The following is a 144,179-nucleotide window of genomic DNA, read 5'->3' as shown; positions in this document are numbered from 1 at the left end:
ATGTCTGGGCTCTAGAGACTACAAGTTGACCCACAGCTTAACAAATTTCCATAGAAATTTACTATGAGCCACTGCAATGTATCATGGAAACATGCATACAAAGGAGAAAAAAAAATCTTAGTTCCTGCCCTTATGTTTTTCACTGTCTCTCTTCACAGGAAGAGAGAAGTAAGAAGTAAAATAACCTGTAACTGTACTGACGACTCCAGAAGGCAAACACTTTGCCAAGTGATATTAATAATAATCCTTAGAGAGAAGCATGAAGTGGACTGGTGCTTCTATGATGTTGATAATGTTGTGATTTTTTTTTTTTAATGTAGGCATGTTCAGTTTGTGCTTTTATGTGCTCTTTTCTTTATGCATTTCTATATGGATTGTGCATGTATTCTGTATTTCTATACTCTTTATGCATTACTTTAATTTTTAAAAAGCTTTAAAGTCCCTTACACGAATTTCATATATTTAGCTCTCAATCCAGCATTGTTTCCCAATACCATCTTAGTGATATATTTACTACTTACCTAAGCATGTTTTTAGACAAGAGGGGATAAAAACAAATGAGCAGAAACCAAAACAATATTTCCTTACTTAGGTGGTACAGTGTGCCATGCACTGATCAGGCGTTAGGCCTTGAAAGCCATAGTGAAGGAAAGAAGTGTCTTGACCACGATAGCTCTCAAACTGAGACTTAGGGCTGGCTGTGCTGTGCTTTCAGGCACAGGGTTCAGGGTGTGAAGGAGTGAGGAAAGAAAAAAGAATCTGAAGACATCTAGGTGAAATATGTTCCTTCCATTTAATTACTAGCCCACACCATTTACTATTATTTTCTGCCCATCTGTTTCACATATTCTGCCCACCTGGACAGCCTAAGAGAGCATTCAAATTTCCTAAGCAGTTCTAGGCTCTTCCATTCTCACTGCTGCTCTGTGCATTTCAATCTTTCAGGTCAGCATCAAGCTGTGTGAGGAATCACCAAGCAGCCTCCCACATCTCCAAGCAGCTATCGTGTGGTAAACACAAATCTATAGGCCAGGCTAGGTAATGCCCCACATCAATAAAACTAAGAGTCAACTATCTGCTATTACAGAAACTATGGAAAGGCTAGTGAACTCTTCATTAACCTTTTAAGTAATCCCAGTCAGCACTACCATCCTTAGTGCTGCAAGTTGACCCACAGCTCAATACATTTATAACCAAAGAGTAAAGACAAAAATTATAACCAGCTTTTATTGTTTAAGATAAAATGGTAACCTTCATGTATTTTAGGAGATGATAAAATACTTTCCTTAGGTCTTATCCTTTTCATTCCATCTCCCTCCCTATCTCCTTACCTCACTGTCCCAGCCATTTCCTCTGTTCCTGATTGCTATGTCACTATGAATAACGCTGTGGTCCCTTGGACTACGAGGCATTCAGTGACAGTGCTTTTATCGTACTCATCTTGCCTGCACACTGCCTAACACAGTGCTCAAATCAGAGTCACTCGATAAATATGGGTTAAATAATGAAGAAAAACATATGAAGACCAAACTCTATGAAATTAAGTATATTCCCTAAAACATAAGAATTAATTTAGTCTGCTAGAAACTTAGAACCCAGTATAAAATTTTAGAAACGTAAATAATCTTATATCTCCTTTAATATAACCCCCTTGTTTAACAAGTGAGAATGCAGATACCCAGAAAAGTCAGAGAGACAGCTGGAAAAAAACCTCCCTCGAGGAATCACTAGGTTCACCATCCTAGGAGCAGTCTTTTCTGATTAACTTCCCATTCTCATCCCTTGAAGTTTTGGTATTGCCTCAGCCAGCCACCAAAAGTGTTCTCATGATTTTTTTCCCTCTGATTTGCTTTTTTGTCAGTTAAGTAACTTTTGTTTTGCTTTGTTTTGTTTCATGAGTCAGAGTCCTCTCAATAACCGTAGTGACCTTTTCTTAACCTTCCAGCTACTTCTCATTTGTTTTAAACATTCTCTAAGTTGCCTACATTCAACTGTTTATTCATGTTTAAGAAAGAACGCTGTTAAAAACTGTGTCTATTAAAAGAGGGGTTGGAAGCCCTATCCCCAAATGTGATGTGAGTTAATGGAGACGAAGGAAAAAGGGAAGTGTCCCAGGCTGGTGAGGAAACTCACCAGAGCCTGGAGGATGCCAAGCATTCTCTTATGTGAGTTTTGGTGTTACTAATTTAGCCAAGTCAGACAGGACACACACAGGAAATCCTAATAAGCAGCCCCCAAAGACATTTTTTGCAAAATAATAAAAATAAAGGAATGAGAGGGCTCATCTGGAACATCTTTCCAAAATGTAAGCAATGTAAAAGTGAAACAAGGTCTCAAGCTGGTAAATTCATTCAAATATTTATTTCTTCAACTAACATTTAGAAAGCATGTTTACTTTTACCAAATCTCATACCAGACAACTGGGTTATAGTAGAAAGAAACCAACCCTCTCTTCAAGGAGTTTAGGTCAAAGGAACAAAGATAAAATTTCCCAGAAGTATTGATGTTGAGCAAGGGTCTAGGTTTATTTCAAACTGTCAATAAGAGTACTAGCGTCAAAGAAAGCTGGTTCAAATCTTGCTTCTGCAAAGTGTCTTTATAGTAAAAACCAAAACAAACAAAAATGACAAAAAATTCTTAACTTGATAAGAGTGTTAGTGTAGGTACTAGAAAGGAATGTCTGCTAAGTTTTTGATCTATTTACAAGATTTTAAGTTTGTAATACTATCATACATGTATTGGCTTTGTAGGCTAAACTCTAACTTCACTGATTGGGATGTTAATCAGAAATATTACTAATTGGTAAAGAACAATTCTTAAAGTATAAAAAAGAATTAATGTTTTGCTCAGGCTTGAGACATTTGTTTCTTTCTCGCTACCTAAAATTTCTCCTATTAGATGGTGAGACATATATAATGAAATTAGAACATATATTGTCTATCATGAATACAGATAGTGACTGAAGCTTTTCACTATCTGTGACTGATAAGAATTGTTAGTAAAAGTGAAAAATGACAGTATAAAGTGTTCAATGTTTGTTTCATCGTGTTACAAAGATACATAATCAGTGTCCTCACTGGGAGAATGTCAATGGTTTTCTGTTCTTTGCCACAACTTAGATGGGCTATTCTCTCAACGAACATATTCTCTTCACTCTTGACTCTCATACTCAGGTATTATTTTCATCAGATATTATTTTACTCTGCTAGTGGTGAAAAGTACTGTGTAGTCAGAGAGATGTGGTTTTAATATCTGCCCCACCACTTAACCAGGTTTGGATATTGGAAAACTATTTAAACTTTCTGAACATTAGTTTCCCCATTTCTAAAATGGAAATAATTTCCCATCAAATAGCATTGTTTGAAAGTTACAAAAGGTACGGTATATAATGTATTACTCTTACAAAGTAAGCATTCAATAAATTACAATTACTTTAATTATATCATCATTATCATTATCATCACCACCACTACCACAATCATCACCACCGCCATCAGCAGCATCAGCATCATCATCATCATCATCCTTTTCAGCCACTGTGAGTGTTCTCTGCCCATCGCATGAAGAATACATCAAAGAATCTTAGGTTTGATTATTTGCTTCAAAACTTAGTAGCTTTGAAATGAGGGGAAATTATTTAATGTTCTCGTTTGAATTTCTCATCTATAAAGTTGGGATAAAGAAAGAACTACATCACTGTGTTTAGTGACGACTAATTTAAACAATATGAGTGAAGTGTCTACTATTGTATGGAGTAGGTTCTCACTAAATGACATTTCCTTTACACAATATTGGCATTACATTTGTTGATTTATAAGTGTCATTAGTGTGAGGCAGTCCCCTAGGGCCTGCTCATCCCTGGAGAAGGTGATCAACTCACATTACAGATCCTGCAAAACTGCAGACAGGATCAGGGTCTCTCATTAAGATTCATTCATTTAAGAAGCTCCATCCCATGAAATAATTTGTTTCTGGTTTAAACCAAGTGTAAATATATTAAAAATAAATGAAAATGACAGTATGTATATATAGTAACTGAGTTCCATGTATATGCCTAAGAGGGTAGAAGATAATGGTTAGAACATTCCTGTGAATAGAGTCAAGGGGAGAGCTTCATTTGAGGTCCAGTTGGCTGCTAATTCCAAGACTCATTTCTCACAGGTACGCAACCTCCCTCACCAATTCCCTGGCTCAGTCCCATGCCCTGTGCATGGCTCCAGCCATTAAGAACTACCTGCTATTTTCTGGTTACTTTGTGATCCTGCATTTCAATGCCTCTGTACCCTCTAGTCCCTCTATCACAAGTGGCTCTAGATCCCTTTCACTTACCTTTCTTCTCTACCTACATACCTTTTACAAGTCAGGTGAAATATCACCTTCCTCTAAAAACACTTTCTTCCTTCATTCCATTAATCCTCTTCCTCTGTGTTTCTTTGGCCTCTATCTTGACCTTTACTATTGACATCCCATGCAACATATTTTATTCTGCAACTCTTCTAAGCATGAGAACTATTTTGGTGTAGGCTATTGGTCTTATTTGTCCATTTATAATTTTGTTGGTTCTTCAAGGTGCAGCTCAGCTCAAATAACACAGCTCCACTGACACTTACCTATGAAGCTTTTCTAAAATAACCAGATATCTAGGCTTTAGATTTGATTTTCTATCCCAGGTCTTCCATTTATTAATTTGCATCTTTGATTGGTCACTCACAGACTTCAAGTTTCTTTTTTAAAAACTTTCATCAGTAAAATAAAGATATGGCATTTATCTTACTGAATAATTGTAAATGGCCAAAACAACATATAGTGCAAAGTATCTAGTGTCTAATAGATGCTCAAAAATCCTAATAATTATTTCTATTCTTCTCAGAATGTTTTTGGCATTTTTATTGTATCAATTATTTCACATATTATACCACATTTTGCCTTATATTATTAGTGTCTAGGCATTTGTCCTCTCCTTGTCATTGGATTTTAGATTATGCTCAGATGTTCTTTCTTAAGCATGTGTCTCTGCATGCATATATGTGTGTTTGTTAGAAGAATTTATCTATGGCGTAAACCCAATAAATGTGCACTGAGGTTCTCATCAGTAAAGAAGGTGGTGTCAAGATTTAAACTAAGGTAGGTAAATATGAGAAACACACAAGCATCCAAGAATCCTATATAAACAAGCACAAAATATATCTCAGTAAATATTAACACACTATATGAACTATAGAATGTTACACAAACACTAAGAATTATTATTAGAAGTAGGATAAAATTTGAGTTAAAATCATGCCTGTTCTACAGTTACCATTAAGACTTCATTTCATAACTTCTTCCATTGCTTTCTTTCTGTAAGAAGTGAGAAAGGATGACTTCCTGATGAGGGAAACTAAGCTGAAGGGTCAGTTTTCACCAGGAAATGTGATAGAACCACACACAATTCTGTAACTATTCTTTCCTAAACACTGCAGGGAAGCTGTAGGCGTATCTGGTGTAAGTAAACAGAGAGAGACTGAAGCATGTGAACAATTATTCATGTATACTAGAGAGAAAGTTGATTTTTGTCAAGTTCTAAATTTGAGGGTACACAGCAAAAAAAAGAGAAAGTGGTCTTAAAATATTTTTTGTATTTCAGATACACAGATTTTTTCCATCCCACAGGAAACTGACAAAAATAAATACACCAAACTGTTTCCCTGTATGGTAGTTTCCTCTTATCTGTGGTTTCTCCTTCTGTGGTTTTAGTTGCCTATGACCAACTGCTGTCCAAAAACATTAAATGAAAATTCCAGAAATAAACAATTCATAAGTTTAAATTGTGCACTGTCCTGAGTAGTGTGATGAATCAGGGGCTGTTCCACTCTGCCCTACCCGGGGCATGAATCATCCCTTGTCGAGTGTTATCCACATTTTATTTGCTTCCTACCCATTATCAGATCCACTGTCACAGTATCAGGTTATCAGATCCACTGCCACAGTATCACAGTGTTTGTGTTCGAGTAACCCTTATTTTACTTAACAATACGTAACTAATAATAACTTTATTAGTTATTGTCAATCTCTTATGGCACCTAATTTATAAATTAAACTTTACCATAAGTATGTATGTATAGGTAAAAACACAGTATATGTAAGGTTCAGTAATATCTATGACTTTAGGCATTTAATGAAGATCTTGGAACATATCCTCCAGAGATGAAAGGGAACTGTTATATATAAGATTCACCTTTGTATTAGTATTAAGATCTTGTTCCCAAATTCATTTCTCAGGAAGTTGAATTTTAGCTTCGAAGTTGTTGATCTTTGAGTGTTTCTAAGAAACTAAATGTCACCAAGTAGAATTAAGAATTGGGACTAAAATAATGAATAAAGACAACTAAATATATTTCATGCTCTCATTTTTTTTTTTTTGAGGAGTCCTTGAAGTTAAAAGTTGCTTTTTTAAATAAAAGAATTGGTGTTATGACCCTAGTTGAAAATACTTCTATCATTGCCATTTTACTCTGCAGAGCATTAAACTAACATGGAATCTAGGTTGCTTCTAATTATATAAAGATGGGAATAGACAGAGCCTTTTCACGTTTGGAGCTCTCCTGCCTGCTCTAGGGACTTCTATTTAAATAAAATGCAAGAATATTTGTGTTAGCCCATTTGTGTTGCTATAAAGGAATACCTGAGGCTGGATAATATATAAAGAAAACAGATTAAATTGGCTGAAGGTTTTGCAGGCTCTACAAGCATGGCTCCAGCATTTGCTTCCAGTAAGAGCCTCAGGAAGCTTACAATTACGGCAGAAGGCAAAGGGGAGCAGGAACGTCACATGGTAAGGGAGGGAGCAAAAGAGAGGGAGAGGGGAGGGGTCAAATGCTCATAAGTGCATTCACAGGAGAATGCACAGTGAGAACTCACTCATTGTTGCAAAAAGGGCACCAAGTCATTCATGAAGGATGTGTCCCATGACTCAATTACCTCCCGCCAGGCTCAACCTCCAACACTGGGAATTACATTTAATCATGAGACTTGGAGGAAGTGCACATCCAAACAATATCAGTATTCAAAAATGTTTATTTCTTAAATTAAATTTTAAAAGATTCTAATAATCAACCCTAACACATCTAGGGCAAAATGTGTCTGCAGAGTACTCACTCTTTACATATATAAACTCTCATTTCTTCAATAATGATGGCATATGAAACACCTACTATATGTTAGGTACAGTACTAGTTACTTTACAGATTATACCTGTTGGTCTGAGTGCAACTCCCCATCTCCCTCTCTCACTGGACACACAGACACACACATATATACCAATAAAAATTCTGAACCAACACTCTTAGAAAAGATGTGCCCAGCTAAATCTACCACCCTGTTTTTCTTAGTTATGTCCCAATATGGTTTATCTGTGTCCCCACCCAAATCTCATCCTGAATTGTAGCTCCCACAATTCCCATACATCATGGAAGGGACGCAGTGGGAGGTTATTGAATCATGGGAGAGGGTCTTTCTTGTGCTATACTTACATTAGTGAATAAGTCTCATGATATCTGATAGTTTTATAAAGAGGGGTTCCCCTGCACAAGTTCTCTCTCTCTTTGCCTGCCACCATCCACGTAGACGTGACTTGCTCCTCCTTGCCTTCCACCATGATTGCGAGGCCTCCCCAGCCATGTGGAACTCTAAATCCATGAAACCTCTTTTTCTTCCCAGTCTCAGTTATGTCTTTATCAGCAGTGTGAAAATGGACTAAAACAGTAAATTGGTACCAGTAGAGTGGGACATTACTGAAAAGATACCCAAAAATGTAGAAGCACCTTCAGAACTGCAGAGGCAGAGGCAGAGATTAGAGGTTTGGATGGATCAGAATAAAACAGAAAAATGTGAGAAAGTTTGGAACTCCCTAGAGACTTGTTGAATGTCTTTGACAAAAATGCTTTGAACTTGAAAGAGATGATTTAGGGTAACTGGCAGAAGAAATTTATAAGCAGCAAAGCATTGAAGTCGTGACTTGGGTGCTGTTAAAAGCATTCCATTTTATAAGGGAAGTAGAGCATAAAACTTTGAGAAATTTTCAGCCCTACAATGCGATAGAAAAGAAAATCCCTTTTTCTGAGAAGAAATTCAAGCTCACTACAGAAATTTGCATAAGTAATGAGGAGCAAATGTTAATCCCCAAGACAATGGGGAAAATGTCTCGAGGTCATGTCAGAAGTCTTCTCGACAATCCCTCCCATCACAAGCTGGAGGTCCTAGAAGGCAAAAGTGGTTACCTGGGCCAGGCCCAGGGTCCCCATGCTCTGTGCAGTCTAGGGACTTTGTGCCCTGTGTCTCAGCTGCTTCAGCCATGGTTGAAAGGGGCCAATGTAGAGCTCAGATCGTGGCTTCAGAGGGTGCAAGCCCCAAGCCTTGGCAGCTTCGACATAGTGTTGAGCCTGTGAGTGCACAGAAGTCAAGAAGTGAGGTTTGGGAACCTCTGCCTAGATTTTAGAGGATGTATGGAAATGCCTGGCCGGCCAGGCAGAAGTTTGCTGCTGGGTGGGGCCATCATGGAGAACCTCTGCTAGGAAAGTGCAGAAGGGAAAGGGCAATGTGGGGTCGCAGACCCCACACAGAGTCCCTAATGGGTAACCACCTAGGGGAGCTATGAGAAGAAGGCTATTGACCTCCAAACCCAAGAATGATAGATACACTTACAGCTTGCACCGTGTGCCTGGAGAAGCCATAGACACTCAACACCAGCCTGTGAAAGCAACCAAGAAGGAGGCTGTACCCTGCAAAGTCACAGAGGTAGAGCTGTCCAAGATGAGGGGAACCCACCTTTCGCATCAGTGTGACTGCAAGGTGAGACATGGGGTCAAAAGAGATTATTACAGAGCTCTAAGATTTGACTGCCCCACTGGATTTCAGACTTCCATGGGGCCTGTAGCCCCTTTGTTTTGGTCAATTACTCCCATTTGGAATGGCTGTGTTTAACCAATACCTGTACTCCCATTGTATCTAGGAAGTAACTAGCTTGCTTTTGATTTTACGGGCTCATAGGTAGAAAGGACTTGCCTTATCTCAGATGAAACTTTGAACTGTGGACTTTTGAATTAATGCAAAAGTCAAAAGTTGGGGGACTGTTAGGAAGGCATGATTGATTTTAAAATGTCAGGACGTGAGATTTTGGAGGGGCTGTGGTGGAATGATATGGTTTGGCTGTGTCCCCATGCAAATCTCATTTTGAATTGTAACTCCCACACTTCCCACATGTAGTGGAAGGTATACAGTGGGAGGTAATTGAATCATGGAGGTGGTCCTTCTCATGCTGGTCTCATGATAATAAATAAGTCTCACAATATCTGATGGTTTTATAAAGAGCAGTTCCCCTGCCCAAGCTCTCTCTCTTTGCCTGCCGCCATCCATGTAAGATGTGACTTGCTTCTCCTTGCCTTCCACCATGATTGTGAGGCCTCCCCAGCCATGTGGAATTGTAATTATCAGCAGTGTGAAAACAGACTAATACATGTCCTAAGATGTAAAACTCTTTGTTCAAATGTGCTTTTAGGTACTCAATTACTCTCATCCATCTCCTCATTTATCTTTCCATACAAACATCCATCTAATAATTGAAGCTTTTTAAAAGTATGCACAGAGTACTTGCTGTGAGTTAGGCACTTCCCTGTGGGATGCAAAACATATATGGCTCCTTTTCTCAGAGAACTTGCAATTGGATAGAGGAGATAGACATAAATCAATTGTTACTTAAATACTTAAATAATTATATATTAAAACATGAGCTGTTGTATCTCTAAGAATGGTTAGGAGTTTGTTAAGTGGGAAATAACAGGAAGAGAATTCCAGGAAGGAGCTCTGAAACTGCATAAAGGTGAACAACATTGAACAAGGTGTGAGCCTTGGTGAAACTGAAGGAGGGCTAGTGGGGTAGGAATATAGTAAGTTGAGGTAAAGGTAGAAGGAAGCAGTAACCAGGTCATGGAGTAACCATTATGTCTTTGAACAGTTTTTAGGCCTTTTGGAGGAACCGAAATATCTGTTAGTAGTTTTAGACATACTTCATTGACCTGTCCTCTGCCTCCAATGTGGATACACTCCTCACTCCACTCAAGCTACAATTGCTTCTGCTACTCTGGCCCTACCACAAGGACATCCTCTTCATCCAATTCCTACTCCAGCACCCTGTGCTGGGCTACCTCACTCACTCTTGGGCTCTGAGACCATCACCATAGCATCATCCTATAAAGATGCCTACCCATCCCATTTGGGCTTTGCCTCCTACTCTGTGTCACTATGGGTGTCCTCCCAGGACAGACACCTACAATATGCTCCATGTAATGTTTTTGGACTGAATGACTTATGAAAGAAAAAAATAAAAGAAATAAAATAAAAAGAAAAGAAATGAAGTAAAGTATGGAGGAAAAGAAGAAAAATAAGGGCATTTTAAAGAGATGAGAAAAAATGTAGGCTTTGGGAAAACAATACTAAAATCACATGTTTTAAAGAGACCCTAAAAAGTACCCAGTTCAGTCATCCCTAAATCTGGCAAAATATTGGAATTACCTGGAGAACTTTTAAAAATTAAAAATCATGAATGACCTGATGGAGTGGGTGTTATTCAACCTCTGATAACCTGTTAATGACGCATTCTAGTGCAAATGTTTTCAGTCTCCCCTATGCAGGACGCTGCAGTTGCCTTGAACTTCAAGAGACTCGTGTATGTGTGTGTGTGTGTGTAAGTGGGAAGAGTGTGGGAAGGAGTACCTCTAATAAAATCTCTCCACTTTCACTGCAATCAGGGCAAAATAGAACTCCGAATATATTTTCTGTACTTATCATTCATGCAGTATTTTATTAGAAGGCTTTTCTGTTTTAAAACAGTGTGAAAGTATTGCACTACAGTATTTGGGTTCCCTTAATCACACATAGAAGATAAAAAGGAAACTAGAGAGTCTCACTGCATTTGGTCTTCACTATAATGAAGGCAAATTCTGAAAATACTCATGGATCTTTCTTGAAATACAAGTATTCTTCAGTGCAACAGAGATTACTCCAATTTGCCAATCTCCTTTAATAGTGTACATAATAATATATATCATTTAATAATAGTTTAAACCTACCTAGTAATAACTTTAATTCTTTTATAGAAATGGACAATTCAAAAAACTCATTTATGCTTTCTGAAGAAAACACCTGACATTTTGAAAACACAAATATTTACAAAAGATTTGCTAGATAAATTATGACAAATATTGTAGCTATAGTTACTTTTTGATCACTGGGCAGATTAAATACAAATACATATGAAGATTTTTCAGATCACAAGGACATTCATTTGTTACCTATTTATCATGAGCTCTCAGTGGGTTCAGCACCATACAAAATAATTAAAAAATGTTCAACTCTGTAAAGAAGGAGTTCATATTCTACCTGAAAAGACACAAAGAGGAGAAAAAATAATGCAATGATATTTGTACAAGTATAAAGATAAAGAGAGAGGGTTCTATGGAGCCCATAAAAGGGCATATAAGCCAGTGTGGGAGTTTTAGATAAGGCTTTCCATAGGAGGTGAGGTTTGAGTTACAAAGCTTATTTGTAACTCATTGATTGTTTTAAAACTGCCTTTTGATGTGGCCTAGATGAACTTCAGCCTATAAAGTTTCCTTTGTTGCATTAACCTCAATGCAAGATCATCTAATAAGCTCTATGCCTTATTTAGATAAGCTTTAGTGGTCAGGTTTTTGAATCCGGTCATCATTTACTCCTTCCACACCTCATTTAATAAGCATGAATAGTTTTGTTTTTGTTTTGTATTTTTTCGTATCTGTTTATTACAAATATTTGGGAGTTTTCCTGGGAGAAGGTAGAAAAGATATGAAGTTAGTCTAGATTTTAGAATTGGATCCTCCACTTGTTAGTAACTTGACCTTGGCAATCCACGTAAATCTTTACAGTTGCTTCATTTGTAAAATTGACATAAACATATCTTTCTAGCTAGTTGTGTATCACAGAATTAAGCAATCTATGATCATGTCTCTGTTATGTTTAATATGTTTTATAGATGTTAAAACTCTTTGATAATGAGTTTCTCTCTCTCTCTTTTTTTTTTTTTTTTTTTTTTTGAGATGGAGTCTCGCACTGTTGCCTAGGCTGGAGAGCAATGGAGCCATCTTGGCTCACTGCAACCTCTCTGTCTCCTGGGTTCAAGCAATTCTCTGCCTCAGCCTCCTGAGTAGCTGGGATTACAGGTGCCTGCCACACCACACTCAGCTAATTTTTGTATTTTCAGTAGAGACAGGGTTTCACCATCTTGGCCCCGCTGGTCTTGAACTCCTGACCTTGTAAGCCATCTGCCTCGGCCTCCCAAAGTGCTGAGATTACTAGGCATGAGCCACAGCGCCCGACCAAGTGCATACTTTCTTCATTTTAAAATAATGAACTTTTTTCTCAAAATGATGACAAGCTGGTTCTAAGTAGTAGTATAATGCATCTGTCCTGGCAAAGTCATAAGTGGTCAATCTATCCAAATGTTATTTGCAAAGGTAATACAAATCTAGTATGCTTTTTATATGAGAAGTGTGAGAGCTGAGCCAATATAAATAAACTAATCGATCATCATTTTATGAGTTTGAAAATGTGTAAATAATTCCAAGCTAGAGGAAATCAGAGAAAGCTTCATGGATGAGTAACATTTGTTCTGTAAGGTAGATATATTTTCAACAAACGGAACAGTATAAGAAAGAAATAGGGATAGAGTAAGATATTTTTGGTTGTTACAAAATTCTCATTGGAACACAGTTAATAGAAGCATAGATATTTACATATGAACTAGGGTCTGAGCTGGACTGTTAGGTCAAGAAGTTTAGAATTTGTGCAAATGATAATATAATAGCATATTTAAATAACCGAGTGACAGACTTAAACCTGAAACTTAGGGGAATTAAAATTATTCTTGTAAGAGATTCCGGGAGAGGAGAAAAACTGTGGGGTTGGATAAAATTGTCAAATGCAGACTACCTTACTATAATCTACTTTTTAAATATTGTTCACTCATTCAATAAACTTATATTGAGGATCTCTTATATTCCAGGCAAGATGTAGGTTAATTCCTTATTATCAACTTGTTTCATATGATTTCCTAGTTTATGGGTATTATTTTAAAAATAAAAATGACTGCCCATATCTTGATTTCTAAATACCATTCTACACGAAATGAAATGAGCACTCACTGGAGAAATGGCTGGCTCGAGGGCTGGAGCAGGGAAACTACAAGATGAATGTAGAACATCTTTTAGTAACAGAAAGTATGAAGAGTCTAAAGAATGATAGAGCTTGTCATAGGACACAGGAGCCAGCTCTAAGTGGTTTCCTTGGGCAAACCTAGAAGAATTAGAACATTGCCAGGCCCAGTGGCTCATGCTTGTAATTCCAGCACTTTGGGAAGCTGAGGTGGGTGAATCACCTGAGGTCGAGTGCAAGACCAGCCTGACCAACATGGTGAAACCTCTTCTCTACTAAAAATACAAAATTAGCCGGGCGTCGTGGTGGGTACCTGTAATCCCAGCTACTTGGGAGGCTGAGGCAGGATAATCACTTCAACCCAGAAGGTGGAGGTTGCAGTGAGCCGAGATCACGCCATTGCACTCCAACCTGGGCAACAAGAGCCAAACTCTGTCTTAATTAAAAAAAAAAAAAAAATAGAACATTTAAAATAATGATAGCAAAGGATTATGGCCCTCAAATAAAGAATTCTTAAGTTCACACTGTTATAAATAAAATATGTAAATATATAAATTTAAACAATGGAAACTTTTTCCTCCCAGTGGATAAGGAAATGGATAAGGAAATATGAAATTAGAAAATTACAAGTTGTCAACCATCATAATAACTGATTCAGGCAAAATGTGTCAATACATGCTAAAGCTAGTGGGTAAAAGTTTGAGGAAATACAGGATATCTACAAATATACAAAGTATTTCCCCATGGCAACATTATGCAAAAAGTGGAAAAACTGAAATTTTCAGTACAGAAATGTAGCAATCAAGGAATAAAAGTTAACATCACAAGTAATGTATTAATAGATGCCATATGCCATGTTGATACACAGAGACATATGAAAAACCCAAATTGAGAGATATCTACAATTAAATGACCTATATTCTTCAAAAAAATTTAAAGATAAGCCAATTAGGATATAGAGGGCTGAAAAATCACATCACTTTCACTCAAGCAATGAGAAAAAGTAGAAAAAAATCTACAAATTGTAATTATATTTGAGCCAGAGAACTGAGATCACAAAGCAATCAAGGAAATGGAATCCTAAGGAGTGATGGGTTCCTGATGAGAGATGGAACATGTGAAATATGTCACATTTGGCAGCACACAGAAGAAAGAGATGATCACCATAAAAGCAGTTAGAAGAATACAACTGATATTTTAGTAAATTTCTAAAAGCTAGATGTAGATCAGTGTGAGTTTAATATCCTAGGAGTCCTAGATACATGGGATGCACATTCTTTCTCACTAGTTTGTTTGTTTGTTTGTTTGCTTGTTTGTTTGTTTGTTTGTTTGTTTGTTTCACTGCCCCTTGCAGAGCAGGGATACCCCACAGGCAGTGTGACCAGAGTTTCGCTCTTGTTGCCCAGGCTGGAGTGCAATGGCGCGATCTGGGCCCACTGCAACTTCCACTTCCCTGGTTCAAGTGATTCTCCTGCCTCAGCCTCCCAAGTAGCTGCGATTACAGACATGCGTCACCATGCCCAGCTAATTTTGTATTTTTAGTAGAGAATGAGTTTTTCCATATTGGTCAGGTTGGTCTCAAACTTCCAACCTCAAGTGATCCGCCTGCCTCAGCCTCCCAAAGTGCTGGAATTACAGGCATGAGCCACTGCGACTGGCCTCACTAGTTGTTTTCCATGTGCATCCATCGCATGTTCATGAGAAAGACTGGGGACGGGGACAGAGACCTGAAAGAACTGCATTAATGAAATGAGATGCTGGATCTGGCTAGGTGTGTGGGTGGAGGAGCCACCCACACACACCATTTGGAAAAGCCCATTTTGTACTCTAGGCCCTGCATGAGTATAAGGTGGGGATTGACTGCCCCTTGGGAATAGAAAGGAATGCTGAGGCTTCTGTGAACAGGGACTATGTAATTCTGAAGTTGCAAAAGGAGAGCCAAGAAAATTCTGCTCCCGCCTTACTCTCAGTTAGAAACATCACCAGCCTATCACTAAGGGATGGGCAAGGGCGCAGAGAGAAACCACCGATGTGGTTTAGGAGTGCAGGCCTACAGAATGCCAACAGTGGAACAGGAATTCTAAGAGAAAGCCTCTAGTACTCTGGGCCGTGCATTAAGCCCAAGATAGTGGTGATTTGCACTAAAGGAATTTGAAGTCTGTGGTACAGAGAAGGAACCTAGCAACCAAAAAGCCTAAAACCAGCTCAGCGACAGACTAGATTTACTCAACCCTTCCCTTCAAATTGCCTGATAGAAGAAAAAACTGAAAACTTCCAGGCATAAATTTTAGTCACCTAGTCTCAGTTTTATTCATCTAGTTTCAATTTCTTCCTTTTACTAACAATGTCTGACATTTATCTAAGCATTATGGAACACATAAAGCAGGTAAAGGGACATATATTCAAGAAAGAAAATAATGAAGAGAAGCAGACACAGAGATGCCTCAGAGGGTGACAGTAGGACAGGGAGCTTAAAATAACAGTGACTAATATGCTGAAGGAATCGGGTAGTGGAAAAGGAGAATCCATGCATGAAAAGATGGGAGAAATTCAGAAGGAAGGAGAGAGTTTAAACAGAGTCAAGTGGAAATGCTGAAAATAAAAACACAATATCAGAAATGAAGAATTACTTCAACAGACTTTTCAGCAGAATAGTCAGAGAAATGGAAAACAGCAATAACTTTGAACATAATTAAAACACAAAGAGGAAAAAAAGAGCTAAAAGGCAAACAGAAGCATGAAAGAGTTGTGAAACAGGACAAAATCATTTAATATACACATACTTGGAATTTCAGGTGGAGAAGAAAGAATGAAGCAGAAGAAATATTTGAAGAGATAAAGGTCAAGACTTTTTCAAATATAATGAAAGATAATAAACCAGAGTTCCTGAAACGTCAGAGAAACCAAAGCAGCAGGACACATTTATTTTAAAGAGATTACAATTATATATTAAAGAAATTTAAAAATATTACATCTGTTCTATATACCCACATTGTAAGTTATATTTTAAAGGCACCTATATTTTAAAGACATTTAAAAAACTAAAGTCTGTTATATTTACCCACATTATTACTGTGTCCAAATGTGTGTGTGTCTATGCATGTGCATGAGTGCGTCTGTGTGTTCTCCTTCGGAAGTTCATCTGACATCATGCTCAGTTTGCCAGATATTGCTGTAACATCTCTTTTCATGCAAACCGGCTGGCAATAATTTATCTCAGTTTTTGTCGTCTGAGAAGCATATTGCTTTCTTATTTGCAAGATGTTTTCACAGGGCATCATTGTAGGTGGAGAGTTGCTGTTTCTGTGTTTGCTTTTCATGTGTCAAATAAGCAACTTTATTGTCTTCTGTCTGGCATAGTTTCAGAAGCGAAGTCTGCTATTTCATATCTTTGCTTCCTGGTAGAAATTGTTTCTTTTCTCTTTGATTGACTTCAAGATTTTCCCTTTACCTTTGTTTTCTTAATCATTTGACTACAAAGAGCTAGAGTTTTTCTTCATAATTATCCTGAAACTCTGAAATTAATATATCAGATATCACATCCCATTTATTTTTTGAGGCCAGCATTAGTGTAGCAGCAAAACAAGATACTCTTAAAAAAACAAAATTGATTAATACTAATAATGTAAAAAAATGAGCAAGTCAAATCAAAAATACATTTTAAGAAAGGAAAATAGATCATGAACAAATAAGGGATTACTATAGAATTCAAGGTTTGGGGCCCGGTGTAGTGGCTCATGCCTGTAATCCCAGCACTTTGGGAGGTTGAGGCCGGTGAATCACCTGAGGTCAGGAGTTCAAGATCAGCCTGGCCAACATGACAAAACCCCATGTCTACTAAAAATACAAAAGTTAGCCGGGCATGGTGGTGCATCCCTGTAATCCTGGCTACTCAGGAGGCTAAGGCAGTAGAACCAGGAAGCAGAGGTTGCAGTGAGCCCAGATGGCACCACTGCACTCTAGCCTGAATGACAGAGTAAGAGTCTGTCTCAAAAATGAAAAAAAAAAAAAAAAAAAAAAATCAAGTTTTGTTTTGTTTATTATTTGAAATCATCAATCAGTAATTTCTCTACTATTATTGGACTAAATAAGAAAAGTCATAAGATAATTTCATTAAATGCAGAAATAACAATTGACAAAATTCAACATACCTTTAAGACAAAAAAAAAAAAAACTAAGTAAAGTAGATACATGGCTATATAGGTTATTTATTTATTCCTGGTGAATTTTGTTACTTTGTTCTTTTAAAGAATTGTTCACTTAATCTATGTGGTGAAGTTTTTGACATAAAGCTGTTCAAAATATTTTCTTGTATTCTGTTAAATTTAGAACAATATATAGTTATACTTCCTCCTGCCCTTTCATTTCTGACATTAGTAAAATGTGCTATCTCTAGCTGTTAGAGATTTACCAAATGTGTTGAATTTTGACAAGAAGCAGTTGTTGGTTTCACTAGTTTTTTCTATTGTTTTTCCAATTTAGTTTTATTCATTTATTTTCTTGTATTTATTATTTGTTTCCATTTCTTATTTTGGGTTTACTTTGTTCTTCTTCTGTTAGTTTATTTTAGACAGCATTATTGAGGTATAATTGATATACAATAAAATGCATGTATTTAATGTATACGATTTATGAGTTTTGACATAGCATATGCTCATGAAACCATCATCACAATCAACGTAATGCACATATGCACCATTTCCAAAAGTTTTCTATGTCCTATTGTTTTATTGTTTGTTTGTGGGTTTCCTTTTTGTGATAAAAACCCTTAACATAAACTGTACCCTCAACAATTTTTCAGCGCATAATATAGTATTGTTAACTATAACTATTATGCTATAGTGCAGATCTCTAGAACTAATTCATCTTCCATAACAAAAACCTTATATCAATTGAACAAAAAATCCACAACTCCCTGTCCCCCTGCTCCCTGGTAACCACTATTCTATTACCTGTTTTTGAGTTTGACTATTTTAGGTACCTCACATGAGTGAAATCATGTAGCATTTATCTTTCTGTGACTAGCTTATTTCACTTAGCATAATGTCCTTCAAGGTCATCCATGTTGTGGCAAATGGCAGAATTTTCTTCTTTTTTAAGACTTAATAATATTCTATTGTATGCAAAAACATCACAAATTTTTTAATATCCATTCATCTTTCAATAGATATTTCAGTTGCTTCCATAACCTAGCCATTGTGAATGATGTAATAAATACAGGAGTACAAATATCTCTTAGAGATCTTTATTTCAGTTCTTTGGAGTATATGCCCAGAAGTGGGATTGCTAAATTACATGGTAGTTTTATTTTCAATGTTTTGAAGAACCTCCCTACTGTGTTCCATAGCAGCTGCATTATTTTACTTTCTCACCAACAGTGTTAAAAGGTTCCAAGTATTACACATTCTCACCAAAATTCAACTTTTGTTTGTTTGGTGGTATGAGGTGATATCTCATTTCAGTTTGATTTGTATTTCCTTGGTTGTTAGTGATGCTGAGGATCTATTCAGATAACTGCTGACCATTTGTATGCCTCTATCAGAGAAAAATATCTATTCCGGTTTTTGACCATATTTTAATTAAGTCATACTTTTTTGCTATTGAGTTGTAGTAGTTCCTTATATATTTTATATACTAACTCCTTATAAGATACATGGCTTGCAAATATTTTCTCTCATTCTGTAGGTCTCCTTTTTACTCTGTTGATTGTTTCCTTTCTTGTGCAGACAATTTTTTGTTTCATATAGTCCCACGTGTCTATTTTTGCTTGTATTTCTTGTGCTTTTGGTGTCATAGCCAGGAATCATTGTCAAGACCAATGCCATGGAGCTTTCTCCCCGTGTTTTCTTTCAGGAGTTACACAGTTTCATGTCTTACATTTAAGTCTTTACTCCATTTTTACTTTACTTTTGTGTATAGTGTAAGATAGGGAGCCTATTTCATTCTTTTGCTTGTTGACACCCAGTTTTCTCAACACAATTCGTTAAAAAGACTATCTTTTCTCCATTGTGTATTATTGGTACTCTTTCAAATATCTGTTAACCACATATGTGTGGGTTTAATTCTTGGCTCTACATTCTATTCAATTGGTCTATATAACTGTCTGTATGTCAGTACCATAGAGTTTTAATTACTGTAGCTGTGTAATATATTTTGAAATCAGGAAGTATGATAACTCTAGCTTTATTCTTTCTGCTCCAGGATGATTTGGCTATTCTGGGTCTTTGTGGTTCCATATGAATTTTAGAATTGTCTTTTCTATTTCCCTAGCAAATGCCATTAGGATTTTGATGGCAATAGCATGAAATCTACAGATTGCTTTGGGTAGAATGGGCATTTTAACAATATTAAGTCTTCCAATCCATAAACATAGGATGTGCTCCCATTTGTTTGTGTCTTTAATCTCTTTCATTAATACTTTGTTGTTTTCTGTGTGTAAGTCTTTCACTTCCTTGGTTAAGTTTATTCCTAATTATTTTATTATTTTTGATGCTATCATAAATGAGATAGTTTTCCTAATTTTCTTTTTGGATAGTTCATTGTTACTGCCTAAAAATGTTACTGAGTTTTGTAGGTTAATTCTGCAACTTTACTGAATTCATTTATTGGTTTTAACAGTTTTTTGGTGGTCTTTATGATTTTCTACATGTAAGATCATATGATATTCATATGATCTCCATTATTAGTTCATTAGCTACAACTTTAAGTTTTTTAGTAGCTGTTCTGAAGATTATAATAAACATTTATAACAGTACCACAGAGTATTAGAGAAACTATATGAAAGTATACTGCTGTAAATGTCTTACATTGTATGTGAATTACAAAAACATTATTTACAGATTAATCATGATAAAGATACATACTATAAACCTTAGTGCTACCATTAAGCAATAGCAACACAGGTACTATTTAGTCCTATGAATGTTATCTTGTTTCCTCTGTTTTGACAATTTTGAGATCAGCACCCCAGTCCTACTCTGCTAATATGCAATATTCTATATATATATTGTTTTGTGTTGATATTGCTATGGACTCAATTGTGCCTCCCAATTACAATGTTGAAGTTCTAATTCCCAATATGATGGTAGTTAGAGATGGAACCTTTGGCAGGTAATTAGGATTAGATTAGTTTATGAGGGTAAAGTCTTTGTGATTAGATTAGTGCCCCTATAAAAAGAGAAATAAATCTCTCCCTTTCTCTCTCTTCATCCTCATGCACACATAGAAGTCATGTGAGCACACAGCCAGATGGTCATCACCTACAAGCCAAGAGAAGAGGCCACAGAATGAAACCTACCTTGCCAGCACCTTAATCTTAGACTTCTCACCCTACAGAACTGTAAGAAATAAATTTTTGTTGCTTAAGCCACCCATCTATGATATTTTGTTATGGGAGACTAATACAGGTATTAACAGAAACCCTCTTAAATGGTTGGAATTACACTTTACAGAAAATCTCTCCATGTTACATAAGGCTAAATAGAGATGAATGTAAGAACCTTCCTTATGTCATTTGCCAATAACTACAGAGAATAATGTTAAGGAAGAAAATACTAGTACATGTAAAATTAGCAAAAGATTTTTAAACATTAAAATAATAAAGAAAGCTATTTAACACAAGCACAAACCAGTGGGCTTCAAGTTTAGGGGCATGTAAATAAAACTGGCTACAGGAATTACATGTGTAATGTTGCTCTAACATTCTGTATGGTAGTGTAGAGAAAGAAACTCCATTATTAGAATTTAATGTTGCTGATGATTTAGAAGAATAAGAATTTATATTTTATTTATGTTTCCTACAGTACATAGCATAGCATTCTGCATATTTTAACTGCTCATTAATATGTTAATTCTATTTAATTTTATTCCTTTCGATTACATATTGTTTTCATCTTGTAATCTTTTTTAAAAGGCAAAACACTGTATTACAATATGAGACTATAGAACAATAAAATGAGAACACACTTAAGATAACAGACCTTGGATGGATTCCATTGTGGAGAATGTAAGCAGGTCATTTGACCTCTTTGGAGTTCTGTTTCATCTTCAGGAAAATAACAGGGTTGGCAAGGTGATCCTGTAACCTTATGCATTTATTCATTAAATGACACTGTTTTTTGAGTACCTATTTTATTACAAACATTAAACTAAGCACATATAATAAATCTCTGGCTTCATGAAACTTTATGAAACTAGCTTTATTTAGATTTTTTTTTTCCTTTTTTTTTTTTTTTTTTGAGAAAGGGTCTTGCTCTGTCACTCAGGTTGGACAGGTTACAATGCAGTGGCACGATCACAGGTCACTTCAGTCTCGACCTCCCAGGAACAAACCATCGTATCACCTCAGCCCTCGGGTAGCTAGGACTACAGGTGCATGCTACTATACTCAGCTATTTTTTTCTGCGTATTTTTTAGACAGGGTTTCACCTTTTGCTTAGGCTGGTCTTGAACTCCTCAGCTCAAGTGATCCATCTGCCTCAGCCTCTCAAAGTGCTAGGATTAGAGGTGTGAGCCGTTATTTCTGGCCAGAATTTTTAGAATTATTATTTCATCCCATTGCATCATCAGAAACCTTAGCATCTTGCAATACAGTTTAGAGAGAAAGGCCAGGTGTGAGACCTCTATTTTGCTGGTGTGGGTCACAACAAAACAGAGAGGTTATGGAACTTTCTGTAGCAGCAGCTTCTCAATTCAACAGTCAGATTCCTGATTATGATGGAAAGAGCAAAACCCTTAGAGACACAGTTATGTTATATGGATTTCCAAGTGATTTTTGGAAGTTCTACCTAAAAGTCTGTTATTTTATTTATGCCCCAAATTCTGTTAGTGATTTAGCACACATTTATAAATTTATTTCTGCTAGAATTATCTATAGTAGAGTCAGTACTCTGCAACCAAACACTGGCTGACAGAAACAACTAATAAAAGAGAAAATATACTTGGGAATAACTGCATAATAGTCCAAGTCAAAATTTTCCTGGCTAATCTGAAATGATTAGTGAACTGAGAGATGTTTGCATAAGTGTTTAAGAATAATGGATTTCTTTTCAGTAGGACTTCTGAACATTTTTAAATGGTTAATTTATGTTTTAAATCACACTGCTACAGCATTTCCCCCAGTGTATTTGACCAGGAAATTAACCGTTCATTTCAGGGAAAATCTATTATCAGCTGGAGAAACACAGAGTTTGAGACATTGGTCTTATGTATTGCCCATCAATCTGAGTCAACAACTTTTGCTTTTGTTCCAAGTCTGTTTGTTCCAAGCAATCTATTTAGACTTTTATTTTCCATACGTCTTGTTGTCATGCTATAGTAAGTAGTTTTCTAAATAGGAATATCAAACTCCAGCCAATTGAAAACAGTGTACATTCTTTCATTAGAAATTGATGACATTAGTTGCTTGAACAAATGGATTCCTTTTCAGCCTGGATAAAATAATAAAAATTAGATGTAAAGGCAAAACCAGTTTATTTCAAGAGCTGACAGAAATAAAAGGGAAAATAATGAGAAGATAAATAGATTTTGTCTTTATTTTCTAATTTTTGAGTAGATTTAAATGAGTTTAATGGGGGTAAGACTTGTAAAAGTCAGAAGGAACTCTGAATGTGTTTGAGGGAGGTGAGAAAATACTTAACTACTAGAAAATCTTGGGCACTGAGATCATCCTTAGCTATACAAAATTAATGACATCATTGTGTAATGTGCTAAGTACTATCATTTTCTAGAGTAAAGAGAAAAGTTATTTTAGCCTACAGTGGTAAGGAAAGTAATTGCAGAAGATATGATGTTAAATTTCTAGTAGGCTTATTACAGCTAGAGTTGATTTCTAGGTAGAGTGGAATGTAAACAAGATGACTGAGGGTGGTTCAGTGTGATTGCAGACCTGGATATAATTTCTGCAGATCTAATGAATTCTGAAAAGCATAATCAAGTCTCACTACTTGACTATGTATCATAATGTAAATCAAATGCTTAGAAAAGGGAAATAATATCCATGTCAGTATTATGACTAATTATCATGAACAAACTTAGACAATATTGTTACAATTACAAACTTATAAAATGTTAGAATTAAAAAGAATTTTTTGAAACTATGTTATTCAAATCCTATACCCATCTTTCCACCTAAAATTTAGTTTGGTTCAAAAGAAGAGGGAAAAAATGGTAGCTATATTAGGCTAACTTGGCCACAATAAAAAAGTTAAAAAAAAAAAAAGGCTAAAAAATACTCAAAGAAATAATGGCTAAATATTTCCCAAATGTGGCAAAAGACACAAACCTACATATTTAAAAAGCTGAACAAATCGCAAAGATGAACATTGTATAATAGAAGCTGTTGATGTCCTGCCCATATTCTCTTTGCTACCCACTGCTCTGACCCCTCCGATTGCTGGAAGTAGGAGTGTTGTCTGCCACCCACAGTTTCTCCCTTCTGTAAAGAATTGTCCTTGGTCATTGGCAGCCTCGTTGCTTAGAAAGTCAGCTAATCTCACTGTCTGTCCTTCCCTTGGACCTTGGCAAAAAAAAAAAAAAAAAACAATGACTGATGCAGGAGTACAAAAGGCCACTACCTTACTCCAAGGGGTTATTTACACTGTACTAGACTTTTCTGCAGAGATTCTGTGAAATTAAAATGAAGCTAGTCTCAGTCTGAGGCAATATTTTGTTAGCTTTTTTCCCATGCCCATCTTGCTGTCTCTACTCACCTCCTCATAAGAATATGGTGAATAGCCAGAATTGTATTAATGGAGCAGTAGGATGCTAACTACAATAGTCAGGGAAGCCCTCCTGGGGATACAATGCTTAGGCTTCCATATGAATGAAAAGAAACTCAGGAGCAAGAAGACAATGGACTGGGGGAAACTGTATCGTGTTCAAGAAACAGAAAACAACAACAACGGTGTTGTTGAAAAACAGTGAGTAAGAGGGAAAACTGAAGAAGTTATGATCAGAGAGGTGGTCAGAAGTCATATAGACCACAGTAGGAAATATATATATATGTGTGTGTGTATATGTATATGTATATATGTGCATATGCATATACACACACATACATATACATACACACACACACACATATATTTAAAAAGACATTGCCTGCTCTGTGAGGATGGAATTTAGAAAAGCAGTAGTTGAAGCACAAAGACCAGTTAGGATGCTAATATAATAGTCCAAATGGCTTGGATGCACATAGACATGCTACAAAAGGAAAGATTCAGGATATACTTGGGTGGTACAAATGATGTCACTTGCTGCTGCGTTGGGCATGGGGAGTGAATAGAAGAAAGCCATGGAAAACAACTCCTAAGTTTTTGGCTTGAGCAACTCCTAAGTTTTAACTTGAGCTCACTTATCTGAGCAGATAATGGTAACTTTTACTGAGATGAGGGAGATTATGGGAGAAATACATTTGCTGAAGGTGGATGAGAGTTAACAGTTCTTTTTTGGAAATGATAAAGTTGAAATGCCTATTGTTATTCAAAGTGAAAATGTCATGAATTTAGTTGTGTATGCAAGTCTGGAGCTCACGAAAGATGTCCAGATGGAAATTTGGAAGACATCAGCGTACAAGTAGTACTTAAAATCCTAGAACTGGAGGATATTTTCTACAGGAAAAAATGTAAGAAAGCAACAGAAAGAAATCTGAGACTCAACCCTAAAGTACATCAACAATTAGAGGTTGAACAGGATAATTTAAGCCAGAAAAGGACAGAATGAAGTCTCAGTGAGACAGAAAAAGAAATGTGTGGTATTAAGAAAGCAGAATAAATAAATGTTTCAAGAAAGCAGGAGTGACTGCTGGTCAAGAGTTCCTAATAGACCGAGTCAACGGCAGAGAAGTAACCACTATACTTGTTGTCTTGACTAGAGCTGATTGAGGGTAGTAGTGGGAACAAAGACCAGGGTAGCAGTATGTTGAGGAGGGAGTGAGGTGGGTGGCAAGTGGTGGAGAGACAGGAAGTCAAAGAGGTTTATTTGTGCTTCTTTTTATGTAACTACTAGAGAGTCTAAATAATAAAGCAAACAATTTAATAAAGAGTAAACTAGCTGATGAGGGAGACAGAAATACACTAAGATCAGAGGATCTGTGAAAAGAAAAAACAATGGAATAAAGAGCTAAAGAAGAGAAGGGGCCTTCAAAGAAATAGCATCTCATCTCCCATAACAAAAGGAAAATAATAATAATCTCTAAATCATCCTTGCTAATATATAAAATTACCATGCATTTTTGTATATTGGCCTCATTAATCTTTTTTATTTTTATGTTTCATTTTGAATAATTTCTATGGACATCTTCCAGTTTACTTTTTTTCTGAGCTGCATTCAATCTGATTATAAATATTCAATATTCTTTACCTTATCATGTTTTTTAAAAACATTTCTAGCAATTCCACTTGATTGTATTTATTGTTTCTATCTCTATGCTGAAATTCATCTCTTTATGCATGTCATTCTCCTTTTTCTTTAGGTCCTTTTTTATATTAATCATAATTATTTAAATACTCCTGTCAGAGAGTTTCAACTATAGTTTCAGCTATCAGACTTAACTCTGAATATTATTTTTCTTGCTTTTTTTTTTTTTTTTGACAGAGTCTTACTCTGTTACCCAGGCTGGAGTGCAGTGGTGCGATCTCGGCTCACTGCAAGCCCCGCCTCCCAGGTTCACGCCATTCTCCTGCCTCAGCCTACCAAGTAGCTGGGACTACGGGCACCCACCACTACGCCCAGCTAATTTTTTGTATTTTTTAGTAGAGATGGGGTTTCACCGTGTTAGCCAGGATGGTCTCGATCTCCTGACCCCCTGATCCCCTCACGTCGGCCTCCCAGAGTGCTAGGATTCTTGCTTCTTATTCTTGACAATGGGGTCATTCTTTCTTGCTTTTGTGGGCACAGAACATAATTGTTACTGAGTATTGGTAATTGTGTGTGGAAAAACAGTAGATACAAAAGGAAATAGTATTTATACTTGGAAATGTGTGTACCTCTACTTCTGAGTTGAGTCAATATAGTTAGTAGTTAGGATAGATTTGGTAATTGTTTTTGCTATTATTACCTGAAGTGTACCACACACTTCCAATTCCTCCAGTGATGGGATATGTACATTGTGCTTAGAGTGGTTCCTTGGGTACCAGAACTTTTTTTTTTTTTTTTTTTTTCAGTATTCCTGATCCATCCCCTGCTTTCAGTCATTCTCTACCACAGAGAGACTCTCTTACCACCCTTTGTCCTGGTCCCAGTTGGTAGACTATTATTGCTGGTTACCCAATTTGAAGCTCTTGGAGAGAAGATGAGATTCTTGGCTCTTCTGATCCAGTCTCAATCTTAGGCAGATTGTATACACCTGGGCCTTGAAGCTTTGACTTTTCAGCATTCCTGCTTCTCTTTTCCTCCTGGATCCTGCACATACTCCAGTTGTAGCAGACTTCTGCTTTGTATCAGTCCAGGAACGTGGCCCCAAAAGTTTTCTTTCAATTTTCCAAGAGGCAGAGATATTTTAATTCTACCCTTCTCCCAGAAGGAATGGGTCTTTTTCTGGGTCCTGGAGAAATAAGATTTTCCTACCTTTTATGTTATCACTTTCACGTAAGCAGAGGACGTTTGTCTGGCCCTTGATGTTGGAGGAGTTGTTGCCTCTTTCTCAGTGGCTTAGTAATTTGTTTTATTTGAGACATGCATCCAGAGAAGTGAATGGTCATTTCCAACTTACCCCAGTGGCGATCAGTCACTATCTGCTCATCCACACACTGGTGCCACCAAGGGTCCTACATCCAGTCTTCTGCATGAACACCTCTGGAAGCCTGTGGAAAAGTACATGTGAGTTAGGGTAAACTCCTTTTGTGTTTAGGTTCTCAGGGTCATGAATAAGCTATCCTACACATTGCTTTAAAGAATTTGGTAACATTGTAGCTGATTTTTAACATTGTACCTGCTTTTAGGACAGCAATATTTTTTCTCTTATGTTCTGTCAGAAATGAAATAGTTCTTTTGTCCCATCCCTTCTCAGAGTAATATGTCATTCATTGGAATTCAGTTGGTTTGCCTTGCAATATCAGCTCTCTTTATGATTTCAGAAAAAATTTTATGATTTTGTAGATTGTCTAACTTTTTCTCATTGTTAAGAAAGGAAAGACATTTTCTTGTCACATTCTACATCTGAAGCAGAAACGGACATCCTCATCTACTACTTTTAGCATCAGTTGGTAATTCTTGCCCGAAAATTATTATTTTTGAGGTCACACATTTTTCTAATTTCATTATCATTTCAACATTTATTAACTGACATTCAAAAGCTTGTGCTTTGAGAAAATACAGGTGAAAAAGGACTGTGAGAGTATCCACAAGTAATAAACGTACCCCACATTGCATTTCCTGAACTGTATGAACTATGAAATATTTTCCAGAAAATTCTAGTAAGTTTTCTTAATTCTGCCTCTTCATCAACATATAATTAAATTCCACAGTCATTATTTCAGGGTTTACTAACTGCCTAACATTGAATTATGGACCACGCTAAGTTCTATTGATACAAAAGAAAATGATCTATTGTCTGTTCTCAAAAATAGTTAACCTTTACTCAACATTTACCATGTCTCAGGAACTCTTCTAAATGATTAGTAAGAATTGCTTTACTTAATCCTCACAACAATCCTATGTGTTGTGTACTTATTACTTTTTTCATTTATAGTACATTCAACCATAGTAGAGATTCATAAAAATTAGGTAGTCTGTGAGAGACAAAGTTGAGATATAAACCCAAGCAATCTGATTCTAGAACCAGTGCTACTATGCTCCACTGCCTCTAAGTGTGGTGGAGTTAAATGGGCTTGAGACCTCTTCTCAGTCAGATCTGGGTTCTAACCTTGGGAACAGTGCTTACTACACATGTGGCATATGGTCAGTTTCTGTTAATCTCTCTTTAGTTTTTTTTTTTAGATCTGAAAAATGGGGAATATAATACCAAGGTTCTTAAGCTAGTCTAACAATTAAAGGAGAGTACAGAATGCTAAAGAAAATCCAGTGCTGTATCTGGCATAGTAACTCAATCCTTAGTTTTCTTTTATTTCCTTTTTCATGAAGGCTCTCAATCTGGTACAACTAAAATATATTTCAGTGTGGCAGTGCTATGCCAAGAGATGTGCAAAGTACTCTTCCAATGCAGTATAATTAGTTCTTCTCAACTGGAGTGAAGGTTAGAGAGAAGTTCACAGGGCAAATGAGCCTGCAGTGTCATAAAATGCATGGCATAACCTGTCTACTTGAAAAGGAATGACAGTAATCACAATTTAATGCCAACTTCCTTTTTATCTTCTGAAAATACTCCACTCACATTAGCAGATGTAGCTACTACACAAGACTTCAAGATAATTTTTAAAAGCACTAGACCTTTGGAGGAGAAATATTTTTTCCACAAACTTGTGGGTTCTGACTCTGGACTTTGCTCTCTGCTGTCTGTAGTAACACTGAGAAGACTTTTTTTTCACCTCCAATTGTGTAGTCTTAAGAAACTAATAGATGACATTCATGTCACCTTGAGGTATATTTTTTTAATCTTGCAGAACATCTCCAGTTTTCTAAACTAATATTCCTATTCTGCAAAGTTTATTTATTCCAGAGACATTCACTGTCATTCTAGGCTATAAGAAAGGTGTTGAAGATACAGTAGTGAGAGTTACTAAATTCCCTGCTCCAAAGGCACGTGCAGCTAGAGAGAAGATAGACAAGAGAAGAGATGTTTTCTCAGGGTGCTGTGGATTACAAACTCTTCTTCCTCCAAGTCTCTATCTCTAGAAAAACACCATTAAAATATGAGCAAGCCTCACACTTCAGTCACATTTGACAATGTGCATAAAATTATTGGAAAATAAAAAAGAACGGAGCAACATTACAGTGAAATTATATCTCCTTTATCTGGCACTGAGATTATTCTTGCCTCTGGTTTAGAAAAAGCTGCAGAATCAGAAAAGCAAATGGGCCTAATCCTCCAGAGAAAAAGAAGAACTTGGAGGCAGGAGAAAGCAAAGCTAGCTGGTTCGGAGTCCGTTTCGATAAGAATATCAACTATTTGATGCAATCTGAACCTGAGACTAACATATTTCCTGTTCTCATGATCAAGTGAAGTTTCCTCTCTTGAGAAAATCTCTTTTTTAGGTACTCCTATGATTCAACTGACTGAATCCTTTAGGGAATCAATATTAATCAATTGGGTTCTTTAACCAGTAGCTGTCAGTGTAATTTGAAGAGTTCAATATAATTACTTCAATCATTCTTGCTCCATCCACATTATGTTCTTTCGTTCTCTTTCTTTCTTTCTCTTTCTTTCTCTCTCTCTCTCTTTTTCTTTTCTTTTTTCTTTCTTTTTTTTTTTTTTGACAGAGTCTTCCTCTGTTGCCCAGGCTGGAGGGCAGTGGCACAATCTTGACTCACCGCAACCTCTGCCTCCCAGGTCAAGCAATTCTCCTGCCTCAGCCTCCCGAGTAGCTCAGATGACAGGTGTGTGCCACCACACCTGGCTAATTTTTTGTATTTTTAGTAGAGATGGGGTTTCACCATGTTGGCCAGGCGGGTCTTGAACTCCTGACCTCAAGTGATCTATCAGCCTCAGCCTTTCAAAGTCCTGAGATTACAGACATGAGCCACCATGCCTGGCCCATTCTCATTATTTTCATTTTAATTTTTTTTAATTTTATTGTACTTAAGAGAGATGAAAACACCTTGGCATAGAATTTCCTATGAGAGGTAATGGTGGAGTTGGGGGAGAAATTCTTCCCCATTTAAAAAATTCTACACACTTTACATCCTTTACACATAAAAAAAGGGGTCACTGACACATGATCAATAGTTTTCCTGTTTTGCATGCTTATGACCAAAGGCCCACATTTATAAGATGCCCAGCCAAGGTTAGCAGTTCATTCTGTGACCACAGGTTAGGGTTTTTCTCAATGCACAGCAAAGGAACCTCTGCAGGCACCAAACTTTGGAAACACTAAGTCCTTACTCACCAAAATCATTATTAACCAACCCAGAGCCCTGGACAACCGAGCTATCTTATCCCTAAAGGTTTGAAATTAGGAGAGATGTCAGTTCCTCAATTTGTCCAAAGAAAAATAAAGTTTCATGTCAGAAGGAAGATGTACTTTAAGGGGAAGATAACGATAGAGCCAGCTCTTTCAATATTTCTTTTTAAGTAGTCTCAGGAGAAAGAGGTTGGTCCCATAACCCAGAGACATACATGCCTCTCTCAGCCTCAGAGCTAAAGAAGGAGACTGTACTTGTCCTTCCGAATTATGCTAACCTTGCACAAGAAAATAGTGTCATGGCTTCCACAAACCATAGATTTCTGAAGGTACTCAGAGGGAGAGAGCTAGGTTAATTTTAGAATTTTTATTTAAAAACTAATAGAAGTAAATGTCTTTGTCATAATATGTGTGTGGGGGAAGGGGTGGTAGTAGGGAAACACTACAACCTAGTACTAGACTATAAGATCTGTGCTCTTGATTTCCAACTGTGGTTGCAAGAATTGTGTTGATTTTCTCTTGCTTCCTTGTTTGCAAAGGTTGCAACCTTACATGCTACACATGGTATTAGCACCACACTCTAACCAACTGAGCTAACTGGCCTCCAACAATACGTGTGATAAATGCACACCCAACTTCTAACTAAATGAACGTTTGACTGAATAGTTTTGCTTTTTAAACTCTGTAGACATTTGATGCCCCTCTTAGTTACTTCATCAGTGTCATATATGGCTCATTAAAAGTCATTTTTATTCAATAAAAATATATAAAATGTGTACTTGGTACAGGGATTGTGCTAGACCTCTTTTGAGAAGGGGGTATAGAGATAAATATGAATTGCATATATAGATATAGATCGTGAGATAAATGGAGATAAAGTGACATGGAAATGATGGAGAGGAAAGTGTCATTGTTGCCAAGTGAGTTGGATAAGAGAGAACCTCAGGATTAGAATTGGCTCTGGAAGGATGGGTAGAATTTGAACTTGAGAGATGGAATATTGCAACCAGAAAGAAGAATCTGAGTAGGAACATGGCCCATGGGGATCAGGCATAGGTTTGAAGGGAAATATTGAAAATAGGTTTCAGGTCCCAGAATACTGAGCAAAAAGCCTGTATTTACCTACTACTGAGAATTACAGTTATACTCATCATTGAACAACTTGGCTCTATAAAATATGCTGACTACTTTCCTGAGTTTAGTTCTCTTTGTCTGAAATTCTTTCCCATCTTCCCACCTACATCACTATCCCTGGTCACTTTTTTCTACTTAATTTTTGACTATTATTTGGATATCAGCCTAAATATCACTTCCTCAAGGAGACTTCTTTAAACCATCTGATGAAGTTAGAGCTTTTTAAAATAATTATGCACAATGCCCTATGATTTTCCTACAGAGCAGATATGAAATTTTAATTATATAATCTTTTATTTAATTATTATTTTCCCTGCAAGATGGTAAGCTTCAGGAAGGCAGAAATAATTTTCATCTTATTTAATTCTATATCCTCAGTGTCTAGCAAACTATCTGGTTTATAATGGGTGTTCAATAAGTATTTCTGGAACAAATGACAAACTAAGTGAAGATATAAAGATAGTTAGCAACATGATATGCTGAAAGTAGGGAAGATAAACATTTTAGGGTTCACAAAAGCATAGGGTGAGCAATATGACAGTACTGCTTTCAATCAGGGTTTAGCTGACAGAGAAGTCTTTAAAGGACGTGCTATGCCAAGTCTTGTAATATACTTTGAGGTGGCACCACTAATATAAACAACAAAATAATAGCTCCATATATTAAGGGCTTATTGGATGCCAGGTTGCCAGGTTATACATGCATTACTTCATGCAGAGATGAGTAAGACATGATACCTGCAATTCATCATTGATAGGGGAAAATGATAATGAGTAATGCAAATAATTAACTTTAATGTGTAAACATTGTCTCTAAGATAGAAGTAATTACTGAGAGTTTCAGAAAACAGAGGGCGTGGGAGAAATTAATTTTGCCTATGGGAATCAAGGAGGAATTCAAAGAGGTGACATTAAGCTAGGCCTTGAGTACAGCAGTTAGATAAGGACAGACGGGTGTAATTAAAGGTATTATTGAGAAACCTGTGTGAAAAACGACATGAAAGTTTAAAAGTGCTTGTCAAAGTTCAGGAAAGAATGAGTAATGTGTTGTAAGAGGTAAGTGAATGGGAAGTAGTGCAAAATAAAGGTGGAAAAAGTAAACTGGGGCCAGATTGTGAAGGTCTTGGCATAAGAAGCTAAGGAGTTTGGACTTGACAGTATTCTGAAAACAGTGTGGAGATTTCTAAAGTCTTTTTTTTTTAATTAAGAGAAAGACAAGTGAAATCAAATGTATAGTTTAGAAAGATTGCTTCTTTTGATCCAAGACCTGAGAAAAGCTTAAAAGAGATCTCTATCAGCAAAAGGTTGCACTTGATTAGCAACTCCTGTAGGTCTCCATGCAGAATGAATACCATGTGATCTTGGCATTGAAAGCCAGCTGATTCTGCACCTATCACTCACCCACACTTCTGCACAAACATTGCAACTACCCTTAGCAACACCATTCCAAATTGAGATTAAATGTACAGTCATGTATCCTCTCCCTTTCTTATACTGGTGTAGTCAACATCCCAATGTTCACAGTTGTTTATGAAGTATTTATGTCTATTTTTCCTAGAAAATTGTAAAATCTTAAAAGGTAGAATACAAGTTTTGCATAATTTGAATCCTGGCTAAGGTCTAGTGAGTGTAAAATAATAAATTAATATATTTATATAGATTTTTTAATTTCATGAAGAAAATATGCTTTTACAATATACAAGCAACACTTTAGTGTATAAACCCACCCTCTAGTGAAAACCACCAATGGCACTTAGTTTTACATATTATCATATATCTTTATGCATAGACAAATCCACATGCACAAACTTTTTATTTTTCCTTTTGGAAAATGGATTTACTATACTATGTATATTTTTGACTATATAATTATTTTTTCACTTAGACTGTCATAGATAGATTTTCAAATCAGTATTGGAAGATCTAACATACACTTTTAAAAATAACTGTACAAAATGGCATAGTATGATCATATGATAATTTATTTAACTTCTTTTTTATTAATGATTATTTAAGGTATTTAATTGGTTTCTAATTATTCTCACAAATTATGCTGACATAATTATTATTTGAGTTCTTGAACACTTTCAAGTATTATTATACTACAGGTTACCGATATCAGCACAGCTAAGTCGAAATATACATGCTTTTTCAATACATTTTTTCAAATTATTTTCTAAAAGGGGTATATAAGTTTGTACCACTATAAAAGGTTTATTGAATTGCCTATTTTCTCAAACCAGTGCTGTTTGACACAGAAGCCACTAGCCATATGTAGTTAGTTAAATTTAAATTTTAAAAAATTAAAAATTCAATTTTTAGTAACATCGGAAATATTTATTTATTTCCATATAGGATCTCTCCCTGTCACCCAGGCTCTGGAGTGACATGGCATGATCATGGCTCACTGTAGCTTAAGGGATCCTCCCACCTTAGCTTTCAGAGTAGCTGGAGCTGCAGGTGCCTGCTGCCACACCTAGCTAATTTTTTTGTTTTGTTTTAGAGATAAGGTCACTGTGTTGCCCAGGCTGGTTTCACACTCCTGACTTTAAGCAGTCATCCCACCTGGGCCTCCCAAAATGCTGGGATTACAATTGTAATCCCACCACACTTAGCTGGCAATATTTTAACTAACCAATAGCTACATGTAGTTTTTGGTCACGATAATGAACACCACAGATACAGAAAGTTCCATCATCACAGAAAGTTCTATTGGACAGTGCTACCTGAAATTATGGTTAACATTGGTTGTTATGAATCTTTATGAATCTTTTACGTTTTGGGGCAATATAAATTTTTTCTTTTTTTTCCTTGTTTTTTTTTTTTTTTTTTTTTTTTTTTAGAGACAGAGTCTTGTTATGTTGCTTAGGCTGGCTTCAACTCCTGGGCTCAAGTGATCTCCCCACTTCAGCATCTCAAATAACTGGGACTGCAGGACCAACACTGCAGCAGCAATATAGTACATTTATCAAGGCCTCATTTTAATTTTGGTTCTTATTCAAACTGTAAGCATTCTTAAAGTGTTTATTGATTATTTCTATTTCTTCTCATGTTAAGTGGCTGTTCATATTCATTCTTCATGTTTCATAGGATTGCTTGGCATTTATTACTGATATGCAAGACAAATATTTATCAACTGACTCAATGTATCTATGAGGTAGTAGAGCAAAACACAATTTAAATAACTTTCCTGTGACATTGTTTGGCCCATTAAAAAGGGTTTGAACATATAACAAGCAATTGCTTGCAAAGAAATGCCTCATAATAAATTATAAATTATGTATCTTTTCACCAAAACAATTTTCCAAATATTGTAGTTTGTCAACACTTGATTAATACATTTGAGATTATTAGCTGAAACCAATAAAACTGCTTTTCTTGATAAAGAATTGAATACATCTAGTTCATCTTAAATACACCCAACTTTATTCCTAGTTTTTCTTACCTAGGGAGGCTTTACTGAATTGAGAGACAGATTGCATTAGGTTCTCCAGTGTTTGAAAAAGTGATTTACAATAAAAATGAGATTGTAAAGCCCTCTCCCCGAAAACATAAAAAAGGGTACTTCTGTATGCTGTAGATGTAAAAATGTAGAAGAAATCAAAATGTAAATGAGGTTTTTCATGCTTTTAGTTTTAATGATTATAATTTAGTGCTAAGAATTTACTAGCAGCTGGCTGGAAGACAGAAACAATAGCAATTTCAATGTTTCTGTAGCACATTATAATTCCCCAAAAATTTTCACACAAATCACTCTTTGAGCAAAAATAAATGAACAACAACAATGAAGTTGGGAGAAAACTTGAAAATGCAGAGTTGGAAGATTAAAGGTTTAGGTTACAGGAGTCAGAAAAGCTTTTTGTGGAATCTTAGAAGCTTTCTTGGTACTGGCCAAAGCTTTTCTTGGTACTGGCCAAAGTCAATGTACCACAAAAGGGAGGTTTGCTCAGATTGGCCCTGATGGTGCACAACAGAGGCATTGTCACCCAGGATGTCACTGGGCAGCTTAGAAAGTAATGGGGTCTGAAGGCTAGAAATAGACCCTGAGAACTGGGGCACAACCCATGGAAATCGGGGGAAATGAGAAATGAGTTAATGTCTGAGAGTAATTCCAAATACGGGGATTAGAAAGAATGGACTAGATAACCCAAGATGAATGCTCTAAAGGTTTTTTGACCTGTAAAATAATGATGATGATGATGAGTGATGATGATAGCCACCTTTGCTAAGTAATTGTATTTAATCTTCACAATGATTTGTTATTCAAAAAACTTAATGTTCACCTTGACAAAACTGGCTCAGAGGTGTAATAAGTTACCAAAGCCTAATCACAAGCAGACCCATAATTCTAACTCAAATCTTTTAACTTAAAATTTTATGCCCATAACCTCTCCTATCTCTGGGGAAGTGAAATAGCCTGAGGATCTGTCTCTATTTTTAGGTGCAACTGAAATGAGTGACAAGACTGTTCTTTAATAAATGAATGTGTACAGGTTGAACTCCAAGATTCCAGATATTGCAGGGAAGCAATTTTGAACTCTCTTTGGTGGACTGTGTTTGTGTAAGGAATAGAAGCTTCTCTTTAGGGGTGATCTTATCACTACACAATGTCAAGGATAAATGTATTTTCAGCCTCTGCATTAAACTCACCTTGCCACCTCTTTGTCTTTGCTCCCCGCACATCAAGTGCCTCAGCAGCCTGTGATTCTGTGATTTTGTAATCTCTCTGGTTTCAACCAAAATGGAAAAAGTAATCTTAGGTACATATGAAGGAAGAGGAACAGCATGATCTCACCTAAGAAGGACTGAGGCTATTCAGTAATAAAAATCAAGAAAAACCTGCAACAGAGAGTTCACCCCTGTATTGGGGGTGCGGTGGGAGTCTCACAGTGAGATGGCATCACCAGTTCGTGTTGCTCAATACCCTTGTTAAGAGTGTCTCTTGGTAAGAGTCTCTGATATGAACCTAATATTTTATTTTCTTTGAATTCTCTCAGATATAACTTTGAGATAACGATATGTATCTGACTGGAGTTGTAGGAAGATTAAATGTGATGATTATGTAAGCATTAATCAAGTTCCTGAGTTGAAAGAGGCAATAATAAGAGGAGACTTTTTGAAGTGATGGTGAATCATTTCCTCCTTACAAAATATTTCTGAATTCTCTTTTCTCACTGCAAAAATAAGGATACTAGTACTGCACTGTTACTGTGACAATTAAAGGAGATACAAATGCAAAGTGCTTGGCTTATAGGAGGTACACAAGAAGCAGAAGGTATTAACATAGCTGTTTCTTCACCAGGGTCTGCGTAGTAAGAGGATTCATAGGAAACATTTCTGGGACACCATCCCCAATTTTCCTCTTAGCATCCTCAATGATTTATGTGTAGATACTAACAACTCACTAGATTACAGATCCATTAAAGGGGAAAGGTGTACATATCCCAAATGCCCAACTATAGGTGAATAATTATATATATTTTGAGGCTTCTTTTGATGGCATATTCAGTGTAATTAATCTAAATTCAGATAATAAAATATTATGTTACACAAAATAATAGTAGGCATAAGTTCTATGTAACAACAATGTAAACAAATATATGTACACAGATTAAGTCTGTTAACTCTATAAGAGCAGAAACTTTAGTGTGGGTGTATGGCTGGGGTCAGGGAGGGTGTTAGCTCTGTGAGACTAGGGACATGTGTGTGTGTGTATAAGAGTGTGCTTGCCTATGCATTGCACCATTACAGTTTTCCAGTAAGGTGCATGGCACAGATATATTAGTCAAATAACATATGAAGTGGGGGAAAAGGAACATAGAAAAACAAAACAGTTCTCTTAAATAAATTAGCGTTTAAATTTTGCTTTAAAATTTGTCTGTACTGAATTTACAATATGAAAAGCGGGCAATAAAAATCGTAGCCTCCTAGAATATCAGAGAAAGTTATCACTTGGAACACAGAGGTACATACATGTTACCTTCCCTCCTACCCCACCTCAAAGCAACCATTGTTAAGAGTTTTCTGGTTATCTGAGACTTTTTAAAAATATATATACAAACATAAAATTACAGATATTCTCTTACCAGATAACTTTTGTTGCACATCATGTATTTTGGTCATCTTCTATGTTTGTGTTTAAAGTTCTTATTCTTTTCTTGACAACTCCATAAATATTCCATAGTATGTGTTTTTGTTTTTGTTTTTGTTTTTGTTTTTGTTTTTGTTTTTGTTTTGAGATGGAGTCTTGCTCTGTTGCCCAGGCTGGAGTGCAATGGTGCGATCTCGGCTCACTGCAACCTCTGCCTCCCGGGTTCAAGCAATTTTACTGTCTCAGCTTCCCAAGTAGCTGGGATTACAGGTGCACACCACCACGCCTGGCTAATTTTGGTATTTTTAGTAGAGATGGGGTTTCGCCATGCTGGCCAGGCTGGTCTTGAACTCCTAACCTCAGGCGATGCACCCACATCAGTCTCCCAAAGTGCTGGAATTAAAGGCCTGAGCCACCGTGACTGGCCAATAGTATGTGTTTTCCTTAATTTTCTTAAACACTTGCATATTACTCATTATTTATGATTATAAGAATGATATTATTATTTTACTTTTTTTAAAAAATAGAGTTCTGCTCTTGTGGCCCAGGCTGGAGCGTAATGGCACTATCTTGGCTCACTGCAACCTCCACCTCCTGGGTTCAAGCTATTCTTCTGCCTCAGCCTCCCGAGTAGCTGGGATTACAGGCATGCCTCAGCATGCCCGACTAATTTCTGTATTTTTAATAGAGATGGGTTTATCACAGTGTTGGCCAGGCTGGTCTTGAACTCTTGACCTCAGCCTCCCAAAGTGCTGGGATTACAGGCGTGAGCCACTGCGCCCAACGTGTAATTAACTTTTATCCAAGGAATTGTAGAGTCAAAGCACTATATGAACTTAAAATTTTGATCAACATTGACAAATGGCTCTTCAGGAAATGCTATTTCTATTATTGTACCCATCAATAGTACAGCAAAGTGCCTGTTTTCACACATCTTCATCCAAACTGGATATGACATATCTGTTACATTTTTATCATCCTTATAGGTAAAATTAATCAATATTTTAATATGCATCTTGAAGTATTGACCAGGATTATTTTATTTCATTTAAACTACTAATTTGTATCCCTGGCTTATTTTTCTATTGGGTTTTTTTCTTTTTCTTTTTCTTTTTCTTCGAGACGGGGTCTCGCTCTGTCTCCCAGGCTGGAGTGCAGTGGTGCGATCTCCGCTGACTGCAAGCTCTGCCTCCCATGTTCACGCCATTCTCCGAGCCGGCCACCACGCTCGGCTAATTTTTTGTATTTTTAGCAGAGACGGGGTTTAATCGTGTTAGCCAGGATGGTCTCCATCTCCTGACCTCGTGAACTGTCCGCTTTGGCCTCCCAAAGTGCTAGGATTACAAACGTGAGCCACCACGCCCAGCCGGTTTTTTTTCTTTTTTAATAAAGAATATGTACTTGTTCAAAAGGAAGTCTGAAATGCAATCACTAAAGATCCTCATTAAATTTAAGGGTTTTTTTCCCTGGGAGAAGCAAATCATTTGCCGCTAGGGAGAGTAGAAAAACCCTGACTAAGAGCAGAAAGAGTGAGAATTCAAAGTCAGAAATTATTTCTAGAGCTGGCTTTGCCCTTCTTCCTTGCTCAAATGAGGAGAAGGCCTTCTGTTCATGAAAACAGACATCTTAGCCAAACACCAGAGTTAAAAATTAGGGCTCTCAATTTTCCACTGGGGAGGGCGGATTCTGCCTGTGCTTGAGATACTTCACCTTAAGAAACAAACATTAGTTCATCCACTCAACAGGTGATTTGCTAGTTAATGAGGTTACAGCAGTATAAAACAGATGTGGTCAGTGCCGCTTAATGGTGAGGAGAAAAACAATTCTCCTCCCTGTCTTCAGTGGAGGTTGAGGGATAGGGGCTGGTGGATGACTAGGGGTGAAGGTAAACAGGGATGAATATACAGACTGATGCATTTTGAGAAACTTGTCAGAATGGAGTGAGAAAGAAGATACAGGGCTGGTGAACATGTGTTTGGATTATTATTTAACAAACATAATGGTAAAACATGAAATTATTCTTTTACTGGGTAATTTTTTGTTACTAATTATTTAGCAAAGTTAAAAACTGAAAACTATTCCTACATTGTTTTTTTGTTTTTTTCTTATTTGGTTAAGTTTTCTTTCAGTAAAACCTCCTTCGCTCTCCTCACCCCATTTGAGAGATACTGAATTTGCATTCAATGAGTACATACTTCTGATAGCAGTATTACTCTATTTAGCTATATTAACTTGTTGGGGGGAAAAAAGCAGTAGATGCTTTGTGCTTTCTATGTTTGAATAAGCCCATTTCTGTCTATTTCTAAAAATGTCAAATGTTTTTAAATGTTTTACGGATACCCATTTAAAATACATTTTTAAATTGTAAAACTGTGATATCAGGATATCAAAACTAAAAAAATAAACATAGTCAAATTCTCTACTTTTAGGGAAAAGAAAGCATGACTCAAAAGTTTTAAAATACGTCCCCCTATGAAAACATTCTGTTCCTCCCTTTCACACCCTTCATTTGTACAAGAAAAGATGAAGCCAGGGAGAAAAAGAAATGGAAATTAACACTGAGTTTAGGTGGCATATGTATTCTGACAGGGCATATGAGGGTTTTATCAGCAGCTACAGAAACCACTTCCTCTTTTCAGTGTTAGTTTACTAATCCCTTGAAGCTTGACTGCACCTTCCACTCTTCACGTTCTGTAGCCACTTACCTCCTCTCACATCCCACATTACACCTCTATGTGCTATGGGATCCATCTAGGCAGTAGTTACTCTTATTTCAAAACAAGGATGTTAAAAATTACTTTACTCATCAACAAGTGAAACATCATGCCTTGTGGCTTTGTGAGCTGTGCCACATGGCTTAGCTTCTTGACCCCAAAGCTTTCCCTAAAGTAAGAGATATTTGCTTACTATAAATGCTTCTTGAGTTGCTACAGGGGTAATTTGCAAAGAAGAAGCAGAGGCTCAGGATAATGCTAGATTTTTCATGTCTTGGTGGATAGGAATCTTTCCTTTTATGTTTATAAAATTAAAAATTGGGTGCATTCAGTATATGGCATACTGACAGAGCATGGGAACTGGACACTGACCAAGGTTTGAATGGTGACACTGCTATTTACAAGCTGTGGATTCTCTACAAGATAAGTAACTTGCAGATTATTATACTATCTCAGGGTTTATGGGGATTATATTTTTAAGGTAATTCAAAATATCTGAAATAGCAGGTGTTTGATAAAAGTAGTTTTCTCTCCTTTCTTCTGAAATTCAAATAACCAAATTTCACATCGCTGGAATTTTGGTAAATCTTTATACAGGGGAATTATCACTCCTGAATCTCATTCACAGTTTTACAATATTCTTTCTTGATTATTCTAATCCACATTTTACTAGCACAGAAAAATTAAGTCAAAGACTCAGTAAGAAAAAGTGGTTTTCCCCAAGTCACCAGCTAGTTAATGGTAGAGTGTGGCCTGACATCAGTTTTCAAGACCCCGAGGTAGGAAATGCCAAAAACACTCTTTCAAAGATGGTGTGCAGTAGTCCTTTCCATATTTTCATTTTAAATTATTAAAACAAAAATAGTTTGTCAATGACAACTTCCATTTTCCCCAACTTGGTAGTACTACCTTTATAGTTAGATGCTAAATAACATATATTTTGATTAAATATCTCTGAATTATCTTATATAACTTCTATTTTATTAATAGCAACAGGGTCTATTAATATGCACATATGAAAGTCATGCATGAATAGAAGACACACTACTGGTTAATATGTGTCTTTGATGCGTTTTGCTTCCTCCACTCCATAAATCAACTTCACATGGTCTGAATTTGGAAAACCTGGATATAAAGTTCTTCCTTGTTTATTGTTTTTTGCTTGCTACTCTTTTCCTCTCAAAAGAACTATGAATTTCTTGAAGGTCAGGAGAGCAGATTCTTAGAAAAAATATGAAGAAGACCAAGGTTTTTTATTTTTCTATGTTTCTCCTTTCTTTTTTTCTCAATCTCTGGAAACCTCCCACACTTGAGGGCCCAGGGCCCTCCTGCTATGCTGTTCTCTCTGGGCTTTATCTCAATTAAAATCTTTTAACCACTTTCTCTAGTATCACTACGGGATTGTGTGGGAAAAATAATCTTAGCTAACTTTGAAGTTAGAAGTGATTTTTTAAATTGTATTAGTGGAGAGGCCATAATGTAGGCATATTTTGTTACAGTTTCAGAAGTGTTTGCATTTTAACCAGAGGCAATTAAATTCAATAAATATTTATTGAAGCCTATTCTCAACCTGAATAGCATCAATTACAGGACCTTCCTGCCATGCCCACCACCTAGAAACATGCTTAGGAAGGCAGACAAATAAATAAATTAAATGAAGCATGCAGTCAATATGGTGATGAAACCAGGTACACTGTGTAGCTGTTGTACAGAAGAAAGAACAGGAAGGACTTTCTCAACGATCCAAAGGAATTCATCATAAAAGTGAAATTTCAGACATCAGTGATAAATTAGTAGAAAAATTGCTACCCCTAAGCTAAATTTCACTGTTTTGTCACATTGAAACTTCACGCAAACAAAATAGAAACTTTCATGCCTCTTTGCTAAATTCTTCCCTCTGCCTAAGGTACCCTACCTAAGTCAGTTTCTCTTTTTCTGTTTCTCTCTCTCTCTTTCATCTTCTCCTTCTCTCTCTCTCTTGCTCACTAGCTCTAGTTCTCACTCTGCTCTTACTGTAAAAGCAAAACATGTGCAACCATCACAGACTAGCTATAACCTCTCTTCCTTAGATTCAAATCTCTTACTTGCCTTTAGAAGAATTAGAAGAATGGTTCTCTTCTTCATGCTCTCCTCACACTATATTTAAAACTCACAGCCTTTATCATATTCTGTGTATTAAGTCACTACCACTCAGTTTAGTAGTAATAAACTTTTACCTTTCTATTATAAATCTTACAGTTTACAAAGTACTTTCATATATATCATCACATGTGATCCTGACAACAGCTCTTTAAGGTGAGAATTATCTTTGTTTTATTATGAGAATATCTAAACCTCAGAGAAATTACCCAAGTTAATACATTTAGCAAGCGGCTGCCAAAGTTAGGTCTTCTGACACTAAAGTGATTTCCCTAATGTAATTTTGAGACAATATTCTTTGTACAACATCTTACAAATTGAGAACATCATACTGGATCTCAATGGAGAAAATAATAAGCTACATATTCTTAAACTTTATAGTTTCCTTGCCTCTTATGTTTAACTATCCAGTAATTTTTATTTACCACACTTTTTTAACATTTCTCTTCAAAACTGCAAGTTCTGTTTTTGTTCCAGAAATATTCTGTGGAATTAACATGTGCATAGAGTCAAACTACTTGAATTTTATTTAAAAATATATTTACAAAGGTCTTTCTGTGCATAATGTATTGGATCACTTGACTCAAGGAATTAAACAATACACTGTTAATATTATGACTGGGAAATTTCCTTTAAATAATTTTAATTATTCACTCAATTTTGGGTTTGGGTTTTTGCCCCTGCTACATGGAATAACTACATCATATAATTTAAAGTAGATTCAAGTTTAGACAGAGTATGTCTTGAGCTGTCATTTAATAGAAAAACGGCTCTGAGAAGTTGCTACATCTAACTAGTGTTAGAAACTTTCCTAGGTTAGCTAACACTTATGAGGCAGGAAGAAACTTGAGTCACTACGTAGCCAACTGTCCATTTTCCCCACAATAATGAATGTCATGTGCTCATTATAGTAACCCTTTCTAAAACACTAAAAAATATTTACAGTAAAAAAAAAAAAAAAAATTAAAAGTTAAAAAAAAAACAGGGCTTTGAAAAGGCATTTCTCCATGGCATTTCTATTGATCTTGTGTTAGGTTATCTTTTCAAGGTTGTTCCCATAGCAAAGAGCTTCTTTGAAGCTAGAAATAGTGTCTCCTTACAGGTCAAAGGACAGATTTATTTGCTCACCAGGACAGCGAAGATGAGATGTTTCCATCTTCTTTCTGGAGACATTCCAACATAATCAAGATATTGTCTTTTCCAGAGGAGAGGTGGATAGGTTTGCCAGAAATCCCTATATAAAATTAAGATATCCTCATCTGAGAGTTCGTCAGTCATGACAGAGATTCATGGAGTGATTATTATTTACCTGGACCCATGTCTGCCTTGCCCCCTCCTTTTTTCTTTTAGTATTATTAAATAAATATTTTCTCCTATTATTATGAACTCCATGTACAGATTTTTATTAGCTGCAAATATTTCCTCATTTACACAAACCATAATTTTTTGCTCACTCCTGTATAATTTTTATTTTTCTCTACTATAAATACACATTAATAAACATCATTGCTCTTAATTTTGTCTGTATATTATACGATTTTTAATAGGATAGCTGTGCAGATGTGAAATTATCTAAAAAAATGCTAAAAAGATAATTTGAGATTCTTATTTCATTTTACCAAAATGCTTTCCAAAGTATTTGAACCATGTTGTGTTCTCCCTAGGCATGTCACAATGTGTTTTCATAACCTTAATCTTTCACTTCTTCTTCACCACTCATGGTTTTAGCTATTCTGGATTATTCACACTTCCTCAAATTTCTATAGACCTATTCAACATGTTCTTTCCTTGACTTTAAATGCTGTTGGCATACACAACTCTTACCCTGCAGAGCTCAGCCTATCACTTTCTCAGAGAGTTCTCTGACTTCCTAAACTACCATACGTTATCATTATGATACTGACACTTATGTTTGTGATACTCATCCCACAGGTAACTGAGGTTTTATTTCTGGCTTAAATTTAAGCTCCATGAGAGCAAGGGTCTCATCTGCCATGTTCATTGCTGACTCCCTGCTGCTAACATAGCTTAGCATGGAGTAAGTAAATATGCACTTGTATGAATGAATGAATTTTTCTTGAACAAGTGAATTTTTTTCAATGTTCATAAAAATCTAGTGAGATAGGCATGGCAATTATCCCTAATTTGATCTGTAATGAATCACAGAAATGGTTTGATCTTCTCAATGTCCAAATAAGTTGGTGACAGAGATATAATTATAAGCCAGGTTTCTTGGCTCCTAGCAGATACTTTTTTCAATATATGTTTCAGATATTCTGAGTATTTCTGTGATTTAAAATGACAGTTTTGTGCAAGTTGAGTTCTAGGGAGAATCATAGAGATTATCTAAATATTTATTGTCTATGTGTCTATAGCGATATCTAATAATACCCCTGAATCAATAATTTTTCTATTAATGGATTCAATTTAACAACATCAGAAATTATAACCACAGAGGGAACAGTTTGTTTTTTCAGCCTTCTAAGGAACCATGTTAAACTTAGTTCAGAAAATTAGATGATAGTTTCGTTTTGACTTTCAGACATGTCATGTGAATCACACGCAGATGAGTTTTCCTTAATTAACTCTTGCAATTATGCAACAGGTTTGTTGCCTACAACTTTTAAATTTTCTAAAGAAAAATCAAGAAAGACAGTTCAGCATGGGACACTAATTTTTAATTACTCCTCCTCATTCAGGTTCTAAGCAACTAGAAAGTTCAACTTGTGATAATGTTTCGATATCCTTTTATGAGAGAAAAATGATAAGTTGGCATTTAAAATGTTTAAAAAGCATCTCAGTATATGACACGTTGTGGTATAACAGTGTAATGAAACCTACCAGGTTTAACATGCTGCTCAGTCTATAGCACAGAACCACATGCTCATAGTAATGTGCATCAGGAGTGGCCACATGGCAGTTTCAGTGGGGCCTAAGTTCTCTAGAAGATTGGGGGCGGTTGATGCAAGATTTCTGATCAGTGTCCCAATAAGCTAGGAATATTTGCCAGGAGCCCAAGAAATGGGACACCAATTTGGCATATGGTCCTGAAGATAGAAGCCAAAGTTGGCTATGACTTAGGGATAGCTGAAGTAAAAATTCATTCATCAAATATTAGATCAAAACTTCCTTGCTTTTATCATATCATTCATTCTTACTTGGTCCTTTTCCTGCATATCTTAATTTGTCTTTTATGAAGATAAGCTTCACAAAATTTATCTTCTTAAACATTTTCGTTAAATTTTACTTTAAACTATCTTCAGCCCTTTCTTTCCCCCTTTTCCCCTGCATGATATAGGCTTTCTTTGGGTGATCTCTATGCTTATAACGTCAGTTCTCCTTTATTTAGTGATGACTAATAAAAACTGTGTTAGCCAGTGCCTAAGGTAGCCTGAACACCTTTTAAGTATTCTCATTGTCTGCCTATTCCTTGAAGAGAGTAGATGCTCAATAAATATTTATTGCAAGATTGAATGACCATTCCTGAGTCCTACACCAATATTCTCAGCCTTTTACTAGGCAACTTCATTATTATATCCCACAAGTACTTTAAAGACATATCCCCATTTGAATGAACTTTTTTCCAAAAATAACTATTCTATTGTCATTTCCTCTTGATTAGTAGCTGCAACGCTTACTAGTAAGTACTTCATGTTGAACAGATATTTATTGAATAAATACAGTTTTTAAGATTAAAAAAGCATTATACCTATTATATTATAAATGGATGACCATTTATTCAGTATAACCAGAATATCTTTTTAGTCTGTATACAAGTAAGACAGTATGGTGTACTGGGAAGAAACAGGTATCTGACTTTTCATAAATTGAAAATCAACCAAGCTTTCTAGTTTAGCTACTTATTAACTGCATGATGTTTATTGAGATGCTTAATCTCTTTGTTTGGAATATTTTTCATTTCCAAAATGAAGTAAACAATGCCTGCCTTATAGTGTACCTGTAAGGATTAGACAGTGTGAATGTATATGTATTGTCTATAGATAATAGACACTTAATAAACAGTAACTGTTATTATAAAAATGAGGTTGGGTGTAGTGGTTCATGCCTGTAATCCCAGCACTTTGGGAGGCCAAGGCAGGGGGATCACAAGGTCAGGAGTTCAAGACCAGCCTGGCCAACATGGTGAAACCCTGTCTCTACTAAAAATACAAAAATTAGCTGGGTATTATGGCGTGTGCATGTAATCCCAGCTACTCAGGAGGCTGAGGCAGGAGAATCACTTGAACCTGGGAGGTGGAGGTTGCAGTGAGGCGAGATCGTGCCACTGCATTCCAGCCTGGGCAACAGAGCGAGACTCCATCTCAAATATAATATATATTTGTATACACACACACACACACACACACACACACACACACACCCATACCTGCTGCCTCTCTCCATGCTCTCACCTTTAACTTAATTTCTTTATTCCTCCTAGTTTATTAATAATACTGTTGTCAGTAATCTGTACCCTACATCAGTGAGAAGGCCTGTTAACATTATAGAAGCCGAAAAACGAAAAAAAGTATTAGAAGTTAAAAACATAAGGCACCTAATAACAGTATGAATTTGCATTCCTAGAATTCTCTCCTTCTAAACTCAATCTTAACTAGATGCTGGAATGGGATAAAAACCAGCACTGGCAAGCTGGCAAGTGTTTGAGAGAACATTTGAGGCTGGCTTAGGCAGAATTTCCAGAGGAGAGGGCTATTGTGCAATACTTATGAATAGGCAAAAAGTATAAGTTTCAAACAAGATATAACATACATACATGGATGTGCACCAACTAGCATAGCAACCAAATCTATTAAGAACATGTAATTAAATAAATGAAAAGTTAGAGTGAAGCTACATTGAAAGATTTCAATTACTCTTTCAGAATTGAAAGTTAAAACAGATTAAAAAAAAAAGCGAGGTCATAAAGAGATTTAATCCAATCATATTGAGTGTATATCACAGGCCTGTTGAGCAGTAAAATGTAATTTTTTATACGTTCATTTCATAAAACTCAGTTGTTACCTTCGCCACAAAGAAAGCATTAATAATCTGCAGGGCGCGGTGGCTCACGCCTGTAATCCCAGCACTTTGGGAGGTCGAGGCGGGCGGATCACGAGGTCAGGAGATCGAGATCATCCTGGCTAACGCAGTGAAACCCCGTCTCTACTAAAAAAAAAAAAAAAAATTAGCCGGGCGTGGTGGTGGGCGCCTGTAGTCACAGCTACGTGGGAGGCTGAGGCAGGAGAATGGCATGAACCCGGGAGGCGGAGCTTGCAGTGAGCCGAGATCACACACTGCCCTCCAGCCCGGGCAACTGACCGAGACTCCGTCTCAAAAAAAAAAAAAAACTTAAATATTGGCATTTTATAGGCCACATTCTCCAAACAAACTACTAAAATAAGAAAATAAATTATAATAAAAACTTAACTTGTTATAATAAGCAACTGACTCCTTAATAACCTATAGAACAAGCTAGAAATCAAACCTAAATTAAACTTTTTAATACAAAGGAAAAGAAGTACTTTATATTATAACTTGTGGGATGCAAGTTTGTCTCAGAAGAAAACTTAGAGCCTAATGTGTCTTTGTTTTTTAAGGAAAGGATTGAAAACGAGGTACCAAGTACTGTTAATAAATTAGAATAGAAGAAATAAGCTGAGACAAAGTAGGAAGAAAAAATTAGAACTAATGAAAGATGAAATTAATAAGTTAAAAATAAACAAAATATCAGGGTAGATGAATACATCCCAAGATTTTTTTAAAAAATGATATCCAAATTTAGATCCATCAAATGCTTCATTAAATAAAAATATACAATTTTGTAAGTAATAAAAAATTTTGAAAACAGAAACAGTGATCCTAAAATTTATATGGAGGGGAAAAATGCCAGAGGAAAGCTGAGAAATATGTAAAAAAGAATAGTGTCGGAACTTGCTTTAAAGCTAATTGCTGAAACAAAACAGCAAAGTACTCCAGAATTTGTTACTGAAATTTAGAGGCAAAATAATATTTATTTATTTTTTATTTTATTTCTTTTTTATTTATCTTGAGACGGAGTCTCGCTCTGTCCCCCACCCAGGCTGGAGTGCAGTGGCGCAATCTCGGCTCACTGCAAGCTCCACTTCCTGGGTTCACTCCATCCTCTTGCCTCAGCCTCCTGAGTAGCTGGGACTACAGGCACCCGCCATCATGCCTAGCTAATTTTATGTATTTTTAGGAGAGACGCGGTTTCACCATGTTAGCCAGGACGGTCTCAATCTCCTGACCTCATGATCCGCCCGCCTCGGCCTCCCAAAGTGCTGGGATTACAGGCGTGAGCCACCGCGCTCGGCCGGAAAATAATGTTTATTTATTAAATTTTTCTGGTACCACTGGCTAGATGAAAAGACAACTTATATATCACATCATATAGAAAACTAGGTTTTAGGTCTTTCAGAGAGACAATATTAAAATTAAAGAACAATTATTTGAAATATTTCAACAATTTGAAATATTTAAATTAAAAAATGTTTACAGTAGCTCAGAAGAGAATGAAAGTGTTTGAGGAAGAGGTCAGGTGGGACGTGAGAGGACTGACATTCCTGGTGGAAATGTGATTAGCTAAGTCTGTTCTGGACATTTAATCTAGCAATGTCTATTGACCTAGCAATTAGTTCTCATCACATTCCTATAGAAATAAAAGAATCTGTAGGAAAGATATATGTTCAAAAATTTTAATTGAAACATTGTTTGCATTGGCAAAAAATGATAATGCTAAAATACCTGGAAATAATCCAAATGTCCATTGATAAGAAAATGGTTAAATAGATGTGTTACAGACTTTAAATCCCAATCAGCTATTTTCTATACATGAATTCAATTTATTGATGTCAAGGGATCTCTGTAATGTATTTTTAAGAATGGAGGAATTTTGTTAAGAATGAAATCAAGTTAAGGAGAATTAATGAAAGAAAGAAAATTTGGTTGAGGAGAAATGTATATAGTATGTTCCCATTTCATGAAAATAAAAAGCCACAAAAATCCATACACGTATGCATCAAAGTAATAATAAGAGCGCCTTTACAGTGCTTATTCTATGACACTATTGTTCTAATAATAGTGTCTTTTCACATAATTATTTAAAACTTCATTATAACCATATGAGATAGGTATTCTTATTGTCTTGGTTTTACAGATGGGGAAACCAAGTCACAGAAGATAAGTAAGTTTCCTAAAGTCACACAGGTAGGTCAGTGCCAAGATTCAAACCATGTATTCTGGTTCCAGAATCTGTGCCCTTAAATAATGTGTCCCCTACTTCTTATGCATATTTGTAAATGGCTAGATAAGATTATAAAAGAGGGAAGGATACACACCAGGGAGTGAACATACATTACCTTGCTTGTTAGGGTGTGTATGGCAAGAAAAGGAGGGAAAAGGAAAGTCAAGGAAAAGAACAATGACAACTACAGCACAATGGCAAAATGCACTTGGTGTAATGTTAAGTAAAATTTAGAGAATTTTATGTCTCCATCATACAATATAAATATAAATATAATTAAGTAGAAGACACAAAGACAAGAACGGAGTAGGCACCAATGAAAATGAGGTCTTTTATTCCTCAGAGTTCTGTTAGCTTGGTCTTTATTATCTGCAGCAAAGTTATTTATTCACGTTCTTTCTATTTTTCTATTATCTATCTATCTATCTATCTATCTATCTATCTATCTATCTATCCGCCTGAAGGGTTCTGTGTTTAAAGTGAAAGGAGAGGCCAGTTGCAACAGCCTACACCTATAATCCCTGTGTTTTGAGAGGCTGAGGTGGGAGGATTGCTTCAGGCCAAGAGCTGGCGGCTGCAGTGGACTATGCCACTGCACTCCAACCTAGGCAACAGAATGAGACTGTCTGTAATAAAAACAAAAAATAAAGTGGAAGAGTCATGTATTAATGAGCCTGATTTCTGCAACTGATTATGCAAATACAATATTTTAAATATTCCCCTATCATTACTTGGGTAAGTTATCTGATTCTTGGAAAAGAAATGAAATCTCTCAACTGGGAGAAACTGATAGTTCTGACCTTTAAACCTGCCATCCTCAGACCAGCTGCTGGCCCAGCTTTGCTCTCTTCATGCCAAGACTCTCTACAGTTTTGCTTGTTTAAAATTTACTTTGTTTGATTTCATGTTTCCCTCTAAGCAATAGCCTATAAGGAGAAGAGGAGTCAAGTCACACTACAAAATTTTGAAGATAAAATGCTGTTGACATAGGGTTTAACATCCGATTGCCCAACGCATGTTTATAACTTGACTTGAAGTTAGCAAGCTAAATATATGTAAAGTCATCCAGGGTCAACTTTCATAGCTTCCAAACTGATTCACACTAGCATGTTGATGTAAAATCCCTGATACTGCTGGGGTTCCCCAGATCCCTTGTGCTAGATAAGTATCTCTGAAAATGAAGTCCCTGTGCTAGATGAATATCTCCGAAGGTGAACAGCATGGGGTAAGAAACATAATTTGGCTGGGCACAGTGGCTCACGCCTGTAATCCCAGCACTTTGGGTGGCCGAGGTGGGTGGATCACTTGAGGTCAGGAGTTTGAGACCAGCCTGGTCAACATGGCAAAACCCCATCTCTACTAAAAATACAAAAATTAGCCAGGCATGGTGGCAGGCGCCTGTAGTTCCAGCTACCCAGGAGGCTGAGGCAGGAGAATGGCTTGAACCCAGGGGGCAGAAGCTACAGCTGAGATCACACTACTGCACTCCAGCCTAGGTGACAGAGTGACACTCTGTTTCAAAAAAAAAGGAAGAAATATAAAATTTATCATCTATTGACACAAATGCTTGGCAAAGGAAAATTTGCTCCCAATAAACCTACTATTTTTTGTTGTTGTTGTTGTTTAAGTTAAACCTGGAGAGTAATTAGCTTTCATCAACATTAAATAAATATTATTGAGCGCCTATGATGTCCTAGGGATACAGTAGTGAATAAGACAGACAAGGCTCAAGCTGCATAGAGTTTATATTCCAGTAAAGCAGATACATAATGCACAAGAAAATGCAATAATTACAGGCAATTTTAAATATTACCTGGAAACAAATAGGATGATGAAAAACAAAAATGAAACTTAAGCCCCTCAATGGACTGAATGGACCCTTTCTTGGCCCAGGGTATCCCAGATAAACTTTGAAAACTGAGTTACTGGCCACAACGGAATGGGAAGTTGGACATGCCTCGTTAAACCCCCTTGCTTCCTAACCACCATTAAGCTTTCTTTCCTAAGGGTTAAAGCAAGTTTGTCCAACTCACAGCCCATGGGCCACATGCAGCACAGGACAGCTTTGAATATGGCCCAACACAAATTTGTAAACTTTCTTAAAACGTTGTGAGATTTTTGTAAAGTTTGTTTTTGTTTTTTTGTTTTCTCATCAGCCATTGTTAGTGTTAGCGTATTTCACGTGTAGCCAAAGACAATTCTTCTTCTCCCAATGTGGCCCAGGGAAGCCAAAAGATTGGACAACCCTGGGTTAAACAGAAACCAGCCCTTTGAAAATACTCCATCACTGATAACAACCAATGCCCGAAGCCGCCCCTTCTTTTTGCAGTTTTAACAAGACAACCAACCCGCATTCCTTCCTGATGAGAGACCACCTACCATGGAGCGGTTCTGGAAGTCTACAGGAAGATGAGTAGTGAGGGTTTTTGTGTCTTCTGCTTCACCTTTTGATATGAGAAGGCCAAAAACTCCACCCTCAGATGGTGCTAATGCCCCGGTTTTTGCACATGGGTCCCACAGAGAAGCATGGAGCAAAATTGCACATGCACCTCTTTCTCCTTTCATAAATATTCATGACTCCTCCTACAGCTCGTTGAATATGTATATTTGCCCACCTCATTCAGTATAAATCCCTGTCTTATTCTTTCCACTCTCAAAGTATTTGTTTCCAGCTTCTGGCCAGAGGCTACAGTTCCCAGCCTGTCAGAATGGCCACCCTGCAGGCTGCAACCCTTTATGAGAAACAAAGCTCTCTTTTCTGTATTTATTAACTTCCTCATTCTTCAGTTGATAGTGATAAAATTGAATAGCTGGAAAAGGCCACCATAAACATGATGGTTAGTAGAGGCCTTTCTGAGAAAGTAAAATATTTATCAGTGAGAATTTCACAAACAGAATGAGCAGTTTTTGGAAAAATGACATGAATTATTTCAGGCAGAGAAAAATAACAAAGTGAAAAGCTAATGAAGAGAGAAGTCTAGACGGTTTGAAGATCAAATAGAAAGCAGATTCCTGGGATAGTGAACAACTAGAGGATCAAAGGGATAGATGGGGCCAATGATGTAGGGGCTTGTGATTTTACTGAAACATGATAAAAAGGTAACCTACTGAGGAGTATTAAGCAAGGGAATTAATGATTCACCTTTAAATTAAAAAAATCAAAGTGGTGATGGTAGACTCAGTCAAACCCACTGATCAGACACGGGGTGGGAGACAGGAGAAACAAGAACCAAGGAAGGCACTTAGGTTCCTGGCTTGTTAAATTCAATGAAAAGAAAATGAAATTAGAAGGTAATTGCTATAGTCCAGCAAGAAATGATGGCATATTGGACCAGAGTGGTATTGGTGGAAACACAGCAAAGTGGACACATTCATGAAGTTTGTCCTTGTCTCTTCAGCGTTCCTCTTACTTGTATGGTCTATGGGATAATCCTCATCTATTAGCAAACAATAATGCTTCTCAAAATTTTCATTTCAAAATTTGGTTTATTTAACAGAAATAGTGAAGTGAGAATGGGATCACACAGTGGAGACTATCTTAGTAATTCACAGTTCCACAGGTGACTCAACATGCATCATGTGTATAGTTCACTTGTAATTTCTTTGTTTTTCTTGATTTTATATTTGATTGCATCAATAATTAGACAAAATCTCACTCTCTTAAATCCATTCTAACAATTGGACTTAAAGCCAGAAGTCTTGTTGGTTATCAGCTTTCTATTCACCAGTAGTATTTTTATTAAAAAGTCACTTATCTTTTCTGAGCCTCAGTTTCCTTATTTGTAAAATGGGAGTAATAATATCTGGAAGATGACTCTCAGGTTGACACAAAATGTGAATGTACTATGAGCTGAAAATAAACTATTCAAATAGAAAGCATGATTATTATTTTTCTAATGTCATAAACTTTTAATCCATCACATTAAAAAATGTTCCCCTATTGTTTTTTTTTTTACATATCTTAACTGAATAAATGTAGAATATTCAGATGCCTGATATACAGAAGTAACACTAGTGAGCCAGAATTTGTAAGGGCTATGCTTTCTGTGGTTTTCCATTCTTGCAGTTGTGCCATAGTCATCCAAACACACTCTCTGCCCATCCTTCTTTACCTTATGACAAAGGGCACATATTTTTGAGACAGCTGTCAGTGAGAGATCTCAGAGTGGAAAATTATTCTAGTGAAGAGGTTTTCCGAATGTGCTCCAAGGACCTATGGGGATCCTTGCAGGAGTTCCCTACATTACTCACTTTCAATTATATATCTATATAATGCTGGTTTTTTCATATTCAACTAAAGCAACATATCTCAATAGATGGAATGCAGAAGTAGATAAGATAGCACTCTTTCATTAAGTCAGATATTAAAGATTTTGCAAATCTATAAGATAATGTTGCTCTTCCCATTAATTTTTGTTTTTTTGTTTTGGAACTATAGCTGTATCTTCAAGAGTGTTATTTTCATTTTTTATTGTTAAATGAATACGTCAATACTCTATTTTTTTTACGTTTCATTTCTAACAGGGTAAATATTATCAGATACTGACCATATAAGCAAAAGCTCTTGGGGTCTGTATATCCTTTAAGAATGCTAAGGAGTCCTGAGAACAAAACTTTGAGAAACATTGGTATAGTGCAATCAACCAAGCTGGGCAGCATTACCAAAGCAAACCTGTTATTTCTTTTCTTCCACCATAATAGTAAGGTCTAATTCCTGAGTTTTCTTACACAGAAATTTCGTTATTCTCTCCTTCTGCCTTTCTTCCTGCTTAGCTTCCTATATTTTTTCCTTTCTTTTACTCAGTTTATTGAGTGAATAAATGAGTAAACACTGACCAGGTTCTGTGATGAACTTTGATATACAAAAATAATATAGTCCTGCTGTCAAGGAGCATGGAACCTTGTGGAAAAGACAGTCATTCACTCAGGTAATTATAATGAATGATGAATGCAGGAACATGAGGTCATAGGAAAGAGAGTTTTGACATCTACCTAGATCAGGAGGACAGAAACAGAGTACAGTACCCAGGACATTATAAGGCCTGAACAAATGGTCCAGCCTCCTTTTTATGCTTTGAATCAACCCATAATTTCAAACAGAAGTTTCCCCACTGTGGCTGTCATGGTGGCGCTCTGCCCCCATTTCTTTTCCAGAGAGCACCTGGCCATAGGGGTATCCTTTGCTGACAGCTTCCAGCCATCGTGACTTCAGGATTCACCTCAGCTTTTCAATCAAGGCCAACTGCTAAGTGCAGCACAGGTATCAGGCCTGGCCATTTGGGCTTAAGCCAAGCTCCCTTAAGGGCAGTCTTTGCACTAGAGTTCCCTGCTAGGCTGGCTGAGGCTATCCCAGAGTTGTATCTCTAAGCCTATTTCTCTCCAGTCCACTTTCCTTCCTTCTTTTGCAGGTGTCAGAGAACTACCTTGTCATCTGAGAGTTTCTCTTCTTATTCCTATTCCTTCCCTCCTTTTTCTTGCACAGGCATTGCTCTCTAACAAATTATTTGAACCTCAATTTAATCAGAGATAAAATAGAAATCAGGTAATACTTTCTTCATACAATTGTGAGATGATTAAATGGGATAATATTAACATATGTTTGTTATTTTGGTAAAATGTAAAGTGGTAAATAAAATTATTATGATTATTATCATTACTACTAATTACAGAGGTGTATACAATAGCAAATACATGGTAAAATATTAATACATCAAATTCTTCCTCTAGGATCTTTCTTAGTTTTGATATGTGTTCTAGCATAGTTTTTCCAATTTATTCATGAGGCAGAGAACATAGAAATCATACTGTTCTTTGCTAAATATTATGAATTATAGATACATTTATATCAGTCATAATATTCATTTATTCAACAAATATTTGAAGATTTATTTTGTGCTAGGAGTTATTCAGATTGCTAGGATTACACTGAACTGGATTTGGAATCTACTGTTTAATTACTAAGGAAAATTTTCCAGTAGAAATATACATAGTAATACATGTATGTAGTCAGATCTCCACAGAGATCTGTATTATCTTATTTAGTTTTCTCGAAGCCAGGTGAAGTAGTAGTAATTGGGAATATAATTACAAATATTTTATAGATGAGAAAACCGAGGGACAAAAAGAAGTAAATAACTTTCTCAAAATTAAACAGCTGCTGAGTGTCAGAACCAGACTTCAAATAGAGGTAGTCTAGCTGGAGTCCTTGCCATTAATATGTAAGCCAGTGATTCTCAAATTTTAGTTTATATCATGATCCTCTCAAAGGTAATTGTTAAAACACAAATTGCTGGGATTTACCAGACATTTTCTTATTTGGTAGATATGGGACTCAGGAATTTGCATTTCAAACAAATTCCAAGGGCATGCTACTGTGGTTTGAATATAGTTTGTCCACTAAAATTTATGTGTTAAATTCATGTGTTAGAAATTTGGTTACCAATGCAACAGTGTTGAGAGGTGGGGCCTTTCAGAGGTGATTGGGTCATAAGAGCTCTGCCTTCATCAATGAATTAATCCAATCATGGATTAATGGATTATGGGCTATGAAGGAAGTGAGTTAATTATCATGAAAGTGAATGTGTTATAAAAGCCAGTTTCTCTGTTTCTCATGAGCTTCCTCACCGTGTGATGCCTTGTACCACCTCAAGACTCTGCAGAGTCCCCACCAGCAAGGAGACCCTCACCAGTTGTGGCCCCGTGACTTTGGACTTCCTAGCCTCCAGAACTGTAAGAAATAAAGGTCTTTTCTTTATAATTACCCAGTCTCAGTTATTCAGTTATAGCAACAGAAAATCGACTAACACAGAAAATTGGTACAAAGTACTAGGGCTGTTGCTAATAGTGAATACCTGAAAATACGAACATGGCTTTGAAACTGGGTAATGAACAATCTGGAAGAATTTGGAGGAGCAGGCTAGAAAAAGTTTGTATCACTGTGAATGGAGCATTAAGGCTGATTCTGGCAAGGGTTCAGAAAAACAAAAAGCTAGAGAAAGTCTGAAACTTCTTAGAGATTATTTAAGTGGTCATGATCAGAATGCTGATAGAAATATGAACAGAAAAGACCATTCTGATGAGGTCCCAGATGGATATGAGGAACAAGGTATTGGAAACTGGAGTAAAGGCCATTGCCGTTCTAAACTGGGTAAATTGTGCTCATGTCTTAGGACTTTATGAAATGCAGAACTCAACAGTGATAAACTAGGATATCTGGAGGAAGGAATATCTAAGCAGAAAAGCATTTAGGCTGCTAAATGAGCTACTTTTAACCACTTATAGTAAGATATAAGAAAAAACAGAATAGAAAAAAAAATAGAAAATTTGAAGCCTGGCCATCTTGAGGGTGAAAGGGGTGTTTGGGTATGTTCGAGAGATTGCTAAAGAGGTCACCATGGATAGAATGAAGCCAAAGGCTATCCATGACAATGAAATTAAAAACCCCGGAGGCATTTCAGGGATCTTTGAGGCTGCCCCTTCCTCATAGGCCCTGAGCTCTAAGAGGGCAGAATGATTCTGGGGGATGGGCTGCTGCCCAGGGCTGCTTTGGGTCTCTACTCCGCGCATTCCAGCACACTGCTCTTCAGTGCCCTCAGCTGTAGTTCAAGCAGCCGCAAGTGCAGATTAACCTGCAGCTCTAGGATGTACAAGTGGTAAACCATGGCAGTATCCATGTGATACTAATTCTGCAGGTGCATAGAACGCAAGAGCTGTGCAGGCCTGGCATCTAGATTTTGAACTGCAGAGAGTTTCCACTAGGGCAATACCAAGTGGAACAGTGGAACTGGGGTTGTTGCAGAGAGCACTGCTGGGGGCAATGCCTAATGCAGCTGTAAGAGCCAGACCGCCACCAAGACCCCAGAACAGTAGAGCCACCAGCAACATGCAATACCTGCCTGGGAAAGCTGAGGGCACCATGGTGCCTTGAGGCCTCCCAGAATACCCCATCCCCCAGTGTACACAAGATGCTGGACATGGAATCAAGAAAAATTATTCTCCAGTCTCAAAAGTTAAGTCTGCTCTGCCGGGTTTTTAACTTGCTTGGGCTTGTTACTTCTTTCTTCTGGCCTATTTGTCCCATTTGGGAAGGCAGTGTATACCCTATACTTGTCCCACCATTGTCTCTTGGAAGTAGATAACTTGTTTTGATTTCACAAACTCACAGATGAGACATTAGACTTTTGAGTTGGTGCTGGAACAAGTTAAGTCTTTTGGGACTACTAGGATGGAATGACTATATTTTGAATTGTGAGAAGGCCATGAATTCTGGGGGCCAGGAACAGAATGCTATGGTTTGAATATAGATTGTCCCCCAAAAGTCATGTGCTAAGAGGTGGGACCTTTGAGAAGTGATTGGCAGTGCCCTCATGAATGGATGAATCTGTCATGGATTAATAGATTAATGGATTATGGAGTTATCCAGGGTTAGTTATCATAAGGGTGGGTATGTAGTAAGCACTAGTTTGACCATCTCTCATGACCCCCTTTGCCATGTGATACCCTGTACCGCCTTAGGACTCTGCAAAGAGTCTCAACCAGCAAGAAGGACCCCATTCGATGTGGCCTCTTGACCTTGGACTTACCTGTCCCTAGAACTATAAAAAATAAGTTTCTTTGTTTTAAATTACCGAGTCTCAGGTATTCAGTTCTAGCAACAGAAAACAGACTAAGACAGATGCTGATGTCCCTGGTCCTAGGCTACACTTTGAGAACCACTGCTAAGTAATGCTGCCTCTCTGTAAACCTGCTTTTAATTATGGGAACCTAGTGACAGACTGTGTTTTGTACATAAACTCACGTTTGCTTTATATAATTTTAACATATACTGAATTTTTGGGAATGCAACCTCTCGATAAACCTTCAACAGAAAATTCTACTTTGTTCTCCTGGGAACTTGGCCAAGAATTGTCTAACATCAACAACTCTGGTATGGTGTTTGAGTGATTATTTGATAAGGTATTTGAGTTATAACTCATCAGAAATCATTTCTCTTCTCAGAAAAAAGTTCCTATCACATTTACCACAATTCTATAATTTTACACAGAAGCGAAACTACCTTTGCGAAAATTATAACTGAGGAAATTATGACAGTGAAAGAAATCAGACCTAATCGACTTCATCTTGCTTCTAACCTTTAAGCTGTCCTTTTACATTCCTGGGCATAGGTGAAACAAACTTTGGGAAGTAATTCAGTTCATGGTTTGACTCCGAAACAAAATTGATAATAGCCTTTCCCGAAAAGACTCCCTTCTTGCCTGGGGATCAGTCTGCCTTTGCAGGACTAACAAATTAGCTACAAGATTAGAAATTACAGTTTAGGGGTCATGCAGCCTCTGGCTCCAAGAGTCTGCACCCTCCTGCCCCCCACAAGTTGCTCCTGGGGATAATATCTCTATTGTAAAATCTAAGATCAGTGCTTGAGATATTTTACAGACCCTGCACTCCATAGATCAGCTGACACCACTGAGACCAGCAATCTGGCTCAACCATTTTTGCCATCCCACCCAGGAACAGAAGACAGCAAGAAAAACTCACTTAGACCCCCTATGGCTCCATCTCCAACCTGACCAATCAGCACTCCCCACTTCCCAAGCCCCTACCCACCAAATTATCTTTGAAAACGCTGATCCCTGAATGCTCAGGGAGACTGATTTGAGTGAAAATAAAACTCCCGTCTCCCCCACAGCTGGCTCTGCGTGAATTACTCTTCCTCCATTGCAATTCCCCTGTCTTGATAAATTGGCTCTGTCTAGGCAGCAGGCCAGGTGAATCCACTGGGTGGTTACAGAAGTGTGAAGAGCAAGTATCTGAGTGCTTCATTATGTTTTCCAACACATTCATACTTGAACATTTTACATGATGGGATATATCTTATTATATTAGAAATGTATTTAAAATATCTGATTTCTTCTTTTATTACATTTTGCATTACATTTATTTTTATTAAGTGTGTAAGTGGTTTATATATTAATTTCATTTCAGAATAGTAAGGGATTTGGGGTATGATCAGTTTAAGAATCAATTTTGTGTGTGTGTGGAATGGAGAGTTAGTAGTTATTTTTGAGAGACAACAGTATGGGAATTACTAGATTAGTAGAAATAAACTAAACTGAAAATCAATGTGCCTGAGGTTCATTCTTAAATCTCATTAAGTGGCAATATGACATTCAGCAAGTGATTTAACTCTCTGAAACTCCATTTCCCAATTTTAAAATGAATCCATTAGACTAAGAGGTCTCCAAGATCTTTTTCTATTATTCAATCATTGAATAAAGACTGTTTTAAACTTTTTTTTTACAATTAAGTGTGTTACTTTGATTACGTTCATCAAATAAATTTCCACCTAAACTGGTTCTTCAATATTGATGACCTAATACAAATTTTAGTGTTTTAACAATCAGTAACACACTTTCCCAGAGATTCAAGAAGGGAAACTTAATCTGTCAGGATATCTTTAAATAAGTAGTGTGTTAGCTTAATTATACAATGTCAGCTTTTAATTCTAAGAAGGTATATAAAACCTAAAAGTAAGGTGTCCCCCAACCCCACCACCAACCCCACCCCACGGTTTTGAAATTTGTGCCCCCACTGAGGAGTATTTTCACCTCTGAACTTTCAAGGGCAACTCCTTTTGCCTCATTGAAACTGGCTTTCAGGCTTGGCAACCAAGATAAGAATATTAAGTACACTTATTTTAACACTCAAGGACACTTTCTGAATAAACCAGAATCTAGGAAGATATAAGTGAATAATGTGGACCTGCTCTCTTTGAATGTTTATAATCTGGTGAAAAAAACGGACATATGAATATTGATTTGTGACCAGTGCAAAGGGGGCAAAAATTCATATGCCAAAGAAAACGGGGAGACATCAGGTCTGTCTTGTTCATCACTGTGTCGACAGGGCCTGACACCTAGTAGGCTCAGTGGGAGAAAGGAGCTCCGATTACCAACAAAAGCTAGGAAAGAACGGGAGGCTCTTACAGAAAAGGGTGATATTTAAACTGAGAAAGGAGGCACCTGGAAATAGTGCTACCTATTAATTTTTGGCGATCAGATTGGCACACTAGAACGGTTCATAAGACCAGCCTTCTCCTATCGGCTAGCTTCCTTCCTCTCCCTTCTCACCCTGGGCAAACCACTTCCTCTCTCTGGGCCTCCTGCTTTTCCTCTGTAACATAAAAGGGGTTGAGCAATATCATCTCTGAGAGCACCATGTGTGTGCGCGCCAGAGGGAAAACCCCCACAACGCTAATACACCAAAACTGCAGGTTTGCACAACAACTGAATTCTGCTGAATGCGAATAGGCAAACAGCATTTACCAGGAAACAAAACAAAATCAAGCACATAAAAAGGTAGAAAGAGTTGGAAAACGGAAGGAAGATAAGTTCTCAAACAGCTGGAATAGTTGATTTTAGCTAGTGAAGTTTTTCAGAGGAAAAAAAAAAAAAAAGTTGGTTATGAGGCAACTGGACCTGAGAAAAAAGACTGAAGGGGAAGAATAGCAAGTAAAACAGAACTCCACTTGCTAGGTTTCTCCTTCTGTCGCGCTCTTTCACCTGACCCATCCCCTTATTCCCCCCACACCTTTTCCTTCTCTCCCTACGTTACTGCACAGGAACGAAGTCTGGGTCGTGTGAGGACCGCTTGTGGCTCTTAAACCCTCTTTTTCTCACCCTGGCCGTGCAAAATTCTGAAAAGTCCCTCGGCAAAAAAAAAAAAAAAAAAAAAAATCTGTCCCTGGGCCCTTCCCTAGTTCTGGATCCAGTTGCAGCCAAGTGAGGGGCGGCGTGTGCTCCCAAGTCCCCTCTTCAGGGGCGGGCACGCTCCTGGCGCCCAACCCCCAATTCCCGGCTGCTCAGTGTCCCCGCCCCCGGGTTTCCGCGCCGGCGTAGCTATTTCAAGTCGCGCGCCGGGCGGTGGACTCACCGCTAGCCCGCAGCGCTCGGCTTCCTGCTAACTCTTCACCTCCTCTCTCAGCTCCCAGCAGCATGGGTGTTGGGCCAGCCTCGCTGCTCGCCGCCCTCCTGCTGCTTCTTTCCGGCGACCGCGCCGTGCGCTGCGACACACCTGCCAACTGCACCTATCTTGACCTGCTGGGCACCTGGGTCTTCCAGGTGGGCTCCAGCGGTTCCCAGCGCGATGTCAACTGCTCGGTTATGGGTAAGCCGCCGGCTCGGCAGTCCTCCGGGTCGTCCTTTCTGCCCTTGAGCCCCTAACGCAGCGCCATGCTAACTACAGCTTGCCCCCAGGCAGACGCTTGTGGGTGGCCAGAGCATCTTGACTGGATTCGGGGACCCTTGGTGACATTCTTCCCCACTAGGCCTGCGAAGCTAAAGTTCATCTGCTGAGAACTTCTAACTCCACACTTTCTTGGTTATCTTGGGGACTCAACACTTCTATCAAGAACTTTTTTTAAATCTCTCCTGCTTAATTTTGTTTGGTTTGAGAGAGACTTGGGAACTGCAGTCTTTTGATTCTCCAGTCCGATCTGGCAGCGTTATTTTTAAACATTATTTTTATTTTCATTTTTTATTGCTATTGTGCTCGTGAAGACAGATGAGCTCAAAGACTCTCGAGGATATAGCAGGAAGTTTTCTCTTTTTCTTAGTTGCTGGGAAAGGGACTTTCTGCCTGGCGATTTTGGTTTGAGCGTGTATTGATGAGTACTAGAAAACGTCTAGTACCACTCTGAATTGTTTCATGCATTGCAGGGAGGTAAAAATTTTAAAAATAATAATAACAGAAAATTTAACTCGGAGCCTAGTAATTAGAAATGCCCAGAGTCATGCACGATGCCTGGCTCATGGAAGTCTCTCAATAAATACCTAGTGTTTGAACATACTGGAGATATTCCATATGCCTTCGGATAACGTGGTTACCCCTAGAAAAAAGAAGGGGGTGGGGTGGAAAAAAGACAAAGACAATCACTGGTCAGAAGAGTCACACTGTGGTCTACCCAAATCCTCTTACAGCCTGTGACTTCTGCAGAGTCAGTAAAAAATCAGCTATAATTTTCTTGTCAGCAGAACAAAGATTGTTAAGTCATTTGTTACTAAAGAAAGACCTTTTTAACTGACTATATAGCATTTCATAATCCTGAGCATTATAACTTTTTTTTTTTTTTTTTTTGGTAGAACAGCGTCTGGCTGTCCCCCAGGCTGGAGTGCAGTGGCGCGATCTTGGCTCACTGCAACCTCCGCCTCCCAGGTTCAAGCCATTCTCCTGCCTCAGTTTTCCGAGTAGTTGGGATTACAGGTGCCACCACGACGCCCGGCTAATTTTTTGTATTTTTAGTAGAGACGTGTTTCACGGTGTTAGCCAGGATGGTCTCTATCTCCTGACCTCGTAATCCGTCCGCCTCGACCTCCCAAAGTGCTGGGATTACAGGCGGGAGCCACCACGCCCAGCCTTTTAAAAAAAAAAAAAAATTTGAGTTTGAAGGTTGGGGCAAAAAGAGATCAGGGTTTGCGTTGCCCCATCACATGCAATCTCCCATGTCAGAACATTAATCTGAAACATGGAAAAACTGTTTAAAATGTAGAACTCTCCAGATTGACACAGCTGAACCATTTTCAGGCAGACTCTGCCTGTAAAATTACCTTTGGCCTTAATCCAGTAATTAAAGGCACCCACAGGTCTGAGTCCTCATCTATGAAGGTTAAACGTTTCATTCCTAACAGCACAAATTAGTTTTATAGGACACAAACCTCTAGTTTGCTGAATAAACTTTGGATGTATTCAGATTATGAGGTTCTAAACTGTGGAATCTTTGAGGAGAAAGGTACCCCATTTCTTTTGCGAATAGATCATTTTGTGTCTTCTCCTGGGCTTAGCACATTGTCCTCCTTAGGATCTGATAGCTAGTCTGTTTATTTATCTTTTTGTTGTCATACCTTTTATTCCTGCATTTCCCACTTTTTTTTTTTTTTTTTTTTGAGGCGGAGTCTCGCTCTGTCGCCCGGACTGGAGTGCAGTGGCCGGATCTCAGCTCACTGCAAGCTCCGTCTCCCAGGTTTAGGCCATTCTCCTGCCTCAGCTTCCCGAGTAGCTGGGACTACAGGCGCCCGCCACCTCGCCTGGCTAGTTTTTGTATTTTTAGTAGAGACGGGGTTTCACCGTGTTCGCCAGGATGGTCTCGATCTCCTGACCTCGTGATCCGCCCGTCTCGGCCTCCCAAAGTGCTGGGATTACAGGCTTGAGCCACCGCGCCCGGCCGCATTTCCCACTTTTGACTAGCATTTTGCCTTCTCCCCGTTTCTGGAAGCCTGTAATTTTCAACATTCCCCATTTCTCCTTTTCTTCAGTGGAAAAATTTCTTCAGTGTTGTGATGCTCTGGAAAGGTACTGTACTTTTTGGGGTATCCTTGCCTGCTGGGCTGCATAGCGTATCTCTCCTTTTTGAGACAAAGTCTCACTGTGTTGCCCAGGTTGGAGTGCAGTTGTACAATCGTAGCTCACTGCAGCCTCCAACTCCTGGGCTCACAATCCTCCCACTTCAGCCTCAGCCTCTCAAATAGCTGGGACTACAGACTTGCACCGCCATAACCAGCTAATTTGTAAAAAGTATTTTTGTAGAGACAGGGTCTCACTATGTTGTCCAAACTTGAAGTCCTGACCTCAGCCCCCCAAAGTGCTAGGATTACAGCCGTGAGCCACTGCTCCTGCCTGCACTGTCTCAAAGTTTGAGAGCCTAACTGTGTCACAGTCTTGCCTGGGAGCAGGAACTGTTTGAATCAACAAGATGGAGCCTCTGGTTTCTTCACTAGGCAGACTGTGCTCAAACTGGGTAGCAGGAAAGGAAAGCAGCACGATTATAATTGAAATTGGGGGATTCTTTCCCCTATTGAAATCCAAATCATTTTCCTTTATTGTGCCTTTTTTTTTTTTTTTTTTTCTTTAGGACCACCAGAAAAAAAAGTAGTGGTGCACCTTCAGAAGCTGGATACAGCATATGATGACCTTGGCAATTCTGGCCATTTCACCATCATTTACAATCAAGGCTTTGAGATTGTGTTGAATGACTACAAGTGGTTTGCCTTTTTTAAGGTTAGTTTGTTGGAAGTTGGATTTACGTTTTCAATGATTTGATATCTGAAACCTCTTCTGATTAGTAGACCCTCAGAATTTTAATTTTAGATTAAGAAGATAACCGGAATTGACACCACTCTTCCCAAGAGTAGTGGTTGGTAGAATTTTGCCATTTTATTTAAAATTATGATTTTAGTAGGTTTAAGAAGTACCAGCTCTACATTTGAATATGTATAAATTACGTGTAAAATTTACATTTTGGTAAGTATGACTAAATTCTTAATTTATTTTCATTACCACCACTTTATTTCTAAATGTTGCCATAGTCATTTGGCTTTGTTCTGAATCTATAGGAAAGATACAGAGATTGCACATTTTGTTTTCTTGCCATTATTATGGTATACTTCCTATCACTACCTGTTGGCTATGAGAGATTGGCCTAAATGATTTGTTATCCTAAATATACTAAATATATTGAGTAATTTTTTCTTCTGAACTAAGAGAACCTAGGAGTTACTCCCTTAGGCTGGTTAAAGTAAAAGGTAGCCAAGTCAATCTAGCTTGTTTCCTTCTCTCACTAGGAAAGAACTGCTGTTCATTCTCATAACACACTACTTCCAATTGCAAACATACTCAGGGTTAAAATAGTTTAGCACAAATTGCAGCCCATTTCATTTGTTCTTCTCAAGCTGGAACTTTTCTTGTAAGCTAAATATTAAATGGTTCAAGTAAATTGGAAACATAAGCCTGAAACTAGGCATTTCTTATTATACATAGAGTATAAATAAAGACAGACTTTTTCATGGCGAAAGGTTTACAGCCCTTAAAACATCTGGAAAGAAGTGGGAAAGCAGGGAATGACTGTTAAGTATGATAAAAGACAAAGCACCAACAAAGGCCTAGTTCTAAACTTGTTATAATTTCTTGTGGGAGTTGTGGTTTGTCACGAGGTTATGGTGGTCCAAGCAAGTTTACCATATTTTTTAGAATAATAACTCCCAGAAATATTTTTAAAATAAGGACCTTTCTTTAATATGGAAAAAAAAAAAAAAGATAAAAGGAAATAGAGGGGAAGAGGTTGCCTCTCCTCAACTGGATTTGCTGGTATGATATGCAGCTGGTGGAAACCAATTTGTCCATGCTGACTATTGATGGCCAACAGTCCACTGAATTAGTGGAAACCCATGGTTAACCAGTTGTTGACTATTTTTAGTATCATTTCCAGATGCTATGCATTTTTTTGTAAAAACATACTTAGTATCTATATAAATTTTAAAAATTGTAATGTATATGTGGTATATTTAACCTGAAAATAATCTTTGGTATATATGTTGATGAGCCTAGGCCTTTGCAGACCTCTACAGTTACTCTGTCACAGCTCTTCAAAAGTTATTTGACTTCAGATTAAGAATCAATTGCCTGTGGAATTCATGTGCAAAGAAAGAGATATTCAAGGCAATTGTTATCATGTACCATAAACCTTGTCCATAATTTTCTGTCATTTTCTTTTCCTCTGTCTCTATCTCTTCTTGTTTGACACACAATAGACACTTAGTCAATTTATTACAAAAGGAATGAATGAAGTGGAATTCAGTTGGGAAATAGGTTAAATACATTATTTAGGAGATGAGCAGATATAAATAGACAAGTACATAGTTTATTCTTTTGACTTAGGAAACTTCATTCTTAAATTCTGCAGAATTGGAAAAACTGGTGGGGAAACTTCTAAATTCATTATTTAATTACCAGAGATGTAATAGATATAGACAAACGCAGTTTTCTTCTATTATATTTTTATCAGTTTGTTCTTAGCTTAAATAGTAGGCCAAAGCTGGTAGGGACAGAGGGAATTAGCTGGTGACTGAATGAGGAATTATATCACTTTACGTATTTCTTGTGAATCACAGTGTAAGCACATTTGGTGTTTTACCATAGCCTCAGAACATTAGTCACATTAGGTCAATAGAAAATTACTTTTTAAAGCCAAATGAAGTTATGTGTGTTCCTAACCATAAGTTGGAAAGAGTTAACATATATGCTATTGGAGGTTAGAACCCTGCCTAATCCTATGGTTCTGGATGGCATTGGTCAAATCCTTATTCTTTCATTAGGAATAACAATAGGAAAAATACTCCTGCCCTACTGATTTCAGGATATGTATGTTTTAAAGTGCCCATTTGACAGAACCATTTTCAAGGCTATGTTTTGTTTTTCTACAGAATAATCAACCACTCTGGTCAGTAGTTAGGTCTTATGACAAGGACTATAATTTCCTTAGGCAGAGTAGAATATAATAGGTACTTGTTTTTGAAACTTGATATAATCAGATAGTTCCAGATAAACGTAGTTTGCAAAGTAATAAAATACCATGTTATTTTAGTAAATCCAACTGTAAGAGTGATAGGAAGTAAAGTTTAAAAACTTAAGAAAGATATTAAGATGGAGTTGACTTTGAATAATAAAGTCATCCACTGTTGGTGGGTGACATTTATTAATACAGAAAATTTACAGATTTTACCACAAGCATCAGGGTATTTCCTGCAGCTGGGGAAACTGTGCTTGAAAGGACACGTAAATCAAGAAAAACACAAGCCCATTTAATAAGTAATGCATGTAAGAATTGTTCCTACGGAATTAGAAAGCATCTTTTACATTAAAATTTATTTTTGTAAAAGGAGAAAACATCAACACTTGAGTAGTGTTTGCTATTCAATTTTAAGAGTCTTACATAAACGAAAACATACTCAACCTACTGCCATTACAGAAATATTTGACAAATTTTTGCCGTGCTTACCTGCCATCATTGTAGTTATCCTACAAATCATTTGGATTTTCATACCTCTCCACTGACTCATGGAACCCTACCACTTGTTTTGTTTTACCTTCTTTATACATGCTTCAGATATGCTTGAAGTAGATTGTTTCTTATTGTTCTTACTGCTTGAGTTTGTTGAGTAGTTGGTACATGCAGAGTATTTGTATGTTATGATATATATAGGTTTTGTCCATGGTTCCTGGCTCATAATTCACTCCCAATACCCTTCTTACAGAAACCAGAATCTCTCTCTCTCTCTGATCTTCTCCTAGCCTCCTTTCATCTGCCCACTGCGGGACTCTAATCTGATTGCAGGTTCCAAAACCCTCATACCAGAGAATATTCTGCCCCATACTATAGCAGAAGGAACACTGCACAGAGATACCAAGAAGAATCTGAACAGACAGGCCTTGTTGGGATTAGATCATGCCCTTTTAATCTAATTACATTTCAACATGGTTATCCATGCTTTAATCATGTGTATTCAATGAACACTCCATAAAAGCCCAAGAACAGATCTGAGGGAATTCTGGAGTGCTAAACACGTAGGGTCTGACAGGAAGGTGAAGAACTCATCATGCTAGACGGGTGATCCCTCCCAACTCCACAGGGACAGAAGCTCCTGTGCCTGGGACCCTTCCAGACCTTGCCCTATGTATCTCTTCAAGTGTCTATGTATTTATGTCCTTTCAAATATCCTTTGTAATAAATCATAAATGTGTTTCCCTGAGTTTTGTATGTCACTCTGTCAAATTAATTGAACCCAAATAAGGGGTTATGGGAACCCTAATTTGAAGCCAGTTTGTCAGAAGTTCTGGAGGCCTGGACTTGAGACTGGTGTCTGAAGTGGGCAGGCAGTCTTGGGGACTAAGCCCTCACCCTGTGAGGTCTGAAACTATCTCCTGGTGGGTAGCATTGGAGTTGAACTGGAGGGCACTGAGCTGGTGTCTGCTGCAGAATTGATTGCTTGCTTGCTGATGGGGAGAACTTCCTACATATTTTGGGGTCACTGAAGTCTTTTGTATTGATTGTTGTTGCTGACTGAGAGAATAGGAAAAAGCACGTTGAGTAGTTTTTCCACACCACAGCATTCTTTTAGGCTCCTGCTTTTACCTTCTGCTTCCCTCAGCATCCTGCATCTCACCAGGAGAGACACAGCTTCTTCCTAGTTCTCGGCATTCCACTTCGGAATCAATCGTGATACCAGTAGCTCCTATTGCTAGAAACTTGCTTTATTAAGTTCTCCTTATTCAGCGCTCATCTGAAAGAGAAACATTTTTTATGATTTGAGATTTCTAAGCCAATTTAAAACTTGGTTTTAACAGCTTGAGAAATTGGGGGTAGAGTAGGGATGGAGATATGTATATTTGCTTGTGACTTCAAGCTAGATAAAAGTTTGGAAGGAATAAAACTTTGACATCTAAAGTTTTTGCATAGTTTGAGTTGAGCAGGAGGTTCTAGGTATGTTTTTAAAATATTTTTTTCAGCTGGGCACGGTGACTCATGCCTGTAATCCCAGCACTTTGGGAGGCTGAGGCGGGCGATCACCTAAGGTCAGGAGTTCGAGACCAGTCTGGCCAACATAAAGAAACCCCATCTCTACTAAAAATACAAAAATTAGCTGGGTGTGGTGACACACACCTGTAATCCCAGCTACTCAGGAGGTTGAGGTAGGAGAATTGCTTGAACCCAGGAGGCAGAGGTTGCGGTGAGCCACGGTCACACCATTGCACTCCAGCCTGGGTGACACAGTGAGACTCCGGCTCAAAATAATAATAATTAAAAAAAAAAAAAAGAAAGATTTTTTCTTACTCAGCATCCTCCAGGCATTTTATTATAGCGGTTTATGTGAGTTACATATTACATTTAGGGCCCACTCAGGTGGGTATCTAAGCATTTGAAATAACCTTATGTAAACTAATGAGTAATTAGGCCTGTGGCAAGATGGAAACATTCTTAGAGGCGTTCAAATTCAAATTTCCTTTAAAACACTGGGCTGGCCAAAAAGACAATACTATCTACAGGCCAGTTTCTAAGATTATCAGATTTTAGTAGCATTTCACTGTACTTGGCACACTTTAGCAAATTTGCACTTCTTAAAAGTACCTGCAGGTAACCTGTATAAAAACACAGTGCAGGCTGGTTGTCTAATGCCTGTAATTCCAGCATGTTGGGTGGCTGAGAAGTTGGAAACTAGCCTGGCCAACGTGGTGAAACCTCATCTCCACTAAAAATACAAAAATTAGCCAGGCATAGTGGTGCACACCTGTAGACCCAGTTACTTGGGGTCTGAGGCAGTAGAATCGTTTGAACGCTGGAGACAGAGTTTGCAGTGAGCTGAGATTGTACCACTGCTCTCCATCCTGGGTGACAGCGTGAGACTCTGTTTCTAAACAAAACAAAACATACACACACACAATGTAACAACACAAAACAGAATACTGTGAAAATGCTTAATTATGTCTGACTTTACATGGTGGGTGGATAATGTGATTATTTTTTCTTCTTTATGTTCTCATGTACTTTGTTCATTTTTAATGATGATTATGTGTAAAGCTCCTCTGTACAGCATCCTCTCCACCAAATTGCCCAGAAACAGGAAGTCCTATAAAACAAACTAAGCTCCAAAAATGACCTGTTGAATAGGCCTTTTTTTTAAACGGAGTCTAGGTCTGTTGCCCAGGCCCTCACTCCTTCTACCTCCTGGGTTTAAGAGATTCTCCTTCCTCAGCCTCCAGAGTAGATTGGATTACAGGCGCCCGCCATCATGCCCAGCTAATTTTTGTATTTTTAGTAGAGATAGGGTTTCACCATGTTGACCGGGCTGGTCTTGAACTCCTGACCTCAAGTGATCCACCCGCCTGGACCTCCCAAAGTGCTGGGATTACAGGTGTGAGCCACGCCCCCCGCCCCCCCCCCCCCCCAGCCTGAATAGGCTTTCTAACCTTTTACTGTTTCTCATTTTACTTTTTCTGAGGCAGTAAAAGAAACTGACTGTAAAAGGGAGCAGTAGAGAAGGAACTCAGATTTTATTTTGAAGATTAAGCTACTCAAGGGCTGAGGAAACACGTAGAGGGGAACTAGACTCATTATGGCTGGAAATTTTATTTGGTGATAGTGAAGAAAATCTTAGTGCTTTCTAATTGAACTCTTGTTTGGAGCCCTCCAATCTTAATAGAATTACAGCTAAAAAATAGTGCACGCCTATAGTCTCAGCTACTAAGGAGGCTGGGGCAGAAGAATCGTTTGAACCTGGGAGGCGGAGGTTTCAGTGATCTGACATTGTGCCACTGCATTTCCTGGGTGACAGAGTAAGACACTGTCTCAAAAACAAAACTAAACAAACAGAAACAAGAACTCTATGTTGAGAAATCCATACTAGAGGATTTAATTCCTTACTTTGTATGCTAATGATTAATAAATTTCAAACTTATCACATAGCCAGAAATATCGCCTGTGTTTCTACAATAAAGAATTTGGGAATGTTGTGCCATTTTTTCATTGAGGCTTCTGGGTTCATTATTAAGATATAACAATTTTAGAAGACTTGTTGAAATAGATATACTTTTTAAAATATAGATTCAATGTATCAAGCACAGCATTTTGTCTTTTTTTTTTTTTTTTTTCTTAAGCAACTTTGGGTTTACTTGTAAGAGTATTTCAATGGAGGGAAAGTATCAGAAGTTTAGCACTGAGTGCATGCCTAACTATTTTATGTCTTCTTTCATGATGATGCTTAATCGCAACATAATGACTCAGTTTACCATTGTAAACTCTTCGTAGGATGTCACTGATTTTATCAGTCATTTGTTCATGCAGCTGGGAACTGTGGGGATATATGATTTGCCACATCTGAGGAACAAACTGGGTGAGCTCCATTGAAAAATTTCTAACTTTCTTATTAAAAGCAAGCTTCCCCACTTCCTGGTGGCTTATGCAAATTAATGCCTATTTATTCATCAGAGGGAGACTGGAGAGATTATGGTTTTCTTATGAATTTCTTGCTTGAGCCTGCTTGTCTGCTATTTCTAACTTGTCTATACTGTTTTATGTGAGTAATTTTCTGCTTTATTATGTTCTGTTTTCACATGTCAAATCAGCTCTCCCAAGAATGATACTTGTAACATAAGTAGTCATGAACTGAAAAGGGTAAAGACCCAGCTAAGAAAAAGGTTGACTCAAGTTCAGTTCACATTTGTAAAGTAGTTATGCTGCCTTAGGTTGCTTATTCTTTTCTTGAAAAGAATCCCTCAAGAGAGAAACATGTGAGGCCACAGCAGCTTAGATCTGTCTTCCACAGAGAAGGTGGCTTTTACAGAGAAATTGACATACTCATCACTTATCTCTGAGAGACATGACCCAGCTTTTTTAAAACTGGCTTCTATTAAGAATGTAGACTATTCACTGAGGAGAAGAGAATCTTATTCACTCTTTACATTCTCTTCACATTTTCAGAGTAGATGTTTAATCACTGCTCACACTGGATCCATAAATGTCTAAAATTCTGATGAAAAATAGGTGATTAGAGAATAAAATCAATAGAGACTTGCCCTTCCTTGCATTTTAACATAATATTCTTTCCCCTTTTCCTTCCTCTGTTACTTGGCTCTTAAATGCTGGAAGTGAGATATGAAAAAGGGAACTGGGGACAAGTATTGAAAACACCCTAGGTTTATCTTATATAAGCATTTTCCAAACATTGTAATGGACCAGCCAGGTAGGAATTGCTCATCAGTTGTTTCGCTTTATCTTGTTAAACTTCAGCAATGTTCCATACAGCCACTAATAAAGATCAAAGTGAGCATTAGAGTTGAAATTAATAAGCTGTTTCTTCTCAGTTCTTTCCGGTAGTTGAATAAATATAGAATGTATTAGTTTTCTTTGTTTCACAACTTTTCAGAATCTGCAATATATTGTATGGTAGTAGCTTAGGAGGAAGATACAATAGGAAACTTTTCCCAGATAGGTTCACCATTTTTTTTTTTTCCACACACACACGCACAAAAAAGCTGTTCTCAAAATGCAGTTTACAAAATTTTATCCTTAACTCTTCACTCTTTTTCCTAGTTAGGGAGACAGCTCCACCAGTAGAAAAGATAAACCCTGATAATTTATTGTGTAAATGGGAGAGTCTAGTACCTAGTCACATGCATTTAGGCAGCACTGAGCCTAAATTAAAGTTTGTGAGGTATACATGTCAATGTATCTAAGTTATTATATTTAGCCTGTTTCTTAAGTATATTTCAAAAACATATTCGTTTTTTTCAGTGGCAGTTACCTTCAAATGCATGTGCTTCTAAATCATGTTGGTTGCATGTGTAATACATGTCGCTTAAGCATTTAGCTTCAGAATGGCATCTTTCTCGTGAATGTCTTAACATTTACAAAAAAATACCAGGATCTCAAATATTAGTGCTGGTATTTTTTTTTTTCTTAAAGAAATTGATATGATTAAATATTATTAAGAGACAATATGATCCTTGTTGGCTTATAACCCTAGTTTTTATTGTCTTGTAGTTATTAAATAGAGCATCTGTTGAGGGACTCTTTTAAAACCACAGCCATGAACAGACGTTGGGGCTAAGAGACACAGCAACTTGCGACAGTGTGGACCTACCTGTAGCAGCTAGCAAAGGCCTCTAGCAGCTACAGTCCCTTCTGGAGTCTTTGTTTGCATGTAAAATGCAAAGGAGTCCTGATGACCTACCTCCAAGGCAGCTGCCCTCCTGAACATTCTCTTGGAAAACAGTAAACATCATTTCGGAATGTGAACAACCAGAGACTACACAGGAGAAAGGAAAAAAAAAAAAAAAAAATTCCGGAAGATGCAAAATCTTGGATGGCTTCACCGTTCAGCTATTTAATAAAAGGAACAATATACAACACATTGTTCTTTTTCTCTTTTGAAATCCCTTCTATTACAGTGATTTTTTTCTAAGATGTCAGGATTTGAAATGTATGTTTTGTTTTATTCACAGCGTAAATTTTATTCACAGTTTAACTGTCTCTGCCTAGGTGTCTTTCCTTTCTCTAATTACCCTGAGGAACCCAGAAGCCTATTTTCAGGAGAAAGTAAGGCCCTTGGATCTCTTGAGATTCACAGATATGTTATTGAAGGGAAGATGGTCCTATGGAGGACATATTTAAAGAAGGGAAAAAGAGGCTTTCTCAGATATGTCAGACTGCTAGAGTATACTTCTACAGATTATAGACCTCCAGTACCTCTGGCCAGAAAGATGGTATTGTAAACACCTTTTTTTTTTTCTTTTCTTTTTTCATTAGGTACAAGCTTTGTGCTAAGAAGTTCACATACTATAAGCTATAAAAATTCTGTAAAGTAGATATTACTAATTCCATTTTATAGATAGAGAAAATTAATCTCTTACAGTGCTAAGCTCACAGAGTTTCTAACTGTAAAATGCTAGAGCTTGTCTTTCACGTCTAAAGACTTCCTTGGGGCTAAATAGTGAAAAAAGCCATTTCACAAATAAGTTAATGGTATTTAGAGGCATATTTGAATCTCCTGGTAAATTACAGTCTGTGAGCATCATGAATATTAGTTGAATGTTGCAGGGGCTCATGTTTAAGAGAAGAATTGCCTTGAAGCTTAGGTTTCCTTAGCTATTAGGTTACTGACTTTCTTGCCTAAACCAGGGTTTTTTCATTGAAGACCAAAACTTATCTTCTCCTTCCCTTTGTAGTTTTGTAAATTGGTGGAAGAGCTTTGTAAACTTCAAATTAAGTACAAACTAAGTGTCCTAGTCAAATTTACTCATCTTAATTACACTATTGTTCACACTGATTACTATCTTCTAGCTCTTTCCTGCCAAATAATGGACTTGTTTCCTGCTTGTTGGTTTAGATCTGACTTCTTTCAACTTTGGTAAGCCTGAAATTATGGGGTTATGTTTAATTCATATTGTCTGGGTGGACTTTCCTCTTGCATTTCTGCTTGAATAGAATAATTTTTCTCTAGAGAGTAGTTTGTCATCCTTACTCTGTTGATCCAGATGACTCTTTGTACCATCTGAGAGGTATACTGTTCTGCTATTCTGAGAAGAAATGTTTCATAAAGATGAATTAAGAGTACAGTGGACTGCTTCCACCTGGAAACTTTTATCCATCTCACCTCTGGACCTGATAAATTCTTTATCACTCAGGACCTTGATGCCACCTCTCTCTCAAACTCTCCCCAGCTCTCTCCATTACCGTGAGAAACATCAGAACTTTGGTTCCCACTGCATATTGCAGGTACCTCTGCTTTCATGCTCTGCTGTAATGGAGTGATTTGGTAGCATATTTTCATCTCTTTCCAGATTGAAAATCTGTATTTCTCCCTATATGTCTTCAACACCTAATGCACATAGAACTTTTTAGTTACTTGGAAAATGCACTACAGTTCTCTTTTCTTTTTGCAGACTATTCACAAGTAATACCAACTTACAAATAATTAATTTTGTAGGGTTCTAGAAACACACATCAGGAATGGTGCTATATACTTCTTTTTTGATTTCCTGCTCTAAAGAATATTATCAGGTTACCTTCCTGCAGAGTTTTAAAAGAATTGCATATTTCAAGCTGACTTTCAGGATGTAAATATAACCAAAGCAACTGATATGCAAAAAATATATTCAATGACGTTCCTAGTTTTCTTCTAGGGTATTTTATTGTTTTGGGTTTTACATTTAAGTCTTTAATCCATCTTGAGTTAATTTTTATATAAGGTGTAAGGAATGGGTCCAGTTTAAATTTTCTGTATATGGCTACCCAGTTCTCCCAGCACCATTTATTAAATAGGGAATCCTTTCTCCATTGTTTGTTTTTGTAAGGTTTGTCAAAGATCAGATGGTTGTAAATGTGTGGTCTTATTTCTGAAATCTCCATTCTGTTCCATTGGTCTATGGGGTCTGTTTTTGTACCAGTACCATGCTGTTTTGGTTACTGTAGCCTTGTAGTATAGTTTGAGGTCAGATAGTGTGATGCCTCCAGCTTTGTTCTTTCTGCTTAGGATTGTCTTAGCTATACGTGCTCTTCTTTGGTTCTATATGAATTTTAAAATAGGTTTTTCTAATTATGTGAAGAATGTTAATGGTAGTTTAATGGGAATAGCGTTGAATCTGTGAATTACTTTGGACAGTATCGCCATTTCCACGATATTGATTCTTCCTATCCATGAGCATGTAATGTTTTTCCCTTTGTTTGTGCCCTCTCCCATTTCCTTGCGTAGTGGTTTGTAGTTCTCCTAGGAGAGATCCTTCACTTCCCTTGTTACCTGTATTCCTAGGTATTTTATTCTCTCTGTAGCAATTGTGAATGGGAGTTCATTCATGATTTGGCTGTCTGCTTGCCTTTTGTTGGTGTATAGGGATCCTGGTTACTTCTGCACATTGATTTTGTATCCTGAGACTTTACTGAAGTTGCTTATCAGCCTAATAAGCTTTTGGGCTGAGATGATGGAGTTTTCTAGATATAGGATCATGTTATCTTCAAACAAAGACAATTTCACTTCCTCTCTTCCTATTTGAATAACCTTTATTTCTTTCTCTTGCCTGATTGCCCTGGCCAGAACTCCCAATGCTATATTGAATAAGAATGGTGAGAAGGGGCATCCTTGTCTTGTGCCAGTTTTCACGGGGAATGCTTCCAGCTTTTCCCCATTCAGTATGATATTATCTGTGGGTTTCTCATAAAAAGCTCCTATTATTTTGAGATATGTTCCTTCAATACCTAGTTTATTGAGACTTTTTAATATGAAGGGATGTTGAATTGTATCTAAGGCCTTTCCTGTATTGAGATAATCATGTGGTTTTTGTCTTTAGTTCTGTTTATGTGATGAATGACATTTATTGATTTGCATATGTTTAACCAGCTTTGCATCCTGGGGATGAAGCCAACTTGATTGTGGTAGATAAGCTTTTGGATGTTCTGCTGGATTTGGTTTGTCAGTATTTTATTGAGATTTTTTTGCATCGAAGTTCATCAGGGATATTGGACTGAAGTTTTCTTTTGGTTGTATCTCTGCCAGGTTTTGGTATCAGGATGATGCTGGCCTCATAAAATGAATTAGGGAGGAGTCCCTCCTTTTCAATTGTTTGGAATAGTTTCAGAAGGGTATCAGCTCCTCTTTGTACCTCTGGTAGAATTCAGCTGTAAATCCATCGGGTCCTGGGCTTTTTTCATTGGTAGGCTGTTTATTACTGCCTCATTTTCAGAACTTGTTATTGGTCTATTCAGGGATCCAGCTTCTTCCTGATTCAGTCTTGAGAGTGTGTATGAGTTCAGGAATTTATCCATTTCTTTTAGATTTTCTAGTTTATTTGCATAGAGGTGTTGGTAGTATTCTCTGATGGTTGTTTGTACTTCTGTGAGGTCAGGGTGGTATCCTCTTTATCATTTTTTATTGTGTCTGTTTGATTCTTCTCTTTATTTTTGACAAAGCTGACAAAAAGAAGCAGTAGGGAAAAAGAACTCTATATTCAGTTAATGGTATGGTATATCTGGCTAGCCATATGCAGAAAATTGAAACTGTTCCTGTTTCTTAATCCATATACAAAAGTCAACTTAAGATGGATTAAAGACTTAAATGTAAAACCCAAAATTATAAAAACCCCATAATACAGTATAGGCAATATCATTCTGGACATAGGAATGGGCAAAGATTTTATGAGAAAGACACCAAAAGCAATTGCAACAAAAGCAAAAATTGGCAAATGAGATCTAATTAAACTAAAGAGCTTCTGCACAGTGAAAGAAACTACCGTCAGAGTGAACAGGCAACCTACAGAATGAGAGAAAATTTTTTCAATCTATCCATATAGCAAAGGTCTAATATCCAGAAGCTACAAGGAACTTAGAAAAATTTACAAGAGAAAAGGAATCCCATTAAAAAGTGTGCAAAGAACGTGAACAGACACTTCCCAGAAGATATTCATGCGGCCAATAAAGAAGAAAAGCTCAACATCACTGACCATTAGAGAAATGCATATCAAAATCACAATGAGATACCATCTCATGTCACAATGGTGATTATTAAAAAGTCAAGAAACAACATGCTGGCGAGGTTGCAGAGAAATAGGAATGCTTTTACACTGTTGGTGGGAATGTAAATTAATTCAACCATTGTGGAAGATGGTGTGGTGATTCCTCAAAGATCATTACTGTGTATAGACCCAAAGGAATATGTCATTCTGTTATAAACATATATGCGCACATATGTTTATTACTGCACTATTCACAATAGCAAAGACATGGAATCAACCTAAATGCTCATCAGTGATAGACTGGAAAAAGAGAATGTGGAACATAAACACCATGGAATACTCTTCAGCCATAAAAAGGAATGAGACCATGTCCTCTTCAGGGACGTGGATGGAGCTGCAAGCTATTATCCTCAGCAAACTAATTGAGGAACAGAAAACCAGCCACCACATGTTCTCACTTATAAGTGGGAGCTGAACAATGAGAACACATGGGCACAGGGAGGGGAGTAACACACACTGGGGCCAGTCAGGGGATTGGGGGGCAAGCTGAAGGAGAGCATTAGGAAAAATAGGTAATGCATTCTGGGCTTAACCCATTTATGCCTAGTGTTCCGTTTCTGGGATGCTAAGCATGTGGAAGTTATTTATATCCTGCTCAAGGTCATCACCAAGGTCTGATTTTTCACATTCAACAAATTGCAACCTCTGGCATAAATGGGTTAATACCTAGGTGATGAGTTGATAGGTGCAGGAAACCACCATGGCACATGTTTACCTTTGTAAGAAACCTGTACATCCTACACATGTACCCTGGAACTGAAAACATTTAAAATATACATGTGTATATATTTAATATGGAATTTTAAAAATTACTAATGAGTTCTTTTATCTGAGTAATTTTGCGTCAACATGCTTTTATTATGGAAGAGAAGATTCAATGAGTACAAAACTGCAGATACATGTGTTAGAAGATCCCTCAATATTAATAAGGCTTAGCATTCTGTGTCATAATTGCCTGTTTGTATTCCTCTCTGGTCTTTGAACTTCATTAGGGAAAGGATCAACTCCGTCTTATTAACTATTTGATTCCCTATGTATTACACTATATATGACAAATAATAAGCCTTCAATAAATATTTGTAAAATAAAGAATATTGTGTAATATGTGGTATTATTTTATTGATGTGTTCTTTGAAGTGTTGTTACCTTTGTGTCCTTAGAGGCTATGGTGGACCCTCAGGCCATTTATGTTGGATAATTTAGTGGAAAAGAGATTAGACTTTTATATTTTATTCGTTTATTTATTTATGTTTTAATCTTGTGTGAGCCTATAGAGGCCAAGATAGGGCTCAGAGTTAAAAACAGTAGTGTTCTAACTTTCAGAACTACTAAAAACGAATTAGCTATCAAGGGAAATCCTGAGTGTTTTGATTGCAGTGGTTCCTCAAAGCCCGGAGGACCGAAGCTTTGAAATGCTGCCCGGTGTGCCTCACCTCTGTTGAGTATAGTGAGGAACATGAGCTGAGGAGTGGATTAGATGATCTCTTAAGATTTTTTCCAATTTTACGGTTTGAGTTTATGAGCGAGTAAGTGAGGAATGAGCCCAGGGACTTTGACTACTTTGCTGAGCAGTAAATTGCTGTTTTCTTAGCTTTTCTGGAATGTATATTTTGGTTTTAATGTAATGTCTTTTCAGCACTGGAAATAAACAGATTTATGACCCTACATTTTCACATGTAAACTTCCAGTTCCTTTAGTAAAATGCTGGAATTTGCTTGGCTGTAACCACTGTAACAATTTCCTGGCAGTTTTGCATTTTATTACAATTCAACTTTTCAAATCAATGGTTCAGTCCAGTTAATAGGCAGAAAACTATAGCTATTCCTTGGAACTGACATAGGGAAGTTGGTTTCTTTCTGAGGAAAGATGTGACACTCTGATGGATATGCCAAAATACCAGTTTCAGTAAAATTTGCCTGGTTCCTTTCTGACAGCAAATGGAGGTAGTTAATTTGTACATATGTAGATTTCTACAGTAAACAAAGGACAAATATGGAATATGCATTCTTTGTTTTTTAATGTTGCTGGAATGTAATATTTCCATATTTGGTTAATCATCAAATCATTCAAATCCATGCAAAGTACTCTTTTCTGAAATAATCATCTTGATGGATTAGACTTAGATGTCTATATTCTTTATTACGTACTCTAAATTATCTATAGGTACACTTTGAAAATTATACATTTATCACTGTACTAGTATATCTGTTATAAAATGTGAAATATTAAGTGATTAAATATCTTATTAATGTCATAAAATTGTGCCCTACCCAAAATATATTTCAAGAAGATATCATTTGAAAATAATGTAAAATATTCTTCATTATTATTATTTTGTTGCCAAAAGTAATGTTAGAGTCCCTGTTACTGATACTTTTCATGACTGTAAATTTTCAACATTTGGAGACAAAATTTTCTGATGTGTTTCAAAATCTTAAAGAATTTCAGTAGATTTTGACACATTTTTGTTAAAAGTATGAAAGTGTCACAGCTTTAGAATAATTTGGAATAATTACCGATTGGTATTAGGGATGATAATTTTAATAGATAAATTTTAACTGAAACATTTGCTTTATTGATGACTAGTACTAAAAAGAATATAGTGGTGGAACCATTTCAAAACATCTGTTTTTAAAAACTTAACATGTTTGACAGAAGTCAGAATAGGGTAATTATAAACTTTGTCATTTTCTTATGTTTACATCATTAGTATTTGCAAATCCTTGTTTCTTTGCAAGTATATTTTAAACTACTTGTTCATTTTATGAGTGTTAGCCTGATTAATTCAGGTAAGGTGCTCAAGTCAATTTAAGCAGGAAGATGTGAAAAAGAGAATATGCTGTGCCTTAACCATCTTGTAGGGACTTACTAGCACACTGTACATAACAGATGAACATCTGATGTTGGATCTGATGGGCACACCGATGTTGTTTCGTATGTCAAATAATAGTGGGAATTTTCAATTTAAATTAATTATTATTATTATTATTTTTTGAGCCAGAGTTTCACTCTTTTTGCCGAGGCTGGAGTGCAATGGTGCGTGGTTGCACCTCACTGCAATCTCTGCCTCCCGGGTTCAAATGATTCTTCTGCCTCATCCTCCCAAGTAGCTGGGATTACAGGCATGTGCCACCATGCCAGGCTAATTTTTGTATTACTAGTAGAGACGAGGTTCTACCATGTTGGCGAGGCTGGTCTCAAAATCCCAACTTCAGGTGTTTCACCCGCCTCAGCCTCCTAAAGTGTTAGGATTAGAGGCATGAGCCTCTGTGCCCAGCCAATTGTATTTTTATATTAGAAATACATATGGGAGTTATAATACTTTCTTTCCAATGTTCCTTTGGAAACCACTGGTTGAAAGGATAGGTCCCAGTGTCAGCTGCCCAGTTGGCAGTTTCGGATAGAATGTAAGTTCTATGAAGGCATGGATGAAGTATCCTTCATGGCAACTATGGTAATGTTAGTATAGTCACTTGTTTAATGTTTTATAACTTTTTAACTCTTCCAACTTCAATTTCATCTATATCTTTCATAGCAGTCCAGTAAAGTAGTATCAGTTATAGATATCATTCCTACTTTCAGATGAAGTAATTGAGGCTCACTAATTGTGACTTGCTCAAGGTTAAATAAATGATAAGTGACAGAACTGGATTTAAAGGGAAGAGTCCACTTTACTAAACTGCCTCTGTCTTCTAGCCAAGTGTGTTATGTAAAGTAAGTATTCAAACACTGGCTAAGTATATTATTAATCAAGAAAACAACAGAACAGATTTAAGCAAGTTTTTCACTCTCCTCGGTGTTAAAAAGCAGTCAAGTAAAAGATCCAAGATAAATAACTTCAGTTCCCAAAAATAACTTCAATTTCAAAATTTCCCTATGACTACGTAGATCTAATTGGACAGCTGATAAAATGAGTGGGAAATTGAAGAAGGGGTATTTTGAGAATGTGTGGCAACTTAATGGTAATTTTGAAGAAGCAAATGGATAGTTATTGAATCATAATAGTTTTCTAAACTTAAATACTGGGGCTTGCTAGTTCTTCAGATTTTAGGAAATTATCTATTTGTTGCAGTAGAAATTGGCATACATGAATGGAAACTTAAATTATCTCATCTGTGCAAGGCAGTCTTCAGAGACTGATGTTTATATAAGTGAAAACCCTCAGAAAAAATTTTTGGCTGCATTTCAAGCTAGATAGCGGGGTCAAAACTTCAACTTCTTAATTGGTAATACAATGTCAGAAATCACAGAAGTATTTCACTGGAAAAATGACATACCCGAAAACATTCAAATCAAGAAAATCACAGGGGTATGGTGGATGGTCCCCCTTAAGGTACTGCACACTTGGCTTCCCCACTGGTAAATGCCTCTCTTCTACTAAGTTGTTGTCATGCAGAGTGGTGTTGTAGCTCTGTCCTTTTACTTAATAATTTCAGGTTCTAAAAATGATACATAATTTCAGGTTATGAAGACTATAGAATAGTATAAAATAAAATTTTAAAAGGGAAAATAACTCCATCAGTTTAATGGAATGTGTAAGGTTTAAGTTATAACAACAAAAACAAAGTTATAGTTTTTTAGGATTAGTCATATAAATACAGAGTGTGTCTATATTAAGAATTACTGGCTTTATGAATGTTAAATAAGAAGACTGGGCATGGTGGATCATGCCTGTAATCCCAGCACTTTGGAAGGCCGAGGCAGACGGATCACCTGAGGTCAGGAGTTCAAGGCCAACCTGGCCAACATGGTGAAACCCTGTCTCTACTAAAAATACAAAAATTAGCCGGGTATGGTGATGCATGCCTGTAATCCCAGCTACTCAGGAGGCTGAGGCAGGAGAATTGCTTGAACCTGGGAGACGGAGGTTGCAGTGGGCTGAGATCTCACCACTGCAATCCAACGTGAGTGACAGAGCAAGACTCCATCTTGGGGGGAAAAAAAAACCCACAGATGTAAGGATTTGCAATTAGAAAGCTTGAAGGGAAATTTTTGGAACTTCTAGGTCTACCTATATTTACAGATAGGGAAGCAGCTTTGGAGAGGAACATTTGCACTTCTGAAGTAATACTGTGATTTGGACTGTCAGGCATTGTGATATATTGGCATCACCACACCTCTGTTAATTATAAACTTACCTATTCTCAGTGCCTTGTTAATTGTTGAAATGGGACTTGACATTTGTTGTTCTTCCTTTTCTGTTATTCATTTATTCACTCATTCAGTAATTAATTACTTCCTAGTGCCAGACAGTTTTCTAGGTACTGAATAAACAAAAATCCTATTGTCACAGTTATGTTTTTGTGGAAAGAACAACCTGGTAGACTATCGTGAAAAATAAATGAGTTAGTATACATAAAACACAGCCCGTAAGATGGAGTCTGTAATTGTCATCCTTGCTTTATTTATTTATTTAGAGAATGGATCTGATTCTGTTATTCAGACTGGAGTTCAGTGGCTGGGTCATTGCTCATTGTAACCTCAAAACACCTGGCCTCAAGTGATTTCCCCCAACCTCAGGCTTCCAAAGTGCTGGGATTAAAGGCTTGAGCCACTGTACCTGGCCATTGCCCGTGTTTTAAAGATGAGGAAACTGAAAGTACAGAGAGGAAAGTGACTTACTCAGGATCACACAGCCAATAAGTGGCAGAGCAGTCTAGGCTGTCTAGGCCTGAAGGCATTATTCTTTCTTTCTGTTCTGCATGAAAAACCCTAGGCAGGAATGGTAAAAAGACGGAAAGCCAAAAAGACTGAAAGAGCCAAAATGACTGAAAGAGCCAAGACAACATAGGTACCTGAATAGTGGGAAAACACCCATGAGGACTACTAGAAATTCTAGGCAGCCCTTAAAAGGCCTTGGGCAACAATTTGAACTTGACTCATAAGTCAGTGATTCCTCTGCAACTGTTTTTTTTTTTTTTTTCCAAAGAATACAATGGGTAAAACAATGACCTTTGTAACATGTGAACCTGTATTTGAATCCTTTCCTCTCCATTTAATTGTGCATCGTCACCTTTTCTTCATTAGAAAGAAATTTTATCCCAAAGAGATTATCGTGAGGCTCAAATAATATAGGTGGAAGCCCTTTGGGTTTTAAAACCCAAAGGTTTAAAAGCCCTTTTCTGTCATTTCTGGGTATCTCCCACCAGTGATTTTAGTAATTGTTTGCCTCTCTGGCTCTTTGTGAGACGACAAATAGTAGGAAGAAGTGGTGGATGGCATCGGGTAGAATGCTTAGTTCTAGTTCCACCACCTCCTTAGGTCTTTTTTTTGTCCCCCAAGGCTGTATCATTTCTGTGTTCTCTTGAACCTGTAAGATTTATGAGTAATCTGTACAATATTTATAAAGTATGAAATTTCTGCCATTGTGTCACAAAAGCAGTCATAGACAATGTATAAATGAATGGGCATGCTGTTCTCCAGTAAAACTATATTTATAGAAGTAGGCAGCCTTCTCCAATTTTAGTTTGCTCACCCCTTTCCTATAGAACTCAGGTTTATCATATAAAATGTTACACATTATTCCTTTGAATAAATTGTTTACATAATACTTTTTAAATTTGGACATTTTCTAGGACATTCTATTGTTTTTGTTTTTAACTTTTCTTATACTGCAGTGAATGTCTTCCTGTAGGTAGCATTTTGTTTGTGTATGTGTGACAATTTCTATAAAGTAGCTCTTAAGAACTCTGGAAACATTATCAGGCGACTGCCTCAAACAGCAGAGGTAGGAGGGAGCATCGGCCTAACCCTACCTGGCCTGCCTTACCAACGTGCAACCAAGGAGAAGAGAACAGGATCAAGAGCCAGTGCCAGAGAGAAATACGTAATATGGAGTTTAGGCTGCTTGCTATAAAGTTACCATGTTAGACTGTTTTTGATCTACCAAAATAGAAGTTTTACATAGGTTAGTGTAAAATTAATTTTATTAACCTTTTCATACAACACACCCTCTCATATTGCTGCCCAACAATGTCCTCGGCCTTTGTTTCCATGGTCTTCATCTTGAGTAGGATTTTAGTAGGGACGTGAGTAGTTGGGAACTGAACTCATGCTAGTGAAGTCATTCTTCACCGGAAGTAGACATTTGGGCTTCAGAATACCGTGAATGACCAGCCGGGCACAGTGGCTCACACCTGTAATCCTAGCACTTTGGGAGGGTGAAGGAAGCAGATCATCTGAGGTCAGGAGTTTGAGACCAGCCTGGCCAACATGGTAAAACCCCATCTTTACTAAAAATACAAAAATTAGCCAGGCCTGGTAGCACACGCCTGTGGTCCCAGCTACTTGGGAGGCTGAGGCAGGAGAATTGCTTGAACCCAGGAGGTAGAGGTTGCAGTGAGCCAAGATCTCGCCAGTGCACTCCAGCCTGGGCAGCAGAGTGAGACTCTGTCTCAAAAAAAAAAGAGAATATCATGAGTATCACCAAAGATAAAAGGAAGATGTGGATATGAGTAGCCCAGAGTAAGTTTTCCTGTGCTATATAACATACTGAGTGGTGATTCCCAGAATTCAAGTCCAGTTTTTCTGGATTCGAAAGCCATACATTTTTAACTCTTCCTCTAAGTATGATTTGAATTCAGAGAGTCAGATGCAATAAGGTAATTTTAACTTTAAGTGTAGTTTAGTCCACACATTTCTCTAAACTGGGGGTTGGCACACTATAAGCCTCTTTTTGTAAGTAAAGTTTTATTGAAACACAGCCTAGCTCATTCATTTATGTATTCCCTTTGCACCTTTTAGGTTGAGTAGTTGTGACTGAAGTCTTCTAGCCTGCAGGCCTAAAATGTTTACTATCTAGTCCTTCAAAAAGAAATTTGCCAACCTCTGCAAACAAGCGAAATAATGTGTATCAGAGTAGAGCAGGAGTCCACAAACTACAACCTCTGGAGCCAAAACCACCCTACTGCCTGTTTTTGTAAATAAAAGTTTTATAGAAATATAGTAAGTCAGAGCCTGAAATTGTCTGTGCCCAAATTCTCTCCTCAGAAATTTAGCATAGCATTTTCCCTTTCTGTCTCCCACATGCTACACAGCCATTCTGGATTATGTTCACCGCCTCTGTGAGGAGATGTTCTAACATGAGGGTGACTAGGCTCTGGAGCCAAAGCATCTTAGTTCAAATCCTGGAGCTGTTAAAAATAATAGTTATTTTTCAGTTCTAACACTGAAATAAGACAAAGGGCCATATGAGTGAAATAAAGTGTAAAGAATATATTTAACACTTAGGTTACTTTAGCTCCCTCATGATCAGAATATGCTAATAAATTGAGAGATTGACAGAAAAAAAGGATTCTGTTTCACTGTGGCTCGCACCTGTAATCCCAGCACTTTGGGAGGCTGAGGCCGGTGGATCACTTGTCTGGATTTCAAGACCGGTCTGGCCAACATGGCTAAACCCCATCTCTACTAAAAAATACAAAAATTAGCCAGGCGTCGTGGCAGGTGCCTTTAATCCCAGCTACTCGGGAGGTTGAGGCAAGAGAATCGCTTGAACCTGGGAGGTGCAAGTTGCAGTGAGCCAAGATCACACCACTGCACTCTAGCCTGGGCGACACAGCAAGACTCCGCTGCTGGAAAAAAAAAAGTTCATCATTTGTTCTTGTAGTTTCCTGGTGTGGACCTTGTCTCAGTGGAAAAGTGTAGTGTGATAGACTGAGGAGAATTCTATTTCTGCCACTTAACAGCCCTGTTGCCTTGGTAAGAGCTCCTTATATCTGAGCTGAACTCCTTTTGTCCTTGGTAAAATGTGGTTACTATCATCTGCATCCTCATAGCCTTCTTGTAAGATAATGTGAAGTCACTTTAGAAAAATGCCTTGAATGTGCCAGATGCTGTTTTTTTGTTGTTGTTTGTTTTTGTTTTTGTTGTTTTTGTTTTTCCTTGGCCTTCATTCCTAGAAGTGTTTTGTTATATACATTTTGTTTGGTGGCCAAAAATGCTAACCACAGAAAAGTTTGTATCTCTTCTTTTTCTAGAATAATTCTTACAGTGTAACCTCTCAGGGTGAAGTTTTTGTTTTGATGGGCATAGGGTGAAAAGGGGCACATTTCCTGTGAATGAGAGCCATGGAAAATGGACCTGAAATTTGAAAACAGATTTTACTTGGTTTCCTTTTCCCTTATTTGTTTGCAGTATAAAGAAGAGGGCATCAAGGTGACCATTTACTGCAATGAGACAATGACTGGGTGGGTGCATGATGTGCTGGGCCGGAACTGGGCTTGTTTCACTGGAAAGAAGGTGGGAACCGCCTCTGAGAATGTGTATGTGAACACAGCACATCTTAAGAATTCTCAGGAAAAGTGAGTTGCTACAAGTGAGATACACGTTTAGTTTTGTTTTATAGTATGTATGAATATGTGTGTATATTTTTGGAATTTTAATTTGATTATACAAAATGTCTTTGACTTAGAAATATTTGCCAGGCTATACAAAAGCTTACTGAAAAAATAAATTGACCAATATAATTGAGAGTATTTTTTCAAAGTATTCCAAAGTAATGGACCAATGATTTCTTTAAGTGAAATCATGTAATGGACCACAGAATTGCAAATTACTAATAAAGAAAAGCCATTTTACTTGTTGCCATGTAATAAGGGCATGTCGCATAATACATGTAGATACATATATTTATGCTGCAACAAGTATAGGTGATACTAACTGGGCAACTTTTAAACAGGACCATAAATAACTGGAATCAAAGTTCTTAGTAGTTATGCAGCCTGTTGGTTTGCCAGGGCTGCCATAACAAAGTACCACAGACCGGGTGGCTTAAGGAAGGTTGTTTTCTCACAATTTTGGAGGCTAAAAGTCCAAGATTGAGGTGTTGTCAGATTTGGTTTCTTCCAAGGCCACACTCCTTGGCTTGCAGATGTCTGCCTGCTTACTGGGTCCCTAAACAGTCTTTTCTGACTGTCCTAATCTCCTCTTCTTATAAGGACATCGGTCATATTGGATTGGGACCCACCCATATGACCTAATTTTGCTTTAATTACCTCTTTAAAACTCTGTCTCCAAATACAGTCATATGGCTGCAATACAGGGGGTTAGAATTTCAACATACGACTTTTGGGGGGACACAATTCAGACTATAACCTGCAGTTAATGTTTACTGTTAAATTAAATCTATAACTAACTGTGAACCACACAAATAGGAGATTTCAAATAAGACTTTATTAGTTGTGGAAGGAAGAGATGAAATGTTGTTACCTTTTCTGTTTTATGTAGTTGTAAAAGCCACTAAAAATGTACATGTACAAATCATCCCAAGCCAGGCAACACTAGCAATGAATGACTGCAGCACAGAGGTAAGAGAGATGATTTAAAGGAGAATGGATTGTCTGCAAAAGTGCTGAACAAGATCTAGACTAATTCATCCCCTTCATTTTGAGTATAGGTTTTAAATAGCTTTGTTTGGCTTGATCCTGGAGCTATGCATTTCCTTTTAACTTGTTTACTTTGCACCCTACCATTTAGGATATGCTATGTACTATTGTACTCTATTTGATATTCCAAACATTGTCTCATTTAATGAAGAAGCTCCCAACCAGAGTGCTCAGCACCTACATTGCCTCACCTGTGAAATGAGCATGTGGGACTGAATTGCCTCTTTCAGCTCTTAATGATCTGTTATCCCATAGCAAGATACATTATTTTTAATCTCGTTGATCTTAAACACCAAAAATAATATTATTTAAGACGGAGGATGCTATTTTGTCATTACTTTAATGCACATATCAACACACGAGGTTTTGCTAGATGTTACGATAAAGCAAGGGAAACAGCAGGCTACTGTTCCTCAGATATCTACAGTCAATGAAGTATTGACTCTCATTGTGGGAAAATATCTTAAAAGTATTTCATTTACAATTTAAAATATATTCTTTTGCCTAAGGAAACAATGAAACAACAATAACTTGTTTTTGTTATTGTGTTAGTGTAGTCATACATATGATACAGTTTTATAATCTGCTTGATAAAGGTACCTCTCCGGTTTTTTCACACTTTGTAACAAGTGGGAAAGAACTTGTTTGCAGCAAGTGGGAAAGACAAAAACATTAAAACATTATCAACCTGGTTGCACGTTTTTCTGATTATTTTCAGTGCTCTCAGGTTCTTAGACTATATCAAAATTCTCTCTCTACACACATGATTTATAACAGAAAGGAAACTTTGCAGTATGCCTAAAATGTTACTCAGGTTAATTATATCTTGCTTTGCATAGTTTAATGTTTATGGAAGTCTCAGATAGTGAGTCACTCTGAAACCACAGACTCTTTTTTAATAGTAATAATATGGTGAGTTCTATAATTCATAGCATCTAGCACACAGATATGATAAATGTTTGAATTAAATGAATAATCAACTCCCTGAATGTTTCTGCTTTGTAAATATGCTCTTTGTGTGTTACGTCTATTTACATAAGTATCCAAGCATTTGGCACAAGGTGAACCAATGTGGCTCAGATTTTAATGTTATTGTGAATCACCTGGGGATCTTGTTAAAAGAAAAAAAAAAATGCAGATTCTGATTCAGGTGATCTGCACTGAGCACCTAAAGTATGCATTTCTAACAAACTTCCAGGTGTTGCTGCTGATATTGGTTCAAGAACTAAATTCTGAGTAACAAGTATAAGCCAAATGTCCATAAAGTATAATTCATTTTTGCATCATATGGTTATAATGCTTGCATGTTGTATATATGTTGTATACAGGTTTTGCTGTTCTCTTTTTTCATATTAAAAAGGTTATAAAGGTACACTGTAGAAACTGTAGGGATAGGGGAAAGCTGGGCATCTCATGCCACCACTCAGCGGTAACCGTGTTTGGCATTTTAAAAAATGCATTTATAGTGTGTGCGCGCGTGTGTGTGTGTGAGTGCATGTGCGCATACATATGTATGTATATATTATACATATACATTAATATGCATATATACATATATTACTGTCCAAAAGTTGATACATTGATATGATTATGTATAAACTTTGATTTCTTCTTATATTTAATATAGTTGTGAACACTCTTCCATATCATTAAATAACTTTCTAGACATTTTTAATGAATATATTATATAGAAAATGAAATATTCATCTGTTCCTTATCTTAGAATATTTATTTCAGTTATTTACAATCTATTAGTAGTTTAAAAGTACTTCATGGAAAATCCTTATACATGCATCTTAGTTAACTTGAACTTTTATTTTTAGAGAAGACATGCCAGGCTCTTCTAGGCTATTGATACATATTGCCAGTTACCTTCCTGAAAGATTGTACCACTTTCCACTTAAGCACAGAGTGTGATGCCTGTTTTAATTACTCTGTTTACATCAGTAAAGACTATATCTGAAATGATCTCATTTTGGGGGACAGGTATTCTAATAGGCTCTACAAATATGACCCCAACTTTGTGAAAGCTATCAATGCCATTCAGAAGTCTTGGACTGCAACTACATACATGGAATATGAGACTCTTACCCTGGGAGATATGATTAAGAGAAGTGGTGGCCACAGTCGAAAAATCCCAAGGTAATAAAGCACACATTTTATCATTAATAAAAATATGAATGTTGAATACCATCCTCCCTCCTAACCAGTCCTACTGGTGTTGCTCGCCATTTTATTGGTCATCCCAGTTGTAACTTTTTATGTGATCTGTTAACAATCTTTCTCTCCTATTGATACATATTCTGTCACTTTCCAAGTCCTATTTATGAGTTTTTCTTTCACATGTCTGTTGTTTCCATTGCCCCCTTTCCATTTCATTAATAAAAATATGAATGTTGAATACCATCCTCCCTCCTAACCAGTCCTACTGGTGTTGCTCGCCATTTTATTGGTCATCCCAGTTGTAACTTTTTATGTGATCTGTTAACAGTCTTTCTCTCCTATTGATACATATTCTGTCACTTTCCAAGTCCTATTTATGAGTTTTTCTTTCACATGTCTGTTGTTTCCATTGCCCCCTTTCCATTTTCTACACTCTGGCATGGAGCTTTGTCCTGTTTCTCCCATGCTATGGATTAGCCTTCTGCCTGTAACCGCCTGAGGGGTTCTTCCTGCTTGCTGCATAAGGAAAGACCATGGCAATGTAGTAGAGAAAGAGCTTGAGAGACACTAGGCTGGCCACGCCACGTGGGGGATGGAGTTCATATTCAAATTATCTTGTCCAAAGCTCATAGGTAGGAGATGGAATTGAGTGAAGTAGGAAATATTAAAGCAGATATTATAGTCTGGCTGCCTGATTTTCATTAGCAGTTTTGTATATAAATTAGTTCTGTTCTAAGAATCCACTGACATAATAGAAACTCTCAAAGATTCTTAGCTTGAGATATAGGGAGTCTGTGAAACTGCTGAAATTACAGACAACATTTATTGTTTATGAGCATTTCTGAATCTAGAGCTTTCACTAGATTTGTGAAGAATGTGGGCCAAAAGATTAAGAGCCAATCATGTGTCTTTTACTCAAAATGTTTGTAATTCTCACCTTTTTATCCCCCAAACTCCTTTTTCTCTCTCTTCATTTTCACAGTGTTACTGGAAAGGGGTCCTGATCCAGACCCCAAGAAAGGGCTGTTGGATCTTGCGTAGGAAAGAATTTAGGGCGAGTCCTCAGTGCAAAGTGAAAGCAAGTTTATTGAGAAAGTAAAGGAATAAAAGAATGGCTACTCCATAGACAGAGCAGCCCCGAGGGCAGCTGGTTGTCCATTTTTATGGTTATTTCTTGATTATATGCTAAGCAACGGATGGATTATTCATGTCTCCCCTTTTTAGACCATATAGGATAACTTCCTGACATTGTCATGGCATTCTTTTTTTTTTTTTTTCCAGAGTCTCACTGTGTTGCCCAGGCTGGAGTGCAGTGGAGCAATCTCGGCTCACTACAACCTCCGCCTCCTGGGTTTAAATCATTCTCTTGCCTCAGCCTCCCAAGTAGCTGGGACCACAGGCGTGAGCCACCATGCCCAACCAATTTTTGTATTTTTAGTTGAGACAGAGTTTCGCCATGTTGACCAGGCTGGTCTCAAACTCCTGACCTCAGGAGTTCCTCACTCTGCCCACCTCGGCCTCCCAAAGTGCTGAGATTACAGATGCGAGCCACCGCACCTGGTCTGTCATGGCATTCTTAAACTGTCTAGCGCTGGTGGGAGTGTAGCAGTGAGGAAGACCAAAGGTCATTCTCATCGCCCTCTTGGTGTTGGTGTGTTTTAGCTGGCTTCTTTGCTGCAACCTGTTCTATCAGCAAGGTCTTTATGACCTATATCTTGTGCTGACCTCCTATCTCATTCTGTGACTTAGAATGCCTTAACTGTCTGGGAATGCAGCCCAGTAGGTCTCAGCCTCATCTTACCCAGTTCCTATTCAGATGAAGTTGCTCTGGTTCAAACACCTTTGACAATAACATTAAGCCTCAGTTTTCACATTGCTTTTGTTTTGTTTGTGTGTGCAATGATGGGCAAATCTCCACCTTATGGGATGGTAGAAAAAAGGAACTTAATATTGAAATGACTGTTTTGTGCCAGATAATTGCTTTAAACTGTATCAGCATCTTATTTAGCCCTGTTGATGAGATGGATGTTATCTTCATAACAGCTGCCATTTTATTAAGGACTTACCAGAAAAAGGCACTGTTCTGAGCACTTGTTACCCATCATTACATTGAATTTTCATAACAACCTTTGAGGTAAGCATGATTATAACCACTTAAATAGAAGTTAACTGTAGTTTCGTATTGTTAGGTTCCTTGCCAAATGTTACACAGATAGTAAGTGATAAAATCATATGCCCTGAAATTACATTGCACTGCCAAACTTAAATTTCTTTTTTATCCTTTATATTCTTAGGTTTAAACAAGACAACTAGTTAAGACATACTGGATTTTGTCCACAGTTCCTGGCTCATAACTCCCATAGGCCTTGTTACTGTCTTTTAATGTTGGGGCACATTAGGCCTCAGAAAACAGAATCTCTCTCTCTCTCTTCTTCCGCCCTTCTCTCACCTGCCCAGGGCAGCACTCTCATCTTCCCTTGCCTTTCTGATCTTGGGTCATAGGACTTTCATTTCCAAAGATGTCCTGTGTCATACCCTAAAGGAAAGAACGCTGTTGAGAGAGGCTAAGAAGAATCTCAACAGACAGATCTGGCTGTGTTTACATCATACCCTTTTTGTCCAATCACATCTCTACATGGTTGTCAATTGTGCCTATTCAGTGTAGTCTCCATATAAGGCTCACAAAGACAGGGTGCAGAGAGTTTCCAGATAACTGAACACGTGGAAGTTCCTGGAGGGTGCTGTGCTCAGGGAGGGCATGGAAGCTGTGTGCCCCTTCCCCCATACCTTGCCCTACTCATTTCTTCATTTGTTTCATTTGTAGTATATTTTATAATAAACCAATAAACATTAGTTAGTATTTCTCTGCGTTCTGTGAGCCACTCTAGCAAAGTAATTGAACCCAAGAAGGGTGTCATAGCATCCCCACATTATAGCTGGTTGGTCAGAAGCACAGGTAAACAACCTAGGGCTTTCAATTGGCATTGGAAGTAGGGGACTGTTTTGTGGGACGGAGCCCTCAACCTGTGAGATCTGATGCCATCTCCAGGTACACAGTGTCAAAACTGGATTGGGGGACACCCAGCTAGTAGCCACTGTGAAAATAGTTGCTTGCTTGATGTGTGGGGAGAAACCCACATGCATTTGATCACAGAAGTCTTTTGTGTTGGTAGTTGATAGTGTTCAGTGAGAGATTTAAAAAAAAAAAACTGAGTTTCTTCTTCAACGTACTCTCTCAATGTGAAACCACAGAAACTATTTCTATTCAAAGATGGAAATAGTTTGCATCTTAGTTTTTATTTATATATCTTAGAAGAAGTGTCCAAGCTTTGTTTTTTCTCTCACCTCATATATAAAGTTACCTATATATGGGTATAGATTTTTATGATCCTTGATTATTTAGACTTTGTCCAGGTTGTATGTTTTATAGCATTACTGTAACTTCTTTCTATTTGTTATAGTAATTTTTGTATGCATTATTTCTCTTAACATTGTCTTCCATATTGTTAATGACCATCTCATATTTATCTCTGTATCATGTATATCTTCAACCAATGTGACTGGTTTAGGAGAAAAAAAATTAGTGAACAATTAACTAGCGTTTCTCTAGTCTATACAATTGTCAGGGTTACAGTTGCTATTCTTGAAGAAATCATTGTTGTTTTTCTCTTTGTTTCATCTCAGTTCCATTTTGTCATGTATTCTTAACCTGTGTTGTATATAAGAGAAGTTGTGAGAGACAGGACCACTTGTGGATAGATGCAGAGGGCATGAAGTAGCCCAGAAAGAATCTTTGCCATTGACTAAATTTTAGCCTAGTAAAAAACATCTGGTAACCACTGAAAAACTAGAACAGTTTGATATGACACTGCCCAGTTGAATAAGAAATTCAAGTAGTTTATAGTAACAAAAAATAATTTTTACCATATTGTGACTGTAGTGTCCTAACAAAAAATTTGAAGGAGCAGAGAGAGAGAGAGGAAGTGAGTTTTCGCTGGGGGCTGGTGAGGGGAGGCTACTTTATGAGCAGTTTTAAAAATTAGAAGTTAGGGAAAAACTCTTAGGGGAGTTTTAAGTGGTGAGTAACAGGCACTTGAGGTTACAGGAGCAGCAGCATAAAGACATAGAACAGAGAGGCCATTTGGCAGTCTTCGGGAAACTCCGAGAAGTCGAATGTGTCTAACGCTGTGGTGTGTTTCTCTCTCTCTCTCTCTCTCTATGTGTGAAATCGCTAATATAGAGAAGCTGTTAGAACAATTTTCTCACTTGCCAAAAATGTCTGTTCATTCATGGGCCTAGGCAACTCTCCTTTGTGTGTCTTACAGCCCAACACTATCATATAAGGTGTGGTTCTATAATGAAACAGTTTTATTTGTTGTTTACGGAGCTAGTCAGCCTATGTTATGCTTATATTACTGGTTGAGGGTGTCCAGGTTCTTGGCGTTTTGAACAAAGAATTGGACAAAATGTACAAATAAAGCAAGGAAAGAATGAAGCAACAAAAGGCAGAGATTTGTTGAAAATGAAAGCACACTCCACAGGATGGGAGTGGGCCTAAGTAAATGACTCAAGGCTCTCCTTACAGAATTTTCTGGGGTTTCAATACCCTCTAGAGGTTTTCCATTGGTTACCTGGTGTATGCCCTATGTAAGTGAAGAGGGTGGAGTATACTTACAAAGTCATTTACTCGGTATGGGCCCTGTGTTAATGGAGAGGATGTTACTCCTGGGAGTTGTGGCCTGTGTAAATGCAGAGGATGAAGTGAAGTTACAAAGTGGTTCACATTCCTGCCACTGCTGAAGTGTTGCCATTTTATTTAGTTCTAGGAAGTCAGCATGAATTGGCCTTATGTTCCCTGCCTCCAGGCGCTATTCTCTTGCCTCACATAGACCTTGTTTTTCCTTTGCCAACTTCACTTCTTTTACAGCCACCCCACTACCAATGTGTCTGTCTCCTAAGTCAAACATCAGTGATTCCTCTGTTTTTTCTAAACCCTTCTTATGTCTTTTACTTCTCATCTCTTTCTTAGTCAAAAATCTTTCAAAAGTGAGTAAGAATGCAGCTATTCAGGCAAACTAAAAATAATATCATAGTGATATACAAAACCAGTGTGATTTCACAAGGGAAAATTATCAATACTAGATACTGAAAAAGAAACAATGAATGAAAGCCATTTACACAACTCTGTTGTATAATTGACACATTGAATCACTCATAGAACAAGTGCTCTTTGGGTCTGAATCTAGATCCTAGCTAGTCTGGTAGCTGAAATAATAGAATTATAACAGAGTTTAGAAAATCATCCTCAAATGAAAGATTGTATGTTGATATCAAATGTGTATTTCCTTTCTAGGCCCAAACCTGCACCACTTACTGCTGAAATACGGCAAAAGATTTTGCATTTGCCAACATCTTGGGACTGGAGAAATATTTACGGTATCAATTTTGTCAGTCCTGTTCGAAACCAAGGTAAAAAAGAATTCTAAGTTTTTTATTAATTTATTCTGAACTATTTATTGAACATTTGCTCTGTGATGGATTTTGGGGATACCTAGATGGAATGGGCATGATCCCCTTATTACAGAAATAGAAAATAGGTGGCCTATGGATTATTCTTTCCTTTTATATCCACAGCAGACTTTGGTAAAAAATTTTCTTTTCAACTGAGCTTAGCATTTCTTCAGTACTTTTCTCAGTATATTTTCCAGGTAGCTAGTGACAATCAGAGTGATATGTGAGACAAACTCATTTGCCCTCCTAGTAGGAAAGATTCTAGTAGAAGCAAAGAATTGTGTACCATTCTGCAAGGGGTTTGTTGGAATCTTTGTTTGCTATCTGTCTCTCTATTCCCCCACCCCCATTAGTTTAGTCATTAATTACTACATGAACCCATAAAATAAATCCTTAAATTATTTTCCTGGTAGACTTTTTGAGCTGTGTAAGGACCTTTCAATTCACTTTACATTAAAATATGACATGTGATGGTAAGTATTAACCCAGCTTCCTGAGTGATGGCATGAGGGCAGAGCTCAGGTTCATGAAAATATTCCTATCATTGAGTTTTACCAGTAATTTTCAGAAATTTGATAACATTTGATTTCGTAACATGTCCTCTAACTGCACTTGATAGCAAATTATCTTTTTATCCTGAGTTTTAGCCCACAATGACTTGGAGAATCTATGCAATACTCAGGTTTATTACTTCTAAGCTCATTTTGAAGATAATACTACCCATGACTGATTTGTTACTATAAAATAGGTTTAGTATTTGCTATCTGGAAATATTCTGATTAGTGTCTCCTGGGAGGATTATAAATTTAGAGTACCCAAAGATAAACTGTTGTTTCCCTTTCGTAAAATTTTAGTGATAATCAGTCTCTGCCATGTCTCATTTTCATCACTTGCCCTTCAGGCTCCCATCTCACTGAATTCTTGCAGTGTTCTGAATGTTAAGAGTCCCAAGTAGGTCTTATAACAGCCAGTGAGCAACATTTCTCTTCTTCATCAGACACCAAGGGTCTCATCTCTTTGCTTTTCTACCAGTTATTCTGGGCTCTTCAGCTCTAAAGAAAGTATAGGTCCTGAAATCTTTCCCTACCTTCTCAGTTTCCTGCGAAGGCTTCCTTGGAAAGTGGGATTGGAAATCAGATAAATTTGAAGATAATTGAGAAATGAATGCAAAGTGAAATTGAAGGGTCCATGTTAAGAGATTGCAAGTTACGCTATCACCAACTAGATTTTTTATGTCTGTTTGAGAGGATTAATTAATAGTGCATATCATGTGTTGACTTGATCATTGAGGTCCTGGCACATGGTTAGCATTGCTATAATGTGAGCTACTGATATTGTAGTGTTGCTTCTGGTGTTACCAGAACATCTAAAATGTGTTAGGATTTTTTTTAATGGCAGAGGAAATAAAGACTAATATGACATAGTCCTTGTCCTGGTGATTTACAGTTTAGCAAGACATACAAGCAAAACATTAAAATATGATAACTACTTTAATAAAGCATTTTTTAAGTTCACTGGTAACATAAGAGATGGTAGAAAAGTTTAGCAAACCCTTCCCAAAAGATATGAATGACAAGTTATATGAGATAATAATTCAGGTAAAGGAAATTAGACTTTCTAAAGCCAAATTATTTGACATTGGTTTTCATAGACCTTGGTAAAAGCTATTATTTTCTCCAATGTTCTTTATTCTCTGTTATAAATAAGATTTGTACAGAGAAATGGCAATTTCAAAACAGAGGGCTTTGATGGATTAATTGCTTCTGAATTGATCCCTCATCTACAGTATCTTGTCAGGTACTTGAGAAAATAATGTACTTAGAGGTTCCTCTTTTGACTTTCTTTTGGTATTCTATATTGTAAGTTGGGGAAAAAAGTATTTTCTCTTCCTGCTAATTGGGCTACTTGAAAATTCCCACCAACTTTGCCAATACCAGTGTTCTGTATAACCCAGATTTCAGAATTAGCTGCAATTAAGGGAATTCACCGCTTTTCTCTAGTCAGAGAGCAAATTGAAATTAAAGAAAAAAGAAATAGTGGGAGGACAAATGAGGTTTTACCTTTACACTTGGAAACAGATTTAAGAACAAGCCTTATAGCTAGATTTATTAATACTTTGAGGTATGAGGGGGAAGAGAAGCTTAGAAATAGGGCAGAATGGGCTTTCTTTGTTCTTCTCCCAGCTATACTGTTTTTATTTATTATTATATTTTTAAGAGAGAAGGGAAGTGTCTCTCCTGGGTCACATTAACTAGGAAATACAGAGTGTTTTCATAATGCGTAAAGCCTAGTCCATTTCAGTCTTGTTTCAAAATGCTGTTTATACTATTTGAGCAGGAAGGCAGAGACCTTAAACTGCTCCACCCAATTCATTTTACACAAAAGATAAAAAAAAAAAACAAAACAGCGTCAAAAGGTCAAGCGCACAGTGTTGCACAACCAATGAGAGGCAAAATAAGAGAAGAGGGAAAAAAAAAGAAAAAAAAGAATCCTGACTCCTGAGTCCTAGTGCAGCATGTTCTTCACTGGTGGAAGGTACTGCTGAATATAGTTATACCATATGAAAATAACACTATCTATTTGAGATTGTAGAAATTTGATTACTGCAGAGCTCTGGCTGGGATAGAATCACTTGTTATTCTTTATTGCATTGCAGTATTCTTAAGAGATAAATGGCTCTTTTAGAATCAGATTGGCCTTGGCTGTTGAAATGAGGCATTAATTCCTTTGGTAGCTGACACATTCTTACAAGTTAGGGGCCTGATGAAGGTTATCTTTTTCCCTTGTTCCTGTGATTGCTCTGTAAATAGAACACATTCGGAACCCTTGAATGCACTTGTGGCCTGTCCCTCCCACAGTGATTGATGGTTAGATAATGAGAATTTAATGACCAGTACTGAGAGAGATTATTTCCATGGCTGCTATGGGCCGAGAAAGCTGGACGGTCAGAAAGGGACCCTTTCCAGACTCTCCTGGGATGTGTTATTTTTTTTGACATTGGTTTCCTTTCATGAGGCGCCAAGGTGTATTTGTAAGTTGTCCAGTGTTGCACAACTAATGAGGGGCAAAACAAGAAAGCAGGAAAAAAAACAAACAAGAATCCTCACTCCTGGTTCAGTGTGTTCTTCACTGTTGGAAGGTACTGCTGAACATAGTTATATGTTCAGTGTGCAATGTACAATGTTGACATTTTTCATTTGAAGGATGGGTCCTATAGATAGTATCATCTGCATGGTTTTGAAAACAAAAGATATAAGCTAATTTTGCTCTGTCTAGTGACTACGAGACAGGGAGAGAAAATCTGAACATTGGTTAAAGTAGACATGGACCCATAAATTGAAAAGGACACTAATCCTGCCTTAGGAGACAGTAAGGCACTTGTCCCTGCTATCTGTTAGCTGTGTGTCCTTGGACAGCTCATTGCTTCTTTCTGAGCCACCTTTACATGTTATCAAGTAAGCAGATTGTACACTAGATGAATTCACAGGGCCTTCCTCCAAGTGATTTTCTAATCTTCATAATTTAGATAATCTCTCAGTAGGAAAACAGTGTATAATATGGTCAATCTGAGATTTTTAGGGGGAGAATTTTAGGGAACATCAGAAATGGCAGTAGTTAAAAGGAAACAGGGCTCAGACTGACTTCTGTTTATAACTTCACGTGGTAGAAGGGATGAGAGTTCTCTCTGGAGCTTTTTGTATTAGGTCACTAATCCCAAAGGCCCCACCTCCTAAGACCATCACTTTGGGGATTGGGGTTTCAACATGATTTTGGAGGGACATAAACCTTCATCTCATTGCATTAGAGGTATTTGAAAGCTCAGCTCACATGTATTTCTCCACAGTTTTCTCCCAACCTGATGGCTTTTAATGTTGCAGACATAAATCCTTTCATCATTATCAAGAATATTGCCAAAAACTTCTCAGAAATTGTGAGGGGATTTTTTAGTTTCTAAAATATTCTCAAAGAAAATCCCATGTACTAATGTTTGCCTTTTGATGAAAAAGGATGAAGTCTTAATGATTGCCTTAATAAGCTCAACAATGCTTGTTAGTTGAGTCTTCTTATTGTACTGATTCTTATAAACAGCAACATTCAGTATAAACATTAATGTATGTGATTCACTAAGGTTCCTGTATGATTTTCTGTGAGGCTTCAGATGGCTCCTGGATTATATGTCTTTTTTTCATCTCCAGCATCCTGTGGCAGCTGCTACTCATTTGCTTCTGTGGGTATGCTAGAAGCGAGAATCCGTATACTAACCAACAATTCTCAGACCCCAATCCTGAGCCCTCAGGAGGTCGTGTCTTGCAGCCAGTATGCTCAAGGTAAGTGTTGCATTTCAGATACCATTTATGAGCTATTTACCTGTGTGGAGCTGGCTGTTGTTGGCAAAGGCAAAAGGATGGTGCAGTAAAGAGAGCACAGTGTCTATGGTCAGAAAACCTGGGTGCAACTCTGGCCCTATAACTTATTAATGGATGGTTTCTCATGGAATTCACTGTACCATCTACCAAAATGTCAATAGTTACTATATATTGAGCGAGCTCTGCCTCTTACATATATTGCCTAACAATGCTCAAAACTCTGAGTAGTAGTAAGTATAATCCCTATTTATGGATGGGGAACAGGAACAAAGAAACTTTTCTAATAATTTGAAGGTCTCACAGCCTTTAGCATTGGAGTTTCACTTCTAATTATCGTCTCCAAAACCCAACTTTTTTTAAAACCATACTAACACTGGTTTCCCTCTGGGAGAATTTTAAAATTCTGTACTTAGGGCTGGGCGCAGTGGCTCATGCCTATAACCCCAGCACTTTGGGAGACTGAGATGGGTGAATCTCTTGAGTCCTGGAGTTTGAGACCAGCCTGGGCAACATGGCAAAACCCCATCTGTATTAAAAATACAAAAAATTATCTGGGCTTGGTGGCGTGTGCTTGAGAATCACTTGAGCCCGGGAGGTCAAGGCTGCAGTAAGCTGATATCATGCCACTGCACTCCAGCCTGGGCAATTGGAGTGAGGCCCTGTTATGAAAAAAAAAAAAAAAAATCTGTACTTAGGCTTTCAGATCAGGCTGTATATGATGTATGTCAAAAACACAGCTACAATTGATTGAGGGAGAAACATTACCATTTTAAAGATTTATGCTGTCAAGCCCAGATTTGGCCACTAGGAATTTCCCAGCTCACCACTGAAACTGCTGATGAGTGATTATTTGCCAGTGAGCCTTTGATTCTTTCTAAAATACGTAATACTAGTTGTGACTTGTAGGCTATAGGGGCTATAGTATATAAGACAATCTTTATCCTCATGAAGCTTACAGTTAAGTGAGAGATAGAGATTAAATAATTATAACAGTGTGAAGAAGAGTGAAGAAAAAGTACAGAGTTATGGATATATATAATAGGGTCAGGACTGCAGGAGGAAGGTAAGAAAGACATTTCAGCAAGAGGTTGTCAGGGAAAAGACTTGCTTGAGAAAGAGCTGAGGTGTGGGGTCTGGCTGCTTAGCAATAACCATAATACATAACTTTTGCTATTTTTATATGAAGTAACTAATTTAACCCTATGAGGAAAGTACTACTACCATCTAGATTTTACAGGTAAGTAAGCAGAGATACAGAGAAGTTATACTCTTCACACAGCTTTGGCTTTAAACCTATGTAGGCTTCAGAGCCTCCCCACTTAACCACTTTGCCATTGCTACACCCATGTTAGGTGCTAAGTAGATATCTGTTAAGTAGAAGGGGGATGAAAGGATAGTTAGCTAGCTGGAAAATGGATGGATGAATGAAATGACGCTTAAGCTAAGAACAACTTTCGGGGTAACATGCAAAGAATAATGGAGCAAAAAAGAAAAACATAGAAAATGGGATAATCCTTTTTCTACTAAGGGGTAACCATGTGTGTTGTTCATCTTCAGGCTGTGAAGGCGGCTTCCCATACCTCATTGCAGGAAAGTACGCCCAAGATTTTGGGCTGGTGGAAGAAGCTTGCTTCCCTTACACAGGCACTGATTCTCCATGCAAAATGAAGGAGGACTGCTTTCGTTATTATTCCTCTGAGTACCACTATGTGGGAGGTTTCTATGGAGGCTGCAATGAAGCCCTGATGAAGCTTGAGTTGGTCTATCATGGGCCCTTGGCAGTTGCTTTTGAAGTCTATGATGACTTCCTCCACTACCAAAATGGGATCTACCACCACACTGGTCTACGAGACCCTTTCAACCCCTTTGAGCTGACTAATCACGCTGTTCTGCTTGTGGGCTATGGCACTGACTCAGCCTCTGGGATGGATTACTGGATTGTTAAAAACAGCTGGGGCACCAGCTGGGGTGAAGATGGCTACTTCCGGATCCGCAGAGGAACGGATGAGTGTGCAATTGAGAGCATAGCAGTGGCAGCCACACCAATTCCTAAATTGTAGGGTATGTCTCCCAGTATTTCATAATGATCTGTACCAGTTGTAAAAGGAATTGATATATTCACAGACTGGAGACTTTCAGCAGCAATTTCAGAAGCTTACAAATAGATTCCTATGAAGATTTTTGTCTTTAGAATTAAAACTGCCCTCACTTTTAATATACCTTTCAATCACCCACTGGCCACTTTTTTCTAAGTATTCAATTAAGTGGGAATATTCTGGAAGATGGTCAGCTATGAAGTAATAGAGTTTGTTGAATCATTTGTAATTCAAACAGATGCTATATTTTTTAAAATCAATGTGAAAACATAGACTTATTTTTTAATTGTACCAATCACAAGAAAATAATGTCAATAATTATCAAAACTTTCAAAATAAATGCTCATGTTTTTAAAATAAAGTTTTAAAAATAACTGCATTATAGAGTTTATATTTACTTCAGTTAATTTTTATCATTGACTCAGTAAGATTCACTTATGTTACCTATGTAAGCACTTATTTAAGAAGAAAAAATGTTTGAAGATATTTCAATTAAAAACAAAAGTATGAACCTTTATGACAGGGGATATACTCAGATAATGCCTAGTGAATCCTAAGATTATCCTTGGATATTTGATGAGTCAGAGACCTCAGAGAAAAAAATAAGAGTTTTGACAAAATCTGGATATTGGTGAAATTATTCTATGATGTGTATCTTGTATTTGGGAGTATTGGTTAGTTTTCAGTAGGTGAGCAATAATAGCTTAATGAGTGAAATACTAGCAGCTTAGATTTAAATAGATTTTTGGAATCTCCCAGAGATATTTCACAGTGGATATGAAACCTCTATGCTAAGTAACATATGCCTTCTCCTAGAAATTATGTGACAGGAGAATAAGGTAGTCAGAGCTCTGAAACATGAACATGGACCACAGCCTTATCGAGCTGGAAAGGACCATAATGATCATGTAATTTAACCTCTTTGTACAGAGACTCAACTTAGAGGGCAAGTGATGTGTCTAAGGTCACATAGCTGGCAAGTGATGGAGTCATGCTTAAAACCTAGATCTTCGAAACCGAGTTCTCCTTGAGCACCTTCAAGCACTGAATCTCAGCATTTCCCACCAGAGTGTCTGCAATCACCAGGGATACTAGCTGCATACTTGGAAATTTCACCTTACCATTCTGAGTTTCAGAGTTTTGTGTGAAACCCACGTATTTTCTGCATTAAAATTCACTACAATTATGTTTTTACCTTCCTTGAACTCCAGTAGGGCTCCAGGAGTATACACCATTTAAAGTTTGGCTTCCTGGACCTCCTGGCATGCTGCCACATACCTTTGATCTTTTCACCACATGGTGGCACAGAAACAGCACTGGAAGGCACAGCCAGGGTTGGAATCATTGGAAGGCCTCCAAGGAGATGAGATACAGTTTCTTTTTATTGTTACTGATTGAATGTAATTTCCATCCTATTTTGTGCCCAGCCTCACTGCTATGTGAACATATAAACAGATTTTTAAATCAAGCGTAAATATTTTTTTTTACTAAAATTCATGAAGTTCATCTGTCAGTTTAACAAACACAATTCTATTTAACATGTAAGCATGAATTTATTCTCTAATTTTCCAGGTGGACAGCAGTCGGCGGACACATGGGAACAACTCATCATGATGTAGAGTGCCTGTGATTTTGCACTATTTTATGAGGGCCCTGACTGGCTCTTAAGCAAATAAATTCATTGCTGGTGTCATTAAATACTTTAGGAAATATTAAATGGCTAAGTACTGGTGTGAACCTAACTGTCATGGAAGTCAGATCATACAACATGTTTACTTGAAGACAAGCAATGATTTGAAGAGGCCCTAAATTTTCAGAGATTATGAGAGGGATTGCCCAGAATAAGAACTTAAGATAGACTACATTTCAACTTGGATTTATCTCCTGTCGAAGTCTGCTTTTCATGTTTCTCTATGACAGAAAGATCATTTATATCATCCATGTTGCAGATTTCATCAAATACACGGACTAAATGGAACATTAGGGTTCCACAAACCATGCGATTAGACTATTAAGCTGTACAGAAAGCAGGTGGTGTCAGTATCTGGAACTTTTTGTATCAATGCTTAATAGAACACATACTCAGAGTCTTTTAACAAATGGAACTCTAGAAAAAAAAATGAGATGGGAACGCTGGCTAACCTCCCCAAAGACATTCCCAGAAAATCTACAAGGATTGTTTACATGGATGATGCCACAGGTCACAAGAAAAATAATATTTAGCCGGGCAGTCTAACACAAGCATAATATTGACTCTGGAGCCATAGTGCCTGGATAAGAGTTCTGGCTCTGTATCTTATTAGCCATGAAACCTTACACAGTTTCCTTATCCTACCTGTTTTCTTTTCTTTTGTTTTCTTTTCTTTTTTCTTTGTTTTTCTTTTCTTCTCTTTTCTTTCCTTCCTTCCTTCTTCCTTTCTTTCCTTCCTTCTTCCTTTCCTTTCCTTTTCCTTCCTTCCTTCTCCTTCCTTCCCTTCCTTCTTCTCTTCTCTTCTCTGTAAAAACAGAGAAAGTGGCGTAGATATCTCTCACTGTCTGAATTTTTTACTTTTTTTTTTTTTGATTCATGCTCACTGAAGCCTCAACCTCTTGGGCTCAAGTCATCCTCCCACCTAAGCCTCCTGTGTACCTGGGACTACAGGTGCATGCCACCATACTGGCTAATGAATTTGTCCTCTCTAAACCGTTGCTATTGCAACAAAGGAACCAAATACTATTTGTATTTGTGTTTTTAACAGCATTGCTTGCTATCTAAGCTCAGGTGCTTCATCATTCCAAATGGAGGTGCTAAAGATAATTAAAGACAATGCAGTTTCCTTGATCATACAAACTTGCTCACAGAACTCAGGAACTGAATAGATTTAGATAGTAAGGAATATGTATACATACTTTATAGAGTTATCTGAGGGTTAAATGCTTTATATATATGCAAAGTATGTAGAACAGTGTTTGGCATGTGGTAAGAAGTAAATAAATATTAGTATTTTTCTGAACTCAAATTGTAAAATAATATTTTGCTATGAGGAAGCAGCTAAGATGTATTCTATAAATAAGCTCTACAATGAGAGGATAGAGAAGGGCTTATGAGGGTTTTTTGTTTTGTTTTTTAAGGGAGAAAATAACCTACAGAGGAACACTAGCACAAGGAAACCCACAGAGAAAAGCAAAAAGCTTTACAAATTAGGCATATGGTTTAAATTTCATTTTTACTATACAATTTTTACATCCCTCACCCCTACCATTCTTGTGTTGCTGCCTGTGGGAAGAGAACAAGTCTGAGAGGTGATGGAGTTTGAGAGACTACCACAGGAGTGAGTAACAGGACCCAGCCAGGAAAAAGACACTGCAATTTTGAAGTGAAAAAGACTGAAGGTAATGTAAAGTCATAATTTGATTTTCATATTCAGGTTCTAAAAGCATGAAGATAAAGTAAGCATAACAGATTTACATCACATTAATGCTGGAAGGTTATCTAGTCTACCTCTGTTGCTAAAAATGGGCCTTGAGAGGTAACATGCCTGAGCTTCCAGCTAATAAAGATAAATCTATGCTCCAATATGTCCAGAACTTTCTATTGTACCTGCTGCCTTCCAATTAAGAAAAATGGCAAAATAATGTATCCATTCTTTTTTTTTTTTTTTTTTTTGTATTTTTAGTAGAGACGGGGTTTCACCGTGTTAACCAGGATGGTCTCGAACTCCTGACCTCGTGATCCGCCCGTCTCGGCCTCCCAAAGTGCTGGGATTACAGGCTTGAGCCACCGCGCCCGGCCAATGTATCCATTCTTAAATGTTGTGAGACCAATAACCTCACCTTGTTCTTTAAAATAATTTCCAAGGTTTGTACTATCTCCCAGAAATCTCATTCTCATTTCTGGGGCAGGTACTCTAAGTGCCAATCCATGAGTGGTGGTTTGGAAGGTTTAATATAACAGTTTTCTTCTAAATATAGTGATGTTAATATATTTATATCTCTTAACTCTAATTAAGGTTTATTTTTGGTTTAAAGCTAAGTAGAATCTTCCTGACCAAGTTTGGGGACCTTTAGATATATCAGAATCTTCTTTGATGGGAAGCACATGGACTTAAAATTATGTATTGGTAGTGGGTGAGTCACTGGGCCTCATGAAATATGAACTGTAAAGTATTGACCTCACTGAATTTTAGTTCCGATTAAAAGTAAAAATTTGCGTGAAATTGCCTGGGACATAAAATAATCGGAACTTCAACAGACTTTCTGGTCATGCCATACTATGTCCTCCTAGTAATAACAAACTAGAATTTCAGGAGATAAACTAACTCACGAAGAAAATGCAACACACACCTTTTGTGTTTGTGTGTTTTCCTTTTTCCTTTGAGAAGTCCATTTTTCAATATCCCTTTTCTTTAAATCTCTTTTAAGAGTTAGTAGAAGAAATTTAACCTCTTCTTTTCCAAGTTTGAGGATGTGATGCTGATATAATACTTTGATTTTGAACTTTATGTTCTTAAAGACAATTTGTCCTCTTGAAATTCAAGTCTGTAGGTGGTTAAATGCGGAAAGAATGTGATAAACTTCAGAATCCTCAAGTTGAGAAAAAAATAGCAGACATTTTCTTCCTCTAATGCAAAAGGTCTTAAAGAGATTGAAATCCTAGCAATCAATTGAAAGAAATAAGTTAGAGAAATAGCTTTCCCCCCAGGAAATGAGGGAAATGCCATAAAGCTAAGGGTTGTGCATTAAAGTAATCATTGAGATGATTTTTTTTCTGTAATGTATTTTCTGGACCTTCAAAAGTATTGAATAGTTTCACTGTAGTTTGAGATAAATGACAGAAAAGTGCTTTCAGTATCAGATTTTTATACCTCATTCTCTCTTTTGGGGGGCTTCTGAAGAACTAAAAGTCTACTTTTCCTTTAGATTGACTATTTCTATGCCACTGTAAGAAATGGGCACTATTCTCAAGAGATGGCAGATGCAATCCTAGTTTGGCAGGCTAAAATTCAGTTGGGTGAAAAGGATAAGCCTATGGAAAGAAAGTAAACAAAATAGCATTGTGCCACTAGAGCACCCAGAAGTAAATTCATATATTTTCAGCCAACTGACAAAGGTACCAAAAACATACACTAGGAAAAGAACACCATCTTCAATAAATGGTGCTGGGGAAACTGGATATCCATGTGGAGGAGAATGAAACTAGATCCTTATGACTCACCGTATACAAAAACCCAACATGAATTAAAGACTTAAATGTAAGACCTGAAACCATACAAATACTAGAAGAAAACATAGGAAATGCCCAAGAACTTTAACTTAGGCAAAGATTTTATGGCTATTATTTCAAAAGCATAGGCACACAAAAACAAAAAGTATACAAATGGAGCTATAGTAAACTACAAAGCTTCTGCACAGCAAAGGCAACAACCAACAAAGGGAAGAGACAACCTGTAGAATGTGAGAAAATATTTGCAAATGATTCATTCGACAAAGGACTAATATCTGGAATGTAAAAGGAGCTCAGACAACTCACCATCAAAAAACAAAAACAAGCATACAAAAAACCCAAACAATCTCATTAAAATGTGAGCAAAGGATCTGAACAGACGTTTCTCAAAAGAAGACATACAAATGGCTACCAGATATATGAAGAAATGCTCAACATCACTAATGATTAGGGAAATGAAAATCACAATGAGACATCATTCCAGTTAGAATGGCTATTATAAAAAAAAGACAAAAAGTGAAAAGACACTTGTGAAAATGTGGAGAAGAGGGAACTCTTATACACTCTTGGTGGTCATGTAAATTAGCACAGCTATTATGGAAATCAATATGGAGGTTTCTCAAAAAACTAAACATAGAACTACCACATGATCCAGAAATTCTACCAATGGGTATTTATCCAAAGAAAAAGAAATCAGTGTATCAAAAGGGTATCTGCATTCCCATGTTTATTGAAGCACTATTCACAATAGTCAAGATACGGAATTCAGTCAACTGTCCATCAATGGATGAAAAAAGAAAATATGGTATATGTACACACTATGGATTCCTATTGGGCCATAAAATAGAATGAAATCCTGCAATTTGCGGCAACATTGATGGAACCTGTGATCATTATAGTAAGTGAAATAAGCCAGGCACAGAAAACAAATATTGCATGTTCTCACTCATATGTGGGAGGTAAAACAGTGGATCCCATGAAAGTAGAGAGTAGAATAATGGTTAACAGAGGCTGGTAGGGTATTGAGGGAAGAGGATAAAGAGACGTTGGTTAATGGGTACAAACATTCAGTTCAAAGGAATAAGTTCTTGTGTTTGATAGCACAGTAGGCTAACTATAGTTAATATATTGTGTATTTCCAAACAACTAGGAGAGAAGATACAAAATGTTCCCAACACACAGAAATGATAAATGTTATAGGTTATGTATATGCTAAATACCCTGATTTGATTATTACACATTTTATGCATGTATCAAAATACCATATGTACCCCCATAAATATGCACAAATGTGTACCAATTTTTAAAAATAGCATTGTGGCACAAAAATATCATGGTCTTTGGAACCAGAAAATCCTGATATTGAGTCTTTGCTTCACCAATGTTTGTTATTTGGACTTTGTTCAGTTATTGAACAGAAATTTCTAGTAGTCAGTGTCTTTGCCTGTTAAACAGCAAAGCTACTATCTTTTTTCAAGGGTTGTGCCAAGGTTTAAAAGAAGCAATGAGTGTTTACGTATAACTTGCCTTGTTTTAAAAAAAGATTTAAAGTGCTTTGTGAAGGTTGAGATGCAATGCAAAATAAATTAAAAATAAGTGAGTGAAATGAATTAAAGGGAAGATAAAGGTAGGAAAGTAGGATATACCCATGAAATAAAAGCTAAAAATAGAATCTAGTACATTACCTGATACATGTGGATCACTCTTCAACACTAGTTCTCAACTAGAGGGTAATTTTGCCCCTAATGTTGGTAGACATTTGGGGTTGTCATAATTGGGCAAGGATGGGAGTGTACTACTGCACCTAGTTGGTAGAGGCCAGATATACAGCTAAATATTCTACAGTGCACAGGACAAACCTCCACATGAAGAATTAAGCAGCCCAAAGTGTCAATAGTCCTGAGGTTGAAAAAGTCCTGTCTACAACATGCTAATTCCTTTATACACTTTCCCAACACCAAATCAATGTTACATACTTTGGAAGAGGGAAAGAATTCTGAGGGTTGAAGTAATCCCAGAAGCTTCCAAAGAGGATTTGGAACTTGAGCTGAACTTTGAAAAAGCAAGAGGCATAGTAAAAGGCGTGGGAGGCCAAGAGACTGTGGGAAGATGGAAGCAATGAGAGAAGATTAAGATATTTCACTTCAATTTCAAGGTGACAGATTGACCCCATTCTTCAGTAATCCCCACCCAACAGAACCTACTGACATGACTCTAAAAGGTATAAAATGTATTCAATATGTAGCCATAATTTGTAAGGATAGAAAGTCTTAATGAACCAGAAATTGTGATAAACCCTTATAAGAAAAAGTGAGGGGACCAAATGGGAAGTTATTGTGATAATTGAAGGCCCAAGTATGTGGGGGAAATTCTGCCATAGAAGATGAGACCATTCAACTCACCAAACAGTTCATCAAAATAAGGATAAGAAGGAAAGAGGTAGATTGTAACATCTTTACTTAAAGCATTAGTCCTTCATGCCTGCTGGGTCATGAGCCGCTTTGAAACTGATGAAAACTATGGATTCTTTCCCCAGAAAAGTGCAGTTATTCATTCCATATTTGCATAAAATTCCAGCAGTCTCATGAAAATGTATAATCCCGAGTACTGGCGTAAACTTTTGTGTGTATGGGTGCCTCTTCCCCTAGCCAGTAGCCATTTCAAAATGCTGATATTGTTACTATTTAAATTTTTCTTCCAATTATAGGCTGGGAGGAACCATTGAAAAGTCTTGGCAGGTGAGATTCAGGTGGCTAGACCAGTTAGATAACTCAGCTTTGAGCCATAATCTCACTCGGGGTCAGACCCTGTTGGGAAACTGAACTCTCCATTTGTTCCCTGAGCGTTAGTGGCTCTCTCAGTCCCCAGCCCTTTGTCTGTTTCTCTGGGGTTGAGATGTAGTCTCACTCATGCTATCATTATCTCTAGAGACAAGACTCTGATGAGGAAAATCCCACCTGGGAACCAGATTCCTTCTGCCAATGGAGAGACTTTTTTTGATGCTCACTACCTGCTGTCGAGAATTGGGCATTTTGTGCAGCACCTGGATTCCCCAACATTGTGCTCCTGCTATATCTAAGAGCAAGCATTATCTTCCCCCTGCCCCTCCCCTTGAACCTGACTGCTGCCTCTTTACCTTGACTGTCCCCTGCAGCAGCTTCACCAAGTGTATACTTTATTTTTGACCCAATTAGTTTTGCCTTTATTGGTAATAATAATGATAGCTGCCATTTATCAAGGTCTTACTTTGTGCTAGGTGGTATGGTAAGCTCTTTGCATGCAACGTCTCATTGAATTCCTGGTATAGATTTTGTTTTACACATAAGGAATAAGACAAGCTAAGGAACTCATCCATTTTCTTGGGATTTGAATCCAGGTCTCTTTGTTCTAGTACCATAGCTCTTAGCTATACTTCCCTCAAGATGTTCTTCCTGTGCTTTTCCCAGGAGTCTGTTGATTTTTCAGGTCCTGGGTCTCTTTTGTTCTTCCTTATCTTTTTGTAAGAAACTATCATAATTGCACAGGTCCTGAGAAATAAGAAGACACCTTCAGCATCTTAAACTAGGATAAATAAAAGAAGTGTGGCCTCATAGAATTTAAATCAGGAGGCAGGTGGTGGGCAATGGATGACAAGCTCTACTTTGAACAGGTTGAATTTCAGCTGACCACTGCTAAAGCAGTACAAGCTTTTCCTTTCAGCAAGTATCTTCCCAGAAATGTGATAGCATTTTTAGGAAGAATTTGGCAAACATAATGTTTAGCAGATTTGCAACAAATGCTATAAGCTCAAATGGAAGATTTTTTGATTTTTATTTTTTGGCAGCACACTCAGCCCTCCAAGGGAGAGTGGATTATTTTGCTTGCAAGTGCAATATCAAGGGAGATATTAAGGACAACAACATTCCCTCCTGTGTAATAAATAAATAAATGAATAAAGATTATTGAGACCCTCTCTGCTGTATTTAACGTACTTCATGATGTTGGTAGAAAGACATCAACCCAGAATAAGTTCACAGAATACATTTGGTTTCACAGAAAGTTTAAAGTCAATCTGGGCACTCAGTGATCTCTTTCTGTATATTTGATCTACCCATCTGCTGGGCTTTTGAAGTTTTGGATAATAAAAAATAAAAAAAAGGAATAGTTCCAGCAGTATTTGCATGAACTTTTATTGAATTCAGTTCAGGCCCTTTGGCATGAAGAGTACTGACTATGGCAAGCATCCAGGAAACACTCTTATGGGAAGTTTCTCTGTTTTTGTTTTGGAGCAACTTTGCACAATCACAGCATCATTTACAGTTACAAAAAGTTGGAAACAACCTAGAGGCCCAACAAATAGAAAATAGATCATTTATAGTACACAAACTTGACAATATATTATACAACATTAAAAACAACTATGGCACTAACATAACAACATTAAGAAGTATTTATGTTATATGTGGGAAAAATGATACTGTGTTTTGTTATGAAAAATGCAAATGGATATATTAGTGCGTTCAAAAGGGCAAGAGGATTATGAATGGTTAAACATACTTATTTCTTTTATTGTTTGTCTTATGAAAAATAACTATGCTATAAATAACAGAAAATGTAATAAAAATTTACATGACCAAGGAGGCCTTATCACATAAATAAGCTCAAGTCTCTTTCTCCTCCAAAAAGCCACTATAGTAGCCTGTTCTCATGCTGGTGTGCAGAAATACCCGAGACGGGGTAATTTTTAGAGAAAAGAGGTATAATTGACACAGTTCCACACGGCTGGGGAGGCCTCAGGAAACTTAGAACCATGGCGTAAGGCAACTTTCCACAGGATGGCAGAAGAGAATGTGTGCAGAGCAAAGGGGCAAGCCCCTTATAAAGCCATCAGATGTCATAAAGCCATCAGATGTCATGAGAAGTCACTATCATGAGAACAATATGGGGGAAACCGCCCCCATGATTCAATTATCTCCACCTGGTCCCACCCTTGACACGCGGGGATTATTACAATTCAAGGTGCGATTTGGGTGGGGAAGCAGAGCCAAACCATATCAGCTACCAACTTTTCACCTACTGCAAATATCACATTACACTTTTCTTAACATTTAAGTCTCTTCAGCGAAATTTCTTTTACCTTCTTACTTTGTGTTTTCTCCTCAGTCTATTGAAATCTGCCTTCTGCCAGGTCACTTATTTGAAATTGTTCACATCAAGATGAAATCCACCCTGTTGCTGAAAACAGTTTTCAGTCTTTCAGCAGTTGGTATTTATTTGGTCACACCTTCTTTAACCTTGCAGTTCCCAGATTTCAGATCTCTATTTCTTTGCAGTATTCTTTTCGGCCTCCTGGTCCTCCTTAAACTTTTCCTCTAGGAATGTGAGCTCCCTTGAATTATCAGGCCCAGAAAAGCATTTAACATGTGGCAACAGTCACATCTCACTCCCCCTTAAGCTAAATCACTATCTCTTGAAGCCACTTGCTTTGCAGGCTCTAGACTAACTGACCCCAAGTAGCCGTAAATGCCATACAACCTATAGTTCCACAATGTATAGCCAATTGCTAACTAATGTTATTTCTGTGAACCAATGAGAATTCCTGACAAAAAATTTTTGTAATTGTTCCTTCTCCTGATTCATCTTTTTTTTCTTTAAAAACTTGAGCATCTCTTTTGTTCTCCAGAGCACTCCCAAGGCAACTTGGAAGTGTTTCCTGGACTGCAGTCTTTAACCTTTGTGCTTGAATAAACTCTCTTAAAATAGATTTTGAATTTTTTTATTATTTTGAGAGTTTCTTGGTATCTGTTGACCAGATGCCGCTCTCAGGACCTTGCCATGTGGGCCTCTCTAACACAGCAGTTTGCTTCATTAAAATGTGCAAGCTATGAAAGCAATAGAGAGAGTGTACTCAGAAGACAGGATTCATAATCTCTTGTAACCTAATCATGAAAGAGACATCTCCTCAATGTTTCCATATTCTGTTGGTCAGAAGCACATTACTGAAGGAGATAGTGTTACATGAAGCCTGAATGTACTAGGAGGTAAGATCATTGGAGGTTCTCATAAAGGCTGCCTGTTATAATTCTAAACCCTGTATCTCATTCTCCACCTCTACATCAAGGCACAAGTCCTATTAGTAAATGCAACATGCACAAGTCTGAATACATCATTTTTCTATTCCCAAAGACAGCTCATTTCCATCTTTTTAGTTAATGGCATCTCCCTTCACCAACTTTTCAAAATCAGAGAACTAGGATAGTTATTCTTTCTTACTCCAACATTCAGTTAATCATGAGCTCCTATTAATTCTAATTTCTAAATACCTATTACATCTGTCTCTCCACGTGTCTGTCTTAACCTATCATGATCTATAACCTATGTCATTGCTATGGCTTCCTAACATACCTTCCTACTCCCAGTCTTGCTGTCTTCCAGTCCTCACCACACCAGTGGTGACAATGCCACACTCCTGCTTAAAATGCTCATCTGGTTTCCCATAGTTCAGAAATATTTCAAGATGGATATGGATAGTGATTCTGAAAATGCACATTCAATAAATCTGTGATTTCCGCAATACAGGCTACAAAAATTTAAACTCAGGAAAATCTTTCTTAGCTGGTAAGAATATGTGAAGTTGAGTGACAGAGTTGTGAGGGATCTAGATTTCTATTTGAGTAATATGCAAAATCCTTATATAAGTGGTTTAATGTGGAATCTCAGATATGAGGGATGTAAACTCAAAACAGTTGTATTAGTTTTCAGTAACCAATATCAACTATTCTTTGAACATTATCTATTTGGAAGGCTATATCCTTTGAAGATATTTCAATTCCATTTTATAACTTTCCAGACATTTTCACTTATTAGAAGTTTCATGGCAGTTCTGAGAAATTCAGACTTATTTATTGTAATATTTCAATTTCCAAGGGCTTCTGCTAGGTCACAGAGTGCCAATATAGGAACGGGAAAATGATGCCCCTTCCTCCTGGTGGAGACAGGGACCTGCACAATGAGTTCAGAGCACTAATTCCTCCCCAGACCACATGAAATTCTAGCCACCTGGAATTTAGATATTGTGTGTTCTGCTTTAACAAAATTCCTCTTCGTTTTTCTAATCTGGCCATGGAGTAGGTATAAATAAGAGTGAAAATGATATTTTCTAGTCAGTTGTAACATGACTGGTTATCAAATATTTCAAATGTTGCCCCAAATACTATCCCCAGAAGGTGGTGCTGTGAGTTCTGGAATGTTTGTCTGGGAGCTGCCTCTCCAGAAGCAGACCTGGATGGACCAAGTACAAACTAGAGGTCAGTCATTTGTGTGTATTTCAGTCTGTGCTGTCATGACTTCAAAGCACAAGTAAAATACTTCCCATCCTCAAATTCATTTTAACTGGATCAATTTTTGAGGCTTGGAAAACAGTTGAAATTTGTTATTCTGACAGCTCCATTCAAGAATGAGATGTAAAAAAATGACCTTTTTATAGGAACATATGGGAAAGAACTATAAAAACCCTTAAGATTTGGTTTGGCAGAGACATTTTTCTCATTCAAAAATGAGTAGCGTTTTTGGCACTTGCTGTGGTACTTTGTAGCTGGCAGCTGAATTATTTTGGCCTCTACCCAAATCTCTGGACTCAAAGCTGATCTTCAAATCTCCTGTTTAGTTAAAGAAGGATTTAAAACACTTAATGGCCATTTACGTGTCAAAAATAAGACATTATATTAACCTGATATTGAGACACTGTGCCTGTCTAAATAGGCATGACAATAGATAAAATAACTACCTTTTGAATGGGAGTATATTACTTATATTGATCTTCAAAGCAACCTATCAATAGAACAGGTTTTAAAAGCCCATTTTGCAGATACAAAAACTGAGGTTCAGTAGACCAAGATCCTTGCTCAGGCTATTTGGAAGAATCAGTATTCAAGCCCATGGCTATAGACATTTACCTATTCTCTTTCTATTATGTCACATTATTTTCAATGTAGATTTTCTGGAATGCAATGTAGTAGGCCTTGAGTTAGTAATTCTTCCTTTAAATGCACCTGCAAATTATATAACACTCTTAGCCAATAATGACTTAGATAATTATTTCTGCTTTCTTTAGCATTAGTACTTTTATATTCTTCTTAGAGGTAATTATTCTACCTATGACTGGTCCATTATAAAACAGGGTGGTCTTAGTAGTTTACAAATATGTCCATAAGTAGATGTATTGTGGTGTCCTAAATTAGCTTTATTCATGTTCTTTTCTTTCTAGAAAATTTTTGTTAACCAGGATCCCATGCCTCTGTAAAATGAACATCCCCTAACCCATAGCTTCATATCATTTAGTGTTCTGGGACCTCCAAATGGAGTCTTCATTATTAGACAAGAAGGCATGGTCTCTCTGACATATGTTGAAAGTCAATAACATAACTCACTGTCTTTCAATTTGATGGTAATTCTGTCTTAATTCAGTCTTGTACATATTGCTTCCTATTATCTTCCATTCTTTTTCTTGGAGAAAGTAAAATGGAAGAGTCAAATGAAACAGTGTTCTAAATATACCCGTATGAAGCAATCTACCACTTCAGATGTAAGTTGGTATAGAATAAAAGGAAGTAGTGGCCGGGCGCGGTGGCTCAAGCCTGTAATCCCAGCACTTTGGGAGGCCGAGACGGGCGGATCACGAGGTCAGGAGATCGAGACCATCCTGGCTAACATGGTGAAACCCCGTCTCTACTAAAAAAAAAAAAAAAGATACAAAAAACTAGCCGGGCGAGGTGGCGGGCGCCTGTAGTCCCAGCTACTCGGGAGGCTGAGGCGGGAGAATGGCGTAAACCCGGGAGGCGGAGCTTGCAGTGAGCTGAGATCCGGCCACTGCACTCCAGCCTGGGCGACAGAGCGAGACTCCGTCTCAAAAAAAAAAAAAAGAATAAAAGGAAGTAAAAGTTCAATTTATGGATTCCAGGGAAATACAGTAATATGATCCAGGAAGTATAGATATTTAAAGAGGGCATCTTCTAAGTTGGTGGAACATAGCTGCAGAAGTCTCTGGGGGCACAAATAGGGACAGTAACATGATTCTAAATTTTGGCTAAAGATTTCCAGTGAATTAGTGCCTGGGTGAGGTAGGTGAGCATAGTGTATCATGATCCAGCAAAGTAATAGCTGAACATGGTATCTAGACCCAGGAAAATGGGGCAGGGGTCTGTGGGGGAACTAGAATACAAACTAGGAGGATATTCAGGTTCTAGGAAGGAAGAAAGTCTGCAATTTTGCATCTGGGTTTATTTCTATATACATTGAATTTTAATAATAAATGCTGGTGAGGATGTAATCAGTGGGGAGAAGGAATTTGTGCAGAGAAATATTATGATCAGATCTTTGCTTTCGTAATGTTATTATCTGTTGGTAAGGAAATCGTAAGAGGAAGGGCAAGATTGGAAACAGTGAGATCAGTTAGGCAGCTATTGGTATCTTCAAAGCACTGTCCAAATCTCACCTTCATCCTTGTCAGACTTTCTCACCCAAATTTCTGTAGGATAAACTACGCTTGCCAAATCATTTAACATTTATTTTCTGTTTCTGTGTCATGCTCTTCTAATGACATTATAAACTATGATGAATTTAATTAATTTTATTTTAGTTTTTTCATTGCATTAAGTTCATAATAAACACACAGAAAAATACATGAATGCTTTTCAGTGAAAAGTAGAAAGTAGGAGCAAATAAAGCCTGGCAAAAGCAGAGAAAGGGAAGCATAGCATATTATATACAGGGATATAGATATGTCAAAAAGGGGAAAGCTAACTGATTCCTACAGCAAAGTATTATTAGATGGGTGACTTTTTTTGTAATGTGTATACTTTTTTTTTTACTATTTTTTTTCTAACTTTTAAGTGCAGGGGTACACGTGCAGGTTTGTTACATGGGTAAACTTGTATCATGGGGTTTGTTGTACAGATTATTTCATCACCCAGGTATTAAGCCTAGTACCTATTAGTTATTTTTCCTGATCCTCTTCCCTCCACCTTCCATTAGGCCCCAGCAAGTGTTGTTCCCCTCTATGTGTCCATGTGTTCTCATCATTTATCTTCCACTTATAAGCAAGAACATGCAGTATTTGGTTTTCTGTTCCTGCATTAGTTTGCTAAGGATAATGGCCTCCAGCTTCATCCATGTGCCTCAAAAGACATGATCTCATTCTTTTTTTACAGCTGCGTAGTATTCCATGGTGCATATGTACCACATTTACTTTATCTGTTTTATCATTGATGGGAATTGAGGTTGATTTCATGTCTTTGATGTTGTGAATAGTGCTGCAGTAAACATATGTATGCATGTTTCTTTATAATAGAACAATTTATATTCCTTTGGGTATATACCCAGTAATGAGATTATTTATATAAATTTAAAGGGTACAACTGCAATTTTGTTACATAGATATATTGCACAGTGGTGAAGTCTGGGATTTTACTGTATCCATGACCCAAATTATGTACATTGTACCTATTACCCATTAAGTAAATTCTCTCTCTCTCTCTCTCTCTCTCTCTTCTTTCTCTCTCTCTCTCTGAGTCAGGGGCTCACTGTCACATATGCTGGAGTGCAATGGCATGATCATATCTGCAGCCTCAAACTCCCAGGCTCAAATGATTCTCCCATCTCAGCCTCCTGAGTAAATGGGACTACAAGCCCATGCCACCACACCTGGCTAATTTTTGTATTTTTTGTTGATACAGTGTCTCACTGTGTTGCCCAGGCTGGTCTTAAACTCCTGGCCTTAAGCAATCCTCCACCTTGGCTTCCCAAAGTGCTGGGACTACAGGAGTGAGCTACCGTGCCCAGACAGGATTTGTTTTCCTTTGGGTAGATAGCTAGTAGTGGAATTGCTGGATTAAATGGTACTTCTATTACAAAATAACAGGCTCTTATTGTTTTGAATGTATTACTCACAGAGGCAGGCTCTGAGGCTTTGAAGAAATGCAGAATATAAAATTAAATTACTAAATAATACCAGGAATCAAAGAGAACATGAGTTATTTAAAAGTGTTCAAAAGAATATCCATGTTGTCAGGAGCTGAATTTATTTAAACACAACATATTAGAGTAAAATTTTTTTGATCACTAAAGAATGCATGAGTATGTATGTGTATATATATATTTGTGTCTACATATTTATGTGTATATGTACATGTATATGTATATATGTGTGTCTGTGTGTGTGTTTAGAAGAGTGAGAAAGAGAGAAGAGAAATTGAGAAGTGAAGGCCAATGGCCACAAAAAAATTTAAGTTTTCGTCATCAACTTGCAAATGGAAACTGGCACTGTGCTGGAATAAAGATGAAACATTTTTTTTTCTTTTTTTTGATTAGGCTTTCTTCCAGTTGCAACTGTTAGAATGTAGAATTTGCAGCACATGGTTACTTTTTTTGAATCCCTGTGCTTTGGAGATATTTAAACTCAGACCTTATGTATCCCTTGCAATCTGATCGTGCAAATACTGAATACCTGACTTATCTCTTTATGAGCCGGAGGCTGTTTTATCCCAAGGCTTGGTATGCTGTCAGTAACTCAAAAGTCCTTAGTCCTACCATTAAGCTAGATTTTGTCTCATAAAAGAAAAGAGGGAGAATTATGCTTTCTGAAAATAATAGCATGTAGGTTAACTTTGGTCTGAACCCTTTAAAATCATCAAATGGTTTCAGGGCTGTTATATATTTATCTGAGTTATTCTGAGCCACGTATATATCCAGTTGCTTGGCACATAATTATTTTTGCTCCTAATTTCACTAGCTATACTGAGAGATGATAACCTTTATACCACAAAGTATTCCCTATTTTATCATCTGAGTGATCTTTATGAAAACCAAGTCTGTCTAAAATTATTTCTAAAGCTGCATTAGTTTAAACCTTTAAGAGATTACCATTGTCTTTTTTTGAAAATTCAACCTGAGAAGTCAGTGTAACATAGAAGTTAAGAGCACTAACCCTTGAGTCAGATTGGCTAGCTTCAAGGTTCTATTTCATACTAACCCATCTGTATTTCAGATTCCGGGTTCTGAAAACTGAGGAAAATGATAGCACATACCACATACTGTTGTTAAGAGTATTAAAGGAGATAATTTACCTAAAGCCATTCAAAAAGTGCCTGGCACACAGTAAGTGTTTAATGAATGCTAAATCATTTCATCATTGACACAGGATGCAAGCCATTTATAGTTGGGTCTTTACTTGATTTGTAATTTCCTATGTGTCAATAACTCTGTTGGATATCTCCATATATGGTTTTGTCCAATTTATATAACAATCCTATTAGATAGACATTATTATCTCTGTTTTCAGGCATCCAAAGTAGGTACTTCATGTTCCCATCAGCATCATAATCATATTCTTATTCAATAGGTGTTATCGGTTCAATTCAATAGAGAGAGTAGTCCCTTCATATGAACCTGAGTAATTTAAATATAGGATGTCAATCTGTGGAGAGGGTAGCAGGGATAGACAGAGAGAAGGGATGAGAAGGGATGGGAAGGGAAGGGAAGGGGAGGGGAGGGGAGGGGAAGTGGGTAGAGGAAGGGAAGAGAGATAGACACACACACACACACACACACACACACACACACACACACAGAGGGAGAGAGAGAAGAGGAGTGGGCAAGATCTGTTAACAGAAGCAGACATGAGAAATGGGGCATTAAGTTCTGTAGTACCTGGCCCTGTTGTCTTCTTGAGACACAGCAGCACTGAATTTTTTCTAAATTTTCCCTGTATTCTTATAATGCAATCACTGTTTTGGCTAAAGATATAGTTCCTTGAAAATTAAAAATCTTCACTGCTGCTTTACTGCTGGTAGCTATATAGGAGAGTACAGAAAATTAAGGTCTATAATTCTCTCTCAGAGATTATGTGATACATGGGCTTTGAGCAAAGGAATAAGGTGTGTTGTGTGTAGGACAAGAGTCAGAGCTGCCAGTTCTGTGTACCAAAGTGTAAAGGGACAGCCTATTCTGAACCTCAGGAGATCCTGTTCATCCTTTCCTCAATTCAATAGATGTCTGGTCACTTTAAATTTTCACATCTAGAAGTTGCTACTGAGAGGACTCTACCTATAATAGGAAAAATTTATGTGAAGTAGACCTGTAGCCTCCACTTCTAACATGAATTTTTAATTCTATCTATCTGGATATTTTGCTACATGACTAATTCATATGCCTGGTAGGTGGGCAGCATGCTGCCTATGAGCTAAATTGCTGAGATGAATACACAGAATTGGTAAGTTCTGAGACAGAATCATACTAATACTAGAACATACCCAGGCTACACAGCACCCTGAGGCTGTTCTTGACGTCAGCAGGGATCATGAACATAATAACTATCATTCCTGTTATTATTACCAGACTCACATTCTTATCCATCAATTTCCATTACAAACTCTCTGTTCTGCTTGGTCCCACACAAAGTGTTCTCAAATGTTATGTCAGGAAAAGAGTTAAGGTCTAGACTTCCTTATGGAAAATCATATTCAAAGTGACATTGGCTTCTTAAATAGTTGTTGGTGGCTCAAAACTAAGTGATGCTCTTTTGTTTTTTTGGTTTTTTTTCCTTTCCTCTCATTTAATTTTTCCTCTTTCATTATTCTATTCCTCTTTGCATGTGTATGTGTGTGTGTATGAGTATGTTTTCAATAAAAAATTAAGACACAGTAAATGTTTTCTTAACAGATTGTTAGCCTATTTGTATCTCTGTAATTAAATACCCCATTCTTTTCTGTATCACAGTGTTTAAGTCTAAGATTTTTCACATTCAAAATTGAAAAGTTTAATTAATTTTATTCATTTAAAGTGTTTCCATCCTCATGGGGATGTTCTGGTTTTCTTACTTTAAAAAATAGATATGGAGAGATAATTGATGTTTAACTAATTGCATGTTTATGAAAAACACAATTGGATAAGTTCTGTCACATGTGTACACTCATGAAACCATCACCATAGTAAAGATAATGCACATATAGATTGTCCACAGAAGTTAACTTATGCTCCTTTATAACCTTTCTCTCCTGCTGCTCTCTGCCTGCACTCCACTGCCATTAGGAAACAGCTAATTTACTTTTTGTTGCTATAAATTAATTTGTATTTTCTAGACTTCTTTGTCCATGGAATCATACGTGTATGTCCTCTGTTGTCTGAGTTCTTTCTTTTGGTATAATTATTTAGAGATTTATCAATGTTATAATGTGTTAATAATTTATACCTTTTTTTTTTTTTTGAGACAGAGTCTCACTCTTTTCCCCAGACTGGAATACAGTGGCACAGTCTTGGCTCACTGAAAGCTCCGCCTCCCAGGTTCACGCCATTCTCCTGCTTCAGCCTCCCGAGTAGCTGGGACTACAGGCGCCCACCATCATGCCTGGCTAATTTTTTGTATTTTTAGTAGAGACAGGGTTTCACTGTGTTAGCCAGGATGGTCTCGATCTCCTGACCTCGTGATCCACCCGCCTTAGCCTCCCAAAGTGCTGGGATTACAGGCGTGAGCCACCGCACCCAGCCAATAATTTACACCTTTTATTGCTGCATAATATTCCATTTATGGATTTATCACAGATTCTCATTCACTGTTGATGAATATTTGGGTTGTTTCAAGTTTTGGACAGTATGCATAAAGCTTCTAGGAACATTCATATATGAGTCTTTGAGTGACGTGTGCTTCATTTCTCTTGAATAGAACCCAAAGAGTGAATGATTGGACCACATAGTAGATATATGTTTAACCTGTAAGTAACTGCCAGGTTATCTTTCAAAATGGTTGTACCATTTTACACTTCCACCATTGATGCATAAAAGTTCCATGTCCTTGACATGCTTGCCAATTGGTTGGCCTTTTTTTATTTTAACCCATGTAATAGCTATATTGCAATATCTAATTTTTTGTTTTAATTTGCATTTTTAACATGGCTAATGTAGTACTTTTTCATGTATATTTGTCACCACTATGTCTTATTTGGTGAAGTGTCTGTTCAAATATTTTGCTGATTACATTTTTTATTATTAAATTTTTAGGTTTTATTATTGAGTTTTATATATTCCAGATACAAGTCCTTTACAGATACATGATTTGATATATTTTCTTTCAGACTGTTGGTATGTATTGTAATTCTTTTAACAATGTATTCTAAAGAGCAGATGGTATAAATTTTGATGAAATACTAATTATCAGTTTGTTCTCTTGTGGATCATACTTCATATATCATAACTAAGAAATTAATTGTTAACCGGTATAATAAAGGTTTTTTTTCTAGATTATCTATGCTCTTAGGTTTTACTTTTAGATTCAGATATATTTTGAGTTACTTTTTAAAAAATACGCTGTGAAGTATGGATCAAAGTCATTGTTTGCATATGGATATTCAATTATTCCATCACCATTTGTTGAAAAGACAATCCTTTTCCCACTGAATTACCATTGCACTTACGTTGAAAATCAACTGTCCATCAAAATCAGTTATGCAGACCAGTTTCTGAAGGCTCTATTATTTTCCATTTATCTATTTGTCGATCTTGTTGCCAATGCCATAAATGTATAGATTAAAAACATAATTGTAAACTGTAGCCATATAATATTTCTTGAAGGTTAGTCCCTAAACTTTGTTCTTTTTTTCTTTTTAAAGACATTTTTATGGATACATAGTAGGTATATGTATTTATGGGGTGCATGAAATATTTTGATACAGACATACAATGCATAACAATCACATCAGGGTAAATGGGGTATTTATCACCTCAAGTATTTATCTTTTCTTTGTGTTATAAACATTCCAGTTATACTCTTTATTTTTTTATTTATTTTTATTTTTATTTTTTGAGACGGAGTCTCGCTCTGTTGCCTGGGCTGGAGTGCAGTGGCCGGATCTCAGCTCACTGCAAGCTCCGCCTCCCGGGTTTATGCCATTCTCCTGCCTCAGCCTCCCGAGTAGCTGGGACAACAGGCGCCCGCCACCTCGCCCGGCTAGTTTTTTGTATTTTTTAGTAGAGATGGGGTTTCTTTTTTTTTTTTTTTTTTGAGACGGAGTCTCCCTGGGTCGCCCAGGCTGGACTGCAGTGGCCAGATCTCAGCTCACTGCAAGCTCCGCCTCCCGGGTTTACGCCATTCTCCTGCCTCAGCCTCCCGAGTAGCTGGGACTACAGGTGCCCGCCACCACGCCCGGCTAGTTTTTTTTGTATTTTTTAGTAGAGACGGGGTTTCACTGTGTTAGCCAGGATGGTCTCGATCTCCTGACCTCGTGATCCGCCCATCTCAGCCTCCCAAAGTGCTGGGATTACAGGCTTGAGCCACCGCGCCCGGCCTATACTCTTTATTTTTAAAGGTACAATAAATTGTAGTAGTCACCCTGTTGTGCTATCAAATACTAGAACTTACTCATTGTAACTATATTTTTGTACCTATTAACCATCCTCACTTTCCTACCCCCACACTCTACCCTTTTCAGCTTCCGGTAACCATCTTTATACTCTCTATCTCCATGACTTCACTTGTTTTAATTTTTAGCTCCCACAAATAAGTGAGAATATGCAAAGTTTATCTTTCTGTGACTGGCTTATTTTACTTAACATAATGTTCTTGAGTTACAGCCATGTTGTTACGAATGACAGGATCTCATTCTTCTTTATGGCTGAACGGTACTCCATTGTGTATCCATTCTTCTGTTGATCAACCCTTAGGCTGCTTCCAAATCTTGGCTATTGTGAATCGTGCTGCAATAAACATAGGAATGCAGATATTTCTTCAATATACTAATTTCATTTCCTTAGGATAAATACACAGTAGTGGGATTGCAGGATAATATCAGAGTGAAGGGGTGGCCTTCCCCTCCACACCTGTGGGCGTTTCTCGTTAGGTGGAACGAGAGACTTGAGAAAAGAAATGAGACACAGAGACAAAGTATAGAGAAAGAAAAAGTGGGTCCAAGGGACCCGTGCTCAGCATACAGAGGACCCATGCCTGCACCGGTCTCTGAGTTCCCTCAGTATTTATTGATCATTAGCTTTACCATCTTAGAAAAAGGGAAGTGGCAGGATAATAGGATCATCATAGGGAGAAGGTCAGCAGTAAGGCATATGAATAAAGATCTCTGTGACATGAATAAGTTTAAGGAAAAGTGCTGTGCCTTGATATGCATATACAAACATCTCCATAAACCTTTTTAGTGCATAAAGAGCAGCATTGCTCTAGCAAGTCCCACCTTTCACCCTAAGGCGGTTTTCTCCTTTCTCAGTAAACAGAACATACAATGGGGTTTTACACTGAGATGTTCCATTGCCCAGGGGAGCAGGAGACAGATGCTTTTCTCTATCTCAACTGCCAAGAGGTCTTCTTTCCTCTTATACTAGTCCTCCTTAGCACAGACCCTTCGCGGGTGTCAGGCTGGGAGATGATCAGGTCTTTCCCTTCCCACGAGGCCATATTTCAGACTATCACATGGGGAGAAACCTTGGGTAATACCTAGCTTTCCTAGGCAGAGGTCCCTGTGACCTTGGCAGTGTACATGTCCCTGGATACTTGAGATTAAGAGAATGGTGATGACTTTTCACAAGCATACTGCCTTCAGGCACTTGTATAACAAAGCACACCCTGCATGGCCCAAAATCCATTAAACCTTGAGTCACCACAGCACATGTCTCTTGCAAGGACAAGGTTGGGGGTAGGGTCACAGATTAACAGCATCTCAAATACAGAACAAAATGCCATATCTTATGTCTACTTCTTTCTATATAGACACAGTAACGGTCTGATCTCTCTTTCTTTTCCCCACACAGAGTTTTTAGTTACCTGTGGAACCTCCATATTGTTCTTTGTAGTGGATGTACTAATTTACATCCACACCAAACTGTATAAGGGCTCCCTTCTTTCCACATCTTTGCAAAACATTCATTATTACCTGTCTTGGATAAAAGCCACTTTTACTGGGGTGAAATGATATCTCATTGTAGTTTTGATTTGCATTTCTCTGATGATCAATGGTGTTGATTACCTTTTTATATATTCGTTTGCCATTTGTATGTCTTTTGAGAAATGTCTATTCAAATATTTTGCCCATTTTAAAATTGGATTATTAGATATTTTTTCCTATTGAGTTGTTTGAGCACCTTTTATATTCTGGTTATTAATCCTTTGTCAGATAGATAGTTTAAAAATATATTCTGTCATTCTGTGGGTTGTCTCTTCATCTTGTTGATTGTTTCCTTTGCTGTGTAGAAGCCATTTAACTTGATGTAATCCCATTTGTCCATTTTTGCATTGGTTGCCTGGGCTTGCAGGATATTATTCAAGAAATCTTTGTTCAGAAAAATGTCCTGGAGAGTTTTCTTAATGTTTGCTTTTAGTAATTTTATAGTTTGAGGTCTTACACTTAAGTCTTTAATCCATTTTGATCTGATTTTTAAATATGGTGAGAGTGAGGGTTCTAGTTTCATTCTTCTCTATATGGATGTCCAGTTTTCCCAGTAAAACTTATTGAAGAGACTGTCCTTTCCCCACTGTATATTCTTAAAATCTTTGTCAAAATTTAGCTCATTGATATGTGGATTTCTCAGTTCTTTATTCTGTTCCATTGGGCTTTGTGTCTATTTTTATGCCAGTAACATGTGATTTGGTTACCATAGCTCTGTAGTGTAATTTAAAGTCAGGTAATATGATTCCTCCAGTTTTGTTCTTTTTGCTTAGGATGTCTTTTGCTACTCTAGGTTTTTTGTAGTTCCATATAAATTTTAGGATTTTTTTTTTCTATTTCTATGAATAATGTCACTGGTGTTTCGATAGGAATTGCATCGAATCTATAGATTGCTTAGGGTAGTACAGACATTTTAACAATATTGATTCTTCCGATCCATGAACATAAATATCTTTCTATTTTTGGTGTCATTTTTCAATTTCTTGCATCAGTGTTTTCTGGTTTTCCTTGTAGAGGTCTTTCATATCTTTGGTTAAATTTATTCCTAGGTATCTTATTTCTGTGTAGCTACTATAAATGTGATTGCTTTCTTGATTTCTTTTTCAGATTATTCATTGTTGATATGTAAAAACTTGACTGGTCTTTGTATGTTAATTTTGTATACTGCAATTTTCCTGAATTTATCAGTTCTAATAGTTTTTTGGTGGAGTCTTTTTTCCAACTATAACACCATATTATCTGCAAACAAGGATAATTTGACTCCTTTCTTTCCAATATGGATGCCCTTTATTTCTTTCTCTTGTATGATTGTTCTAGCTAGGACTTCCAGTACAATATTAATAAAGTGGTGAAAGTGAGCATTCTTGTCCTCTTCTAAATTTTAGAGGAAAGGCTTTTAGTTTTTCCTTGTTCTGAATGATACTATCTGTGGATCTGTCATATACAGCTTTTATTGTGTTGAGGTATGTTTCTTCTATAGTCAGTTTTTTTTAATTTTTATGATGCAGGGCTGTTGGATTTTATCAAATGTTTTTTGAGCATCAATTGAAAGGATCATATGATTTTTGCCCTTCATTTTGTTGATATGATATATCACATGAATTGATTTGTATATGTTAAATCATCCTTGCATCACTGGGATAAATCCCACTTGGTCACAATGAATAATCTTTTTAATGTGTTACTGAATTTGATTTGCAAGTATTTTGTTGAAGATTTTTACATCAATATTTATCAGTGCTATTGGCCTGTATTTTATATATATATCTTTGTTTTTGTTATCAGGTAATAGTGGCCTTGTAGAATGGGTTTGGAAGTATTTCCTTCTCCTCTATTTTTCAGAGTAGTTTGAGTAGAAATGGTACTATTTCATTATATATTTAATAAAATTCATCAGTGAAGCCATCAGGTCCCAGGATTTTCGTTGCTGGGAGATTTTCATTACAGCTTCAATCTCTACTTTTTATTGATCTGTTCAGGTTTTGGATTTCTTCACAGTTCAATCTTGGTAGGGTGTATGTATCTACATTTCATCCAGATTGTCTAATTTATTAGCATATAGCTGCTCATAGTAGTCTCTATTAATCCTGTGAATTTCTGCCGTATCGATTGTAATGTCTCCTTATTCAAGATTTTATTTATTTTGGTCTTCTTTCCTTTTTTCTTAGTCTGGCTAAAGGTTTGTCTATTTTTTTTAATCTTTTCAAAAACTGAAGTTTATGTTTCAGTAAACTTTTTTATATTTCATTCCAATTTCATTTATTTCTGCTCTGATCTTAATTATTTCTTTTATTCTACTAATTTTGGGTATGGTTTGTTATTACTTTTCTAGTTCTTTAAGATGCATTATGGCCGGGCGCGGTGGCTCAAGCCTGTAATCCCAGCACTTTGGGAGGCCGAGACGGGCGGATCACGAGGTCAGGAGATCGAGACCATCCTGGCTAACATGGTGAAACCCCGTCTCTACTAAAAAATAAAAAAAAACTAGCCGGGCAAGGTGGCGGGCGCCTGTAGTCCCAGCTACTCGGGAGGCTGAGGCAGGAGAATGGCGTAAACCTGGGAGGCGGAGCTTGCAGTGAGCTGAGATCCGGCCACTGTACTCCAGCCTGGGCGACAGAGCGAGACTCCATCTCAAAAAAAAAAAAAAAAAATGCATTATTAGGTTGTTTATTTGAAGTTGTTCTATTTGTTTTTTTTTGACATGATGCTTATTATGATAAAGTTTCCTCTTAGTATTTATTGCTTTTGCTGTGTCCTATAGGTTTTGGTATGTTGTGTCTCCATTTTCATTTGTTTCAAGACATTTTAACATTTTCTTCTTACTTTCTTCATTGACTTACTGGTCATTCAGGAGCATTAATTTTGGTGGAAATTTAATTTCCAGTTTGTATCATTTCCAAAATTCCTCTTGTTATTGATTTCCAGTTTTATTCCATTGTGGTCAGAGAAGATACTTCTTAAAATTTCAAGTTTTTTCAGTTTTTTGAGACTTGCTTTTAGGCTTAACACGGTTTATGCTTGAAAATGACCCAGGTACTGAGGAGAAGAATGTGTATTCTGCAGCCACTGGATGAAATGTTTTGTAAATATCTGTTAGGTCCATTTGTTCTATAGTACAGGTTAAGTCTGATATTTCTTTGTTGATTTCCTGTCCAGATAATCTGTCCAATGCTGAAAGTGGAGTATTGAAATCTCCAGCTATTATTGTATTGAGGTTTATCTCCCTCTTTAGCTCTAATAATATTTGCTTTATATGTCATCATGCAGCAGTGTTTGGCATATATCTATTTACAATAGTTATATATCCTCTTACCGAATAAACTCCTTTATTACTATATAAAGACTATCTTTTTCTCTTTTTATGGTTTTTGTCTTGAAATCTATTTTGTCTTATAAGTATAGCTACTTCTATTTTATGGTTTTTATTGGCATGCAATATCTTTTTCCATCCCTTTAGTTTCACTCTATGTGTACCTTTATAGGTGAGTTGTCTTTTTTATAGGCAAAAATTAAATGGGTCTTGTTTTTTTTATCCAGTTAGCCACTCTATGTCTTTGATTGGAGGATTTAGTCCATTTATATTCAGTGTGATTTCTGATAAGTAAGTAATTACTTCTGCTATTAGTTTTCTGGTCTTCTCTTCTGTCTTTCCTTCCTGTCCTACTTTTGGTGAAGGTGATTTTCCCTGGTGCTATGTTTAATTCCCTTTTATTTTTTGTGTATCTGTGTATTTTTTTTCATTTGAAGTTACCATGAGACTTGCATATAACATCTTGTAACTCATTATTTTAAACTGATGATAACTTAATACTGATTACAAAAACAAACGAGCAAAGAAAACTAATAACAATTCTGCACTTTAACTTCATTCCCTCCCTCACTTTTTAACTTTTTATTGTTTTCATTTAAACTTACTATACTACTATACTATCTTTCTCTTGAAAAATTATTGTAGTTATTATTTTTGATAGGTTCATCTAGTCTTTCTTCTGAAGGTATGAGTGGTGTGTAGTAGTCTCTCTACTCAAGGTGTGAGTAATGTACTATTATAATATTATAATAGTGTTATAATATTCTGTGTTTGTCTACATACTTACTGTTGCCAATGAGTTCTATGCCTTAAAATGATATCTTATTGCTCATTAACATGCTTTTCTTTCATATTGAAGAATTCCCTTTACAGGTGTTGATAAAATTCCTCAACATTTATCTGGGAACATCTTTATTTCTCCTTCATGTTTTAAGGATATTTTTGCTGAATATACTTCTGTTCTAGAATAAAAAAGTCTTTTTATTCTTTAGCACTTCAAATATGTCATGTCTCTCTTCTGACCTGTAAGGTTTTCACTGAGAAGTCTGCTGCCAGACGTATTCGAGTGCCTTTATATGTGATTTATTTCTTTTCTCTTGCTGCTTTTAGAATCCTTTCTTTATCCTTTACTTTTGGGAGCTTGATTATTAAATGCCTTGAGGAAGTCTTCTTTGGGTTAAATCTGCTTGGTGTCCTGTAAACCTGTTGTACCTGAATACTGATAATCTTTCTCTAGGCTTGGGAATTTCTCTGTTATGCCTTGGAATAAACTTTCTACCCTGATCTCTCCTTCTACCTCCTCTTTAAGGCTAATAACTCATAGGTTTGCCCTTTTCAGTCTACTTTCTAGAACTTATAGTTTTATTACTTTTTTCTTTTTTCTCCTCTGTGTATTTTCAAATAGCCTGTCTTCAAGCTCACTGAATCTTTCTTCTGCTTGATTAATTCTGTTGTTAAAAGACTGATGCATTCTTTAGTATGTCAATTGCATTTTTTAGCTCCAGAACTTCTGCTTGATTTTTAAAAATTATTTCAATCTCTTTGCTAAATTTATCTGATAGGATTCTGAATTCCTTCTCTGTGTTATCTTGAACTTTGTTGATCTTCCTCAAAACAGCCATTTTGAATTCTCTGTCTGAAATGTCACATGTCTCTGTCACTCTGGGAGAAGTCACTAATGCCTTATTTAGTTCAATTGGTGAGGCCATATTTTACTGAATTTTTTTTCTTTTTTCTTTTTTCTTTTGTTTTGAGATGGAGTCTTGCTCCCACCCAGGCTGGAGTGCAGTGGTGCGATCTTGGTTCACTGCAACCTCTGCTTCCCGGGTTCAAGCAACTCTCCTGCCTCAGCCTCCTGAATAGCTGGGATTACAGGCGTGAACTACTGCACCCAGCCAGAGACAGGTACTTATTGTAGTCTTCTCAGTCTGGGCTTCTTGGTACGCAACCTTATTGGGAAGGCTTTACAAGTATTCAAAGAGACTTGAATGTTGTGATCTATATCCTTGGTCATTGCAGCTGTATCTGTACCTGAAGATAAGGCTGTAGTATTAGGGAGTACCTGATGCCCAATAATACTGTGACTCTTGCACCTTCATAGACATATTACTTTGGATCTTGGGTAAAATCCAGAGGAATTCCCTAGACTACCAGGCAGAGACTCTTGTTTGTTCTTTTCCCTTAGTTTCCTCCAAACAAAGAGTCTGTCTGTACTGGCTACCTGGAGCTTGAGGAGGGGTGACGCAAGCACCCCTGTGTCCACCACCACTGGAACTGCACTAGGTAAGACCTAAAGCTAGCACAGCACTGGGCGTCTTAACTTCCTGGCCACTGGCAATGTTCACTCAAGGCCCAAATGCTCTTCAGTCAGCTGGTGGCAAATCCAGCGAGACTTGTGGCCTTTCCTTTAGCATAGTGAGATCCCCCTGTGCCATTAAGTCCATAAATGCTATCTAGGAACCAGGATCTGGATTCAAGAACCTTAGGAATATACTTGGTGCTCTATTGTACTGTGGCTAAGCTGGCAGCCAAGCCACAAGACAAAGTCCTTCCCACTCTTTCCTCTCATTTCCTCATGCAGAAGTAGTCTCTCCCCATCACCACCACTGCCCCAGGCCTGCAGCAGATGCTGCCTGGGTATTGCCAATGTTGACTCAAGACCCAAGGGCTCTTCCATCAGATTGTGAATGCTGCCAGGCCTAAGTCCCTCTCTGCAGAACAGTTGTCTTTCTTTTGGCCCATAATGGATCCAGAAACACTGTCCAGGAGCTAAGTCCTGGAATTGGTGACCCCAGGAAGCCAGTTGATACTCTACCCGACTGTAGCTGAGGTGGTATCCAAGCTTAAGAACAAAGTCCCCTTTGCTCTTTCCTCTCCTGTCCTCAAGCAGAAGGAAAGGAGTCTCTCCTCATGGCCACCACAGCTGGGAATGTACTGGGTCCCACCTAAAGTCAGCACAGCCCCAAGTCTCATCCAAGGCCTGCAGTGAGTATATCTGGCTACTGTTGATGTTTATTCAAGGACAAAAGGCTCTTTTCATTTGCAGGCAATGAATTCTGCCTGGGTCCTTCTCTTCATGGAAGGTCCCAGAAGGACTGGGTCCTTCTTTCCATGGAAGCAGGTGCCCTTCTGACTGAGGGTATGTCTAGAAATATTGTCTGGGAGCTAGGGCCTGAAATGGGAGCTGCAGAACTCTACCTCATGCCTTATTCTACTCTGGCTGAGCTGGTATCCCATTTTCAAGACAAAGTCCTCTTTATCCTCTCCTCTCCTCTCCTCTCCTCTCCTCTCCTCAAGATTAAAGAAGGAGTCTCCCAGAGCTGTGAGCAGTTCTGCCTAAGGTTGGGGTAGAGGAAATGCAAGTACTCCCTTGGCTGCTCTAACTGGTGTCTCGTTAGGTTACATACACACCAAGTTCACTCACTCTGAGTACAGCATAGCAACAGGATTTGTCCAGGAATTGAAGCCCTTGTGGTCTAGCTTGCCTTTCAAGTTTACTTAGAACACTAGAGCACTTTGGCCCTTGGTGTAGGTCTTGCTGAAACTCAGGTTTCCACCACTGGGATGGATAATTCCACTCTGGCTAGTGCTGGTCTAAGTGCTCTCTCTATGGATGCTGACTGAGTGTTTCTTTCTGCTGCAACAGGGCAACACTGAGTTCAAGTGCAAAATACCACAGTCATTCTGCTCTCTCTCCCCTGAGCACACAGATTCTCTCTTCATGCCACACAGCTGCTGCCAGTGTATGAAGGAAGAGTGGTGTCAGCAATTCAAGACTGCCTTCCCATCTTCTTCAGTGTCTCTTTCCTTGATATGATGTTAAAACTAGGTACTGTGATTGCTTATCTGATTTTCGGTTCTTATGATGGTGATTTCTTTTATGGATAGTTGTTCAATGTGGTGTTCCTGCAGGGAGGATGATCACTAGAGGGTTCTATTTGGCCATCTTCCTCCACCTCATCACCCTGATTATCCAACTTTGTTCTTTTAAAAAATTGTTTTGGTTCTTGTAACGTGAATTTATGTTTACATTTAGAAACAATGAGATAATATCTACAGAAAATTATTCTGGGATTTGGATTGGAAAGGCATTAAATTTATCTATTTGTTTGAAAAAATTATAATTTAACACATAGACACATCTTAGTCATTAACATGGCTTATCTCTTCACTTATCTAGATATTCTTTAATTTCTCTCTGCAATGTTTTGTAATTTTTATTGTACATATTTTGCCCAGTTTTGTCAGATTTATTATGAAGTATTTAATGTTATTTTATACAATTATATGTGATCTTTTAAATTTCAGTTTCCAATCATTTATTGCTAGTAGATGAGAATGTAATTTATGTACTTACCTTGAATCCTGCAACCTTGGTAAAATCACTTTTTCTAGTAGCTTTTTTTTTGTAGATTTCATAGGTTTTGTACATGTTGCACAGAAGACAGTTTTACTTCTTGTTTTCCAGGTTTGATGTCTCTTATTTCTTTTTCTTGCACAGTGCTCTGCCTAGAAGCTCCTGTACAACATTGAGTAGAACTGATAAGACCCAACATCCTTGCTCTTCTTCCTTATTTTGGTGAAAAGCATCCAGTATTTCATCATTAACTATTATGTTAGTTGTAGCTTTTTGATAGATAAGCTGTCATGTTAGAGTAAAAATGTTAACACTGAACTTATCTAAATACAGAACTAAAGATAAACATAGAAGCAGTAGTTATAGCAAATTTTTAAATTTTATTGATATAATTTGGAAATTTGTCCCCACCCAAATCTCATGTTGAAATGTAATCCCAGGGGAGGCCAAGATGGCTGACTAGAAGCAGCTAGTGTGTGTGGTGCTCATGGAGAGGAATGGAAGGGGTGAGTAAACACAGCACGTTCACCTGAAACATACAGGTACATACCCTGAGACTAATCGAGGAAACAATTTGATCCATGGAGAATGAAGAAAAGCAAGGCAGGATAATGGCCTACCCAGGAACGACACAGAGCCAAAGGAACCTACTGCACCCAGGGAAGTGGTGAGTGAATGTGCGATCCTGGGAATTTATGCTTGCCTTATGGATCTTTACAATCCTTGGGTCAGGAAATCCACTTGTGAACTCACTCAACCAGGGTCTTCTGACTGACACATAGAGCTACATGGAATCTCAGCTGAGAAGCTGCTCAGGAACACATAAATATCCAGGAGCCTTAGATACCTGGGCTTTCCAGGCTTTCCGGCAAAAGTAGCTGCAACTCTGGCAAAACAGGAGGTTATACCCCCTTACCTATCCCCTGAAGAGGTGCTGAATTCAAGGGGCTGAGCCAAAATAGCCTGCAGGCTGCACTCCATGGCAACTTAGGGGATAAGACTCACTGGTTTGGAATTTCTGTCAGCCACCAGTAGTAGCGTTGAACCTCCCTGACCTGGAGCTCCCAGGGGGAGGGGCTAGCTGCTATCTTTGCAGTTTTGTCAATTTAGCCATTCCAGCCTTTGGGCTTTGGGGAATTCAAGCCAACTGTGGTTGGAAGCAATCTCCCAGCACAGCACAGCTGCTCTACAAAAAGGGGCTAGAATACTTTTTTAAGTGGTTCCCCATCCCATTACTTCTCATGTGGCAGGACCTTCCAATTGGAATATCCAGCCACCTCCACTAGCTGGTGGAGATTTAAAATCTTCCTGAAATGGATCTCCCAGAGGTAGAGCCAGGCCACCGTCTTTGCTGTTTGGGCAACTTAGTTATTCCAGCCTTTGGGCTTTGGGAAGTACAAGCCAACTGGAGGTGGAAGCAGTCCCCCAGCAGAGCACAGCTGCTCTACAAAAACCTGGTCAGAGTGCTTTTAAAAGCAGGTCCCCAATCCCCAGTTCCTCCTCACTGGGCGGGACCTCCAAACTGGGGTCTCCAGCCAATCCGTCTGGTGCTCTCTGGCTGACAGATATTTGAAACCTCCCTAGGACAGGGCTCCCAGAGGGAGGGGCAGGCCACCAACTTCACTATTTGGGTGACTTAGCCATTCTGACCTTTGGGTTTTGGAGCATTTGAGGTGACAGGGACTGAAGCAAATCCCTAGCACGGAACAGCTGCTCTATGAAAACGTGGCCACACTACTTTTTTAAGTGGGTCTTGTTCCTCCTCACTGGGTGGGACCTCCCAATTGGGGTCTCTAGCCACCTCCCACAGGTGCATTTAGGCCAGCAACAGGCTTGTACCTCCTTGACATGGAGCTCCTAGAGCGAGGTGCAGACCAGCTTCTTTGCTGTTTGACAGCTTTCTCTGCTGATACTTCCAGGTACTAGAAAATCTGAGGTGACTAAGTACTGAATACCCAGCATATCACAGCAGCCCTTTGGAAAAGTGGCCACACTGTTACGTGGGTGCCTGTTCCCATATCTCCTCACCAGGCCGGTCCTCCAGGCCTGGGCCTCCAGGAATTCCCTGCCAGAGCAATTGAGCCCATAGCTCTGCTACTCCCTGGACAGAGCCCCCAGGGGCAACTGAAAGCCTCTCTGCCACTGTCTCTGCAGTGGAACTGCCCTTGCTACCCTTGGACTAACAAAGGAGCAAAGACCCTAAGTGCCTTATCCACACCTTCAAGAATCTACAGTCAACACAAAAAAAGGAGTCCAGTCTGTCTGCCATGGGTCCACCTCCACACACAGTTTGTCACTAGACAGGGAACCCCCTGCTTAGGCTTATAGCATGGACCCTCCATCCTAGGCTGATTGTACTGAGAAATTGCTGACCTGCATCTCTCTGGGGTGGAGCCCCCAGGAGACCAGCAAAAGACCTTTGGCCATGACTACTGCTAAGGTCCCTTCTTCTGTTGCCTCGTCCTTGAGGAAGGAACATAAACACTGAGATATCCCCGGAGATGCAGTGAGCAGTCCAGAAATGCCAAGCCACAATCTATAGCCAACACTCAAGGGGGAGAGGAACCCACACTTTCAGAGTATTGACAGGTAACGTGGCTGCAACTGTGAGAAAACATAGGGGAGCCAACTGAGCAAGAATCTACCAATTGACCAATCTGCCTAAGTTCCACCTACTGGATAACACCCCAAAGCTTCAACACCAAAAATACCTTGCTAACATACCCCGCACTGAAACCAAAGACCAGAAGTCAGCTTCAGATAAGGACACTGCACAAAGCCTCAGCCCTGTGAAAACACCTAGAAAATAAGTCTCTTGACTGTATTCAATCTACACTATAGTTAAAAAGAACACAAACTCTCAGAGATGAGAAATAACCAATGCCAGAGCTCTGGTATTTCAAGTGGTCAGAGTGGTGTATGTCCCCCAAATGACTTCACCAGTTGTTCAACAGGAATTCTTAACCAGGCTGAGGTAGTGAAAGTGACAGAAATAGAATTCAGAATATGGATAGGAACAAAGATTATAGAAATTCAGGAGAACAGAAAAACCCAATTAAAGGAAACAAAGAAGCACAATATAATAATACAGAAGCTAAAGGTTGAAATAAGAGCCTAATGGATCTGATAAAGCTGAATAACACAATACAAGAATTTCACATTTGTAATCACAAGTATTAACAGCAGAATAAACCAAGCTGAGGAAAGAATCTCAGAACTGGAAGACTGGCTCTCTAAAATAAGACAGTCAGACAAAAATAAAGAAAAAAGAATAACAAGGAATGGACAAAATCTCTGAGAAGTATGGGAAAATGCAAAAGAGGCCAGATCTGTAAATCACTGACATCCCTGAAAGACAGGAGGAGAAAGCAAACAATTTGGAAAACATATTTCTGGGCATCACCCATGAAAAGCTCCCCAATCTTGCTAGTGTGGCCAACAGTCACATTAAAAAAAATACAGAGAAGTCCTGCAAGATTTGACACGAGAGGATCATTCCCAAGACTCATAATCATCACATTTTTCCAAGGTCAAAATGAAAGGAAGAATATTAAAAGCAGCTAGAGAGAAAGGGCAGGTCACCTACAAAGGGAACCCCATGAGGCTAACAGTGGACCTCTCAGCTGAAATCCTATAAGCCAGAAGAGATTAGGGACCTGTATTCAACATTCTTAAAGCAAAAAAAAATCTTCAATCAAGAATTTCACATCCAACCAAACTAAAATTCCTAAGCAAAGGAGACATAAGATCCTTTTCAGAGAAGCAAATGTTGAGGGAAACCATTACCACAAGACCTGTCTTTCAAGAGATCTTGAAAGGAACACTAAATATAGGATAGAAAGATTGCTACCAGCTCATACAAAAACACATTTAAATACCCAGACCGGTGACATTATAAAGCAATCACACAAACATAATAACCAGCTAACAACACAATGACAGGATCAAATCCACACATATCAGTACTAACCATGAATGTAAAGGGGCTAAATGCACTAAATGCACTTAAAAGACATACAGTGACAAGCTGGATAAAAAATCAAGACCCAAATGGTATGCTATCTTCAAGAGACCCATCTCACATGTAATGACATCTATAGGCTCAAAATAAAGGCATGGGGGAAATCTACCAAGCAAATGGAAAACAGAAAAAAGCAGGGGATGAAATCCTAATTTCATACAAAAGAGAATTCAAACCAACAAAGATAAAAAAGACAAAGATGAAGAAGGGCATTACATAATGCTAAAGAGTTCAATTGAACAAGAAGACCTAACTATCCTAAACATACATGCACCCAACATAGGAGCACCCAGATTCATAAAGTAAGTTCTTAGAGACCTACAAAAAGACATAGGCTCCCACACAATAATAGCAGGAGACTTCAACATTCCATTGACAGTATTAGATGGATCACCAAGGCAGAAAATTAACAATGACATTCAGAACCTGAACTCAACATTGTACCAAATGGATCTAATAGACCTTTACAGAACTCTCCACCCAAAAACAACAGAATACACATTGCCACATGGCACGTTCATTGCCACATGGCACATACTCTAAAATTAAACCCATAATTAGACATCAAAGAATACTCAGCAAGTGCAAAAGAGCCAAAATCATACCAAACACACTCTCAGACCACATCACAATAAAAATAGAGGTCAAAACTAAGAAAATAGCTAAAAACCATGCAATTATCTGAAAATTAAACAACATGCTCCAAAATGAGTTTTGGGTAATTAATAACATCAAGGCAGAGATCAATAACTTCTTTGAAACTACTGAGAACAAAGATGCAACATGCCAGAATCTCTGGGTGACAGCTAAGGCAGTGTTAAGAGGAAAATTTGTAGCACTAAAATGTCCACATCAAAAAGTTAGATCTCAAATTAATAAAACAGCATTACAACTGAAAGAGAAGCATGAACGAATCAACCCCAAAGGTAGCAGAAGACAAGAAATAACCAAAATCAGAGCTGAGCTGAAGGAAATTGAGACACACAAGAACATTCAAAAGATCAATGGATCCAGGAGTTGGTTTTTTGGAAAAAAAAAAAAAAAGTCCACTAGCTAGATTAAGAAGAAAAGAGAGAAGATCCAAATAAACACAATCAGATATGACAAAAGGAATGTTACCACTGACCTCACAGAAATAAAAATAACCATCAGAAACAACAAACACCTCTATGCACACAAACTAGAAAATCTAGAAGAAATTGATAAATTCCTGGACACGTACACCCTTCCCTAGACTGAACCAGGAAGAAATTGAGTCCCTTAACAGACCAATAAAATCAGTAACAAATAACCTACCAACCAAAAAAAGCTCAGGACCTTATGAATTCACACCGAATTCTACAGATGTACAATGAAGAGCTGGGATCATTCCAACTGAAACTATTCCAAAAAACTGAGGAGGGACTCCTCCCTGACTCATTCTATGAGGTCAGCATCATCCTTATACAAAAACCTGGCAGAGACACAACAAAAGAAGAAAACTTCAGGTCAATATCCTTGATGTACATTGATTCAAAAATCCTCAACAAAATACTTGCAAACCAAACAGCAGCCCATCAAAAAGCTAATTCACCATGATCAGGTAGGCTGCATCCCTGGGATGTGATGTAGGTTCAACATACACAAATCAATAAATGTGATTCATCACATAAACAGAACTAAAGACAAAAACCACGATTATCTCGATAGACACAGAAAAGGCTTTTGATAAAACGCAATGCCCTTCATGTTAAAAAGTTCTCAATAAACTAGATATTGAAGGAAAATACCTCAAAATAATGAGCCATCTATGACAAACACACAACCAACATTATACTGAATGGGCACAAGCTGGAAGCATTCCCCTTGAAAACCCACACAAGAGAAGGATGTCCTCTCTCACCACTCCTATTCAACACAGCATTGGAAGCTCTAGCCAGTACAATCAGGCAAGAGAAAGAAAGAAAAGGCATCTAAGTAGGGAGAGAGGAAGTCAGACTGTTCCTGTTTGCAGATGACATGATTCTGTACTGAGAAAATTCTGTAGTCTCATCTCAAAAGCTCCTTCAGCTAATAAACAACTTCAGTAAAGTTTCAGGTTAAAAAATTGATGCACAAAAATCACTAACATTTCTACACACTAAGAACAGCCAAACCGAGAGCCAAATCAGGAAGGCATTCCCATTCACAATTGCCACAAAATAATAAAATACCTAGAAGTACAGATAACCAAATCAGAGAAGACACACACACAAATGGAAAACATCCCAGGCTCATCGATAGAAAGAGTCAATGTTAGTAAAATGGCCATACTGCCCAAAGCAATTTGTAGGTTCAATGTTATTCCTATCAAACTATTAATGACATTATTCACAGAACTAGAAAAAACTATTTTGGAACTTATTTGGAACCAGAAAAGAGCCCAAATAACCAAGGTAATCCTAAGCAAATAGAGAAAAGCTAGCTTTACCTAACTTCAAAGTACACTACAAGGCTACAGTAACCAAAACAGCATGGTACTGGTACAAAAACAAGTATATTGACTAGTGGCACAGAATAGAGAGCCCAGAATTAAGGCCACACACCTACAACCATCTGATCTTTAAGAAAGCTGACAAAAACAAGTAATGGAGAAGCCGTATGCAGAAGATTGAAGCTTGATCCCTTCCTTACATCATATACAAAAATCAACTCAAGATTAAAGATTTAAATGTAAAACCCCAAACTATAAAAACCCTGGAAGACAACCTAGGCATAGGACATAGGCATGGGCAAAGCTTGCATGACAAAGACACCAAAAGCAATCACAACAAAAGCAACAATTGACAAGTGGGATGTAATTAAACATAAGAGCTTCTCCTTGTGAAATTAAACTATCACCAGAATAAACAGACAACCTACAGAATGGAAGAAAATATTTGCAAACTATGCCTCTAACAAAGGTCTAATATCCATCATCTACAAGGAACCTAAACAAATTTGCAAGAGAAAATTAAGCAACCTTATTAAAAAGTAGTCAAAGGACATGAGCAGACATACATTTGGCCAACAAGCATATGAAGAAAAGCTCAGTATCACTGATCATTAGAACAATGCAAATGAGATACAATCTCACACCAGTCAGAATGGTTATTATTAAAAAGTAAAATGAAAACAGATACTAACAAAGTTGCAGAGAAAAGGGAACACTTAGACACTATTGGTGGAGTGTAAATTAGTTCAACCATTGTGGAAAACAGTATGGCAATTCCTCAAGGAGCTAAAAGCAGGACTACCATTTGCCCTATCAATCCCATTGCTGGGTATATACCCAGAGGCATATAAATCAGTCTGCCATGAAGACACATGCATGTGAATGTTCATTGCAGCACTATTCACAATAACAAAGACATGGAATCAACCTAAATGCCCATCAGTGTCACACAGGTAAAAGAAAATGTGGTACATATACACCATAAAATACTACACAGTCATAAAAAAGGACAAGATTATGTTTGTGTGTGGGGGGTGGGGAGGTGGGGGTCGGGGGAACATAGATAGAACTAGGGACTATTAGCCTTAGCAACTAATCCAAACAGAAAAACACATATTGCATGCTCTCACTTATAAGTCGGAGATAAATGATGAGAACTCATGAATTCAAAGAAGGTAACATTAAGGGGTCTACTTGAGGGTGGAGAGTAGGAGGATGGAGAGGAGCAGAAAAGATAACTATTAGGTACTCTACTTAATACCTGTGTGATGAAATAATCTGTATAACAAACCCTGTGACATGAGTTTGCCTATGTAACAAATCTTCACATGTACCCCTGAATATAAAATAAGTTTTTAAAAATAACATTTTTAAAAAATAAAATATATATAACTATGAAATGTAATCCCCAATGTTGGAAGTGAAGCCTGGTTAAAGGTGTTTGCATCATGGGGGAGGATACCTCATGCCTGTCTTTGTGACAGTGAGTTCTGGTTTTGTAAAGTGTGGCACCTCCACTCCTTTGTTCCAGCTACCACAGTGTGACATGCCTGCCCTCATTCTCCTTCTGCTTCCTGAGCCGTCCCTAGAAGCAGTTGGCAGCCTGTAGCACTGTGAGCCAATAAAATATTCTTAAAAAAAAAAAAAAATACCCAGTTTCAGGTATTTCTTTACAGTAATGCAAGAATGGCCTAAAAACAATTGTAAATGTAAAACGTTGTAAACATAATGATATAAGTGTCAAAAGCATGTATCTTTTTGGTAGAACAATTTATTTTCTTTTGGATATATACCCAATAATGGGATTGCCGTGTTGAATGATAGCTCTAAGTTCTTTTACAAATCTCCAAACTCTTTTCTACAGTGCCTGAATTAGTTTATATTCCCATCAACAATATATAAGGGTTTCCTTTTCTCTGCAGCCTCACTAGCATGTGTTGTTTTTTGGCTTTTTAGTAATACACATTCTGACTGGTGTGAGATGATATCTCACTGTGGTTTTGATTTGCATTTCTCTTGTAAAGAATAGTGATATGAAGCATTTTTTTCATGTTTGTTGGCCCCTTGTATGTATTTTGAAAAGAGTCCTTTGCCCATTTTTAAATGGGGTTGTTGCTTTTTTCTTGTTCAATTGCTTAAGTTTCTTTTGGATTCTGAATATTAGTCTTTTGTTGGATGCACAGTTTGCGAATATTTTCTTCCATTCTGTAGGTTTTCAGTTTTCTCTGTCAATAGTTTCAAATCCTGTGCAGAAGAGCTTTACTTTAATTAGGTACCACTTGTCAATTTTTGTTTTTGTTGCAATTGCATTTGAGGACTTAGTCATAAATTCTTTCCAAATGCTGATGTCCAGAATGGTGTTTTCTAAATCTTCTGCTATGAGTCTTATAGTTTACAGTCATACATTTAGATCTTTAATTCATATTGAGTTAATTTTTGTATATAGTGAAAGGCAGGGGGTCAGTTTTGTTCTTCTGCCTATGGCTAGCCAGCTATCCCAGCACCATTTATTGGATGGGAGTTTATTTTTGTTGACTCTGTCACAGATCAGGTGGTTATAGGTATAAAGCTTTATTTCTAGGTTCTCTGCTCTGTACCGTTGGTCTATGTGTCTGTTTTTGTAGGGTACCATACTGTTTTGGTTACTGTAGCCTTATGGTATAATTTGAAGTCAGATAATGCAATGCTTCCAGCTTTGTCCCAGTTGTCAAAGGGAATGCTTTCAGTTTTTGTCCATTAAATATGATGTTGGCTGTGGGTTTTTCAAAGATGGATCTTTTTTGGTTTGAGGTATTTTTCTTTGATGCCTAGTGTGTTGATGGTTTTTATCATGAAGGGATGTTGGCTTTTATCAAAAGCTCTTTCTGCATCTATTGAGATGATCATATGGCTTTTGTTTTTAATTCTGTTTATGTGGTGAATCACATTTATTGACTTGCATGTGTTTAACCAACCACCTTGCATCCTAGAAATGAAGTTTACTTGTTCATGGTCAACTAACCTTTTGATGCACTGTTGGATTCATTTAGCTAGAATTTTTTTGAGAATTTTTGTATGTATGTTAATCAGTGACGTTGGTCTGTAGTTTCTTCATTGTGTTTTTGCCGGGTTTTCATATCTGCATGATGCTGGCTTTGTAGAATGAGTTAGGGAGAAGTTGCTCCTTCTCAATTTTTTTGAATAGCTTCAGTAGAATTGGTACAAGCTCTTTTTTGTATATCTGGCAGAATTCAGCTGTGAATCCGTCTGGTCCAGAGCTCTTTTTGGTTGGAAGATTTTTTTAAAAATCACTAATTCAATTTTGGAACTTGATTTTGGTCTGCTCAAGGTTTCTATTTTTTCCTGATTTGATGTTGGGAGATTGTGTGCTTATATGTATTTATTAATTCCTCTATATTTTCTAGTTTGTGCCCAAATAAGTGTTAATAACAGTCTCTGAGAATCTTTTGTATTTCTGAGGGATCAGTTGTAATGTCATCTTTGTCATTTGTGATTGAGCTTACTTGGAACTTCTACTCTTTTTGTTGTTGTTAACTTAGCTAGCGGTTTATTTATCTTGTTCATCCTTTCAAAGAACTGACTTTCGGTTTCACTGATTCTGTGTATAGATTTTTGGTTCTCAATTTTATTCAGTTCTGCTCTGATTGTAGTTATTTCTTTTTTTTTTTTTCTGCTAGCTTTGAGGTTAGTTTGTTCTTGTTTTTAGTTCCTCAAGATGTGATGTTAGATTGTGTCAACTTGAAATCTTTTTTTTTTTTTCTTGAGACAGAGTCTCATTCTATCACCCAGGTTGGTGTGTGCATGGCATGATTTCAGCTCACTGCCACCTCTGCCTCCCAAGTTCAAGGGGAAATCTTTCTAACTTTTTCAAGTAGCCATTTAGCACTATAATTTTCCTCTTAACACCGCTTTTGCTGCATACCAGGGATTTTGGTATGTTGTTTTTCTGTTTTTATTTATTTCAAATAATTTTTTGATTTCTGCTTTAACTTTGCTGTTTGATTTCTGTGTTGCTGTCTGGTTTTGAGAGATCTTATGCTATTGATTTCTATTTTTATTCCACTGTAGTCCAAGGATATGGTTCATATAATTTCAGTTTTTTTGAATTTGTTGAGATTTACTTTATGACTGACCATGTGTTCGATCTTTGACTATGTTGCATATGCAGATAAGAAGAATATATATTCTGTCATTGATAAATGGAGCATTCTGTAGATGTCTAGTAGGCCCAGTTGGTCAAGTGTCAAATTTAAGTCTAGAATTTCTTTGTTAGTTTTCTGCCCCAGTGTTCTGTCTAACAGTGTCAGTAGTGTGTTGAAGTTCCCCACTATAATTGTGTGGCTGTCTAAATTTTTCTGTAGGTCTAGAAGTACTTGTTTTATGAATCTGGGTGCTCTCATGTTGGGTGCATATATATTTAGGATAGTTAAGTCTTCTTGTTGAATCCAACCATTTATCCACACGTAATGCCCTTCTTTGTCCTTTAGTGCCATTGTTGTTTTAAAGTCTGTTTTATCTGACATTAGGATAGTGACCCCTGCTCTTTTCTGTTTCCTTTTGCATGATAGCTCTTCCTCCAGCCCTTTACTTTGAGCCTATGGGTGTCATTATGCATGACATGGGTCTCTTGAAGACAACAGATGAATGGACCTTATTTTTAAATCCAACTTGCCACTCTGCCCATTTTAAGTGGGGTACTTAGACCATTTACATGACCTTGAGCTTTTCTGTGAGTACATGTCACATGTTTCATAAGCTGTTTCTAAATTTAAATTTGTTTAATACAGTTTTAAGGTTAGAATAGGCTTATGAGGTTTTGTGACTCTCACCCCACAAAAGTGCTATTTTTATCACATCGTACTAAGGGTCTGTACTATCTACACAATTTAAGGCTGCTATCTTTAGTCACTTGGCTGGGGTAGTGTCTGTCA

At 37.5% G+C, this 144,179-nt stretch overlaps 1 protein-coding gene across 2 annotated transcripts; it reads left to right on the top strand.

Moving 5' to 3' along the window:
• The first annotated feature begins 61,460 nt into the window (after positions 1-61,460).
• CTSC (cathepsin C) lies at positions 61,461-102,366 on the top strand. 2 transcript variants are annotated; one of them, XM_033207516.1, is made up of 7 exons: positions 61,461-61,742; positions 64,483-64,628; positions 86,601-86,767; positions 89,837-89,992; positions 95,367-95,482; positions 99,721-99,852; positions 101,449-102,366. In XM_033207516.1, exons 1-7 carry the CDS (start codon positions 61,571-61,573, stop codon positions 101,949-101,951), a joined length of 1,392 nt encoding a protein of 463 aa, XP_033063407.1. In that variant the 5' UTR covers positions 61,461-61,570; the 3' UTR covers positions 101,952-102,366. The 2 variants fall into 2 exon arrangements, with proteins under 2 accessions (XP_033063407.1, XP_033063408.1); XM_033207517.1 differs by lacking the exons at positions 86,601-86,767; positions 89,837-89,992; positions 95,367-95,482; positions 99,721-99,852; positions 101,449-102,366 and adding exons at positions 71,209-71,293; positions 72,943-78,554 and having other exon boundaries at positions 61,470-61,742.
• Positions 102,367-144,179: the final 41,813 nt, after the last annotated feature.

This window comes from Trachypithecus francoisi, unplaced genomic scaffold, assembly GCF_009764315.1.
Source record: "Trachypithecus francoisi isolate TF-2019V2 unplaced genomic scaffold, Tfra_2.0 Lachesis_group8, whole genome shotgun sequence".
NCBI lineage: Eukaryota > Metazoa > Chordata > Mammalia > Primates > Cercopithecidae > Trachypithecus > Trachypithecus francoisi.
This window is presented reverse-complemented; position numbering and strand designations above follow the sequence as displayed.

Excerpts from the sequence above, each read along its gene's own strand:
- CTSC (XM_033207516.1), top strand. The coding sequence starts at position 61,571 with ATGGGTGTTGGGCCAGCCTCGCTGCTCGCCGCCCTCCTGCTGCTTCTT. Across the intron at positions 61,743-64,482 it reads TGTCAACTGCTCGGTTATGG|GACCACCAGAAAAAAAAGTA; the intron begins GTAAGCCGCCGG and ends TTTTTTCTTTAG. Across the intron at positions 95,483-99,720 it reads CAGTCCTGTTCGAAACCAAG|CATCCTGTGGCAGCTGCTAC; the intron begins GTAAAAAAGAAT and ends TTTCATCTCCAG.